At 42.4% G+C, this 144,179-nt stretch overlaps 2 protein-coding genes, 1 long non-coding RNA gene and 1 other non-coding gene across 5 annotated transcripts; all 4 read left to right on the top strand.

Moving 5' to 3' along the window:
* The first annotated feature begins 1,083 nt into the window (after positions 1-1,083).
* Positions 1,084-43,130, top strand: GAD1 (glutamate decarboxylase 1). Of its 2 annotated transcripts, none has more exons than XM_019459306.2 (17): positions 1,084-1,436; positions 2,859-3,003; positions 6,422-6,484; positions 11,991-12,149; positions 13,515-13,757; positions 19,682-19,772; positions 26,427-26,539; positions 27,696-27,811; positions 27,895-27,974; positions 28,198-28,252; positions 29,753-29,869; positions 31,038-31,102; positions 35,206-35,284; positions 36,430-36,579; positions 38,963-39,070; positions 40,589-40,678; positions 41,453-43,130. In XM_019459306.2, exons 2-17 carry the CDS (start codon positions 2,922-2,924, stop codon positions 41,624-41,626), a joined length of 1,785 nt encoding a protein of 594 aa, XP_019314851.1. In that variant the 5' UTR covers positions 1,084-1,436; positions 2,859-2,921; the 3' UTR covers positions 41,627-43,130. The 2 variants fall into 2 exon arrangements, with proteins under 2 accessions (XP_019314851.1, XP_019314866.1); XM_019459321.2 differs by lacking the exon at positions 1,084-1,436 and adding an exon at positions 1,677-1,795.
* A 22,028-nt stretch (positions 43,131-65,158) lies between these two features.
* Positions 65,159-88,265, top strand: LOC109272855 (uncharacterized). The gene is made up of 3 exons (XR_002082624.2): positions 65,159-65,311; positions 80,246-80,395; positions 88,198-88,265. It is a non-coding gene; the product is annotated as an uncharacterized LOC109272855 (long non-coding RNA).
* Positions 75,034-75,140, top strand: LOC128772619 (U6 spliceosomal RNA). Its single transcript, XR_008416796.1, has one exon. It is a non-coding gene; the product is annotated as a U6 spliceosomal RNA (small nuclear RNA).
* A 5,759-nt stretch (positions 88,266-94,024) lies between the features above and the next one.
* GORASP2 (golgi reassembly stacking protein 2) lies at positions 94,025-128,479 on the top strand. Its single transcript, XM_019459335.2, has 10 exons — positions 94,025-94,215; positions 111,641-111,721; positions 113,069-113,272; positions 114,202-114,288; positions 115,006-115,136; positions 118,216-118,348; positions 120,417-120,540; positions 124,388-124,474; positions 125,622-125,732; positions 127,343-128,479. Exons 1-10 carry the CDS (start codon positions 94,153-94,155, stop codon positions 127,681-127,683), a joined length of 1,362 nt encoding a protein of 453 aa, XP_019314880.1. The 5' UTR covers positions 94,025-94,152; the 3' UTR covers positions 127,684-128,479.
* Positions 128,480-144,179: the final 15,700 nt, after the last annotated feature.

Genomic DNA, 144,179 nt, shown 5'->3' with positions numbered 1-144,179 from the left:
AGGCGAAAAATCACTGTGAAACGAATAAAGGAATCACTGGTTACACGATATCATCCAGATACACACAAAGATCAACTTTTTTTTTTTTTTTTTTTTGCCCCAAAGAAAAAGAAATTGAGGAATTGGAAAGAGGAGAACATACATTAGCGACGAAGGTGGCTAAGGGATGGCTTGACCAGGCAGGAGAAGAACAGAGCCCAGACAGCCCTTCTAGGTGTTAGCTCCCGCCGGGAGGAAAGACCCCGCTAACACAGGGCCTCGCGGTCTCTGAGCGCCTGGCGCCCCCTGGTGGAAATTTTTCCGTGAGCGCCTTTTTATTATGAGGGGCTTCTCCCAACGCGGCAATTCATTAAATATGTTTAAATATTGCAAAGGGAAAATCCTTTAAAAGCGCAAAATCGAAAGAGGAGTGAGAAGAGTGGGCAGGGCAGGGAGTGACTGTCTGCTCCCCACCCCCACCCCCACCCCCGCCCCCTGGGGCTCGGGTTTCCCGTTTGTCTCAGAGCAGCGCTCGTGCGTGTTATTAACCTTCAGATGTGATCAATCAGGAGGACTTCTTTCCCCATTACCAAGGGGACCAAAGCAAGCAGGGAGTGCACAGTGGATGGGAAACGGGACCTTTGCTCTGCGGACGGCAGTGGGTAGCGGTACTCAGTTGAGGTACTTTGGGGAGGCTCTGAGCTGGATGAGGAAACTGAAGGGAAAGGAGTGGGGGTCTCTCCGGGGGTCTGAGTGTTCCCCCCTCATCTCTGCCTCCTTTGCTTTTACGACAATCCTGGTTCAATAGAAAGCCAGTGAGGACGCAACCCCAGAGCTCCCTTTTACTCAAGAAAGAGTCATCGGGTCGTAGATCCGGGAGGACAGCGAGGAAAGAAAGCCACTGCTCTAGTCTTCTCAAAAGTATGGGAGGGGAAGGGAAAGGGAGAGAGGGATGAAGAAGAAGCACTCAACAAGGCAGAACTCTTCATAGAAATTATCTTTTCCATCGTCTTACCCGACACTCTGTTTCAAAAAATAGAGCACGTTGAGTACAGCCTGGATTACTCATAGGGCCTTTTTTTTTTTCCGGGCCCCAAACCGTGATCTGGATTTATAATCGCCCTTTAAAGCTCCAGAGGCGATCAGGCACCTGCAAAGGAGCCCCACCGCTCTGCCGACGAGCTGCCCCCGCAAGCAGCGGCCTCGTGATTCCCCCGCCGAGCCGGTCCCCGCCTCCCCACTCCGCCCCCGCCTCCCCCAAAGCCTAGCAGCTGCCTCTCCCGACTGCTCTCTTCTCCTCCTGGCGCTCGCGTGCGGGACGGTGCTGGCGGGAGCGAGGAGGCAGCTGGAGGTGACGCCGGGAAGATCACGCCTGTGGCAGGACCGGAGCCGAACGGTTCGCTGCGCGCTGCGCAGAAGAGCGGCGGGAGCGCCCGGCTTACCGTCGCCTAGCCCAGGTGGGTAAGCGCGCGGCCGCCTGGACTTCCCAGTGCCCAGCTTCAGCTCTTCAGCTGGGTGCTCTTCACCCACGGTTTCTTGGCCAACCCCCACTCCCGGCGACCGCCATCTACCCTCCCGAGCAGAACGCGTCCCGCCCGCCCCACTCCTGGCTCTCCCTTGGTGCGCGGCGCAGTGACCCCCGCCCTCACACTCATCCAATCCCGCACCAGCGAAATTCACGCCTAGGGATGTCCAGAAGCTGAGACCTGCGCTGAAGTGGAGAGAGAACGATTTTCCCCAACGCTTCCTGGCTGTGAGCGCGGATCTCACCGAAGGGCTCGTGGGCAGCGGCAGCCAAAAAGCGCGACTCGGAGCGGTAACCTGTTACTTCCCCAGAAGCGGCGGTCTACCGGCTGTCTGCGTTGCTGTATTGAGTGCGCGCGCAGGGCTAGGTGTGGGGTCCCAGGGTGCTTGTGAAGGCTGTGGCCGGCGGCTGCTACTCTGCAGAGTCTTAGATCTACCCAGATTGGCCCGCACTCTCTGTCCCGGGGCCTTCGGTAGCCATCGCGCCAGCGCCGAGCGCAGTACAGGGGCGTCGCGCACCGATCCTAGTCTGCCGCCTTCAGCGCGCAGAGGGCAAGTTCGTTTCTCCGGTAATGTCCTTTCTTGGCCCCCTCAATCTCCGGCTTTGTACAGCGACAAATCCCGGGACCTCAGAGAGTTAGGTGGAGAGGGAACAGAGAAACCCGGACGGAGCCTCATCCTAGGCTTCCAGATGGCTCAAAGCGGGGTGGGACAAGGTTTCCGACCCGCTGCTTTCTTGCTGTCTGGAGTGCAAGGTGATTGTAGTTCTTCCCCGATCAAGTCAGAGAGAGAATGTAAAAATATGACTCTTTTTTCCCCTCACCTTGTCTCACCAAAGTCCCCGGTCCCCGGAGCAGTTACCCTCCTTCTTTCCAGGGAATTAGCCAGACACAACAACGGGAACCAGACACCGAACCAGACGTGCCCGCCCCGTGCGCGCTCCCCCCGCCTGCCCGCCCTCAGGCTGCTGAGAGCCCGATGGGGCTGGTCGTGGCTCGGCTGGAAAATCGCACATTGAGCCTCCCGTGCCCTCCTACCCCTATCCCCCGCACCTCCGCGTTTTGCACTGGCCTTGGGCTCCCCTAGTCTCTGCGCTGCACTCCAGGTCACCCCGCTCCGCCGCCAGACTGGAGAGCAGCCCTGGGCTACGTTGCCCGCGCCAGAGTCCCAGAGATCGCGCGCACGTCTCCTCCTCCCCTCGGCGCACCCCGGCCCAGCGGGTTAGGTGCCCTTCCTCCTGCCTCTCTGTCCCGAGCCCAGACTTCTGGGGGAGCGTCCGCGCCCCCAGCTGCTCAGTCGGCTCCCGCGCCGGACCCCGGAAGCCCTCCCCGCACTGCTCTCGCTTCTCTTTGCAGCCTGTTCCTGCGAGCGACTGGCCGAGGACCCCGGACAGCAGAGGCCCCAGGACGACCGAGCTGATGGCGTCTTCGACCCCTTCTTCGTCCGCAACCTCCTCGAATGCGGGAGCGGACCCCAATACTACCAACCTGCGCCCCACAAGTAGGTTCTGTCCCAGTTTCCTATCAAATAGACTGCGGGGAAGATGGGGGCGCTGGGACGTGAGGAGGCTGCGCTGACGGAAAGGGAAGGGGTAACGCAGAGATGATGGAGGCTGGAAAGAGATGGGGCCCTGACCTGGGTCCTGGCCAGAGGTCGTTTGACTGCCAGGGATGCCAGGAGATTCTGGGGCGCTGGAGAGTAGGAACCACACAAGGTTCGAGCAGCGGCGATCGTTGGGGGCTTCGCTTCGGGGGAGGGACGGACAGAGAGAGTATTGTTTTTGTTGTGTGTGGTTTCTTCGCTTGGTGGGACGACTGGGGTCAGGGCAGAGGGCGGTGTGAGGAGACTGTAGCCTCGGCGGGAATAGAGTTTTCTGTCTCCAGCTCTCGTTGAGCGGAGATCCGGCCCCCCTCCTCCCTTCCCCCCGCGCTGTGCTCGAAGTCTATAATCAGCGGAAATTTCGACGTTAATTGCAGCTTTTAGAAAACTCGGGGTCCCTAATTGCTGGAAATTTGCGTCGAGCTATTGACGAGTGAGGGAGAAGCCAGGAGTGAGAAAGGTGCATAAAACGGTTTGAGATCGAGCCTCGACATTTCAGGCAATTAATTACATCTCAGACCAAAAAAAGAAAAAAGAAAAAGAGAAAAGAAAAGAGAAAGCAAGGATCGGGCAGCAACCTGAATGGAGAGAGGTGGGGAACTAGGAAGGGGCAAGCAGCTTTGCTAGGGCGGGAGAAGAGGGCACCCATCCTTTCTCTGGGGCAGGAGATCTGTTAGCAATTGACAGATTTGGAAGAGAGAAAAAAGGGGGAACCAGATACAAGGCGGGGGGGGGGGAGGGCTTTATGCTTCCCCACCTCTAGCTCAGTGTGCTCCTTAGCCCATTTCCAGAATCTGTCTTTAATTTAGATGTATTTCCTACCTTTCTGTAGAAGTGTGGCGATGAGGGAATTGTTTTTCTTTTTTCCCATTTTGGATTGGTATGCGCCCCCCCCCCCAATCTATCAGCTCCAGTAGTAACAGCCCCAGAATTTCTATGTAAGAGGGGCTTAGGAGTGGCAGTGTGGTTAGAAGAGCTTATTGCTACGCTTTTATGGCACTTTCTATAAGCTTGAGAAAATGTCAATTGTTCCCATAAACGAAGGTGGGGGATTGTTATCCGGCAAGCCCCCTCTCCAATTCTTTGGCGCAGCTACTGGCTCCTGGCCCCGGAGACCGGGGTTTAAGTCCTGAGGTTGCGTTTCAGTTCCCTTTGCAGCTCCCTCTCCCCGCCTCCCAGGCGAGCTACAATTACCCACACAACAAAGAGGGGCTCGGGAGAGCCGCCAGCCCTGGTGGCACGTGAGCCGGGCACTGGCGGCCGAGCTGGCCGGAACAGGCCGGGAGGAACGCGAGGCCTGCCCGCCTTTGTCTGTTGCTCTGGCCTTGATGGATTTCTTTTCCAGACCTCTCCACATTTCCCGCCCCTTTTTTGTTGCCTGATAGGGCTGGGCGATCGCTGTGTTCACCCACCTCAGAGTCCTGCCCGCATCCCACCCCACCCCCGTTAACCTTACCCCCGGCGGTAGCCCACGGTCTAACGCACACGCCCAACCTCGGGTGCGAGAACCAGTGGAGGCGCTGACCTGAGTCCGCACCTGGCCTGGCGCGCCCGGAAGCCACCGAGGCAGAAGGAAGGTAGTCGAGGACCCTGCCTGGGAAGAGTGTGCAGCACCTGTCCTGAGAACGCCGTCAGTCGCCCCCCAGCAGCCCAGCTGCGGAGCCGGCATCCTAAGCTGCAAGCGCTTGCCCGGCTCTCTACCGGCTCTCACCCTCCCTTGCAGACACACCCTCTACCCGCCTGCTGGCTCCGTTTCTCTCTCCCTCCAAGCTCTCCTGGGAGGTGGCCTTGCTTGATCCGCACAACCTTACTCGGCCTCCTGCTCCAGCGACCCCTTCTCCCAGCTCTCCGCCACTCGGGCTCCTGGACCTTCTTTGAGCCAAAGGGGATCACTCACTTCCTTTCCCCATCTTTCTGTCCCTTTATTTCACTATAACCCCCCCAACTCTGAAAGGCAGTGCAGTGGGTCTGAACGCCAATGTCCCAGCTGAGTAACCTTGGAAAATTCGCTTAACCTCTCTGAACCTCAATGTTTTTATTTGTAAAATGAGTATTAAGATTAACACTCTTCTTGTTTCACAGGGTTGTTCTGAGTATTAGTGGAGATGCTGTTTAAAGCAAAAGCACTTTATTGAGTGGAAATAGCTCTTTACCCGCCAGGTATTATTATAAGGGTTTTGCTTTGGCACCGATTTGCTGTCTGAGGCAGGAACTCCATCTGTGACCTGCTGTCTCACTGACGTCGGTCTATTTCTTCTCCCCGCTGGGGCTCTGTTGTGCCTCGGGTTTAATGGATGTCACTCTCCTTATCGCCACCAACATTCGCGCGGGGCTGAAAGGCTGGGCCAGGGTGGGGTGGGGGATGGGAATGATTGGAGGCGCCTTGCTTAGAGAGATACGAAGGGTATTTCACGCTGGGCCCACCACACCAGTTAGAGTGCGGGCGCCACAGGCACCCCCGTGCACCTTCCTGGAAGCCGAACCTCGAGGGCAGCATAGACCCTGAGGAGTTTGAGCCTGGTAATGAAGGAAAACACAGCAGCCGAAATGGTCTGCCATTCGGACCCGGAGGAAAGGCGCCCGATTCCCTTTGCGTTCTCCAGCTCCACACCCGAGACGTCCGAGGGAAGGGTTAATGAGGGGCAGGTTGGGAAGAAGGGATCGGAGATGAGGACCGGAGGCGCACTATTGTTTCTCGATTCTGGGTCCGACTGAAGAGCAGCCATGCGAGCCCGATCATCTAGTCAAATACTATTTTTCACCCAATTAATTCCTGAACTCTTCCGCGACCCCATTTCATGCCAGTTTATTTTAAGCTGCCACTCGGCTGGAGACCCGCCAAGAAATTATGAGACGTTTTGGTCCCAGATGCCTCTGTGTTCCCTTTCCGGGCTGCTGTGGTCGCCCTTCGAGTCCGCAAGGCGGAGGCCAAGGGACAGGGCCTGGAGGGTGGGTCCTGGGTAAGGAGCGGCCTGGCCCCGTCTTTTGCACGTGGGTTCGGCCCTGTCCCACTCCGATCCTGCCTCCCCAGCTCCCCTGCCAGTGTCGCTTGGAGAGACGGGCGGGTCCCATGGGTTCTCGGCCTTCCAGAAACCCCGTTCTATAACTGAAAGTGGGAACAGGAAGGGAGTGTGATGGGCCCTCGAAGGGCACGAGTCTGCCGTCGGCCCACGGATCTGGCTTCTTGCTCCTTTCACGAAGGAGTTTTTATTGAGGAGCACTGGCGAAAGACCTGCCTCCTCCTCCCCAGAACACATTTGCCCTCGACCCGGTCCCCCACGTTCCTAATCTCACTGATCGCACCTCTTTTGCTTTTTAGCATATGACACCTGGTGCGGCGTGGCCCATGGATGCACCAGAAAACTGGGGCTCAAGATCTGCGGTGAGTGAAAGGGCCCGCTGGGGCCCGGCGGGCCCGCGCAGCTCGCGGGTTTTGAGGGTTTGGGAGAGTGGGGTGCACGCAGGAGATCCAATCTCTTGGGTATGGCTTTCTAAAGCCCCGACGCCTAGCGAGACGCTCCTCTACCTGTCTTAACCCTCCTCCGCCGTTGCTTGACCCGGCCGGGAGGGACCATTTTTGCTGGAGTCCGGGACTAACCAAGACCCAGCGGGACTTCCCCGGTCTAAGGCGCAAAAGCGCGAGCACAGCGCCCCCGCGCGGCAGCCGGGCTCTTCTTGCCCAGCGTCCGGGTCGTTCCTACGCGTGCGCTCAACCTGCGGCCAGAGGGTCTGGTAGAAAAGGTCAACTAGTCTGGTTTTCTTGGAGAGCAGGCTTAAGGCACGGTTTCCGCCTGAGGCGGAGGCTGGCAGGTCGTGCCTCCTACCCCCGCCAAATGTACGTTGAAAGTGGCCTCCCCAGTTTGAGAATTTGCTCCGATATGTCATAACGGATTCAGATTTCGTTCTTTCATTCTTTGCCTGCAGCCCCCCCGGTGGCCTGCCTGGGGGAGGTGTGGGCGGGCGCAGTCCAGAGGGTTTGCGGAGCCTGCCCTTGAAGGAGAGGAGGGTAGGAAAACGGGGCAGGCGGGGGCGTGGGGCCGCAAGAGGAGAAAGGGGGTGTCGGGCACGATTTGCCAAAGAGGAAGAAAAATAGATCTGGGAGCTGGAAAGGAGAAAGAACCTTTCTCCGGAGACGTGATGGTCTGAAATGAAAACGCCCAAGGGCTGTAATTTTTTTTTTTTTTGTAAGGGAAAAAGGAGATTTGTTCGAAGGGACACAGCTGAGTGGCTCCGGCTGAACAATGAGGACTTGCTTTCCTTGCTACATTTCACCGTCTAAAATCTCTAACCTTATCGGGCCAGAAAATACGGACGGGCAGGGGGCGGAGGGGCGGGGGAAGATTAACGAGGGGCTTATTAAAGAGCCATCCGTCAGCGGCTGCGCGCGGGAGATAGCGGCGGAACGAGTACGGGGCACGCCCGCCCCAGCCGCGAGCGCGGGCCGGCCACGGCGTGGTCCCCGGGCCTGCTCTTCCAGCTTCTCTGCGTCCGGGGACCCGAGGAAGGCGGCAGCTGGGGCCGGAGCAGACCGGGGGCATTTAACGGCTTCTGGGAATTACCCTGCCTCCCCCGCTTTGCCGCGCGGCGCCCTCCCTGCGTTTCCGGGGCTCTGTCCCTTTGATCCAACAAGCAGCATTCTCGGTGAGCAAGCGTTGCTCGACTAGACCCAGCCATCTTCCAGGGAAAGCCCAGCCCTGCCGCGCGGGGCGGCCCCGGGTTTGACCCTCTCCCCAGCACGCGAGGCCCGCGGGGCTAGGCCGGGGCCGCGTCCGCGCGCGGGGGCAGCTGGCCGCAGCCGAGCTTTGTTCTATAAATAGCCCCCTCCCCCCGCTGCCATTCCCGGCTTAATGGCCCGTTTCGCGCCGGGTCCCTTCGGCGGCCGCGGCGCTCAGCTTCTGCAGCCGTCATTGTCATGCAGCCGGGCAAGCAGAACTGAACGAGCCCTGGGCGCCCGCCGCGGTCGCGGGGAGGGCGGGGGAGACTTGGGATGAGCGCGGCCTTCCCCGCGGTCCTGCGCCTGCCTGGCGGGCAGCCTTCGTCCACCCGCATTCCCTGCGTCCGTCCTCGCGCCCCAGGCCTTGCCCTCTACGCCCCCCTCTCCGAGTCGGGGGAAGAAAAGGTCTAACTGCCCCCTTCGGGAGACACACCTGAAACGTCTCTAAAGGGTAACTGGGCAAGAAAGAGTTGAGCTTCCTTGGGTCTGAAAATAGGAGTCCCCGAGTTTGCATCAGTTTCGCCTGAGGAAGGACTCTGGAACATTTGGAGGTGACCATCCCCAGAGAGTTTCTTCTTTGTTTCTAAACACACACGTACCCGACACTAATTTCAGAGAAGTCGCAACCTGTTTGACAGGAGGAGAGGCCTGGTAGTCTGTTGAGGGGAAATTGCCTTCTGCTAATACGCAAGCTTTGGGGGCCAAGCGAGAGGAGGCTTCACGTTAGGTTTGATTCTGAAAGGAAACAAAACCCCAGGCAGATTTAGTTTCCATACTTTGGGCCAACTCTGGCTGTCCAAAGTGAAATCTTCGGTGTTGACCTAAATCTGCAGCCTTCCCACCTCGCCCACACACAGACACCCCGGCTCCCTTCCCCCCAGACATTCACCAGCCTGGATGCCGCCTTCTTGGCACTACCCAGGTTGGTTTGACCTTTCACATTAGGACGGGGTAAGAATTAATGGTCCTCTTCCAACCTCCAAATCCCCATTGCTCTGGGTGATGCCCCTAAACATCTTCAGTGCCTTGCCAAGATTCAACTCCCACCCCCTCGCCAACCTCCCTTCCTTGGAAGCCAGGGACTAAAGCTGCAAGGAAGGCCCTGGGTCTCCCCGGTGATGCCAGAATCTTCTGGGAAAATAATCAGGTAGAGAAAACCCAGGGTCTGCCAAGATGTAGAGTAGGGTAGCTACAGGCATGGTGGTATGACTTAAATAGAACGCGATGCAGGAAGCCCAAAGTTTGGGCTCTGGGTTCTGCTAACTTCTCACTGTGTCCTTGGCCCTCCATCACTTACGTACGCAGAGTTCTAAAACTGGCTACCAGTTACAGCCTCCGAGCTGGTTTACTTAGCCACATTTGGAAACAACTGGCTCAAGTCAAGTGCTTTCTGGCTCCCTACACTCTTTCCCCACTCAGTGGGCCCCCAGGCCTTTGAGTTTAGGGGTAGGGGTAAGGAATCAGCCTCAGGATCTCCTCACTGCCCAGAGGAGGAGTTCCCCTCCTGCTCCTGATCTCCCCTTAAAACTAGCTAGAGTGCTACAAGCTTGCCTCTGGTTTTCTCTTTGCCTCTCAGGAATGTTGAGCTGGATTACCAGTCACTCACAGGCTTGAACTAGGTTCTCATGGGTGGTATGCAGAGCAAGAGAGAATACAGTCTGCTTCAGTGTCAGGGACCCCTGCTTCCAGGACCCCTTGCTAGCCAGGGAAGTTGCCAAAGCACTGACTTCAATGTCACCCTCCACCTGGTCATCCTTGGAGAAGCATACATTTCTTTCCAGAGCCTCTCAGAGCCATGAGAGGTCTGGATCATTTACCTTTTGTGAGGCTCCCAATGTCTTAGAAAACAAATACCTGCCAAGAAATTGTTATTCTGATAGCAATATGCAGTAAGAATTTATATAGCAAATTAATGGCTTTAAACACAATTTATGATGCAATGGAAGTGTGCTATTCATAAGTACAGGATTGATAGGAAACATTGATTCCTAGTGTACTCCAGGAAGTGTGGCCCAAGGATGAGATGCAGATTTAAAGTTGTGTCATAATTGTCATCTCTCAATACTATCAGGACACGTCTGGGAATGCCTGTGTCAGCACCTCCTTTGGAGATAACATCCCAAGCCTACATCAAGGTCATAGGTCCTGCAGCTGCCCAGAGGAAAGGCGTTTCTAAGGGGTTTCAAGGTAGAGACTTATGGCTTTCCCAAAGAGTGAGTCAGAGCCAACCAGAGGTCAGAGACCTAAAGAGTAAGAGTTCACCCAGTAGGACCTCATTTCCACTACGCCACATGGTTAGTCTTTTTAGCCTGGCAAATTCCATAGCTCGCTGTTCCAGGAGCAGGTGAGCAGCCTTGGAATTCACGGGCCAAGTGCTCCTGCATCCCTGTGGCAAATGAGTGCTGGCTCCAGGTTTTGAACTCTGGGGGTTGTAGGGGAAATTCAGAAAGTAGGGGAAGAGGAGAGGGAAAGGATACAACCCCCATCTTTACATCCAACTGTGGAGCTTTATTATAGTGTCCTACCCCTCTCCTGATGTCCTTTGGGGCTCTAGCAATAAGTTTACAAGGTGAGTGCTGGGAAGAATGAACGGCCTGCTGCCTATTCTTCCCTCCAAAAATAGCCCCCCGCTCCTGTGTGTGGGAGGATTCCAACCACTGCAGCCTTCCCCCTGCATCCCTCCTTATTCCACCCCTCGCCACTGAATTGCAGTCCTGGGGAAGTAAAGCCGCATTCCCCAGATTAACTTGTCTCTCCTTGAACCTCCTGGGACTTTCTGCTGAGCCTGCCTTGTGATGTGCATGACTCCCCAAGGATCTTGGTACCTACAAAGACAGCTTTGGGGTCACCAAGAAGCTTAGAACGTTCTTCTTTTCTGTGTGTTGCATTTGGGGCTAAGATTGAGGCAAGGTTGGAGGAGATGCTGAGGGAAGGAGTGGGTCTGCAGGTCCCCAGCCCCAGAAGGAATGGGTGTAGATACTGAGGGAAAGAGGGTGCTCCTCCTTGGCAGAGTGTCCGGCTCTTTTGCCTCAACCTGCTTCTCTGTTGGCCACTGGTGCTTGTGCTGCTCACCTCAGATGGGAGAGATTTCTCCTCCTTCTGAGGAGCAGAGGTGAGGTACTCTGAGTCCCACCCTGGGCTCGGAATTCAGTCTGTTTAGTTCTAGGATGGCTTTCTAGCTTTACTCCAATGTTGGTCACCATCTGCCAAACTATAAGTTTGTGGAGGGTGGGAGATCTGTCTCATTTATCTCTATCTATCCCCTATCTTAGATGCTTAGCAAAGTGCTTTTCCACAATAGATGCTCAGTAAGGGGGGCGCCTGGGTGGCTCAGTTGGTTAAGTGTCTGACTGCAGCTCAGGCATGATCTCGCACTTTCTGAGTTCGAGCCCTGTGTTGGGCTCTGTGCTGACAGCTCAGAGCCTGGAGCCTGCTTTGGATTCTGTGTGTCCCTCTCTTTCTGCCCCTCTCCTGCTCACACTCTGTCTCTTTCTGTCTGTCTCAAAAATAAACATTAAGAAAAGATAGGTGCTCAGTAAGTATTTATAGAATTAAATGTCGGCACACATAAGGCCTTAGGCTTCCTTGTCTCTTTCCCCAGTACCTTTATTCAAGGAGAGGGGGTGGGGTGGAGACAGCTGCATGTCATGTTTGGGTCAGAAAAATTATACTTACATTCAACCCTGTGAGCATTACCTGGTGCCTGAGGAAAGCATGTTCCCTAACCCCTAGTGCTGGTCCTCCCTGACTCCTCCCTCTGCTGGTCCTCACCTCCTCCTTCCTCTGGTTGCACCTCCCATAAACCCAGTGCCGGCAGCATCCTCTCCAATTGTGTCCTTCCCCTTAAAACCCCATCCCAGGGCTAGTTACTGGAGTGGAAGCTGTCCAATCGACTTAATTCTGAGTTCAGTGTCATGTTCAGAGAGGAGGATGGGCTTTGCTTACTGTTTTCCTCTCTTGCATGACTGGGTCTGTGCCACTGATGACACTTGGCATTGCCCCTTCCCCGCCTGGAGGCCAGCAGTGCCAAAGCCCTTATATATAAAATGCAGATACTCTGCTTCTTCTCACGAGAAGCAAGAACCCTGCTTGGAGAGCAGATCTGGCCTGGCAGCTGACCCTCCAAGGCTGGGAATTTAGTGCATTCCCTCTGACCCGGCATCTTGTGCTACAGGCTTCCTGCAAAGGACCAACAGCCTGGAAGAGAAGAGCCGGCTTGTGAGCGCCTTCAAGGAGAGGCAGTCCTCCAAAAACCTGCTTTCCTGTGAAAACAGCGACAGGGATGGACGCTTCCGGCGCACGGAGACGGACTTCTCCAACCTGTTTGCTCGAGGTAGTCCCCACCCTCCTACCCTCTCCATGCCCCCCAACCCTCACCAGTCCTATCCAGTAGGTGCCTTGAGTTTCTTGACTTTTTCCTGTAATTATACTTCTGTTATCAAAAATGTCATTACTTTTTCTGAACTGTCAAGAAACTACCTTTCCAATATTTGAACGAATAAACTCCCTCCTTCCCTACTGCCCAGGACTTCATCGTTGTGGATCCTGGATGAGGGCAGTCAATAAAAACAGTCAACTCTGAAGACACTTGCAGGGGCAAATATGGTTTCATAGAATCTCTGAATGTGAAGAAATCTTACATATAAGAAAATCCAGTGATTCCCATGGTAGCAGTTATCCTTCAGGGTTGGCAACAACAAGAAAATCACTCTGTGGGAAGCTGTGTGGCTGGGCCTAAAGACCAAGTGCTGTTCTGAAACTCCTTTTCCTTTTGGAGATCTTTCACTAATTACTGCTGTCCCCACAACTCTGGTCTCAGGAGGGTTTTCTCAGCCTCTCCTAAAACAGCTTGAAGGTAAACCTGCCCCCTTCCATTAACTCCCCACAGGCCATAGAGGCCAGACCCAAACAGTCAATAGGACTTCACTGAACCTCAGAGATAATCCGGTGAATCGATACAGAGCCTCATGTACAGCCAATCAGCTCTTGCACTATGGCTGACAACTGCAGCTGGGCCCCCTACAGTTTTCCTCCCTGCTTAACCCAGCCTGACTCTGCCTCCCACAGGCTAGAACCCAAAATCACCCCCAGATATCCCAAAGTCCAAGCTTAAAGGATGAGGTCAAGAGGGAGAGAGATGGGAGTTCCCTCTCCCACTTTTCTGAGCCAATCTTCTAGCTCTAGTTTTCTATCCAAGGACACTACAGTGGACCATTCTGTTCAGGAGAGGACCTCAGCCTCTGCCCACAGAGCCCTCACCCTCTGCCGTCAATGATCAAGCATATCATAATGCCCAACCAAAAAGCCAGTGTCTTAAACAGATGTAGAGGGACATGCCTGGTCCCAGGGGAGCAAGACAGAGGCTCCTTCCATCACATACCTGACGGGCACTCAGTCAGCCTGCAGAGTGGACCACAGTAGGAGTAGGCTGCTCATGGCTTCTCAAAGCACTCCATTCCACTTACGAGCAGCCTAACTCTCAGACAGTCTGTAAACCTTCAGAAAGTCTATGCACAACTTCTGTATATAGACATATGTGCATTTTTCTGGGGAGACGGCACATCAGATTCTCAATGTGTATACATAACCTGGAATATAGCAGGTCTGTAAAGCTGTCATGGCTGATATTAGGGATGTCTGGACTAAGGCAATTCAGACATGAGCCAGGCGATAACCCCTTGTTGGCTTTCCCCCTCAGATCTGCTTCCGGCTAAGAACGGGGAAGAGCAAACTGTGCAGTTCCTACTGGAGGTGGTAGACATACTCCTCAACTATGTCCGCAAGACATTTGATCGCTCCACCAAGGTGCTGGACTTCCATCACCCGCACCAGCTGCTGGAAGGCATGGAGGGCTTCAACTTGGAGCTCTCTGACCACCCTGAGTCCCTGGAACAGATCTTGGTTGACTGCAGAGACACCCTGAAGTATGGGGTTCGTACAGGTAAGAGTGAGAGCCAGGCGGACGTGCAGCGGGAAATTCGCCCCCCATTGCACCCTTGCCAGTTGAGGACAGCAACTGGCACAAACTCTGTTCAAGGTGAAGTTCAAGGTGAAGCACAAACTCTGATGAGGGAAAGCTGCAACATGTTCAGTGACCACAGAACGACCTTGGACAGTGGCAGTGGGTGGAAGGCCTAAGTCTGGCAAAAGCTCATCATCATTTTTTGTTGTAAACATAAATTAAGAAATACAAACTCGTGGTGCTATTTCAAGTTCTGTAAAAAGAGTTTTCATTCTTGGTTTTAGGCTCTTCCCAACCTAAAAAGAGGAGAATGACCTGTCCCCTGCTTCTTTTCTCTCCTCCATTTCATGCCTATTTCATTCTGATAAATCTTACCCTTGCCTGCCCCTAAATCAGGGGAGAATTGGGCCCATTTCCCTCCCTTTCTGTATTAGTTTTCTAGGGCTGCCATAGCAAATGACCACAAACCAGGTGACTCAAAACAAGAGGAATCTATTCTCTCACAGTTCTAGAGGTTTAGAAGTTTGAAATTTAGGTGTTCAGGGCTATGCCCTCTTAGAAGATTCTTAGGCTCTGTCCTTACCTCTTCCGGCTTCTGGTGGATGAGGGCATCATTGGCTTGTAGATGCATCACTCCGGTCCCTGCCTCCACCTTCACATGGCATTCTCCCTGCGAATGTGTCCACAGTTTTCTCTTATTTTTTTTTAAGTTTACTTATTTATATTTAAAGAGAAAGTGTGAGTTGGAGAGGGAGAGAGAGAGAGAGAGAGAGAGAGAGAGAGAGAGAGAGAGAGACTGACTCCCAAGCAGGCTCCATGGTGTCAGTGCAGAGCCCGACACAGGGCCTGAACCCACGCCCATGAGATCAGACCTAAGCCAAAACCAAGAGTCGGGTGCTTAACTGACTGAGCCACCCAAGTGTCCCCAAAGTTTTCTCTTCTTATAAGGACACCACTCTTTGGATTAGGCCTACTCCACTCCATTATGGCCTCATCTTAATTTGATTACATCTGCAAAGACCCTCTTTCCAAATAAGGTCGTATTCACAGGAACCAGGGACTAAGACTTGATCATATATTTTTGAGGGACACAGTTCAACCCACAACCCCTTCTGTTGTCTAGGAAAAGATGTTACACACATACACACCATTTGCACCTGACTCTAACCTCTGGAGTTTAGACAATCTGAGTCATTAAATCCTATTTCTAATAGGAGGCCTTTGAGGATGCCCTCTTGCCTCCTTTTCATGTTATAGAAACCCTCTCTAGTCAATGGTCCTGGCCAAAGTGGTTACTTCCCACGTGCTTCAAGTTGAAGGACTTTTTGGATCTCTGACTGGCTGTTTCTAAGCCTAGGAGTGGAGCAATGGTTTCTCCTTCCTGCTGTTTTTCCCCCACAGCAGCTTGGCTTTCCCGAGCTCTTGAGCAGACAGATCTACAGGAAGTGGCAGTCCATGGCATAGTTGCCACCACAGGGGAGCCCCTGGTAGCCCCTTGTTCTTTTTATTCTTTCTCCCTCTCCTCTCCTTTGTTATCCCTCTCACTCCTCCTAGTCACTTGAAAGATAGATTTAAGGCCAAGACTAGGGAGGTTGGGGGTGATAGAGCTGAGTGAGACTATTGCATGTCAAAAACCAAGTGTTGGAATGAATAGGCTGGCCAAAGAAGCATTTTTAAATAAGGAATCCCAAACAGCTTTTGAGGTGTGCCAAGACCACTGAAACGAGTGTGGCTTCCTTGAATAACTGCAGGATGGACAAGACTTAATTATGCTATAAAGTCTTTGTTTGATTTTTTTTAAAAATTTTTTTTAACGTTTATTTATTTTTGAGACAGAGAGAGACAGAGCATGAACGGGGGAGGGTCAGAGAGAGGGAGACACAGAATCTGAAACAGGCTCCAGGCTCTGAGCTGTCAGCACAGAGCCCGACACGGGGCTCGAACTCACGGACCGTGAGATCATGCCCTGAGCCGAAGTCGGCCGCTTAACCTACTGAGCCACCCAGGTGCCCAGTCTTTGTTTGATTTTTAAAGAAAAGCCTGCTCATCAGTTTAGTTGCGGCTCACCTTGGTCTAATGGCTAACCTATCCCTGATGGAGATCAAGTAGTGTTATGTAGCCAGACAAAAAAGAGTCAGGATTCTCCATGTGTGTTTTAGCTGGACTTGCTTTAGTCCAGTGTTTTCTATTTTGTCAAGTCACTCTCCACACACTTTCTCAGACAGGTGAGACCATGTGCTTTTATCACCAAAGCTCAGAGTAGTGTTGTCCCTCAAAGAAAAATTGATTTGTCATAATCGCAGCTCGTATTGCCTCCATAACTGAAGCATCACATGGTCATAGAAGCATGGACTCTTATTAGACCAGTGTATGACTCTACTTAGATATTTAGCCTGCAGCCCTTCACCCCTGTTCCTCCGAGCAGCTTCTGGGAGCAGATATTTGCGTTTATAGAGTTTGTAATCTCTCAGGCAGTGTGAAACCTGTATCTCAAGGTGTTGACCCTGGGAAAGTATACTATTGCTGCCAGACGAAAATACAGCTCCTGGTGGCTGATGTAATTTAGATATAGATCAGAGTGATTGGGTAAACCCCACAGGTAGCTACACACAGTGGAAGGTGTTTTTTTAAGGATATTAATAGTCAGCCAAAATAATAACTTGGGTTTTAATAAAGTGAAAACAGACTGATCTGGGTGCAGTTTGTAAAGAGATGATATTGGTATTGGAAATTTCTTTACAAATTAACAATCTCTGGGGGTGCCCAGGTGGCTCAGTCGGTTGAGCGTCCGACTTCAGCTCAGGTCATTATCTCATAGTTCATGGGTTCGAGCCCTGCATTGAGCTCTTTGCTGACAGTTCAGAGCCTGGAGCCTGCTTCGGATTCTGTGTCTCCCTCTCTCTCTGCCCCCCACCCCCACTTTCTCTCTCTCAAGAATAAATAAACATCACGAAAAATTAAAAACAAACAAACAAAAATCCCCACAAATTAACAATCTCTGAAAAAGGAACTAGTATATATAGATTCTCTGTGACCTGAGACAGAGACTGGTCAGCCCACAGTCACGGTAGATATACCAACTTCCTTGGTTTTTCTTTTTTAACTTTTTATTATGGAAAAGTTTAAACTTTTCCAAAAGTAGAATAGTACAATCAACCCTGTATACCCAACACTTTTATCAACTCCTGACAACTTTGTTTCACCTATTACCCTCCCTTCTCTATTATATGGAAGCAAATCTCAAAGATATTATTTCATCCATAAATATTCTTCATTCTCAAGAACTCTTTAAAAAATAAATAACCACAAGAGGCTCCTGGGTGGCTCAGTCAGTTAAGTATCTGGCTCTTGATTTTGGCTCAGTTCGTGATTTCATGGTTCATGGGATCAAACCCTATGTGGGGCTCCGCGCTGACAGCACAGAGCCTGCATGGGATTCTCCCTCTCTCTCTCTCTCTCTCTCTCTCCCCCTCCCCCCCTGTCTCTCTGCCCCTCCCCAGCTCATGCATTCTCTCTCTCTCTCTCTCAAATAAACGTTATAAAAAATAACCATAATATCATTGTTAGATCAAAAAAATCCAAAATTTACAGTTCCTTAATATCAAATATTCAGTCAATGTTTAAATTTTCAATGGTCTCATGAATTTTGTAATTCATAAATTATAATTTTATAATTCATCCCCCACATTGCAATTGCTTGATGTGTTTCTTAGTAAATTTCCCCCTCCATTTTTTATTCATTGAAACACTTTGAAAAATAACTTTCTCCCCCTACCTGACTTTAGGCCATGTGCTGCTTAGCACCACACTTATCATCTGTTACTTCACTGAATATGGAGAATTGAAATTGAAGTTGAAAATAGGTCATTTTATTACTTGATAGAAATTTGGAGGCAGAATGCTGTAGTCATAAGATAAAAGTAAGATTTTAGACAATTTTGTTTCCTTCGTATATTCAACGGACAAAGAGATACTGGTTCACTTTTTTTCTATAGAATTTTTTAAATGTTTAGTTATTTTTGAGATAGACTGCAAGTGGGGGAGGGGCAGAGAGAGAGAGAGGGAGACACAGAATCCAAAGCAGGCTCCTGGTTCTGAGCTGTCAGCACAGAGCCCAACTCGGGGCTTGAACTCATGAGCTGTGAGATCATGACCTGAGGCGGAGTTAGACACTTAACCAACTGAGCCACCCAGGCGCCCCAATATGGTTTCACTTTTATTTGAGGACATTTGTGTTAGTCCATCTACCATTGTCCATCTTTTGTGTCTGCCATAGAGATGGCTTGTTTTGATACATTGTCAAAAAGTACAATTGCATTTATTTATGATAAATTCTATATACATATATATATATTCAGTCTTGAAATGTTTATTGTTGAAAGTCTTCAAATGGATATTGCATGTTTTTTAGTGGATATCAACAAAATTTGTTATGTTGCAGGAGATCTCATAGATTCTGCTGGCACTGAGCAAAGTGGAATCATTTTTTAGAGTAATCTACATAAATATCTGGAATCTGGCCCCATACTTACACTAAGCTTACTGTTTATGCTTCTTTCATTTTTTTCCCCCTGAAGATCAGTATTATTTTTTGAGGACTGTTGAGATTCAGAGATTGGTGTATTCTGATATAAGAAGTCATAGTCTGGATATTCTAAATGAGTCGCCATCACATCTAAGGAAGAATAGACATTTTCAGAGAGGGGTCTCAGACCAGGAGCATTCAAACACCAGCTCTCTGACAGTTATTTCAGAGGCAAAAGCAATTTCTACTGGAAGCACAGCAGTCAGCATCTCTCTCTAATACCAGTTCTCTGTCACACACCCCTAGATAATCTATTGCATTGACACCTTCGTGACAGCCTAGCCAAGCCTGCTGATGTGGGATTGAGTTTTCCTGTGAATGCCAAGTTGGCCAAAACTTGGCAACAATCCTGAATTTGCTGAGAACAAAGCCTGTTAAAGCATACTTTGTGTTATAACCGGTTTTAAGGTTATATAGTAATAATAATTATTTTACCAACAACTTGATGAGTGAATGAAGCTATATTTGCCTCTGTTTCACAGAGGAGATGCCAGGTTATCTCAGCAATAAGTTTGGTTTAAGGGTCACCTGACTATGTATGGACAAAAACACACTAATGCTTGACATCATATTTGAGTGACATAGAGACCCAGAGACATCGGGACCAGAGCTCGCACCGTCCCCGGGCTTGGTTTGGGCCACAGAGTCACAAATCCTCTCTGAGTCCTGAAGGCTCTCCTCCATCAGTAAATGTTGATTTGGGGTTAAATCCTTGGGATGTTCAATTAAAAGTTGAAACATTTATGGATAAAATCAGGACCACTCTATCCAGATTTGTAATTAAAAAAATCATTATGACAGAGAAGTTCATCTGAAAATCAATAAATTAGATACTGGAAAGCTTATTAGTTTCATGACATAGGATTTTTTTTTTTTTAACTTCAAAAGCATTCTGCTTCAGGGGCATCTGGGTGGCTCAGTTGGTTAAGCATCTGACTTCAGCTCCGTTCATGATTTCACGGTTTGTGGGTTTGAGTCGCATCAGGCTCCATGTTGACAGCTCAAAGCTTGGAGACTCCTTCGGGTTCTACGTCTGCCTCTCTCTCTCTCTCTCTCTCTTTCTCTCTCTCTCTCTCAAATAAATTAACATTAAAATTTTTTTTAAGGATTCAGCTTCAGAAACATAAGTTTTGGGAACATCACTGATGCTAAAGGTTGGAATAGGGTAGGTCAATCTGCCCTCCCTTCCCCCATATCCTTGGGAAGTCCTGTTAGACTCTTGGGATAAAGAGCCCATCAGTGTGGCCAGCCTTTGCTTGGAAGATAGCTTGAAAAATCTATGTTTGCCTTGATGCTTGCCTGTTACTCATTTCTCCAGGTCACCCTCGATTTTTCAACCAGCTCTCCACTGGACTGGATATCATTGGTTTAGCTGGCGAATGGCTGACATCAACTGCCAATACCAATATGTAAGTTCCGCATATTATTTTCATGTAAGCAACCAAGATGTGTGATTATGGCTTGTTGCTTTAAAAGCCCACTTCCAATGGTTCTATAATAATGTTATTACAGTTACCTTAGTCATCTTTTCTCTTAAAATCTTTTAAGTTTATATTAGACTAAGAGAATCCATGTCTCTTAAAGATGCATCTAAAGAGGTCACATTTTGGAGTATGATCTTGGTCTGTTTTCCCACCTAAGTACATTGGTCCTCATCACTTAGGGCATATTTCCTTCACAGTTAAAGCTGCCAGAAAGCCACAAACTAGTTTGACCCACCTATTGCTTACCTAAAAGTTCTAGAACAAAATTCAGCTGGTAGTGATATATATTCCTTTCAAAATAACTCATTGTTTTTCTGAATTTGACATTTTTTTCTGTACTTGAGTTGGCAAAACCTTCATTTGTTTCCAGTTTCCTATAAATTTATATGAAACTGACTCTAAGGCCCTGGAGGTGCAAGGATTTCCTGGGTAGTCTTCTTGCAATCACCCCCACAGACTCCTTTATATATATACTCCCTCTTTGGAGACAAGGACAGGTTACGAATTGATGGAGGGTCGTTATAGCCTACTGAGTACTGTCTTTTCTCTGAGTACTATGATCATGCTTTACCACTATCTATACACCCAGCCCATGGCACCACATTCTATTAAAATATCCAGAGGAAAATAATAAAACAAGTTTCTAACAATAATTTTTAAAATAACCACAGAAGAATTACATTAGTCACCGTGGAAATATTTAGAAAATAACCACCCACTTTCTAAGTTCATGGTGAAGTAGATTTGAAAAATGAATATAAGTGAAAGGGTGGTATTGTTTAAGATGAGAAATTCCATTTGACATCAAGATAGAATGTAAGTTATTAAAGTTCGAGATATTCTATTTTTCTTCAACAAATTCCTACTGGCCACAAAACCTGAGAAGGCACTTTAAAATTATCTGTTGATACATGTGTGTTCCAAAGCTATTTAATGCTGTGACTCAAAATATTTAGCTACATTCAGAAAGGTTTTTATTAATTAAGGATTCCTGCGTTGTTTGCTAATTTAAAACAGCAGTGACCGATTTTTAAAAGCAAACGTGACAAGTGAGGTTTTTAGTGCTAAAAGGCACAGGAGATTAAATTGATTGAAAACAAAAGTGATTTTCATGCTCCCTGTTTGCAAGTCATGGTCAACGTCACAGAGTGTGTATGTTGGAGCACCGAGGCTATGAAGAGACAAGAGGAATTGGGATCAAAGATACAATTGCTTGTTTGGCCTCCTCTAACAACAACAAAAAAAAACCTTGCCTTTTCAACCTTTACTGTGGTATGATTTGTGAGATACAAATATATCAGCAAGCCCAGACATCATGATGTACTAATTATAACTTGAAAAAAGACACTAATGCTTAATTGGAACATCTCATACTAAGGAACAATTTTAAATTAGGAAGTATAACTTTAAAAAAAACTTAACTATTTGGAAAATAAATGAGAAAAATAGAATAGGTAGAAAGGTATATATCCTTTAAGGCCCAAGTACTCATATTAACACAGGCACTGAATTCACCCAGCATCTTTAAGTGTGTATCCTGTAGGCTTCTCAGCTGCAATTTCCTAACATATATGGCCCATCTCAAGGTAAATTAAAGGAACTCGCTCTTTTGTGAGTTCATGACCAGATAGTCTCCTAAAAGGCTTTTCTTCAACCAAAGAGATCTCACAAATTCTCCTTTTTGTGTGTCCATAAAATCAAGTCTCTTACTCTTTCCTTACCTCAGCTCAGCCATGAAACACTAAAATATGTCCCAGCCATCTGAGGTCAAGGCCAGTCCAACTAAATGGCACATAGTAATTGCAGCTGTACTGAACACAATGGATATTTATAAAATATGATCCGATTCCAACAGATCGATAGAGAAGGTTATTTAACATAGTGAAATAGTTTCTGTCAGTTCTAGAGACAAGGCATTGTCTGAAGAAGTAATAACTATTATCTAGAAATTGTTCTAAGTCAGTTCCCCTGGAAGATCATGAAATGTGGTAGCACTGTCAGGAGCTTATGCAGAAATTTGCTCCCTTGAGACAGTTCCTTCTCCAGCTGGGGACAGTGTTCAAAATAACCTGGGAAAGAATGGCAAAAGGATTTTTCTTTGGCAGAGTAGGCAAAATTAGTGACATACTCATTTTGTTGGCCTGCTCTATCATTGCGTTTGGGTGGCACTGGTAATAGAAAGTAATGACTATATTCCTCAATATAGTCTTTCAGAAAGAACTATGTGGTCTCCTAATTTGAGTGGCAAAGCATAAGGTATCTGACTGTTCACAGAAAATAGAACATTTACGTTCATGCGTTTACACCTGCCTGTGCATGTAGCTTTGAGATCTGTTCTCCGAGCAAGGACCCAATGAAGATCCAAAGAAAACTTTACAAATGTGTAGTTGTCCATGGCATGTCCAGCTCTTTTCTTCCAAAACAGGAAGCCACCGAGCACAACTCTGCAGGCTGAGCAGTGCCCAAGTGCAAACAGCAGCCTTCCCTCATGCACCTGACAACAATCCGTAATCTTAATGGCAAGATCTATCACAGCCCCTTGTTACGAGGTTATGGTTTCAAGTATCTAGTGCTTTATTTTCATAGAAATTACGCAGGAGAAATTTTCTGTGGCAGTTATCAGTCATTTTATACTGCTAGGCAAGTTGTTAGAGAGGAATCTGCAGTAAGCAGTTCTCATTCATCATAGAGAAGCAGCTGGGAGGTAAAAGACGAATTCTGACTCAGAAATATACTGAGATCTTAAAGCAAATCACTGAATTTTTCTGAGACTCAGTTCCTTCTTCAGAAAATGGGAGATAATAATATCCATCCTACAGAGTGGTTCTGAAGACTGGAAAGGCACCAGTCTTAAGTGCCTGTTGTATGCAAGGTGCAGTGAACACGCCTAGGAGAGGCAGCCACTACACAGGCCACCGTTGCCATTTGAGATGCCTCCCAGCTCTTTTGTTTCTGTCTCTCATCATCTCTGGACACCAGAGGGGCTCTCTAAGCTTCCTCTCAGATGTGTTATCTTTTAAGGTGAAGATGGGCCAGCTGCCACATCTGTAAGGAGGAGAAATCTAAGAGGAGTGTAAAGTTAGAGAGTCTACATAGAAAATTATTTCTCTTGTTAAAGAAGTTCCCAGTTTGACAGTCACCAGAGCTCCAGGTTCCTTGTGCTTTTCTAATCCATATTGTAGCACATGGCTTTCATACTGAGAGTCACCTCATGGTGCAGGCTGGCTGCTGGAGCTCTAGCTATCACTTATGTGTCCCAGAATTAGGAATGAGGGAGGAAGAAAGGAAGGATGAAAGGGAGGGAGAGAGGGAGGGAAGAAGGAAGGGAGGGAGGGAGGAAGATGGAGGAAAGAAAGGAGGGGAGGAGGGGCGTGGTCAAAAGGGGAACACACTCTTTCTTTCTAAGCAACCTTTCCAGAAGCTCCACACAACAGTTCCCATAGCATCTCTTCAGCCAGAACTTAGTCCCATGGCCACACCTAGGGAGGCTAGGAAATGTAGTCTTTGATCTAGGTGAATTACAACCCTGAATAAAACTGAATGAAGCAAAGGAAAATTGATACTGGTTAGCAACCAACAGACTCTGCCACAAGAGAAATAGAAGCCTTAATCAATTTGCCTTAGTGTGGAATGAATCCCACTAGGAAGTTGAGTTGAACCACTAAAAAAGGGCCGACTCACCACCCTACTCTGAACATAGAAAGACTCCGAACTCTCCTTTAATGTCACTCATGAATGTCACCATCCTGTTTTGGTCCCTAATTTCCAGTCCCGTGTTCTTACTTCACCCCAGAGCTTTTTGAAGGTTTAGTTCCTCGTTCTCTGATTCTGAAATGTCATCTTATATGCTGACTTTAGCATCTAACCAGCTTCTTTTGAATCCATATTTGACCTTGGCTCTCTGGGCTTTATTCACTTTCGTCTGTCATTTAGAGAAGGGGTACCTAACTTGGAGTCCAGGTTGCAAGAGGAGAATCTCCTATAATTGCATACAAAAATGATGTGCATATCCTCATTTTCTTCCTGGAGAGAGGGACCATAGCTTTCCATAGGATTCCCAAAGGCGTCCATGACACCAGCTAAGTTAAGAGCCACTGCTCTAGGGTGAATTTCAAGGCCTTCTATAAGGCTTTGGGCACAGGCAGACTCCCAGTTGTAAACACGGTTCAGGATGGGAAGGTAGGATCAGAGAAGTATCAGAAGTAGGGAACATCCTGTTAGCCCAACTGTCAGGCTTAGCTGAGGATCAACAGCCATGGACCAATCTGTCAGCTTCCAAGAGAGGATGTCAGGACTAAAGCCATGAATCAGGATAAGCTTGGTGTTAGCTGTGGGATAACTGGTCCTTTAGACCTAGATAGGGACTGTCAAACAGGATGCAACAAGGCCAAGAAACAAATGCTGGATTCATCCTTGTAAGCTTCCTCACCAAAGTTGGAAATGGTATCTAACATCTTTGTTTCCTCAGCATATAAGATGCTACCTGGCAGAGAATAGTCACTCGATAAGTATTTATTGAACAAAACTGAAAGAAAATTTTAGCAACTAGGAACCTGGTATAGATAAGGAGACTGAAATAGATGAGATCAAATAGTCTCATGATCAAACTCTCTAGACTCTTCCTCCTAATCCTGAGCGTAATGTCCTATTCCTGGTCCTTGGGTAGAATCACTAATTCATGCAAACCTGGGACCTAAATTGATTTAAATCATGAAGCAGACCAACCCCCTGGCCTTCAGTGCCATCCATCCTCCCTTCCCCCACGCGGTTCCTGCCCGGCCATCTAACACTGACTTGACTCCAACTCAGCTTTCATCTAATCCTCGATAAGGTTCTGATATTGTGGTGTATGATTCCATTTGTTCCTTGCCTTTTCCCAGAGAGCCTTCTCACTCGGTATTGTGAGATTCCAGCACGCACACTGACACCAGTACCTGTCCACCACACACACGTTTTTGCCATTCCAACATTTGCAAAACTCAGTGGCACTATCGATACCACATTTGTTCAAGAATGGTTAGAAGCACATCATGAGTTTGCCTCTTGGTACACTCAGCAGCACAGGCTAAACCAGGAATCCTTCTCTTCTTCTTCCTTTATCAGGCCATCAGACATGAGGGAGTGTTGGTTGCTACGGTGATGGGGCTCAGAGCAGAACCAAAGCATGATTGTGACCTCCAGAGGTGATGGTAACTGAACACGATTTCCAAGGGTCCTCCTCCTAAATTTCAAGGGTCCTCCCAAGGAAAATGGACATATTCTTTTTGGAAACAGAATTCTTCTACCAACAGATATATCCTGAGGGTCCTCCAGGATCTCTTTGTTGTCTTTTACCCTTTGTCCTCTTTTACCACCAAGTGATTGATTTGATTGCTTCCCCCCTCCCCACAATGATCAAAACTTAGTAGCTTCACCTGTGTCTTATTATACAATTGTTATTTCATCCTTGCAAACAGCTTTTCTAAATCATTAAGCCGACAAGAATTCCCATTAGTCCTTGGTATTGGCATTCAGCCCAAACACCCTAATCAGTGATAAAGTCTCCCCATATCACTTGGCTGAGTCAATCTAGGAATCTCTCTTGAGCAAGCATGGTCTGAGCTGAGCCCACAATAGGCTCTAATGCTTAAGAATACCAAGCAAAAAGAAGAAAGACAAAGAGCCTCAGAGTCAGTAAATATCTTTTTGTTTTCTGGCTTAATTTGCAGTGGATGGACCTTCTCTGATTTCTCTTAAGCCCTATCCTTGGCACCACAATCTTGTTTCAGTGACTGGTCTACTTGACTGTGCTTCTGTTCTCAGTTGCTTCGAGAAGAGTATGGCTTGCTACTTCTAAATCAGTTTGTTAGAAGACAAAGCTAGCCTGCTCAGGTATCCGGTACCCACAGTCAGCTGTGTATGCCAGTTGACTATTCTTATTATTTATAATTGGTAATTAGAAAATCATCACTTGTAATTATTCTTGACAGATATTGACTTCAGAGAATTATAGAAACATAGCTGTCCTTGGGGATTATTAGTAGAAAAACCATGTAGATAATTATATTGAGATCTTTAAAACCTGGGTCAATATTTCCAATTAGATTCACAGTTAGGTTTCAGATGTTTACATTGTTTTTAAAAGATAGATTTTGGCTCTGAGTTTTATAGATTCTACAAGTATGAAACTGGCAGTCGGTTTCGGTCAGTTGCAAGCCAATTTTATGTAGAACTTAGAATACATTTTTTCAATTAACATTTGCATCGTCTTACATCTTAAAGGTGAAGGAGATCCAAGAAAGTCATTTTCCTTCCTTCTATTTCTCTGGGTGGACCACATCTAAGACATTCCATTCAGATAAAATCTATTTTGTTGGTGAAAAGTCACAGGGCAGGTATTTCCACCACCTCTCTAGGTAACCCAGGCTGGTTTCTATTTTATGATTGGTGACTTAATACATTTCCAGGAAATAAATTGCTTTAGTGGTTTTGAGTACCTGTTTTTAGATCCCAAGTACAAATACTAAACCAATTATCTGTGTTCCCCAAATAAGTGGTTTGACTTTTTTATGATCATTTTTTCCCTCACCGCCTTTTCAGGTTTACATATGAAATTGCACCAGTATTTGTCCTCATGGAGCAAATAACACTTAAGAAGATGAGGGAGATAGTTGGATGGTCAAGTAAAGACGGTGATGGGATATTTTCTCCTGGTATGTTTCTCTTCTCTTTTCCTGACTCTCCTTGAGATTTGTAGCATGGATCCTTGGGATCCCTGAGAACCCTAAACCCAAAATGAGTTTGTGGAAGAATCATGACCTTAAAAAGAATTTTTTTACAATACTCCTACCCTATCTTCGTCAGAGTGAAGGCTAGCAAGAATGCTGCATTATATACATACTATCTAACAGAGCCTATGCCTCACCTATACAAACTGACCAAGGTTGTGTTCAAATCATGCCACACCACACTAGTCTGTCAACAACAATTTGATCGGTCTGAGGATCAGTGAATCAAGATTATCAATTGACTAATCGATTGCAGCCAAAATAGTGTGTCTACTTTGAATCTCTAGTTTGATGTAGATACAGTAAGAATCTTTAAAACAAGGGCAGATATTCTTAGAGGTAAGTAGGACTGTGGAATGGTATCAGAGGTGGCATGATTGTTGTGTACAAGGGGAGGAGAAGAAATAAGAATTACAATTGTCCAGGCTATTCAAGTCAACCATGAATTTGCCTGTTTAATTGTCAAGTAATTGATGCAAAAGTGATTAGTTTGTGTTAGCCAGCCATACCTAGATAGTTACCTCAGTTCTCCTTATGTCTTTATTTAAGTAAACACGAGTTTGGTTTTAATAAACTTAGAGTTCTCCTAAATGACTCAGTAACTCAGTTGAGCTGTTCTTTGAGAAGACTATCCAGGCAATGTCACTGTTTCCTTCTGTAGGCTTCATTAGTCTCTCTTTCTCTGTCTTTCTCGTTCAGAGAATAGATTCATCTTTGTTCAGTAAATAGATTGAGCAGAAAGTGAAAGCAGGAAGGTTGTAACTCACCTGTCTCTTTGCAGGAACTGCCTTTGCCACCTCTTGTATTTCTGTTTAGGCTTCAGGTGGAACAGGCATTGGAGTACATGAATCACCTCCAGCCAAATTGCCTAGATGGCTTTGGTAATGAGTGTGACTACTTGTATTCCCAAGGCAAAGGGGTCAGAGGGAAGCCCTGGCAATAGGGAAGCAAAAGCTATCCAGATATTGTCCCTCCCCTTTCTGACCTCCTCCCTTGTCTCTTAAGACACCAGCTCAACCTTAATTATTAGAAACAATAATGATGGAGCTCCACACCTCCCCATGTATCCTCTTGCTCTTAGGGGGAGCCATCTCCAACATGTACAGCATCATGGCCGCTCGCTACAAGTTCTTCCCGGAAGTTAAGACAAAGGGCATGGCAGCTGTTCCCAAACTGGTCCTCTTCACGTCAGAACATGTGAGTTGGGTGCTCTTCTCATGGTTTATGGTGTTTTACAAGGAACTGTCTAACTTCTGACCTCAAACCTCTGTTTGTTGCAGAGTCACTATTCCATAAAGAAGGCTGGAGCTGCACTTGGCTTTGGAACCGACAATGTGATTTTGATAAAGTGCAATGAAAGGTAGGCAGGGGAGAGTGAACATTAGGTTCTTGATGTATTAAATGTGTTCATCTGTTAAATTTGTTTTATTGTGCTTAAGCACTGACTCAGTACAGTGTGCCAAGCTGCTAATGGCCTGTTGAAAATATCCGATTAAATTACTTTTTGCTGCTGCTGCAGTTTTTCTCATGTGCAATCTCATTGATTCTTCATTTTAATTTCTCTCCCTTTCTAATAATTACAGGGGGAAGATAATTCCAGCTGATTTAGAGGCAAAAATTCTTGAAGCCAAGCAAAAGGTGTGTACCCTGTGGCGCACCTGAACTCTAGCAAACACAAAATTTTAAAAATACTTTCTTTCTGCCCTAGACAATAAAGGTCTTTGATAATATAAGAGATAACTTTGTTGTTTTTCTAAAATTATATTCTCAGGTATTTGCTTATTTCCAACTTCTGAAATGATTTCCCTTTAAAGCTGTGTCTATACAATGTCATTTTTTTTTAAATGAGAAATTCAGTCACTAAGCCACTTGTCCTACCTTTATTATGCCAAGCGATTGGTTTGATGTACTTCAATAAATCCACTACCCAAGCATCGTGAAGATACAGCCTAATTGAGCCTTTTACTTGCTACTTGTTAGCTATAATCTCAATTTAACAAATACAAATACCATTTTAGCTTTAGGCTTCTGTTTAGCAAAGTGCTTCCATGCCCTGGAAGATGGTTCACGGTACTTGGTGAATCAGCCTTAATAAATTCTATCAAACAAACAAACAAAAAGTCTCAGAGAACAGAGGTACTCCCAAGGGACTGCCAGGCATTTACCAACTCGTTGTTTTGGTTACATCCTTGTACCGCGTTCTCCAGCTATAGCTGTTTGCTGGTCAGTAGAGGAGATGGATAGAAATGTCACTCAGACTGAGCAAGGGTCATAGGTGGAGCTGGACTTGAAAAAGACGTAGGATTCCCAGAGTGCCCCAAGTCTGTCTTAGCTCTGTTACTCTCCTTACTCGTTTATTTCTTGTTCACATCAAAATTTTACTGTGCCCACTATTCATGAATATTTCAGCTTCCGCCGTGTTTTAAATAAACAAACGATGCCTCAGGATAATGATTACATCAATGCACTTAGAACAACATAGCTTCGGGGCGCCTGGGTGGCTCAGTCAGTTAAAGTCTGACTTTGGCTCAGGTCATGAACCCGTAGTTCGTGGGTTCGAGCCACATGTTGGGCTCTGTGCTGACAGCTCAGAGCCTGGAGCCTGCTTCAGATTCTGTCTCCAGCTCTCTCTGCCCCTCCCCCACTCATGCTCTGTCTCTCTCAAAAATAATCGTTAAAAAAAAAAAAAGAACATCATTGCTTCTAAAATATACAATACCCAGATGATGTTCGGAGCTACATGCCCATCACTCTAAACACTTATTATTACTCTTTCCTGCTTTACTATTTGCCATAGAACTTACCACTATCAAACATACTGTATATTTTGCCTGTTTAATTTTGTCTGCTATCACTCCCCACTAGAATGTTAACCCATGAAGACAGAAATCTCCATCTGTTGCGTTCACTGCTGTATTCCCCTACAGCTCTGCAGCAGGCCTGGCACGTAAATGTCACACCAAAACTATTTGTTGAATGAATGAGTAAATGGGCCAACGAAGAATTCTCCCAGACATAGGATCTGACACCACATACACTTGGCTGATCTCTGCTGGAAGGAAATGCTACTGCAGTTCTACTTCGTGTGGAAAGGAGAAGGTTGAAAAGACTAATCAGCCTGTCTCTCTTCCTTTCTAGGGATACGTTCCCCTTTATGTCAATGCAACTGCTGGTACAACTGTTTATGGAGCTTTCGATCCGATACAGGAGATTGCAGATATATGTGAGAAATACAACCTGTGGCTACATGTCGACGTAAGTGCCATAACTCACAGAGCGGCCACTCCGTCTGGGGGTGGAAACAGCTCCACTTTATGATTTGCCAGAAGTGGCTCCCAATGCTCCAGCCAGCCCTCTCTCCGCATCACGTTAGTTCAGCCCTTCTGCAGCGCCCCGCCCCCACCCCGTCGGCCATTCACGCCAGGTTTGCACTGTACAGCTGTGCATCCCCTGGGACTCATCCAGCTCCTCCCCGGCCCACTGCTGTCTTCTGTGGTTCTTGTGAGGGTACAGCCCCACCACCTTTCCAGCAAACTTTTGTCAAGACAAATGGCTACCGAGTGGAAGATAGCTGGTTTCAGAGGGAAAAGCTTACAAGATACGGTATATAGAAAGTAGCCATGAAGCTGGACTCTCCGCCCTCTGCTTCCAGTCCAGCCATTTATGACCCTTTTCTAAAAACAAACATGTATCTGCTACATGTAGGAAAAACAAGGCAGTGTAAGGACGATTTTCTCAAGTAAGAGATTCGGTCCCCAATTTTGCCGGAAACACACACATTTTCCACATGTGTGACTGGGTGTATTTTTTCCCTTCTTCTCTCTCCATTCTCTTATGGAGATAACTTCTCACAACTGGACAATTGGGTAATCTGCCCAGTTCTTTGAGCACATAACTAACAAAGGCTGTGCTCACGCCCCATGGTGTCCCCGGATGCTCAGTAAACCTGCATCGGGGCGCCTGCAGAAATGTCTCGCTGTTGTGGGACCTCCAAGCCTGGCAGAGCTGCCACTTCCTGAATTTTTTCAGGAGCCCTTAGAATTCTACCCCAGGGAGAATCGGATGGCAGCCTCCCGTCCTTCGGGTCACACCCGGAGCCATGCTGGGGCTCACGGAGTGCCCCTGGCTTTCCACAGCGCTTTGGGCCTTTGGGTCTTGGCACCATTGGCTCAGACCCGACTTACCTGTGTCAGTCACACAGCTGCTCTGAGGTTAACCTGAAGGAGCTTTTGAAGAAGTGACGAATGATAAATAATTGCAACTGCCACTGGTTGAACAGTCAGTGTGGGTTCCTTTTGTCAAACAGACTTTCGTTTTTCACCATTTACATTCTGTCTCATATTTTACTAGAAGTGTGGAGTGATTGCTTTTGGATTCTTAAACGTCTCTGCTCCCCTTCCCTCTTCTGTCTCTGTCCTCACAGGCTGCCTGGGGCGGTGGGCTGCTTATGTCCAGGAAGCACCGCCACAAACTCAGTGGCATAGAAAGGTAAGGGCCTGAGCTCGGGCCACCTTTCATTCAGGCCATCAAGCATGCTGTGCTGCCTGGTCCACTGATGTTCCCTACCCCGATTCCCAATGTCTTATTTCAGTCTGACTAAGCCCACATCGGGTCAGTAGGCATTCAGTAGGCAATTATCGTATGCTAGGCACTGAAAAAAAAATTTAAAAAAAGATTCTCAGTCAAATGAGTCCTCCTGAGTTCACAAATGAGAGACATGTAAAGACATGTAAACACTGATACACAATGTGATAAGCACTACAATGGATGCGATTTCTGGGTGCCCATGTGGCAGAGAAGAGAAACAAAGCAGTACAGGGATCTTGAGGCCAAATGAGAGGCTGCCAAGGGCACAGAAAGGGGCACTGATTCATTTCATTCTTTTGTCTCATTAAATTCACTGCTGGGAAAGGGGTAAGACACTTAGTGGATCTAACGAATTTACTTTCTTGTTCACCGTTTAAGTTCAGTGGGTCGTCCTAAGCCAAATACGATTTTCTTTTTCTTTTTTTTTTTTTTAAACGTTTATTTATTTTTGAGACAGAGAGAGACAGAGCATGAATGGGGGAGGGTCAGAGAGAGGGAGACACAGAATCCGAAACAGGCTCCAGGCTCCGAGCTGTCAGCACAGAGCCCGACGCGGGGCTCGAACTCACGGACCACGAGATCATGACCTGAGTCAAAGTCAGCTGCTCAACCGACTGAGCCACCCAGGCGCCCCACGATTTTCTTTTTCTAACTGGTTCTACTTTTTATTTTTCCTGGCCCAGTAATCTGAGCCATTTCTACAGAAGCTCCCAAACTGAAGTGCTCCCCCACCCCCACCACTTTGTTCCCCGTTCTCCTCAATTTACTGATTTCACTTGGTGGTCAAAGCCTTTGGCATGTTTGGATCTTGCATCCATTGGAAATGGCAGTCCCCTCTCCTGTCACCTACAGTGGCTGAAGAGGCAAAGAAGATTTCCCAGAGGAGGAGGGAGGCAGCAAGACCCATCTGGGCTTTTCCCCAAATACTCATTGCTGCCAGGACACCTCCACCTGGACATTGGGGAACCAGGACTCTGCCCCGCCAGCTATAATTAAGGCTGCTTCTTGTGCTCACATGCTATAGCTAACCTGGCACATTTTGTGTCAAGAACAGAAGCTTCTGATCAGAGAGAATGCAGTCATAAGCCAGATATGATTTTAACCTGACTCCAATGTATTGATCCAAAATGAACTCACCTTGATTCATTTATTCATTCAGCAAATATTTGCTGAGCACCTGTCAAGAGCCAGGCAGGTATGGATGTGAACACTCAGTTCCCTGCCTCAGTCCAGCTGTCTATGGCACTTTTCTAAAAAATGTGTAGCTGGTACACATAAGAAAAATAAGGCAGGGTCTAGAAGCCATTACCAACTAAGAGATTTAAAATCTTCCTGAAGCTTACTGTCCAGTAAGGTAGATGTTCATAAATGAAGACATGTTTAGTCTGTCTCATAGGAAAGAAAAATCAAGTGGGGTTAGATAACAGTGAGGACAGGGTATGCAATTTGAGACAGGGTAGTCAGAGAACCTTCCTGAGGACATGATATTTCAGCGGATACCAGGATAAAGGGAGACAGGAAGCAAGGATACATAAAAGAGTATTCCAGGCGGCAGAAGGGCAAGTGCAGAGTCCGTGAAGTCCGACTGTTCTTGGCAAGTTGGAGGACCATCCAAAAAGGCCAGTGTGGCTGGAGCAAAGTGGGAGAGGTGAGAGCAGACCAAGGTGGAGAGGTAGACAGGCAGTAGGGAAAGCATGCCAGCAGCTTCTCCCACAGTAAGGACTCTGGCTTGAGTTTTAGCTACCTCTACTGTGCCTCTTCCCTTCTGATTCAGTTTTGAAAGGCCAGTGTCAAGGTGAGTGGGACTGGCTCTCTGAAGCATAACTATATGACACTGTGACCTGGAGGATGATATATTAAATGTAGATGAACGAGTCCAACTGTGCCTTAGATTTCTCAGCCAATCTCCATTTTCCATCTTTGAGTCAAGGAAAACCTAAACATTTTGCACAGACTTTTCTAACATTTTATTTTATTTATTTACTTATTCTTAGTTTATTTATTTATTTTGAGAGAGCGCGTGCACCCGACCTGGGGAGGAAGAAGAGAGAATCCCAGTCTCCACACTCGGTGCAGACCCGTCTTGGGGGCTTGGTCTCATGGCTGCGAGATCATGACCTGAGCCAAAATCAAGAGTTGGATGCTCAGCCAACTGAGCCGCCTGGGCACCCCCTAACATTTTAAAGCGCATGTGTCTTCTAAAGGAAATTGAAACCATATCATATCTTATTACTTCACATTTGTAACAGCAAAGAATCATTTACTTCAGACCTCTAAGACATTCAAAAAACCATTTAAGACATTTTATGAGCTCTAAATAGAGTTTTTTAATGAATCAGTGAATGATAGCTATGAAAAAAATCCATTAGGAGTGCCTGGGTGGCTCAGTTGGTTAAGTGTCTGACTTCGGCTCCAGTCATGATCTCACAGTTTGTGAGTTTGAGCCCCGCGTCAGGCTCTGTGCTAACAGCTCAGAGCCTGAAGCCTGCTTCGGATTCTGTGTCTCCCTCTCTCTCTGCTCTTCCCCAGCTCATGCTCTGTCTCTCTCTCTCTCCTTCAAAAATAAATAAACATTAAAAGAAATTTTTTTAATTGATTAAATCCACTCTTTTAAATATGGATTGACACTGATGATTTTTACTGAAATAAACATTTAGTAACCTTTTCTTACAATTCTTCACATGTCTCTTTCACAAAGGTTAACTTATTATGCACAAAGGGGGAAAGTACTTCAGGCCTAACTTCTTCTTGAAACACCCAATAGTCACATATACACTAAATTATTTTCCGTCTAAAGGACCTTAGCAAGATGAGGAGGTTAAAAATTCACAGCAAGGATTTAGCTCTAGGGGAAACAGAGGCAGTAGAATTCAGAGTCAGTTGCTATGTCTGGGGAAAGCATCCTTCACAGATACTAAAGTGCAGAGCCCAGCTGTGGGCTGGGCCATTGGGAAGGAGTCCATAAACCACTGAAGCAAGGTAGCCAAGTTTCAATCATCATACACTACACTTAGTTGTCTCTGTAATGTCCTAGCTAGTGTGCCCCTTAACCATTTTACTGTGTCTGAATGACTGATGTGGTTGCTAGGAGACTGTGCTTGGTGAGCTGTCATTGCAGCCTAAACTGGCAATATCATCCTCATTTGGCATTTCAACAATGCTGCTAAGTAGTCAATGTCTAGAATTATCCGATCGTTCCTTGCTTCATAGTACCTCATAAGTAGTGTCGCTCTTCATAGTACCTCATAAGTAGTTGGTTAGGTCAGCATCACCAGCCCATTTTGTAAATAAGAAGGGGAAGGCAGAAAGAAGCCAGTCTGTTGCCCAGAGGGAGGCAGGCTAGCGGAAGAGTTATGAGTACGGGCTCTGCAGTCCGTCTCCCCGGGCTTGACTCTCAGCCCCAGCACTTCCCAGCTATTCAGCTTTGGGTGATGTATTTCACCTTTTCATTGCCTGGTTTCTCCATGTAAAATGGAGGCGATAATAGTCGCTGCATCACAGGGTTGGTGTGAGAAGTAGATATTTCAGGAATGGTTCTTAGAATTTTGTATTTATTCGCTCGTTTATCCTTTATTAAGGATAACTTCTTATTTTACAGATAAGAAAACTGAGGCACAGAGGAGTTATGTTACTTGCCCAAACTAGCAAATGTCAGAGCCGGGATTCAGACTCGGGCAGTCTGGCTCCAAAGCCTGACCCCTTAACCATGATACCATAGTGATAGAATGCCTGTAAAGCTCTCGGGACAATAGGACACATAACAAACGCTCTTCATAAATGTTAGTTATTGTTAACAGCAGTGATTTAGAAGAGGCAGTCTGCAATTTAGGCCCCTAAGACTGCCTGCAAAATATTTGTTTACTTCTTGATTAGTCAGTTTGGGGAACTAGGCATCTAAAACATATACCGATTCTGGTTGCGGTGGATGGTGTTTTCCTCAAGAGGACGGTTGCCTCTTGCTGACTCCTGCACCTTCTTCTCAAAGTATCATGTGCTTCTTGCAGGGCCAACTCAGTCACCTGGAACCCTCACAAGATGATGGGCGTGCTGTTGCAGTGCTCGGCCATCCTCGTCAAGGAAAAGGTCTGTACTCCCTCCAAAGATGAGCTGGCAGCCCGAATGTCCTTTACGAGGCACAAGAAAAGCATGGACTGTTGTTTTATTTTTATTTGTTGGGCAGTACTTGACGAACACACAAGACTGGCAGCACCATTGAGACAACCATTGCTGTTCTTTCCTGCCCTTGTCTCTCAGCCTTCAGCTAGTGCCTCCCGTTGGCTCCTGCCCTTCCTGCCCTTCAGTACTCAGGGCCCTGTCAGTGACGGAAACTATTAGGGCACTTTTTCATTGCGTGTTCCTTCATGTTTGTATAAACAAAAGTGAGAGCTCAAAAGTGAGCTGCAAACTCTCACCTCAGTGAATACAAAAAGGGCTCACTGGAACCTACTGCAGGTTCTTAGCGTGAATTTGTGTTCCCAAGAGCTGAAGTAAATTAGGCGGAACAACAGCTGCAAATGTCAACTTAGGGCAACTAGGAATGTTGGCTAAAAAGCTTCTGTTAAATGAGTTAGTTCTTTAAGCATCTAATAATAAGACCCTGCTCTCAAAGCACTGTTGCTCCAGTAAAATGTTTGCACACGAGGCATTCCAAAAATCTGTCTCCAGTTTGTAGGAGCCAGAACCTGCCCAGGCTCTTACTCCTTTCTTAATAGAGTGTCTGGTAACATCACAGGAGATCCTGGAAAAGACTAGAAGACTTTTGGGGTGGGAGGGGCACTTTTGGGGAGGAAAATTCTTCATAGCCTGAGACTGTCCCACTCTCTGCAGGAAGTTTATATCCCCAGCCTTTACCCACTGAACACCATAGCACTTCCCAGTCTTGGAAACAACCCCAAACACCCCCCCCCCCCCCACACGTTTCTAAATGCCTCTTAGAGGCCCAGTGTGTCCCTTGTGGTAAGCATCTGAGACAAAAAAAAAAGAATCATTTTCTAATCAGAGTGACAGAGAGAAAGGGGCAAAGGTTTTTCCAAGGGTGGTTTTCAAGAAAGACATCAGAACAAATGCAAGGCCTCATAAAGACTTTAAAACAAAGTTGCATGTGATCCCAAGTCCCTCCTTCCTACCTACCAGCCCTGTTCCAAAGCCACCCACGTCTCTGACCTATGAATACAAACTTGTCCTATGTCTTGACCTATGATGCAAATTTGTCTTGATTTGCACGATAGGGTATACTCCAAGGATGCAACCAGATGTGTGCAGGATACCTTTTCCAGCCAGACAAACAGTATGATGTCTCCTATGACACTGGGGACAAGGCAATCCAGTGTGGCCGCCACGTGGACATTTTCAAGTTCTGGCTGATGTGGAAAGCAAAGGTACGAAGGGGTGAATTCAGGAAAGAGAGCAGAAATGCAACTTGCACAGGCTGGCTGGCAAAAGAGAGGCAAAGGTGTATCACAGATAATTCAACATGTGTGTAATCGATATCTAGATAATTGAGTTAACCATATTTTCTTTGTTTGTGGATGAGATCACTTTATCCCTTATGTCAAACTCTCCCTCCTTCCATTCTGTGTTCTCAATTTGAATTAACACGAAGTTTTCTTGTAACTTCCTCTTATAACAACTAAAAATTATGCCAAAAAAGGACTTCCACTGCAATCCTTAGGGATGCTGAAATTATTTAGTGCAGATGTAGAGAAAGAGATAGAGATAAAATTACTGTGTCATTCTATGCAGAACTCTGAATTTCTTATGAGGACTCAAATCATGGGTTATATGTGACAGTTTTTAGTTCTATTTAAATAATAGCTTTCTCATTATTTGTACTTTTTATGTTATTCTAGAAAATGCATATTTTATTCTGAGAAATCCTGCTGCTAGGCTAAGGCATGCTGTGTCTGCATTTATTAATTTTTCAAGTTGCATTTCTGTGTCTAGGAACAAAAAGCAAACTATTGGGATTTCCCCCTAAATTTGGGTGAGGGAGATTACCATTTTGACTATTTGTTTCAAAAGTATTTTTATACAATCAAGTAAAGGCAATTTTCATGTTACATCTCTTTATTGCAACCATTGTTTTTACTTACCTACTGTAAATTAGTTTTAATAATTTCCACACTTGAAATTGTGTCTACTCATACCAAAACAATGAAGTTTTCCAGTGATACATCTCATCAGATGTTTCTTCTGTAGAAGGATTTAATGGATTATTGGTTTTTTCCCCTCATTAAGTCATTTTGTCTTAATATAGAAATAGTCTGAATATGATTTCTACCACCAAGTAATCATGGGTATTTTAAGCATATAAATAGCCATGCACTGCAAGAAGAGAAGGAGCCCTATCGTTTAGAAATATAATGGCCACGTGGCTTACATCAGTAATTTGTGTCTTCATTTTGCCTGACAATAACCTCTTGAACCGTCTGCCGGGAGTTTGGCTCATAGTGAATCGGTTGCTGAGATGAGACCCTGGTGCAAGCTTCTTTCTCAAGTGGAAAATAGACTGGACAAGGTGTACACTCAACAGTGACTACTTGGGGAGGCTCATGCTTTGCCTGTGTTGGACTCTGCCCAGGCCCATTAGCAATCCACAAGCCAGCCTTGCGCGTCTGCTCCCCTTGTTAACATTGACCCACTCAACAACCCCCATGCTGCTGTTATTAATCAGCCGTGCTGGTTTTTGAAACTCATGCTCAACCAGTTTGTCAATAACTGGAGCTGTTGGAATCTCAGGGCCTGTACGGAGACCAATGGCTTCCCCATCTGCTTGCCTGCCTATCACCAAAAAGGGATATGATACTGTTATATGGAAGATAGCCTGCCAGGGAGTTTGGGGACATGCTTGGCTAGGACTTACTGCTGGGAAAGGTGGGTTCTAAAGTAGTATTGCTCAAACTATTTGTGGTGAAGAACCGGTTGTTTGGGTTTTTTAAATCTATCATGGACCAATACAGTAAAGATAAATTACTAGAAAAATGAAAGTAAAAAGTATATAAGGCTTAAACATCAATTTTTAAAACTAGATTCAGTAGACATAAAATTACTCTGTCAAAATTATATTAAGGTTTCTTACTGCTTAATCTCAATTTCTTTTTTTTAAGTTTATTTATTTGGGGGGGGGGAGACTGTCAGTGGGGGAGGGGCAGCGGGGGGGGGAAGAGAGAGAGACTGTGAGTGAAAGGGAGGGAGGGAGGGGGAGAGAGAGAGAGATGAATGAATGAATGAATGAATGAATGAATCCCAAGAAGACTCCATGCTGTCAACACAAAACCTGAAGCGGGGCTTGATCTCACAAACCGTGAGATCATGACCTGAACTGAAATCAAGAGTCAGACGCTTAACCAACTGAGCCACCCAGGCGCCCCTCAATTTCTGTTCTTACATTATCTTGCACCAGTTACAGTTTGTGGACTGTCCTCAATCCATAGGCAACAATTTGAGTACCACGATCCCAAAGCAAACTAGCAACAGGCTTCAGATCCAGGCTGTGAGTAACTAGAGGGAAGCTAAAAGCCCTATTGACAATAACTGCCCAGAGACTAGAGTGCCTTCAAAAGAGAATAGACACACTTTATATTATTGGGTGCAGTGCTGTGAAGAAACTGTACTCGTTTAATTAAGCAGTTCTTTTTAACCATCTCCAAGAATACTCTCGTGTATTTCCAATAGATAAGGTCAGGATAGCTTTCTCAAACGCCCGTCACAGGAAAATACAACCCATCACCAACAAACATGACTTTTCTTTTTCTAAACCAGGGCACAGTGGGATTTGAAAATCAGATCAACAAATGCTTGGAGCTGGCTGAATACCTCTATGCCAAGATTAAAAACAGAGAAGAATTTGAGATGGTTTTCGATGGTGAGGTAAGTTGTCATCATGGACTCGATGCACAGCATTTCCAGAAAATCTAATGAGGGATGCTCCTGAAGCCATATTTTCCCACATTGCTGGAGGCTACTTCTGAATTTTTGTCTTTATGTACTTTTCATTTAATTCCCTCTGTGTCTATGAACTTTTCTTTTGATAGCTTTGGAATGACTTTTGCCATTTGCCTTTTCTAAAATTGTCCAGCTCTTGACCAGTCCTTTGCAGACAAGAAGTCTTTCCTTGGCACGTTTGAATCCTTTATCTTTCCTGGGCGTGTATTATCAATCATTGTGTTGAACTTCCGTGATAAGTATTTCTCAGTTCCATGAAGCTTATAAGATGGGTATATCCTTGTCTTCTAAGACTTGTTCTAAAATGAAGTTCTACTTTACATAGATTCATTATGAGGAGAGCAAGATAAAATTGCTTCTGCTCTGAGTTCATATCCACATTACACATAATAAGATCCTTGTCATACAGGTATTGACTGAATCCTTGCTTTGTGCCAGGCCCTATGCCCTGAACTGGGTTATATAGTAGTGACCAAAACAGATATTGTCTCTGCCCTAATGGAGCTCTCAGTTGGATAAAGGAAGTTGGAATAGGAGCCAGTATTTAATAAAAGGAAATCCACTCATAACCCATTATAATATAACACCACCTCCATTCAACTTAGTCTATTTGTCAGGCAGCCTAAGCTATTAGGAACACACTAGAGAGTCACCAGACGAGGACGAAAAAGCCCTGAGCAGTTCAACTTAATGATACAGTTCTCATGCATTTCACCTATGGGACCACACTTGGATCATTTACACTATTTTAAACATTCTACTAGCAGATTAGAGACAAATGTGGTGTCTCAAGCCAGTTAGAGGAAGGCACAGTGATAGCAAATAGCAGCCTAGGAAGGAAATTGAAAAATTATGTCAAGAATACAGAAGAACTCTAAAAGGATAGGAGTTCTTAGAACAGAGACACTAAACAGTTTTAGGCATCTCAGTGAGGTCTGTCTTATGGTTTAGAGCTGGTATTAATATTCATTATGATAATCCTGACTAATCAACGAAAGATTCAGAATTAATATAGTAAAACTCACAAAATATTCACTATCAAAATAAACTGTGTCCAGCATCTTCTATATATGAGGCACTACAAAATGGCAAGATGAATAATACTCTTTAAAAACTACCCAAATGTAATGATTTTTTAACAGTTCAATGTTTAAAAGTGGTAAATATAGTCATCTAGAAAGTTGGTTATGGGAAACCGCTCTCTCGCCAGATATGACTGGACAAACTAGGTATTGTTCTCCCTAGTATAGAAATAACAATGCTTTCAAAATGGACTTGAAGCCTTTTTTTTTTTTTTAATGTGTGTGGGATTTTTTGTTTTGTTTTGTTTTCTTTTTTGGTCTGAGAACCTTCCACCAAGGGTACATAGGGGTTTGGGAATAGCTTTCTTTCAAGTTCTCATAGTTTTCTGTTTTGTTTCTTTGTTTGTGAAAATTTCTGCAGCCTGAGCATACAAATGTCTGTTTCTGGTATATTCCACAAAGCCTCAGGGGCATTCCAGATAGCCCTGAACGACGGGAAAAACTACACAGGGTATGGACTCTTTTCTTGTCTCATCTAACCCTCTGCAATTTCTCTGGCTGGTCAGAACACTTTATGTGTCCTTCTAATGGAAGAGAAATAAAAAATAAAGACTTGGGGTAGTAGGGAGCCATCTTGTTATATTCTTTTTGGCTCTGGATTGTCCCCTTGCTGTGATTCAGATACAGCGGGAACCTCTAAAGGATGCACCCCTGTCTTAGTTTGGTGTTGCGGTATGCAGGGCAATCGAATGATATGCGTATTCCTGGGAACTCCTGTATTAAACTGTGTCTATTAACATATCTTTTAAGTTCAAGTCTACTCTAATATTGCTTCATTCCAGTTGATTTCTATATCGATTTTATTATTTGTAGTTGTTGATATTAATACTTAATTTATATAATATTTTATTCATCTAACAAATATTCATTGAGCATAATCTATGTGCCAGGCAGTATCCTGGGCTCTGGATTATTCAGAAGCCTTAATTTGTGTTGCAGCCCATAAGAGTTTTTTGTTTTGTTTTTTATTTTATCATTGTTCTATGACTGACTTTCAAAATTCAGTCACACAGTAGTTTCTGAGGGAATTTATGATAGGATAGACTTAGTCATTGGGTACTAACTACTGAAGAAACTAGAATATAAAATATTTGCTTTTATACCAGTACAAATGCAAATAGCAAAACGTATATTGCTCTTTTTTTCAACTAGGAAATGGTTTGCATTGTTAAGAGAGTTGTGTTAATATTGGTCTTGAGTTTGGTTTCGTGTTTTCCGTCACAAGGTGGCCCCCAAAATCAAAGCCCTGATGATGGAGTCTGGCACGACCATGGTTGGTTACCAGCCCCAGGGGGACAAGGCCAACTTTTTCCGGATGGTCATCTCGAACCCAGCTGCTACACAGTCTGATATTGACTTCCTCATCGAGGAGATAGAAAGACTGGGCCAGGATCTGTAATTGCCCTCCATAGAACATGAGTTTATGGGAATCCCCTTTCCTTCTGGCATTCTAGAATAACCTCTATAAATTGCCAAAACACATAAGCTATTTCACTGAGGGAAAATATAATATCTTGAAGACTACTGTTTAAACATTACTTAAGCTTGTTCTAGTATGTAGGAAATAATGTTCTTTTTAAAAAGTTGCACATTAGGAACACAGTATATATGTACAGTTATATATACCTCTCTCTGTATATGTATATGTATGTATAGTGAGTGTGGCTTGGTGATAGATCACAGCATGTGTCCCCCTCCAAGAGAATTAACTTTACCTTCAGCAGCTACTGAGGGGCCAAACATGCTGCAAACCTGCTTGCCCAACAACCCCAGGGAAAGATGTTTTTCAACATGTTGTGTCATAGGGACCAAGGGACATACTGTTGGTGAGAGTTGACTTTGTTGTCAGTGTTTCTCCTAACTAAAGTAATGACAGATGAGACAAAGTACCGCTAGATGACAAGAGTCACACCCTCCCCATTAGTATCCTGTGAGGGGAAAATTGTAGCAGAGTCATTGTTACAGGTGTACTGTTGCTGTATTTTTAGAGACTAATTTGTGGAGATTGTGTATATTTCTGTTGTCTGGCCTTTGGGGGGTAGGGGAAGAACACATGTAATGGTTTCAATGACTGTTTAAATTGTAGGTAAATGAAATAATTGCTTATTTCTATTCAGAGATTTACCATGTTAAAGAGGCATCTTGTATTTTCTTCCCATTTGTAATGTATCTTATTTATATATTAATGCAGTAAGTTCAGAAAACTGTTTATGGTATTTTCGTGCATTTGTGAGCCAAAGAAAAAAGATTAAAATTAGTGAGACTTGTATTTATATTAGAGTGCCCTTAAAATAATGATTGAAGCCTAAGTTTACTGTCTGTAAGAGAATTCTGATACTGTACATAGAATCATCTATACGGAAATCCCATTACTTAAATAGCATCTGGTCTTCTATTACTCTCTCCGTCTGGCTGTGTGTCTGGTGTTCTCAACGCTTTTCTAGTAACTGTTGGATTATAACTAGATCTCCTGTAATTTTGTAGTAGTTCATGACCAATCTCTGTGACTCGCTTAGCTCAAACCTAAGGCAACGTTTCCGAAGACCTTCTGAAGAGCTCCGATAAACTGACCAGGCTCACAACTGTTTTTGAGGAAAGGAAATTCACACTGTGCGTTTTAGAGTATGCAAGAAGAATATAAACAAATAAAAATATTCTCCGTGGAGAATTGGAACAAAATTTTCTCCTAGTTCATGTTTGACACACAGAGCTTTCCAGTGATGGTTATGGGTCACCACAGCCCATCCCCTTTCCACCAGCTGACTTTAGGTGACGGTCAGTAACCTTCTTAAGGGTACTGGGACTCAACCCACTGTCATAGGTGCCCGACCCCCTGATCTGTACAATCATTATGACTGTAATTAAATAAAATTTGCAATTCAAGCCTAGAGAAAGAAAAGCCATCCCTGTTTCTCTTTTTCCTATTTGCATCTTGGAGTTCCATTCATGCAGTCATTCGACACATGTTTTCTTCCTCTGTCGCAGCCACGATTCTAGGCACTGGGGTTACAGTAGAGTGCATGGCAGACAAAGTTTCCTTCTAGTAGGGGTCTTAAAGCATTTGGCATCTGTGGTATCTGGATACTTCTAAGATCACAGAATCGTGCCTCACTGCTGCTTATGCTTGAGCAGTGGGCCCAATTCACTTTCTCAGGAAATACATTTTGGTGCTGGATTGTTAGGAAATAGGGCCCATTTTCTACAACATTCTATTTAGCTATAATAATACCATTTCACTCATTTGGAATACAAGGAGTTCTCTATTCAGCACACACAGGGGTTAGATAAAAGTCCTTTGTAATGAGCATCCTGACTTCACATGTAACTGTTGTAGTAAACAGAGTCCCACGGGGAGATGATCACAGTCACTTTATTCTATCTGCCGCTGTTCCTTCAAATCCTCTCTGTGGTATGATTTTTTCCACGCCCCTGTTTGAATTCAGGTCAATCCCAAAGCTTTGCTGGCCTCTCAGTTATAAGAACAGTTTCATCTTAGCAACCAAATGTCCAGCTCAATGTAGTAAGACTTCACGTTTTTATACAACAGAGACCCTCCCTCGGCCTGACAGTGTTTTAGGCTGCAGTCCTGCAGTGGCATGGGGAGAGGGGCTGGTGTTCAGATAAGGTCAGCTTCTCTTTTTACTCTTTCAGCTCATCTCTGCTCCCTAGCTGCTGCGTTTCCCCTAGAGGCAGAGGGATTAAAGTAACAGAGGCACAATTTTAGGTAGCTGATAAATTCTCATCTAGCATCAGGGCCTCTGGTCCATGAGAGTTTTTTTCTCATGGGACCATGAGGTAGGGAGGGGGTGGAATGGGGATTTTTTTTAATTAAGGTAAAGTCAAAGATACAATAAAATTCGTTCTTTATAGTGTACTGTGTATAGTGTTCTGCGAGTTCTGACAAACCCATTCAGTCACATAACTACCACTACAATAAATTTCCCCACGTCCCTTTGTACGCACCAGCTCTCCCAATCCCTAATTCCTGGCAACTTCTGGTTTGTTTTCTGTCCCTAGGGTTTTGCCTTTCCCATCATGTAAATGGAATCATATAATATGTAGCCTTTTGAGTCTGGTTCCTTTCACTTAACACAATGCATTTGAATCCATCCATGTTTTGTCTGTATCAGTTGTTAATTCCTTTTATTCCTGCACAGTGTTCCATTTGTATGGATGTGCCAGTGTGTTTATCCATTTCCTCACAGAGGGAAATTTGGGTTGTTTGCACTTTGCGGCAATTAAAATAAAGTCGCTCTAAATGTTAGTATGCAGACTTGTGTGTGAACATAGGTTTTCGTTTCACTTGGGTAAATGCCTCGATATAGAATTGTTAGATCATATGGTAAGAGTGTGTTTAACTTTACAAGAAACTGCTATACTGTTTTCCAAAGTGGCTGTACTGTTTGGCATTCTCACCAGCAATGTACCAATTTTCCAGTTGCTCTGTATTTTCGCTGACAGTTGTTCTTATAAATTTTGACACATTTTAGTCTTTCTTTTTTTTGGTTATGGTTTTATTGAGATATAATTTACATAACCATATAATTCACCCCTTTAAAGTGATAACTTCCTGGCTTGTAGAATATTCCCAGAGCTCTATATCCATTATCACAATCAATTTTAGAACATTTCTATCATCCCAAAAAGAAGCCTTGTACCCATTAGCAGTCATTCCTCATTCCCATACAAATATTCCCTCTAGCCCCTGGAAACCACTAATCTACTTTCTGTCTACAGATTTGCCTTTTCTAGACACTTCATATAAATGAAATCACACGAAGGTGGTCTTTTGTGTCTGACTTCTTTCACTTAGCATGTTTTCAAGGTTCATCCATGCTGTAGCATTTATCACTACTTCATTCCCTTCATTGCTGAATAATATTCCATGTAGAGATATACTACATGTTTTTTAAGTTTATTTATGTATTTTGAGAGAGAGAGAGCACACGCAAGTAAGGGAGGAGCAGAAAGACAGGGAGTGAGAGAATCCCAAGCAGGCTCTGCAACGTCTTTGCAGAGCCTGAGGCAGGGCTCGAACTCCTAGACCCTGAGATCATGATCTGAGCCCCTGAGCCGAAGTTGGATGCTTAACCGCCTGAGCCACCCAGGTGCCCCTATACTCCATTTTATTTATCTATTCATCAGTTAATGGACATTGGGGTTATTTCCACTTTTTTGGTCATTGTAAATGATGCTATTAGGAACATTTGTGTGCAAGTTTTTATATAGACATATGTTTTTGAACTAATAGTGGTATCTTGCTGTGATTTTCATTTGCTTTTTTATGAAACACTTTTGATGAAGTCAAGGTCTTTCCTCCTGAGACCGCTTAGGACTCATGCTCAGCGCTGGCCCCCTTGACAATCTACCCTGTGCAAACCATTTGTTGGGAGCCCTTCTCCTCATGCTGTACTCTTGGGTGGTGCCCCTTTTATTTATAATCAGTATGTGGGGGGCCCCTGCGTGGCTCAGTCTGCTGAGCATTTGACTCTTGATTTTGGCTTAGGTCATGATCTTCTGATTTATGGGGTTGAGCTCCACTTCAGGCTCTCCCCTGAGCATGGAACCTACTTGGGATTCTCTCTCTCTCTCTCTCTCTCTCTCTCCCCCCCCCCTCCGTCCTGCTCCTGATCCACACATGCATGCACTCTCTCTCTCTCTCTCAAATAAGCTTAAAAAAATCAGTATGTGGAATATATAAGGAGGGTTTTGGTGTGGTTTTTTGTTTTTACTTTTCTTTTAAACAGGCAAGTAAAGGATAAATAATAACAGAATACTTAAGTACCCACTTCTCAGCCAAAGAAATAAAACTTTATCAGTACCTTAGAGCTGTCCAACCCATCATGAACCCTTTTTACCTGATGTTTCCTCTTTCCCGAGAAATAATTGCTATTCTTTTTTTTTTATGTTTTTTTTTTAATTTTATATTTGAGAGAGACAGAGAGACAGAGAGCGAGCAGGGGAGGGGCAGAGAGACGGAGACAGAATCTGAAGCAGGTTCTAGGCTCTGAGCTGCCAGCACAGAGCCAATGCGGGGCTTGAACTCACAAGCAGTGAGATCGTGACCCGAGCCGAAGTTGGATGCTTAACCAACTGAGCCACCCAGGCGCCCCAGAAATAATCACTATTCTGAATTTTATGTTAATCACTCCCTTGTTTTTCTATGTAGTTTTACCACATGTATGAGTCATTATTGTTTAGTTTTACCAGGTTTTGTTCTTTATAGAAATAGAGTAATACAGAATATATGTAATTCTATGATTTGTCTTTCTATTCAACATTATGATTTTGTAGGACCAGAGCTAACCTATAGGGGGTCTTTGTACAGTTAAAGAAATTAAAAAGGCACCGCTCCTCCCTTCAGGGACAGGCATCCCTGTGCTAGTGTAGAGCTTGGCCCATAGAGCATGGAATAAATTTCCGTGCCTACTGAACCCATGGCCACAGCTTGCAAACACAGCCTTACATAGTAGCTTCATGTTGTTGAGATTTACCTTTGATGATGGTTCCAGCTGGGATTCATCCACTTTTATGACTATTCTGTTGTATGAATATACTGCAGTTCGTTTATCCATTTGATCAGGGGCGGATATATGAATTTTTTTCCAGTTTCCTGCCTTTAGGGCCAATGTTGCTATGAGCATTCTTGTACTTGTTGGCTGGTGCACATGTTAAAAAAAAAAAAAATTCTAAGGCTTATGCCAAGAAGTGAAATTGCTGGTTCACATTGCTGAACTTTACTGAGTAAAGCAGAGTGGTCATACCAAGTTGCGCATCAACCAGAAGTGCACATTTTTCCATAACCTCACCATCATTCGCCTTAATATTTTTGCCAGTCTGGTGAGTATGAAGTAGTATCTCGTGGTATCTGTCTTACCCTGATTAAAAATGAGGCATCTATTCACATTTTTATGAATTATTTGTGTTCTCCCTTCTATGAAATGCCTAAATCATGCCCTTTGTCAATTTTCAATTGAGTTGTTTGTCTTTTTCTTATGATATTTAGAAGTTCTTTATACATTCCAAGTAACTAATTCTTTTTGATTATATGTTTGGCAAATAGCTTCTCCTAATTTGGAGCTTGCCTTTTCATCTGATTAATGGTCTTTTTTGAGATACATAAGTTCTTAAATTTAATGTAGTAGAATTCATCAGTACTTATCTTTACATTTTCTGCATTTTTTGTGTCTTAAGAAATTCTTCCCTAACCTGAAGTCACAAAGATATTTTCATATATTCATTGGCTTCTAAGTATTATAGTTTTATTTCACATTTAAGTCTTTAATTTGTCTTGAACTTATTTATTCATTTTTTTGGTATCTGGTTCTTCTTCAAGAGTGAGAGCTATTATTAGCCCTTTACTCTTTCATATAAATTTCCATATAATTTTAGAATCAATTCATCAAGATGCCCCCCCCAAAAAAAAACTATTGGAATTTTATGGAATCTGTGGATCAGTTTGAAGAACATCAGCATATTTTCAATATTGAATATAGTAACCATAAGCATAATACATGTCTCCATTTAACTAGGTCATCTTCAGTGTCTTTCAATGAAGTTTTACAATGGACATGCACGATTTTTGATAGATTTATTCCTAGGTGCTTTATAGTGTTGTTATTGTAAATGGCATCTTTTTTTGTTGGAGTATAATTAACATACAGTATTATATTAGTTTCAGGTGTACAATATATGACTCAATGATTTTATGTTACTCAGTGCTCATAATGATAAGTGTATTCTTAATCCCCTGATCTATTTCACCCCAAAATGGCATTTTTTAAAAATTACATTTTCTGACTGTTGCTGATGTATGAAAATGCAATTGTCTTTGGGGTAATGATTTTGTATCCAGAAAGCTTGCTAAAGCTCAAATAACTTTAGTTCTTTAGTGTTTTCCAAATTGAGAAATATACCATCTATGGATAATGACAGCTTTGTTTATTCCTTTCTGATCCTTATACCCCCTTTCCTTGATATGCTGCACTGGCCAGGATACACAGTACAAAGCAGAAAAGAAGGGTTGGTAATGGGCACCCTTGCCTTAATCCTGATATTAGAGGGAATGCTTTCATTGGTCACCATTCAGTTTTGTTTCCTTTAGGTTTTTTCATAGATGCCCTTTATTGGGTTAAAGACATTTCTTTTTATTCCTAGTTTGCTAAGAGTTTCTGTAATAAATAAATGTTTAATTAATGTGGCATTACTCATAAACAATTTGTTTTCCATGTCTTTTTTTTTTTTAACTAAAACAGTTGACAATTTTATTTTCACATTTCACAGCACAAATGAAAATTGTTTTTTGTTTTTTGGGTTTTTTTTTTGGTCCACTATTCCCCTGCCAAAATCATTCTCTCTTTGATAGGAAGAGGGAAGAAGTCTTCCTTGTCATGTTGTTAGAAAACACCCAGAGGGGTGCCTGCGTGGGTGGCTCAGTCAGTTGGGCCTCAACTCTTGATTTCAGCTCAGGTCATGATCTCACAGTTGTGGGTTCAAGCCCCATATCAGGCTCCCTGCTGACAACACGGACCCTACTTGGGATTCTCTCTTTCCCTCTCTCTCTCTGCCCCTCCCCTGCTCATATGTGTGTGCTTGCTCTCTTTCAAAAAGAAAAAAACCAAACATTAAAACAAACACCCAGAGTCACAGCACCATGGTGTCCTGGTGAAGTAGAACAAGTAATATAAAATGGATATAAAGAGGCTCCGGCTTCAGGGGCTTGTGTGGCTCAGTCGATTAAGCCTCCGATTCTTGGTTTTGGTTCAGGTCATGATCTCTGGGTCATGGAATCAAGCCCCGTGTAAGTCTCCACACTCGTGGAGCCTGCTTGGCCTCTCTCCTGCTTTCTCTGCCGCTTCCTCTCTCAGTCTCTAAATAAATGAATAAACATTAAAAATTTTTTAATTAAAAGAGGCTCCTATCTCTCCTTATCTGTCTGATAGAGTCATTTATTTATGAGAGTAGAACTGCTCATAAGTTACCCAGTTTTTATGGGTTTTTTATTGCTTACCCTGAACATTACCATTTGAAAAGTTACTAATTTTACTCCTCATGAATCATATAAGAGCATTAGAATACTTTTACTCTGATCATCATCCTCCCAATATATATGCCATTCTTAGCTAGTATCTTAGGTCTCTCTTTTTTAACAGTACAGTCTGTATATTATTAATAGTTTTATTTGATAGATTTTTGCTTAGTTATATACACATATTTACCACTCTATTTATGCATGATACCTTCTTCCATCTCAGACCTTCCATTTGGGTAATTTTCTTTTTCCTTGATCTGCATGCATTTGAACTTTTCTTTATTGAAGCCTTTTAATAGCCCCTGTCTGAGAATGGGCTAACTTTACTTCCTGGACATCATTTGTGAGGCTGGCTTAAAAGCACATGATCCAAGTGATTTGCTGCTTGAAGCTGGAAAGGGTAACTATTAGATAAGGCAGACTTTGCTAGACAGGAAATGTTTCAGTCACATCAAGGGGCCCTGCTCCTAGGCATTATGGGGACTCTGTTATCTCTTACAGATACAGGAAGTCAGATACATTCATCAGATTTACCTGCAAGAATCTTAAAATCCTTTAATCTGACCAAATGATGTAAAGCAACTTAACAAAAGGGATCTCACTATATTTTGAGGTGCAGAATACAAGGTTTATAATACAAGGTTGCTTTAGTATTCCAATAAAACCACTTTCAAAACGTCTCCTGATTTCCTCAGCCTCCATAATCAACATCTGTGTTTTATGTTTGCCTGGCCTCTATTTTTTTTTTTTTTTTCTGATCACATCACTCTAATTTTCCTTTAACAGTGTAATTTGAAGGGATGAGACCATTCCCTGATTCCAGAGATCGCCTGACTCAGATATGGCATATCAAGGCATTCCATCCCCTGGACCATAGGGATGGACACTTGACTCTAGACAGGCTGAGGAGATTCCTGAAGTGGCGTCATGAAGCCCCAGACAATAAGGATTCCATGAGTAAAGCAACATGTGAGAAGCCCAAGGAATCTTGGCCTTGACATAACAGATGGAACGGGGGCCCCACTTTGAAAGCCTACCCTATGTTCACCCTAAGATTCTTTACTAAGGCTGAGTTTGTCCAAAGGGCTATATTAGTTTCCTCTTCTTTCTGTAACTACTACAAATGTAGTAACTTAAAACAACATAAATTTACGTTCTTACAATCCTGGAGGTAGAGGTGAATTCCTTCCGGATGCTCTAGGGGAGACTGTTTCCTTGCCTTTTCCAGTTTTTAGAGGCTGTCTGAATTCCTTGGCTCATGGCCCTGCTACACATCTTCATCTTTGACTGTCCTGCCTCCTTCTTTCCATTACAAGAATGCTTGTGATTACATCGGACCCAGGATAATCTCCTCATCTCAAGCTCCATAATCTAATCGCATCTGCAAACTCCCTTTTACCATGTAAGGTAACATATTCCACAGTTGAGGGATAAGGACACGGACATCTTGGGGACATCCGTCTATGGGTTGGATCCACCATGAGTTAAATGTGGATTAGGGACCAAGGTACCTCCTGACAAAAACTTCATCTGAGGAGAAGAGAGAGTTAATGGTCCAAGAACAATAATTTGGTATGAACGGAATCTCTTAAATTCAACAGAGAAATGTCTTATTAACAGATTAATTTTTGAAGAGGGAGACCTTTGATTATTCCTAAGAACTACTATCAGAAATCTGACGAGGAGGTGCTGAGAAGTTGTTTCACTACATACTGTGAGTCATTTACAACATAAGCTGGCATGACTTTGTAGCCACATAACAGAATGGGATCTGCATGAGGATGTCAGGGAAAAGGCCATGCCTTATGTCTGGATCTCACATTATTGGATTAAGTTTGGCTTCAACAAAGACTCTAATGATGATGGTTTCAAAGTGGTTAACTTTCAAGGGTATTTCTTCCCAGTCATAAATACATTTCAAGACTCAAGGGAAGAGAAAAGGGTGAAAAAGGACAGTGCTATCCGCTGCCAGCGCGGCAGGTGCTTCTGCTCCAATGCCAGGACTACTTGGCCATCAGGATGCTCGTCGGGTCACTCCAGCAGGCATGAACGGAGGAACAACAGGCACACCAAATGGCAGGAGGATGTGGCTGGGTGAGTGGTTTCAGACTTTGCCTGTGCTCCTGGTCCTCAAAGCATGTGTGTGTTGAGGGAAAGGAAAGAAGGCATGAGGGATGGTCTTGTACTCTGTAGTAGGCTTCTGAGTGAGGTTTTTCAATTTGTCTCCCAATCCGTGTTTAGATCCAACTACAGAGTCAAGAAGCAGTAAGCCCGCATTCTAAAGAGAACTGACCACCATGAAGTCACTCGCCCTGCTCACAGCTTACACAGAGGTGGTAGAAGTGGCCCTTCTAACACTAGCCGCGGCCTCAAACAAGACTTCTGACCCCACCACCTCCCCAGAGGGGACAGAAGGACTTTGTCAGGGCTGTGCTTAGGGGCCCAACACCCCCAGAGAAGATGGGAGCCTGGCAGTAGAGGGGGAGGAGGCATCCCAGAGGAGTGACTCGGGTCACGGTCCCGCCCCTGCCACGTCAGGTCCCTCCCCACACAAAGTCTGGTGAGACGGGAAGTGGACTGAAGAGCTGGACCTGGGCTGCCTGATGAGCCTCTGAAGCCCGGGAGGTGAGGTGAATCGGGGCAAGGGGAGTGTGAGAGGACCAGGCCTGGCCTCGGGGGTGGGTACGCAGAAGGACCCTGTCGTGCTCCCAAGGGATAGCATTCCCAGCGAGACCGCGTGGAAGGTTCTAGAAATCGCCACGGAGCATGCGCTAACGGCGCATAAGGCGGGCCACAGCCCGAGTTGGGACATGCACTTCCCCGCGGAGTCTCGCTCTCAGCAGCAGCTCTGGATTTGGGTGCGAGTGTATGGTGTATAGAGAAGCAGGTGGAGGGGTTGCTGAAGTAGTGACGCCTGCTGCGGGTTCATTGTGGGTGTTAGAATTGCCCTGTGTCTCAGTCGTGAACGCTTGTTGAAAATACACGACCGTGTAGAATAAAGTCTCTGGGAGAAAATATGCCAACTTGTAAACAGTGGTTATTTTTAGAAGACAATTAAGAATGACCTTTTTAGTGTTAAAAAAAAAAGCTGGACTGTCATTTACTAATCGAGAGTGATGAGGCAGTTATGGCTTGTAAACTGTCGCTGAAGGGTCCATTGCATAATGAGAAAAAAGAGGTTCAACCATTGGGACCAAAGGGTGAAAGACAAACAGAACAGTTTCACGTTTTACTCTGCTGAATTAGGATTGTTCAAAAATGCTTACAGTGAATTTACAATACTAACAGATTAAGCGCCAAGGACCTTACTTACCCCCTGATAGTAGGCAAGCTACCCTACCCTTTCCTACAAGGGAAAAAAGCCCTGGAGAGAGGACTGTTTCCACAAATGACTTTGGAGAACCAAAACAAAGGAGAGGGCATGAAACTGGCCCAACCATTTTGTGAGCAGATGAAGTCAAAGAACTTCCACTAGATTCTTAAGCACTTACACATTGGAAGGAAGGAGCAAAAGGGGTCCAATCAAGGAAACGGCTCCATGTGCCACGGCGTCAGGGTCCTTTCCCGATTTAGTGGAGTGGCCACGGCCTGCAGATGCAGGAGAGCATATCCCAAGCCAAGGCTGGCTGGGCAAGCACCTCCTTGGGCCTTTGGTGTATCACAGCAAGAGCCACAGAGGGAAGGAGACCTGGAGAGTGCACCCCAGTCTGGCTGGAGGAAATGGTGAGTTCCCCCTGGGACCTGAAGGACAGCACCCCTACCTGCACTCGGGGGAGTGTGGGGGCTTTCAGAACTAGCTAGGAAGAATTTGAGCAGGCCTGGAGTTCCCTCTGATAACAGATAGGGGTAGCCCCAAAGATACTGGGTTTTGCTAGTAATGCTGTGACCCTGTTTTTACTCATGTGGCCTGGGAAAACGGGTTACAGAGAATAAGCTGCTATAAAGAACCCAGAGACAAAATTCCAACCAGGAGGGAGCCATGTCCTTTATCTGTGTAGCTTCAGTTTTTACTTTGTGGGAGCAAATTCACAGGCTGAATGGCAGTGTGCTCATTGCCTGCACCAGTACTCAGGCACCCCATAGTCCCTGTAGGTAAGTCCTGCTGAAGGGATAGTAGACATTTTCTTCTGCCACTGCGCTGCCTTCCAAAGTAAATTTAAAATGGAACAAACGTAAAAGAGAAAGGGAGAAAGAAGAAAAAGAAAAGAGAAAAAAACAAACCTTTGGCTAAGCTTAGTTGTGGGCCTTGGAGAAAATCAGCTGAAAGGAAGGAATGGAATGAGGTGAGGGTTACTGGTGCTCACCAGGCTCCAATTACAACCCAGTGGCAAATTAAACTAGTTTGGCAATCGTTTGGGACTCAAGATAAAAGAACAGCCTTCTTGCCTTACTCCGGTCAGGGGAGTCTGAGAGAAGCTGGAATCCTCCAGGGAGGAAGAAGTAGAAAGGTGCTTTGTTTGAATGTTAGTTTTAGGATTGGAAGTCGTGGGGGTGGTGATGATGGTGAGTGGAATAAATAGAAAGGAAAAGAGAAAAGCAAAAGAACACTTCCTTTGTGCTTTTTATTTTAACAGGAAAGCTTTCCGTCTTCAGACTCTATAGACGCCACCTAGTGGGCAAACAACTCGTTCACACTCAGCACGCATCTGTGGCTGGCCCAGGTTTGATATTTCATATTTACTTTGCTTCACCTGCCAAATGCAGCAGTGTAAATGGTGTTTTAGTCCCTCAAAGGCTGCCATCCATTGGCGTAGAGGCAGCAGCTGATTTAGGCTAGTGGAAAGTGGCCCAGGAGTGCCAGGGACCCCTGGGAGCTGGGATAGACACAGGGAACTCAGCAGCTGCCAGACTTAAGGCAGGAGTCTGGAACCCAAGAGGCAGAAGACTGTCCGGGGCCTACAGCTGTCGGTGGTTAGCAACAAGCTGAGGGCCTGGAATCTGGGGCATCTGATGCGGTAGGTTGGAACTCTTAAGGCAGAAGTCTGACATTGAGAAGGTCATTATTATTTCAAGACAGTGGCACCAGCTGGCAGAAATACAGTGGTGAGATTCATCCTAGGCAGGGACTGTCCGCTGCCCATTCTGTATTTTATTTCAATATGGGTGTCTTCTGGGGCTGGAAAAGATTTGGGGGGACCACAGGAGTCTGGGCATAAGGAATATTTCAATCAGTCTGAATTTTTTTAAGTTGAGGTATAATCAACATATAACATTATATTAGTTTCAGAGGTACTCCGTGATTTGACATTTATATATATTATATATTTGTAACCACCCCAGTAAGTCTAGTTAAATATCTGCTACCTTACATGGTTAAAATTTTTTTGTGATCAGAACTTTAAAGATTTATTCTCTTAGCAGTCTTCAAATATGCAATACAGTATTATTAACTATAGTCACTATACTGTACCTTACATCCCGAGACTGATATATTTTGTAACTGGAAGCTTGTACCTTTTGATCCTTTTACCCATTTTTCCCATCCTCCACGCCCTGCCACTGACAGCCACCAATCTTTTCTCTGTATTTATGAGCTTGGGTCTTGTTTTTCAGATTTTACATATAAGTATAGTATTTATCTTTGTCTGACTTACTTCACTTAGCATAATGCCCTCAAGGCCCATCCATATCATTGCAAATGGCAAGATTACCTGTTTCTTATGGCTGAATAAAATTCCAATGTGTAGTTATACTACATTTGCCTTATCCATTCATTCATCCAGTGATGGATACTTCCATGTTGTAGGTTGCTTCTATGTCTTGGCTATTGTAAATAATACTGCAGTGAACATGGGAATGCACATATCTTTTTGAATTTTTCTTTGTATAAATATCTAAAAGTTGGACTTGCTGGGTCATATGGTAGTTATACTTTTAATTTTTTTTGTTTTGAGGAAACGCTGTACTGTTTTCATAGTGGCTGCACCAACAATGCATTAGGGTTCCCTTTTCTCCACATCCCTGCCAATGCTTGCTATTTCTTATCTTTCTGATAATAGCCATGCTAACAGGTGTGAGGTGATACCTCATTGTGGTTTTGGTTTGCATTTCCCTCATGATTCAAGATGTTGAGCATCTTTTCATATACCTGTTGGCCACCTATATGTGTTCTTTGGAAAAACATCTCTTCAGATCTTCTGCCTATTTTTTTTAAGTTTATTCATTTATTTTTGAGAGAGAGAGAGAGAGAGCATGAGTGGAGGAGGGGCAGAGAGAGAGGGAGAGATAGAATCCCAAGCACGATCTATGCTGTGGCCCAGAGCTAGGTGTGGAACTCAAACTCACAAACCATGAGATCATGACTTGAGCAGAAGTCGGGTGCTTAACTGATTTTTGAATCTGATTGCTATTGTGCTGTATGAGTTTATATATTTTGTATATTAATCTCTTATTAAATGTGTGATTTCCAAGTATTTTCTCCCACTTGGTAGGTTACCTTTTCATTTTATTGATGGTTTCCTTTGCTGAGCAGAAGCTTTTTAGTTTGATATAGTCCCACTTGTTTATTTTTGCTTTTGCTGCCTTTGCTTTTGATATCAAATCCAAAAACTCACAGCCAAGACCTATGTCAAAGAGCTGACTGCCTGTGTTATTTTCTTGGGGTTTAATGGTTCCAGGTCTTACATTCAAACCTTTAATTCATTTTAATATTTGTGTATGGTGGAAGGTAGTTGGCCAGTGTCACTTAAATTGAGTTTATGGCATTTACAATCAAAAGAATCCCAAATAATACAGTTGCTAAATCCTACTGCTAAGGGCTATGGAGAGTGCTGGTAGTCAGAACTAAAATGGCAGTAAGGCAGTAAACATGATCACTCTACCTACCTGCCCATAGCCCCTTCTAAGGGACTGTCCTGCCTAAAATATCCTGATGATCTAAGCATGTTATTTCAACCTAAAACTTGGCCAAGAGCAGAGTCTTGATCCCAGGATAGTTAGGATAGGTTAGGTTGTATTGCCTTAACAAGTAATATCCACAGTATTAGTGGCTTAGAAGACTGTGGTGGAGAGAGGAGTGATGAACTGGGTTTATTTCCTGACCATACTCCATGTCCATGACATGCCAGATTGGGGTTCCTCTACATACTGTCTTCCATTCCAGACAGGTTTTAGATGCAGCCCCCTACTGGAGTATTGCTGGTCACTACAGCAGAGGAAAAATATGGCTGAGATAATACAAAAGGTTGAATTGTCAAATCAGACTCACAGGGATCCTTGATCCTAGCCAGTACTAATATGTATTGATTATTCAAAAGATACAGGCAGTCCTAAGATACAAATGAGACCTCGAGAAACTTGGGCATGCCAATGCAGTTTTCCCTTTCTGTATTAGGACACATTTTTGTTCAGATTTAAAATTTTAAGGAAGGCTTCACTTGGAAAAAGGCAGACTTTCAGTTATGAAATGTATACAGTTTATACTCTAATCATTACACAGTTTATTGACAGTTTTCCAGTGTCAGAAAATGCATGCCCCAGAAATGCATACAATTCAGATTTGTTTACCTTAAGCAATCAAGACAAATCTCCTACTAAAAGCATTCCATAGGTGATGATTCTCTATGTGTCATCAGGAGGTGTACTTAGCACATTTACAAAGAGTAATTCCTTTCTTTTAATCCTCTCTACCACCTGTGTGTATCCCAAGGAGAAGGAGAACTGTTTGCAGGCCAGCTGCTAGCCTCTTCTTTTCTGGTGATGAATCATGCTTTGGCTCTTAAAGGCTTCTACATGGAAATGAAGCAGATCACTTTTACTTACATTTCACTGGCTAAAGCAAGTCCTATGGCCAAGCCTGGGATCAAGATGAAGGGGAAATATAATCCTTCCTCAGGGAGGGGAACCAGATATTGTTGAACAGTTATACAGTCTACCACAGGCAGCCAATCCATGTTCAGAAAGGGAGACACTGATATACAGATTTGCCTTGTATTTGGGTGATGCTGACTGCTGGCAAAGATAAACCTCTTAATTTCAGGTGTTTAATAAGAAATGCTTATTTCTTCAATTCTAAAATTGATATGGAACCACAAAAGGCCCCGAATAGCCAAAGTAATTTTGAAGAAGAAGACCAAAGCAGGAGGCATCACAATTCCAGACTTTAGCCTCTACTACAAAGCTGTCATCATCAAGACAGCATGGTATTGGCACAAAAATAGACACATAGACCAATGGAATAGAATAGAAACCCCAGAACTAGACCCACAAACGTATGTCCAACTAATCTTTGACAAAGCAGGAAAGAACATCCAATGGAAAAAAGACAGTCTCTTTAACAAATGGTGCTGGGAGAACTGGACAGCAACATGCAGAAGGTTGAAACTAGACCACTTTCTCACACCATTCACAAAAATAAACTCAAAATGGATAAAGGACCTGAATGTGAGACAGGAAACTATCAAAACCCTAGAGGAGAAAGCAGGAAAAGACCTCTCTGACCTCAGCCGTAGCAATCTCTTACTCGACACATCCCCAAAGGCAAGGGAATTAAAAGCAAAAATGAATTACTGGGACCTTATGAAGATAAAAAGCTTCTGCACAGCAAAGGAAACAACCAACAAAACTAAAAGGCAACCAACGGAATGGGAAAAGATATTTGCAAATGACATATCGGACAAAGGGCTAGTATCCAAAATCTATAAAGAGCTCACCAAACTCCACACCCGAAAAACAAATAACCCAGTGAAGAAATGGGCAGAAAACATGAATAGACACTTCTCTAAAGAAGACATCCAGATGGCCAACAGGCACATGAAAAGATGCTCAACGTCGCTCCTCATCAGGGAAATACAAATCAAAACCACACTCAGATATCACCTCACGCCAGTCAGAGTGGCCAAAATGAACAAAGCAGGAGACTATAGATGCTGGCGAGGATGTGGAGAAACGGGAACCCTCTTGCACTGTTGGTGGGAATGCAAACTGGTGCAGCCACTCTGGAAAACAGTGTGGAGGTTCCTCAGAAAATTAAAAATAGACCTACCCTATGAACCAGCAGTAGCACTGCTAAGAATTTACCCAAGGGATACAGGAGTACCGATGCATAGGGGCACTTGCACCCCAATGTTTATAGCAGCACTCTCAACAATAGCCAAATTATGGAAAGAGCCTAAATGTCCATCAACTGATGAATGGATAAAGAAGATGTGGTTTATATACACAATGGAGTACTATGTGGCAATGAGAAAAAATGAAGTATGGCCTTTTGTAGCAACGTGGATGGAACTGGAGAGTGTGATGCTAAGTGAAATAAGCCATACAGAGAAAGACAGATACCATATGGTTTCACTCTTATGTGGATCCTGAGAAACTTAACAGAAACCCATGGGGGAGGGGAACGAAAAAATAAAAAAGAGGTTAGAGTGGGAGAGAGCCAAAGCATAAAAGACTCTTAAAAACTGAGAACAAACTGAGGGTTGATGGGGGGTGGGAGGGAGGGGAGGGTGGGTGATGGGTATTGAGGAGGGCACCTTTTGGGATGAGCACTGGGTGTTGTATGGAAACCAATTTGACAATAAATTTCATATATTGAAAAAAAATTAAAAAAAGAAAAAGAAAAAGAAATGCTTATTTCTTTTTCACATTATAATTCAACATGATATTTGGCAGGTAGCTTTCCACGTGGTAATTCCAGATCCTAGTCTCCTTCCATATAATTACTCCACTCCCCCTTATGGCCTTAGAGTTCTCTTCCAGGGAAAGAAAGGATGAAGAAGTGAGAACAGGTGCTTCTGAAGAGCTTTGGTTCATAAGTGACACACAGTTTCACCTACACGCAAGGTTGACTGTATTCCCAGACTGTAAGGCTACTTCCCAACCACGACTCTACACAGTGGAGAGGGAACAAAATCTCTGGTGGAAGCCAGCCATCTCTGCTGCAAGCATAAAACATGAGGCTAGAAAGGCCTTCCTCTTGGAAATATCAACTGGCAAACACTAAAAGAATTTTCTAATTTGTGATGGAGCTGTAGCTAAAGGAATATATCCGTTAGAATTGGGTTGAGTTGTGGATGGGGGAGGAGGAGGGAGCAGCTTTAAAAAGAAGTTCGTTTTTCTTAATGTAAAAGTCTAAAAATGACCATCCCAGGTCTAGGGTCATGGCTTGCTTCATGAAGATGTCAGGGATCAAGGACTCTTCTATCTTATTTTAGAAGGCATGGCCTTCATTCCCAAGGAAAGGCTTCTTCCCGGTTCCATGACCAGCCATCTGTCTATGGCTGTCTAACCAACAAGAAAGGATAAAGAAGGGAATAAAGGGCTCATACCTCCTGTCATTTTTTTTTTAAAGGTTCCTGGAAATCACCCTAAGATACTTGTGTTCGTATTCCACTGGCCAGAACACAGTCATGTAGCCAAATCTAGATTCAAGAGAGCTGGAAAATGTGATCTTTACTCTGGTAGGCCAGGTAGTTAATAAGTTAACTGCTGGGGAAAGAACTGCTCTTTTATTTTTTATTTTATTATTTTTTAATAAAGCCTAATGGATGGGATTGGACATGAACAGGTAGTCTCCTTGCAGATTAACCTTAATGAGCAAGAGTTAAAGATAATTCGGTTGCTTTTCACAACATAATCACAGAAAATTTGAATCTTTCCCTGTCGTGCAAGAGAGCATGATTGGTGGAGTGGGGATCTAGGTACAATGGTATATTAGTTTCTTAGGATTGCTGAAGCAAAGTACAATGGACTGAATAGCTTGAACAATAGAAATGTATTGTCTCACAGCTTTAGAGGCTAGAAGTCCAAGATCAAGGTGTTGGTAGGGTTGTTTCCTCTCAGGGGCTCTGAGGGAAGGATCTGTTCCAGGCCCTCTCTGGCTTGCAGATAGGTGTCTTCTACCTCTGTCTCTTCTCATCATCGTCCCTCCACACGTCTGTCTCTGTGTCCAAATGCCCCCTTTCTTACAAGGATCCTGTCGCATTAGATTAGGGCCCATCCTAGTGACCTCGTTTTAACTTGTTTTCTTCTGTATAGACATTATGTTCTGAGGTACTGAGATTAGGATTCCAACATATCTTTTTTGGGGAGATACAATTCAACCCATAACAAATAGTGGAGGATGGGATGGCAAGAACCTTTATAAATAGCAATGTTTAATATTCAGTTTAAATGTTCCATTCATGTATTTTCAAAATTATTTAAAGTTAGTTAACATACAGTGTAGAATTGGTTTCTAGAGTAGAACCCAGTGATTCATCACTTACATATAACACCCAGTGTTCATCCCAACAAGTGTCCTCCCTAATGCCTATTACCCGCTTAGCCCATCCCCCTACCCACCTCCCTTCCAACAAACCTCAGTTTGTTCTCTGTATTTAAGATCTTTTATGGTTTGCCTCCCTCTCTGTTTTTATCTTATTTTTCCTTCCCTTCCTCTATGTTCATCTGTTTTGTTTCTTAAATTCCACATATGAGTGAAATCATATATTTGTCTTTCTCTGACTGACTTATTTCACTTAGCATAATACATTCTAGTTCAATCCACGTTGTTGCAAATGGCAAGATTTCATTCTTTTTGATTGCCAAGTAATATTCTGTTATGTGTGTATATATACGCACACACGTCATCTTCTTTATCCATCAGTCAATGGACATTTGGGCTCTTTCTGCACTTTGGCTATTGTTGATAGGGCTGCTATAAACATTGGGGTGCATGTGCCCCTTCAAATCAGCATTTTTGTATCTTTTGGATAAATACCTAGTAGTGCAGTTGCTGGGTCATAGACTAGTTCTATTTTTAATTTTTCGAAGAAGCGCCATACTGTTTTCTAGAGTGGCTGTACCAGTTTGCATTCCCACCAATAGTGCAAAAGGGTTCCCCTTTCTCTGCATCCTTGCCAACATCTGTTGTTTCCTGAGTTGTTCATTTTAGCCATTCTGACAGGTGTGAGGTGGTATCTCAGTGTGGTTTTGATTTGTATTTCCCTGATGATGAGTGATGTTGAGCATCTTTTCATGCGTTTGTTAGCCATCTAGATGTCTTCTTTGGAAAGAAGACATGTCTTCGTCCATTTCTTCACTGGATTATTGTTCTGCTCATTTAGATATAAAACCCCTCTATTACCCCAAATCTTCAGTAAAAAGTCTGCCATGTATGTTAGAGGCACTTTGGAGAATGTGAGTGAGGAAGTACTCTTGGTGTGCTGATCCCACTCTGTCTACTCTCAGAGTAAGCCTGGAGAGTGCATGCCCCTAAAGCATCCGTCAGCCACTCCCAGATGAGGACATGTTGGTGGGTAAATACAACTTCCTCACTCCCTGGTTGGGACAACTCTGAGGTTTGTCCCTCGCGTCATCTCCAGAGTCCCCAGTGGCATGGACCACCAGTTGCCCACAGTGGTAATGTATGCTTTACTGACTGACTTTGCCTCCTGACCTCACATCTCCACTCCCTCACTGGTGTTTCCCCGGGGTTACCTCGCAAGTAAACTACTTGTGATCAAAACCTAGCCCGAGGGCTTGCTACTAAATGATCCTACACTTAGGCAGTGCCCAAAAGTTTGAAAACTTAAACTGAAATCCAAGAGCTTTATAAGTATGCTTAGGAAAAATATCTCCATATTTTTAATGTCTGTTAATGTCTTTAATAACCTCCTGTGGTGGAGAGCCAATACTGTGTCAGAGTCTCTTGTTTCATTCATGGGCTTTCAGCATAAAGTTTGAAAAGGTGGAAACAACAAATAATTGTATTTTCAAAGTTCATTTTTAGTTTGCTCCCTGCTAGCACCTTAAAACAGATGGTATCCATTCAAATGAAAATGAGGTACAAGTGATTTTTATTAAAATTAACATTCAATTTAAGTTTTGCTTTATTATGCATACCACAAATAACTGTGTGAGTTCCCTGTAAATAGGGTGTATATTCGACATAATTCATAGTTATTCATGCTCTACCAATTACATTGAAATTATGACTGGAGTTACCACAGAACCTCAATAATAATTACTATATAATTTGCAGTTTTCCGGATTGGGGAGCTCTTTGGAAGCTGCAAGTAACTAGCCAATTGTTTTTAGAGAGTACAGTAATGACTGTTATTACAGAGGAGTTGAATGAAGCTCCTTTTTATGCCCTGAAGATTACTTGATAATTACATTTGATGCTATCATTAAAAAAAAAGTCAGCAACAGATAAACAGAGAGCAAACTAACTATAATAACAGTCCAATAATGTGGGCCAATATCGTTGGCTGTGAAAATTAACACAATCTGCCATCGATTTTTAGTTCTCTAATGGGAACACCTGCATATACAAGTACACTTAATTAGATGGATTGCCTTGCCTCCTGAATGGCATTAGAAGAACAATAAGTGAAATTGAAGGGAAGATTTCTGAGATTTTGTTTGTGATGTGAAAGTACAGTAAGGCCACAGAGATGATTCAAAGGAAGCCAGCCCCCCTCACCGCACCCAAAACGAACACAGCTCCATCCTCCCTTCAAAGTCCTCCGTATGGTGCTCTGATCATCCCGGCATCTCTTTTCAGTAACCTGACCCTGGACTAGAATGTATTACTGTGGCCCACTTCTCAGAAAATCTCTATTTTCTATAGATGAAGCCCATTAAAAGATTTCTTACTTGTAAGTACTTGAAAACAGTATTTCTCCTCTACTGTTTTCCCTTTTAATGTTTGTTTATTTTAGAGAGGGTGCACGCACACGCACACATGCACACATGCGCCCGTGAATGGGGGAGGGGCAGAGATATGGGGGGGGGGGACAGAGGATCCCCAAGAGGGCTCTGTGCTGACAGCAGAGAGCCCCGTGCAGGGCTTGAATTCACACAAACCATGAGGTCATGACCTGAGCCAAAGTCAGACGCTAGACCGACTGAGCCATCCAGGTGCCCCAACTTTTTTCCCTTCTAAACTAGGCCTTCCTAGACTTTGCCCAGACATTTTTTATGCAGGGCGATGCTTCTCATAGGCGCTGACCCCAGGCTAGTGTCAGGGATTCCAAGTTTGCTTTCAGTCCTGTGAATCTCCTTTCCCCTTTCTCCTCCTCTCACCTTTAGTGCATGTCTGGGCAAAGCTTATTTTTATGACGTGATCTTGTGCCATCCCTGTGCTACCTTTCCCAGTGCCAACTGCTCTGTAAAATTACCTCCAGGGGGTGAATGAAAGATTCTCTCCCCATTTTAAATACCTCAGCCAAGGCCAGGGCCGACACTGAAATCCAGAGCCAAGGCCAGGGCTTCTGAAATGCAGTGTCCTAGGCTGCACCTCGTCAAGTTACCTTCCTGCAACTCTTGGGTATAGCTACAATAAGTGCCCACCGTCCTGACCTCCCTGCTGGAAGAAGAGAAGTCCCTGCCTGCGAACAGCCACAGTGACAGCATCAAGACAGTCTCTGCCACGCTCATTTTCTGTGGCAGCTAACTCGAAGTAAAAGCTCCTGCCTTTCACTGGTAGGTTGCCCTGGGAACCGCCGTTTTCAGTCTATTAAGATCTTTGTTCATATTTTGTCTCGCTGCTAGTATTGGCTCCTGTTTCTAATGTTAATAAGACTTCCACCAGCCGGCTCGCTGAAATGGCCCTCTTATACTTTTATTCAACTGATAAACTCCAACCACTTTATGACAAAACCATTTTATTTAACGGTCTCCAAAAGCACCCCATAAAATGCTTCACGAGTCCTTTCTTGAGGCCTTTGTAGCAAGACCTACTAGACTTTCAGAATTCCTGTGACCAGAGTCTCATCTACTTCTAGAAGACTCTAGGTGGTGGAAGGACCCCCTATAGAAAATCTACTGGCGGTATGGACGACATGACAGACTGATAAGATGGCTAGAAAGGCTGAAGTAGACACAGTTGGAGGTGCTGCCCAGCTGTCCCTCTGTCAGGAAACTTCCTTCCTCCCCTTCTTCCATAGAATTGGGCCACCAGCAACTGAATCAATTCTGGTACACCATCCGTCTGGCCTCAGTGATTGGTGCAGAAGTGGGTATGTGACCCACAGAGGACTCTTCTGTGTCTTTTCTATGATAGCTAGATCTTGTGAAAGAGAATAAATCTCTTCCCTTGGCATGACAAAGACTGCAAGTAGCCAAAAACATGGAGAGAGAGAAAGACAGAGTGAGAGAGTATCTTGATAACATAATTTGACCTATTGGGCTTAACTGTGCTGGAAGAAGCCAACACATGTGTTTTTTTTTTTCCTTAAACTAATTTGAGTGAGTTTCCTGCCACATGCAGCTAACAGAATTCCAGCTAATAATCCCATTTATTTTACAGATGAGGAGCCTAGGAGTTCAAGAGGTTAACTGATTTACCTAAGTCCACTCATCTAGTTAGTAATATGGCCAATTGGAAAGCACGTTGTAAAAGAATGTGACATGAACCATCTATTCGTGCTGGGTCAGAGAAAAAGGACCCTGTTGAAAGCTATTTGGATGCTGATTCTGTCATTAGCTCTTCCAGCTCCATGCCAACCAGCTCTCCTACGTCATCTGAAAATGTGATAAGCAGCCAAAAAATGTCTAAGCCACTATTAATATTCTTAAACAAAAGTATATCCCAAGTGCAGAAACCTTCCTCCAGAATGACATTGACCCACTGACCAATCTTCTTTTGATATAGCTGTTCAGTTGCTTGCTAACCCACCTAACTACTGTCACGCAGGCTACACCCTTGCTACTCAAAGTGTGGCACGTGGACTTGTGCAACACCACGAAGCTGGTTAAAATGCAGCTTCTCGGGCCCCACTGCAGACCTCCAGAATCAGAATCTGCATTTTAACAAGAGGCTCAGGGGATTCACTGCACAATCAAGTTTGAGAAGCATGGATATTGGTTCTTCACCTTAACAACACACACACACACACACACACACACACACACACACAATTTTGCCACATGTAGTAGTCCCCATTTATCTGAGGATTTGCTTTTTGCAGTTTCAGTTACTGGCAGTCAACCACAGTCCAGAAGCAGATGATCCTTCTCCGGACGTATTGTCATGTCAATAGCAACCTAACGCTATGTCACAATGCCTACATCATTCACTTCACTCCATCTCATCAAATAGGCATCTTATCAGCTCACATCATCACAAGGGTGAGTACCGTATAATAAGATATTTTTTAATTTTTTTTTTTCAACGTTTTTTATTTATTTTTGGGACAGAGAGAGACACAGCATGAGCGGGGGAGGGGCAGAGAGAGAGGGAGACACAGAATCGGAAACAGGCTCCAGGCTCCGAGCCATCAGCCCAGAGCCTGACGCGGGGCTCGAACTCACGGACTCACGGACCGCAAGATCGTGACCTGGCTGAAGTCGGACGCTTAACCGACTGCGCCACCCAGGCGCCCCTAATAAGATATTTTGAGAGAGAGAGAGAGAGATCACATTCGTGTAACCTTTATGACACTATATTGTTATAATTGTTCTATTTTATTATTAGATATGTTAACCTTTTACTGTATCTAATTTATAAATTATTTTTTTATCACAGGCATGTATATATAGGAAGAAACATAGCATATATGGGTCCGGTACTATCCACAGTTTCAGGCATCCACTGGGGGCCTTTGAACATAAAGGGGGACCTTTATCCTTTGTACCTTTAATGAGTTGATACATACATGCCCCTTATCTAAAAGTCAGGCACTTTTGTGGAAATAAGAAATACAGTAGTTTGATGTGTCTCTTTCTTGCTGAATCTGTGCAAGCTCGTATTGATCGCTATTGATAAACTATTTTAATGAAAAGAAATATTGCCTGGGCTTAACACCAAATTGCCAGAACTACAGATTAGAGTACCTTTCTTTTTTTTTTTTTTTTTTTTTTTTTGACTTTTGGAAAATTGGGATCACATTTGCCCTTCTTGAGTCTTTCAAAAACCACCCCAAATATTCTTCCAACACATTCTTCACACTTCCTTAAAGATGGCAAAGGGGTTCAGCGATTTCATTTGCAAGTGTTTTCGGTATTCTGGAACTCATCCAGGTTAGGTCATTCAAGCTAATTTAGAGCATCTAGGTCACTGGATTTCAACCCTGGCTGCACATTAGAATCACCTGAATCATTAGAATCACAGCTTTAAAACTACCTGTGCTTGGGCCCCTTCACAGGCCAATTGAATCCACATCTTGGGGGGCGGGGGGAGAGAGTATCAGCAGGGTATTGCTTTTTTAAGCACCCCCAGGTGATGCTAGTGTGCCAGCAGAGGTAAAAGCCATTGAAAAGAGGACTGAGGTTTTTAAAAATCTAATTCCCAGGGTGCAGAGAATCAGAATCTCTGGTCGAGGCTCAAGCATCAATAGTTGTAAGCCCCCCAGATGATCCTTGGGTGCAGCGGGACAGAGAACCACTGAGCTGGGTGAGCCCAATAAGCTCTTCTCCCCTAATTGAGCGCCTTTCCTGATGTCAGAATTTGTCCCATCCTTCTTTCCTGTCTGAAGGGAATTCCCCTTGATGAAGGAATTCAAAACGAAACAGAAGTTCCTGATGCCTTTCACAGAGTTTGTTTTTCAGTTTTATCTTGGCTTTTCTTTATTTCCTCCTCAGTAGTGTGAAATGTTCTTAAAAAATACTTTTTTTAATTTTTTTTAACGTTTATTTATTTTTGAGACAGAGACAGAGCATGAACGGGGGAGGGTCAGAGAGAGGGAGACACAGAATCTGAAACAGGCTCCAGGCTCCGAGCTGTCAGCACAGAGCCCGACGCGGGGCTCGAACTCACAGACCGTGAGATCATGACCTGAGCCGAAGTCGGCCGCCTAACCAACTGAGCCACCCAGGCGCCCCTTAAAAATATTTTTTAATGTTTATTTATTTTTGAGAGAGAGAGGGAGACAGAGTGTGAACAGGGGAGGGGCAGAGAAAGGGAGACACAGAATCCAAAGCAGGCTTTAGGCTCCGAGCTGTCAGCACAGAGCCCAACGCAGGGCTCGAACTCACAGACTGTGAGATCGTGAACTGAGCCGAAGTCGGATGCTTAACCGAATGAACCACCAAGGCGCCCCTGAAATATTCTTGATTTGACCAGCTTGTCCCTAAGAAAACACTGCCCAGTCCTCGTGAAGCCTATCATGTCCCTAGTTTAAGAATCTAGAAACATTTATGGAGTAAGCCATTTGCATTCCGTCACCTTAGTGCAATATCCTTCCCAGACTTTTCCCCACACCTGCAGGACAGTTATGATTGACACCATTAGGCAGATGAAGAAACTGAGGCTCAGAAAAACTAAGTGACTTGCTCAGAACTATACAGCCATTAGGTGGCCGAACTAGGATTTGAATCCATGGCTCTTTGGCTCTAAAAATCATACTCTTTTTCATTATGGCACAGTTCCTCCCACGTTTTTTGGGGTTTTTTGTTTTTTGGTTTTTTTGCTCCTCACAATTCTATTTTTAATTAAAATCTTAGGTGCATAAATTTTCCAGTATACTAAATTCTTATCACAGATAAACCAGACCAGGCATGGAATATCTATCACTGATTCCTAGAGAAGTTGTATTAGCATGACCTGGAAGCAGGCAATCTATTCCTTTCTATAAGTCATAACTACAAGAGCGGACCATGATATCTTCAAATGTTTGCACGAGTTTTTAAGCCATGGGAGTACAGTGCTTATAGATCTGTTTTCATTATAGATCTATTTCCAACGTGTTTTCTAACTTATTAAATAGTATTTTTAAAATACCATAATTCCTTGCAATCCTCTCCCCAAAAAGTAGAAATCTAAATCCACACATCTCACCTATTAACTAAAATCTTATTTCTAAGATTTAGGTATAAGGTGGCTAAGTGGTCTCCATTTTCAAGGAAGAGAAAACATAAAATTGGTTTGACTTGTATTTGAGGGATTTAGATTAAATATGAGGAAGTTCTTTATTATGTTAAGTATGGGGAAAAGGAAGTTTACCTGTCCACCTCTAATGGGCTTTTTCAGTGAAATCAGGACTTCATGAAAAGTGGAGAGAGGAGGAATAACATTCTACTTCTTTAGGGATGGTTTATTTTGCACTGACAGTTCTGGGCTGTTTGAGATGCATTAGGACAAGTTGGAGGAATCCTGGCCTGCAACCTAGAGAGAGGCAAAGGTGATCATTTCTTCTAAGATAATTCTCATTGTAGTATTTCAGGACTAGAGTAAGGTGTCAGAAATGGGAAGTGAGGGACATGTCTGCCTTTTAAAAGTTAAAATGCCAGAGAAATACATTCTGGATCGGAGAACGTAGGGTCAAAGTCACCTCAAGAAGACCAGGCTAGCAAGGTTCCACTAGAACTTATTTTCATGTAATTTCTGTTCTTCATCCTTTCTGCTGCCTGGAATGGGTTGAAATGGATGGAGCTCTCTCAGTTATATTGGATCATGAGATGGCATTGAGAATAGAAGCCACTTTGATGAATATAGCAAATAAAAAATAGAGGGTCTATTCCAGACCAGAAACTGTTCTCCATCTGAGGCAGATATTATGCATTCTTCTGTTACATGCAGCCCAATCTAGTCCACTAATAGATTCACATTTTGGTAAGCTCTTGAGCCTTCTTAGCCCAGGGCCCCATGGAAAGCAAGGAGTAGAGATCCATTCAAAGAAAAAGTACATAAAACCAGTTCAGGAAAAATATATAGTAGCCAGATCAGCTCAGTAACTGAGGGTGTTACTGAACTGAAAATATTCTGTTAACCAGCTCAAAGATGGTAGTATCGCCCTTTCCTGACCAGAAGAAAATGATTTTAAATCTTACTGGATTTTGGTCCACGTTCCTGGAGGAAGCCTAAGGGAGGCTGAGTGAAGGCACCAGGGGAGCAACTGCTGTCTAAAAAGCTCCACTGCAAGCAGGCTAATTGCCCCCTCTATAGATGTAAAGATTCAGGACTCAATTCAGAGTGTTGTTCAGATCCCAGTACTGACTGAAGTAGTGAGGTCTCTCGGCGTCACCTTAAGAGCTAACCTTTTGGCAAGAGCAGCGTAAGAATCTTTAATTACTCTTTTCTTTAACTGATATCAGCTGCTCTGTCCATTTGATACAACCTGCACTGAATGGAGACTCGTGCATTTAGTCTTCTCCTGGCCGTGGGGCTTGCTTAATTATTCTTGGCATCCAGTTTATCACCTTAGAGCCTTCCTCATGAAAGACATCATTCACACCTCAGAGAAAGGAGCTCTTTATAATATGGCATTTTCTGGAGAAGATTTCACCTACCAAATGGGAAAATACAGCTTGTCAGCCAGACTGGTGGAACATTTTTCATGCTCTGAAAGTTTTCTTCCAGCTACTCAGCAGGCTGTGTTCTGGGCCATTTTCAAGATCTACTGAGAGCCAGTGACTGCTTGTGCCCACAGACTGGGCTGCCACTCAGCCCTCCTGGTAACACTTCTGTGCTTGAGTCCTCTTCAGAAATACCGTGTTGCTTTAGGAGGAGCAATGAACTGCTCTGGGTTCAGATTCTGACTCTGTCCCTCACCTTGAAGTGGCCCGGGATGACACCTTTGGGCAAGTCAGTTAATTTCTCAGGGCCTCAGTCCACTTATTTGTAAAATAAGTGGTTAAAGTATTAACGCTTTCAGCTTAAAATACTGTAATTTTGTGGGTTTTCTTATTGGGAATAGAAAAATGAAAACATTTTGCTCCGCATGAGCAATTACTTTTTATTGCTGAAATAAAACACATACTTTGCCAAAAGCACAAATGTATATTAGCAGAAAGGTTAAAATGTAAATTTCCATATTCTCACCACTGTTCGTATTTTATATTTTTCCTACATACTTTAAAAAAAATTTTTTAATGTTTTTAATTTATTTTTGAGAGAGAGAGAGAGAGAGAGAGAGGGAGAGAGAGAAAGAGACAGAGCATGAGCAGGGAAGGGGCAGAAAGAGAAGGAGACACAGAATCCGAAGCAGGCTCCAGGCTCTGAGCTGTCAGCACAGAGCCCGACGCAGGGCTTGAACTTGTGAACCACGAGACCATGACCTGAGCTGAAGTTGGATGCTTAACCAACTGAGCCACTTAGGTGCCCTTCCTACAGACTTTTAAATAAGCATAAACATGCTAGAAATCTTTTTGCAAAAATATCACATCCAATCACCTGTTCTGTGGTCTGCTTTTTCACTGAACACGATATTCAAAACATTTCTCTGTGTCAAATATGTATGGAGATATATATATATATATATATATATATATATATATATATACACACACACACACACACACACACACACACACACATCATCATGTTAATGATCACACAGAATTCTCAGAATGTAGCACAATTTGTTTAACTAAACTTCTGTTTTTTGCTATTGTAAATATTGCTGTATTGAAATCCATATATGTATAGTTGACCCTGAATAATGCAGGAGTTAGGGGCATCAACTCCTTGCTCAAAATCCACATATTGTTTTTGGCCCCCTAAAACTTAATTACTAATAGCCTGCTGTTGACTGGAAGCCTACTGGTAATGTAGACTGTTGATTAACACATATTTGTATTATATGTACTAGATGTATTCTTACAATAAAGTAAGCTAGAGGAAAAGTGTTATTAAGAAAATTGTAAGGGCTAGAAAGTACATTTATAGTATTGTAGTTATTGAAAAAAAACCCACATGTAAGTGGATCCATGCAGTTTAAACCTATATTGTTCAATGGTCAACTGCACATCTCGTGTAATGTCTTTTTCCTTCAGATAATTCCTAGAAATGAAGTTCCTGAGTTTGACACTACCCTTCTTTTAAGGATTTTATACATGTTCCAAGTCATCCTTGAGTAAGTTGTATGAATTTACTTTCCTCAAATGTAAGAATGCCTTTCCCCATCCTCTCTCTCGTTCCTTTTATTGCTTGTTTTTCTGATAGGTATATCCTATTCCTTTTAATTTTTCATTCTTTGGCAAAAAGTGGGATTTGTTCTTTGTATTTTTCTTGGAGATTTGTGTATTTTCCCTAGAAAACGGTCTATGTCCTATGTCCACTTTTTTCTGTTGGGACTATGTCTGGGGTCTCTTGTATAGGCATAGCTGCTGCCACCTTAACACAGAAGATGGATGAGACATGACAGGTGAATGGGCGAAGAGGGAGGGAGTCCCCAAGGAAGGCAGGCAAACCCATGTGCTCCCACATGGCCCCTGGCACTCCCAGCCCCTAGGTAACATGCTGCAGACACACAGAGGAGGGAGATGTCAAATCGGTACCCCTGTGGATGTGAGGGAAAGGAAGGAGCCCTTAGGTGACTACCTAAACCTTGGTTGTCACAGTAGGGTCAGGACACAGGGCGATTCAGAGCAGTCCAGGAGCCGTCACGTAGAAAAAGTGACTAGGACACAATGAGTGATAGATGGGGAGGAGGAGGTACACAAAATGTCCAGCTGCATTCAATATCCACCACATATTTATGCTTTAGTTATTTGATAAATATTTGAGTATTTACAATGAGCCAGGAACTGCACTTGCCAAAATAAATTAATACACTACAGGGGCGCCTGGGTGGCTCAGTCTGTTAAGCATCCAACTCTGAATTTTGATTCAGGTCATGATCTTATGGTTTGTGAGATCAGGCCCCACATCACAGAGCCTGCTTGGGAGTCTCTCTCTCCCTCTCCCACTCCCGCTTGTGCATGCTCTCTCAAACAAACATTTAAAAATAAACAAACTACAATAATATTTTTACCTATATAACTATCTGTTTTTTGTTTCTTCAAAAGGATTCCATTTTTAGCATTCAGCAGCAGACTAGGGAGTATTTAATTTCATTTGAAACAGAATGCGTAGTCAGAACACTAAATGGGATGGGATCTGAATGGATGAGTTGAATACTTCTCCAAGTGATATGTTGTTCTGATAGAACCTTGTGACTAGACAGGACCTGGAGATGACATGACGATTTGCAACGATGCCTTAAATGGTTTCCTTGGGGCTGGGAAAGTGCTAGAACGCTTGGTCAGCCAACTCACCATATGGGAATATGTTTTCACAAAAGGCAAACTATTAACAGACTGTTTTGAGTAGTAGTGGATGGGACTAGCAATGGTAGTGGAACGTCTATCAGTTTTTACGGTAAATGTATATTACAATATTTTATGACGATCTCCAGACTATTGACATGAGAGAAATGGAAACTTCTGAATATGACCCTGTGGTAGCTGGTCAGTAATTCACTACAGTTGACTCAGAGAAGATTTCAGACTCGGTAGAATTCAGCTGCTCTTCCTTGCCTGTCCCCAAAATACCACACCCTGGTGCAATAAAAAATCAGGACTTCAGCCATGTGGATTCTCTCAAAGGTAAGAGGTAGCACAGTAAATAAGTCCCTCCTTCTTTATTACTTGCTCATTTTGGGTGTGTCTTCATAATTTTTCGAGGCAGTTTCCATTTTCACCCTGGGTGTATCACTTGCCCAGCCAGTTTTTCCTCTCTGTGTTTTGTTCCATTGGAGCAGAGGCTAAATACCATGACTTGCAGCTTCCAGGCAAGGGGGTGGGGGTCAGGAGCAGATTTTGCAGTATCTCTAGAAATCTTCCAAATAATAGCCATTCAGGAACATAGACCTTAGTTTCAGTGGTTCAGGAGAATTCATTTGGAGTAGAGAAAACTCATTGGCTGGTGGCAGTGATTCAAGCCGCTCGCTTCACAAAGAATATTGCCAGAGCCAAATTCTTTGCCAGTTATGGAGGTCAGAGGTGAGGTAACTGTGCTTACAGGGCAAAGCTCTTTTACAGATCCCCTTGGCTTTCTGCTTTCTTCTTTATAGCTGATTAACACCCAATGGCCATTTCTTTAAAAAAGAAAAATTCAATTTCTTGGTTTAATTAACTTCCCTAACACAGTATTCACTACAGTCTGCCGGGATTCAAACAATGATGAGACTTCGTCATATCTGATTTCAGTTCGAGGTAATTCATTGCTGTAGCTCACTAAATTCCAAATACTGTCCCAGGGCTTGTGTGGTCAAAAGGAGGCCTGAACTTTACCCTCGGCTGGCACATGTGAGGATTTTTACATGCTGAGTTAGTGTATCCACTATAGGTGCTTTTTGGAGAGCCCGAAACTTTTTGCCTTGGTTTGACATTTTGCCTTAACTTCATGGTCACAGTCTTAAGATCAGTCTTCCATCCTTTTTCAGTGCATTCGCTGATGGCATGGGTTTTGTTATCGTTAATTTTAACATGGCATGGAGTACTTCTTACTGCCTCATTCTCTGAATGATCAGTAAATAAGTGTTTATGGAGAATCCAGAGAGCATGGTTTACTTTATACATTTACTAAGTATCTGCAGGTTTAGAGAATTCTATTTGCTTTTATTCTTTTATTACAGCTGTAAAGCATTATATGGTAGAGGCAATAAAGTATAATGGTTAAGTGCATGAATGCGAAGCCAAATTGCCTGAGTTCAAATCTAGCTCTGAAATGTCACAACTGGGCGAGTTAACTGATGACTCTGTGCCTCAGCTTCCTCATATGTAAAATCAAGATAATAATAGTATCTAATTTGGGGATTGTTAGGTAGTAAATTAATTAAGAAATGTGAGGCAGTTAGGGGTGCCTGGGTGGCTCAGTCGGTGAAGCATCCGACTTCAGCTCAGGTCATGATCTCACGGCTCGTGAGTTCGAGCCCGGCGTCAGGCTCTGTGCTGACCGCTCAGGGCCTGGAGCCTGCTTTGGATTCTGTGTCTCCCTCTCTCTTGGCCCCACCCCCACTCACACTCTGTCTCTGTCTCTTTCAAAAAAAAAATTACAAAATTTTTTTTTAAATTTTTTTTTAATGTTTATTTATTTTTGAGACAGAGAGAGACAGAGCATGAATGGGAGAGAGAGGGAGACACAGAATCGGAAGCAGTCTCCAGACTCTGAGCCATCAGCCCAGAGCCTGACGCGGGGCTCGAACTCACTAACCGTGAGATCGCGACCTGAGCTGAAGTCGGACGCTCAACCGACTGAGCCACCCAGGCGCCCCTACAAAATTTTTAAAAATAAATAAAAACAAAAAAATTGAAGAAAAAGCAAAAGAATTGAAGAAATGTAAAGCAATTAGAACAGTGCTTCGGCTCATCATAAGTTCTCACAATTCCACTCACAGTGAACAGTTATTAGAGGATATCACTACTGAAAGATCATTATTATTTCACTGAGGAATTATGAATTGTCTACAACTAGCAGTCTTGTCAACCGTCTTTCATCTATTACCTATATTGTGCAATGCATGGTGGGTGATGAAGCCACAGAGGTGAATCCTACATAAGCTCTACCCTTGAATTAATTGGGAATTTGACACATTCATCACAATTGAGTGATGATTTGTTGCATGAAGTCGCCTAGTTGCGCCAGCCTGGCTATTGACTGAGTTAGGACCCCATGCAGCACAAGATAGTAGGAAGTATCTCAGCGTTCTGACATCCAACTCATTATTTCCTCTAAGGCTTTCTGAATTACCTCACCTCTGTTGGTGATCTCTGCTCCTGGAAAAAGCCCGGACCTAAGAAAGGAAACAATCCCCAGGGACCTTTAAGGAGCACCTTGAAGAAGGTGTTAGTGCATGTTACCTATTCTAAGACGCACATTTTTTCCCGCCTTTTTATTCCTCTGAAATCAGGTGCAGCAAAGACGCATTGCCAGCGCCATTGCCTCTGTGTGCAAAAATGTGGTCTTAGGTGCTTGGCTGTCCCTTCCCTAGAGTTATGTGCATTGTCAGTACCACAGGACTTGAGGTTTATTGTTAAAACATCTTCAAAATGATCATAATGTGGCATGGACTAAATGAAAACCTACTTTACTACACATACAGGAAGGCACAGAAACACCGCTGTAATATGTGACTAAAAAAGAAATGGCTGCGCTCGCTTCGGCAGCACATACACTAAAATTGAAACGATACAGAGAAGATGAGCACGGCCCCTGCGCAAGGACGACACGCAAATTTGTGAAGCGTTCCAGCTGTAAAAAAAAATAATGACAAGTAAGTCTGAAAGTGAGCTTTCGTTACACATAAAATAAAATTCTAAGTGCTCAGAGCACATGGGCCGTAAGTTAGTTGGCAGCATTTTCTTGTTTCTTCATAACGGTTCATTTTATACTCGAGATATCCTTAGATTTGATGACATGTACATCTTAAAGCTCAAGAAAGAAGATTATAAAGTAGCTACCTTGAAATTTCCCACAGCATTCCAGATTTTCAAATTTTGGCAGAACCAAATTCTACCTGCATTCATATTTAGTTTTTAAACTCATCTCATGTTTTCAACTGAGATACATTTTTTTAATGATTTTATTTTTCTAAGCTTATCAATTTTGAGAGAGCACAAGTGGGGGAGGGGCAGAGAGGAAGAATTTCAAGTAGGCTCTGTCAGTACAGAGCCTGATGCAAGGCTCGAACTCATGAAACTGTGAGATCATGACCTGAGCCAAAAGCAAGAGCCGGCTGCTTAACCAACTGAGCCACCCAGGGACCCCTAAATGTGTTCATTTTGAAAGAAAAAGTTCACTTGTGAAATGAAGGTTTTGCCGTGCTAGTTGAATGGTTTAAATATGAATTACAATTAATCTGTAACTATTAAGCTGAAAAAACATGTTTGACCATTTACCATGTAAAGTCATCTTACTGGGGAGCCTGGCTGGCTCAGTTGGTGGAGCATGCAACTCTTGTTCTTGGGTTGTGAGTTCAAGCCCCACGCTGGGTGTACAGATCACTTAACAGTAAAATCTTTAAAAATAAATAAATAAAATCGCCTTACAGTAGAATGCAGGCATGTGTATAATCCCTTGGGAAACCCCACATCTAGGTGAGGTTCCACCTGCTCAGATGTGTCACTTCCTTCCAGCCATGGAGCTTTTCCCACTATTTCCAGACTCTTTATTTGCATTTGCTTTAAAGAAATTCACACTGAAAAATCCTTCCCAAACTGAATTCAGAGAGCTACCATCAATTTAGTGTTTGACTTCTCAGCACTCATTAATTTTCCTGTTTGTTTTGGTTACTAAAGGATGGAAAGTTCGATGCCCTACTTTGGCTGGGATGACTGACCCTCTAAGGTTGCTGGACACTTTATCATGCATGAATTCTTACTGACATTTTGATACAATAATTGTGGAATGTTGGGAGAGGGGTCTGATTTTAGCCTAGGGAGATCATTTTCAAGATCAGTACTTGTCCTTCATTTACTTTCAATTTGTAAACCCAGTCATACATCTCCTTTGACTCAATAGAGCATCACTTTCACATATGGCCAGGACTCTTGTATCAACAAGATGAGGAAATTCTGTTTATCAGCAAGTGACGCTTTCCCCACTTTGCACTTCCTACTAATTATGGCTGTTAAGTTTTCAGGGTCCTATCACAAAGAGCAGTTCATTAACTTTAATTATTTTTGAAATTCATTGGCTCCAATACAGAGTGAAGCTGGCAGATGCCAGAGGGTTAGAGTTGCAGAAATTAATTAACAAAGAGTGGAAGCTCTTATTAGCTGATGCTTTTTGCTATCTTCCTTTTTTTCTGATTTAACCACTTCAGAGTGGGTCTCAGGCCCTTCAAATTGGAGGCAGGGGAAAGGTTAGAGGTGAACGTTCAAGACACAGGAAATCGAAGTCGCAGGCCTTGGCCAGGAGCAGAGTGCTTGTCTTGTTCTGCATTATTTCCCAACTGTATCACTATCAGGTCTGGATTTAGAAAATCCACAGATTAGCTGGTTCCCAAATCACATCCAACTGGTGTCCATGTTTATAGTTGATTCCAGATAGCAATTGACACTTAAAACTTCGACTGGGATCCCTCTGTGTGGCAACCTGTTAAAATTAGATTTCAGTGGCCCGTGGAAGTCCTTTCCTCTGTATAGTTATGGCACTTTGCTGGTATTCTTTAAACATTAAGCCAGTTGGAATTATTGCTATAGATTCCACTGGTAAGTCCATGTCTGTTCCAACTTCTCTTTTTAAAAGTATCTTCCTGATGTGGAAAAGTAGTGCTCTCCAGCATTGCTAGAGGCAGTATAAATTGGTACAATTTTTCTTACTTTCTTTACAGTCTTTCTGGAAAACAAGATAGCCATAGCCATAAGATGTCATCAAGTGCACATACAATTTGACCAGGATTTCCACAAGTATTTTGTCCAAGGAAATAGTGAGAAATGTGGGAAAGGTTTATCAACAAGGAAGTTCATTGCACAATTAATTATATTAGTGAAATATTAGAAAAATCTAAACATCCCAACCCCTTGAATATTACACAGCCAGCAGAAGTGACATCATAAAATATTTGATACAGGAAAATGTTTATCTTGTGAAGTTAAAGAACCATGTCACATGGGAATGCAAGCTGGTGCAGCCACTCTGGAAAACAGCATGGAGGTTCCTCAAAAAACTAAAAATAGAACTACCCTATGACCCAGCAATTGCACTACTAGGCATTTGTCCACAGGATACAGGTGTGCTGTTTCGAAGGGACACATGCACCCCCCTGTTTATAGCTGCACTATCAACAATAGCCAAAGTATGGAAAGAGCCCAAATGTCCACTGATGGATGAATAGATAAAGAAGATGTGGTCTATATATACAATGGAGTATTACTTGGCAATCAAAAAGAATGAAATCTTGCCATTTGCAACTACATGGATGGAACTGGAGGGTATTATGCTAAGTGAAATTAGAGAAAGACAAAAATCATATGACTTCACTCATATGAGGACTTTAAGAGACAAAACAGATGAACATAAGGGAAGGGAAACAAAAATAATATAAAAACAGTGAGGGGGACAAAACAGAAGAGACTCATAAATATGGAGAACAAACCGAGGGTTACGGGAGGGGTTGTGGGAAGGCGGATGGGCTAAATGGGTAAGGGGCACTAAGGAACCTACTCCTGAAATCATTGTTGCACTATATGCTAACTAATTGGGATGTAAATTTTAAAAAATAAAAAATAAAATTAAAAAAAAAGAAAAGACAAAGATCGAGCTTGTGATGAAGGAAACCCAGCAAGCAATACATGCAAAAAATGAAAATTTCATCAGCCACTGTCAACAATAGGTCAGTGAAATAAATGGCAGAATGTTTAAAATTTCTTAAAAAGTAGCCATTAGAATATATTCAGATAAAATATGTGTTTGTCCTGTGTGTACTTTCTAAAATAGTTCAATATATTATTTGTCTCTTTAAAGTCCCCGTATTTAATGATACTGTTGTGTAAATTCATTCGTTATAAAGCAATTTCTTTTCCAGCTAAAGAAAATAGATTGTATTTACCTTAAATTTTCATGATCTCCCAAATAATAAATGGTTAATGTTACTAGTAATCCTTATTAGGAAAGAAAAACAAACCAAAGATTTTTTTAAAGTGTTGGGATAACTCAAAGTTAAGATGATAACAGTTGATAATTTTCAGCTTTTGCATGGATTGTTCTTCAGTTCATACTACTGACTTTTTTCTCCTTGTATTTTTCTTTCGCCTTAAAAAAGAAATAAGCTATACTGATATATTCAAATTCTTTGTAAAAATTAAAGCTATAAAACCAGGTAGACTGAGGCTTTAACGCCTTAAATATCACACCTCATCTCTTCTTTTTGTGAAACTCCTCTGCCCTCACATAAAATCAGTGGGTGAGTTGCTAAAGGTCACCAGCCAACTGGTAATAACTGTCAAATTCTATACCCGGCCCCCTCGTTCCGTCAACTAGATGACACTGCCTCCCCCAAAACAAGAAAGTTGTTAAAAGTTCTCAATAAAAATAGAAATATACAAGCTAAAAAAAAAGAACCAGGTCACAGAACTATATAGTATTATTCTAATTTGAATACTTGTATACAGTTATAACAGTTTATGAGGGGCAGAACTACAGTGCATTTTTATTTTCATCCTTATATGTTTATGTATTTTTCAAATTTTCTACATTGGACAACCACCACTCTTATGATCAGAGAAGGAACATGAAAGAGTTCCTTTAAAAAAGGCTTTAAAAGAAAGAAAAGAAAGAAAACACCTCCTTGAGACATAGCACACTTGTTGAAATTTATCAAAATCAAGGCCTTATTCTTCCTGAAAGTTCAGGAAGAAGGAAACTATGATCTGCTAAGGGCTTGTCCTGTATTAGGCACTGTGCTAGGGCCTTTTTACATATATTCTTCCACTTATCACAATAGTCTCGTAAGGTATGTTCTTAGCCTTATGGATGAGCATGCAAAGACTCAAGAGACTTAAGTAGCTTAACTTACCTCAGTTCAAATAACTATTAAATGATAGAGTCAGAATTCAGAGTCAGGTGTTTTCATTTGTTTATTCATTGGCTTATTCATATATATACACACACATATGTAATCATTAGGATGGCTAAATAGTTCTGGCATATAAAAAATAGAGAATAATATAACAAACAGAATAACATTAAAAATATCCATAGTTTCCACTTCCAGCTTAAGAAATTAAATATTTCAGATATACAGGATGCTGCCTGTGTATTTGTCCCCAATTCCATTCTGTTTTCTTCCATTGAGAAGTAACTATTATCTTGAACATGGAGTTTATTATTCCTATGCAAGTTATTTTTCCTTTGCTGTATATGTTGGTATCCCTAAACTAGACTAAATCAGTTACTGTCCAGTCAGGAAAATAGAAACCACTCTATGTGTTACACACAAAGGGAGATTTAATAGAATTACAAAGGTATAGAAAGGGCTGGAGAAGCATATGGGATAGCGTTTAGTTTCATCCACTTGCCCCCCACCCCCAGATCCGTTCTCCATGTTTCTTTGTGCTCAGAAAACTGAGCTATACTGTCTCACTGTACTCTCTTGATCTCTGACTTCCGGTTGGTTTTGGCCTGTGGGAAGTACTGGTGAGAGGTAGAGGGGAAGAGGAGAATGGGATCAGAGTAGCTATTCACTTGGTTTCCTTCTCATTGGGTTGTTACAGGTTGGCACTGCTGCTGCTAAAATAGCCCCCGATACTACTGAAATGCCCATTTTCAGTCACCTCCTCCTTTTGCTGGTGCTGCCATTGCTGGAAACACACAACCTGCACAGACAGAAAAGTGACTTCTCCCTTTCTTCTGTTTTTTAGTCTCCTGTCAATGCTTTGCCCTGGCAAAACCTCACTGGAGCCTGTGACATGCGGTTCACAGGTTGCCGACCCCTTGCCATCCAGAAGAGTTCCCAGAAAGGCTCGCAGTGGGGTTGAAAGCCAACAGTACACAACCAGCACAAGCGCATGGTATTGTTTGCATTTTTAAAACTCTAAACAGTGTCATGCTATACATATCCTTGCTTTTTTTGTTTAGCCTTATACTTTTGAGATCTATCCGTGCTGATACATGTGGCCCTAGTTTATTCATTTTAAGTGCAGTGTTGTATTCGGTGATGGTATTTCTGCAAGGGAACTAGTAAGGATAGAAACGTGGACATTACTGGCATTGGAACAAAAGAAATCTAAAGATAGCATATGGCAAACTACATACAGTATTAAAATTAAAGGAAAATATTTCTAAAAGCTTTTCATTCCTTCATTCAACACAGATGCCTCAAGCTTCTACCATGCCCTAGGCATTGTGCTTGGCACAAAGGACAGAAAGCTGAATATGACCTCCTCCCCGTTCTCTGGTTGTTGATGCATAGACAGTTAGATACACAGTTTTCATCAAGGTAATAAGTACTATGATAGAGTTATGACTAGGATGCTAGAGAGGCACAGAGCTTGACAAATAGAAAAAACCTACAGAGCAATTTCAGTTATATAGATTTAAATTTTCTAAACAAGTAAAATAGTGTATTGCAAATGTAACTCAGCGGTAAATTCACAAAATGATACCGCGACCACAAAGATTTATTCCAAGAATGCAAAACGCATAAAAATTTAAAAAAATTTTTTTAACTTAAAAACATTTAAAAAAATTTTTTAAACTTATAAACATAATAAGTTACATAGAAAAGGGTAAAATGGGTAAAATGGAAATATGTCAAAAAGTCACTTGAAAAAATTCTGCAGCTTCTCCTAATACAAATTTGAAGTGGGATTAGCAGGATTCCATCTCACCCATGATAAAGATTAGTTAGCAAAAACTAAAAACAAACATCATATTAAATAAATTGTTTACTACATTTCCATGTAAAGCAGAAATAAGATACCACTGGCAATCATCTTGTTTCAGAAGTCTTAGACAGTACAGCAGGTTTTTTTAAAAAATTAAAATCAGGCATTGTAACAAGTATCAAATTGTGAGCTGCGACATTGCTATTAAAATAGAAAATGTCTATGTGATATTATTAAAGAAAGGAAAAGGGAAAGCAAACTGCAGAGTCCTGGTATAATGTGACTTTGTGTGGGGGCGGCAAGTGGGGGGAGGAAAAGAACAAGCAAGTGTTTGTACATAGGTGTGTATCAGTTTATATTTGGCAAGGAAAGAAGTGGAACTATACGTACCAAGCTCAACATTGGTTATCTCAGAGGAGTAGAGTTCGAGAGCAAGAGTTAGTGGACTTTTTATTATTTTAATTATATATCTTTGTATCATTTTAAAGTAAGCACGTGTCACTTTTATCATATAAAAATCTAGTAAACAGGATTTTTAGTCAGATGGTCAAGGAAGGCTTCCTGTAGTGATGCTTGAGCTCAGTTTGAAAGATGAGCAGTGTTCACTAAAGAAAGAGGGGTCTTCTCAGCAGGAAACATCGAGAGCAAAGATGGTGCCTGTGAGTCATCTCCATCATCGCCAGGTTCTGGCATTTATGGGTTTCCATGTGGGACAGCCAGTCCTAACAAAACAGTAGTGATCAAATTCAGCAAATTCTGTTCCCCTTTAGAAGGAAGGGACTAAAGTTACCCTCCCCAAAGAAGTTGATGGCCTGACAACATTCCTTTATGATCAAACATTCTCTTTATGATCGAAGAGAAATGCTAAGTACTTCCACTATCTCAGTGTGCTGATCAGTCTCAAGGATCCAAAGCCTGAGTTAAGTTGTGTGTATGTGTGTGCAGGGGGTGTTCAGGGTTAGAGATGACAGGAGCACTTCTATTCTTCCCCACCAACTAGATCATTCTTGCCTTTCATGCCTTTATTATTTTTCTTCCTTTACCATTACCTCTATCCCCAGCTTTTCCCTCACTCTCCCCCAGTTGCTGTGTGGCTGCACCATGAACATTTCCACCGGAGGTGGTCAAGCAATCCCTTTGCCCTGCAGTGATGTCATCAAGCCATGTACCAGGAAGAGCCTCCCTTGGGTGGGGCTTCCCCTCCTCAAGATACACACCTGGTGGGGAGAACTCGTTGTAGAATTCCAAGTTCAGTTCCCAGAGAGGTTAACAGCAAAGACACAATAGATCCTTAAGCAGCTCTTACCCTATTCTTGGCCCTGCCCTGGCTAACCCAGGGTCTACCACATCAGCACCTCCATAGATCTGTAACTGGGGTACAGGGGTGCAAGAGATCCTGGCTCCAGAGGTCCCAAACGGACCAGGTTCGGCCACTTGCTGCTGACAAGATCCAAGATAAGTGGTGGTGACACCAGACAGGCATTTATTTCAGTGAGGCCAGCACCAGGAAGACTTCGCAAAGACAGTCTCCAAAGTGCTGAAAATACCTTCTAGGTTTATATAAAGAAAATGTGGGACAAAGGTCAGTGGGTACATAACATAGATGTAGGCAGTAAAAGTCGGGTTGATCATTGTCTTGGGGTCAGTCACGTCAGGTCAGGTCAGGTCGGTTGTTATTGCTTAAGGGGTAGTTTTGGTTCCCATATGGGATGCTTCACTGTGGAGTCTTTTGCCTGAGTTAAGTGATAAGCTGGAAAGAATAACTTAATCACTTAGAAAGTACAGACTGAGGTCAGAATGGAGGTAGTTGAAGTCCTCTTTCAGGTACACCCTTCACCCAATATCTAACTGCTCTGACTCCACTGGACATTAGCAACTGTTTCCAAAAGACAAGTATCATTGATTTTAGGAAAATGTTCCCATTCATACCTATCAAAGAGCAAGTTGTTAGGGTGGACTCTTTATTGTTTGTTTGTCTGTTTGTTTTTCACTTTGACAAGCCCTTGAATGCTTTTAGAGTAATTTTGTTTTGGTTTTGCTTTATTTTGGTGTATTTTTGTAAATGTATTATGAAAACACAAAGTGTTTTTTAAATAGGACAGCTGAGCTGGCACAAATGAAGACCTCAGGACGGGGACGGGTGTGCAATACCACTGTCAATCTCGCTCCATTCCCCTTGTCACCTTTTAGAAGGCAAAGCAGGCACTCACAGCTTAAGCTAGCCCCTTCCTTCCTCTAAGCCCAAACTCCTAGGATATACTGATCCTATACCCCTAACATGGCACAGAGGGAAGACCTCACTCTTTCATTGGAAGAATCAGATATATTTAGAAAGAATACATGTCCTTGGTTATGATATATACTGTTCAAAGGATATACTAGCATGAGAACTCATCTATTTTCTCTACCTGAACTGAACTGTCTCATTGAAAGAAATTTTCCTCCAAAATAGGGCTGAAGAAGCACTTCCTGGCTGACTGATAGAGACACATCCCCAGAAACAGAGTGTAGGGCAATGGTGGGGGTGTCCTAAGGAACATGATATCCTTGGCTAATGCTGGAAGGTGCTGGCTGGGGACACAAACTCCCTGGGGGTGTGGACCCTCCTGTCCCTACTTGGACAACTCTGACCCTCAAAGCCTGCTTGATTGGTTAGACAATTAGTTGGTTGAATGCAGAGCACTCAGAGTCAGAGGGAGACCCTTTTAGGGTGCTCTGCCCTAAGGGCTCTCAGATCTTCTTCCTCCACCCATTCACATGTCCCCCATGCCAATGTTAATCTCTTCTCTCCTCCTGCTCCCCACCCTTCCCCAGTATTCTAATTCTTCACCTCATTACACAGAGGAATCCACCTCTCCCAAGTCCTTCCCCAACCCATACACCCAAACTCATCCTGATTTGGGAAGTCACAGAAGCATTACCCAACCTCTTATAGAGAGAGACCCATTATATATAGAAATACATTTAGCTTGTTTTGAATCACAACCATGGTTACGTCCTCTATAAACAGTTTCTTGATTTTCTCCCATCTACTTTATTTTTTTTTTTGATTTTTTAAATTTTTTTTTTTTTTGAGAGACAGAGACAGAGCACAAGTGGGGGAGGAGCAGAGAGAGAGAGACACACACAGAATCTGAAGCAGGTTCCAGGTTCTGAGCTGTCAGCACAGAGCCCGACAGGAGGCTTGAACCCACGAACTGTGAGATCATGACCTGAGCTGAAGTCAGACACTTTAACCTACTGAGCCACCCAGGCACCCCAAGAATTTAAATTTTCTAATAAAACAATAAGTTTCAGTCAAAAAAGTCCAACTGTTATAAAAGATATTCCTGTGCAGTTAGATTCATATAAGATGGAAATACGTATGCTTGTGGCCAAGCTGACACTTTAATCAGGAATTATAATTAATTCCCTTCCCCCACTTCCATGTCCTGGCAAGGACTAATGTTTTCTGTCCCTATAATTTTGCTTTACCTAGAATGACCTATACATAGACCCTACATAGCATGTTGCTTTTATGTTTGGCTTCTTTCACTTAACATAATACTTTTGAGTATTATGTTTTAACAGTAGTTTGTTCCTTTTTATTTCTGAGTGATATTCCATTGTTTAGATGCACCACAATTTGTTTAGTGATTTATCAGTTGATGGACATTGTGTTGTTTTCCGTCTTTTTTTTTTTTTTTAAAGAGAGAGCAAGTGCACACAAGCAGGGGAGAGGGGCAGAGGGAGAGAGAGAGAGAGAGAGAGATTGAGAGTGAGAGAGACTCTTAAGCAGACTCCACACTAAATGCAGAGCCTGACATGAGGCTTCATCCCACAACCCTGGGATTATGACCTGAGCCAAAATCAAAAGTCGGGCATTCAACAGACTGAGCCACCCAGGAGCCCCTGGGTTGTTTCCAGTCTTGATGATTATAAATAAAGCTTTTGTAAACATTTGTGTTTAGGTTTTGTATGAACATTTTGTCTAGGCATTCATCTTCTGTAAATATCTAGGAGTGAGATCACTGGATGTGTGGTGTTTAACTTCTCTCTACTCTATAAATTTAACAAGATCCCAATAAAAACTGAGACTTTTTTTTTAACTAGGCAAATTGATTTGTCTAGTTCAGGGGTCAGCAAACTATCGACTGTGGGCCAAGTCCAGTGCATGCTGCTTTTGTGAACAAAGTTTCATTGGAACACAGCCACACCCACTCATTTACTTATTGTTAATTGCTGTCTTCACTGTATACAATGGCAGAGTTAAGTAATTGCTATAGAGATGTAGGGGCTGCAAAGCCTAAAATATTTGCTATCTGCTCTTTTACAGAAAAAGTTTGCCAATCCTTGATTAATTTTGAAAGCACATGACAGGTTTGATTTCACAGCTCCACAGCTGGAAAGCAATTTGACTAAGGATGACTATCTCACCCATGTGTGATTTAAGTATCATGAGGGAAAAAGAATTTTTCTTCACATGAAACAGCTATCTCCTTAGGTTATTTCCAGGGGGAAATGAGGAATAATGTGTTATCAACCCCTTGTAAGTCCCTGAAAGCCCCTTGACACACTGTGATATTTACACAGAGACTGTCAACAATCACCCCAACACCACTGTCCACATTGTGCTTTAACGACATGATTTACATTGTCCCATGATCAAGAGCAGGGGCATGGAGAAATAAATTTGCCTGGGAAGGCAAGATTGATTCCTCTCTATCACCCAGGACCATGCAGAAGTCCACCAACCTCTTCTGTGTTCTGAGGGAGTAATTCGGTACAACTCCTAAATTTCCATCTCTCTACAATATCAAGGAAAAAAAAACCCATCAGGGAAGTAAAGCAGGTATCATAAAGTCAATATTGTTCTAACTGCACTACTCACTGGCACTACTTACCAGCACCTTTTATCTTCAAAGGATCCACAGGTAATAATTAACCTGAGCACTCGTTCCTTAAAATTAGAGACCCACAAAGTTGCAGGAAAGACTCACTGCTAGGAGGCAGATGAAAGAAATAGACCTGGGAATTCTTTTACCTACAAAAGCAAAACCAAACAACAACAACAAAACAGGCTACCTTGAGAAATAGAGGTTTTAGTTAAAAACTACATGTGGTAATAAAGGTGATGGAAACCTCAAAGAAATGCCAGGGCATTACTACATTTAGGGCCTTAGCACTGAGTTTGTTTGCTGGAAAGATCATACCCAGCTCTAGAGATTCTCTTTGACAAAAGTGCCAAGACAATTCAGTGGAGAAAGGACAGTCATTTCACCATACCATGCTGGGACATTTGGATGTCCAGACACACACAAAAAGTGGGCCTCAAAATACACCTCATGTAACTCAAAATGGATCATAGACCTAAATGTAAAATGTAAAACTATAAAACTTTTAGAAAACATAGCAGAAAATTTGTGTGACCTCGGGTTTGGTGATAAGTTTTTAGATATAATGCCAAAAGTGCGATACATAAAAAAAAGTGCTAAATTGGACTTTATAAAAATGAAAAATGTCTGTGGTTGACAAGAGAATGAAAAGACAAGCCAAAACCTGAGTGTAAGTCACATTTTTGGTAGGGATTCACATCCAGATCTTTATTCTTATAAAGACCGCTTAAAACTCAACAGTATGAAAAGAAATAATTTTAAAATGGACAAAATATATGAACAGACACTTTTCCAAGGAAGATATATGGATGGTATGTAAGTATATGAAAAGATATTCAATAGCATTTGTCATTAGGGAAATGCAAATTTAAACCATAACGAGATGCTACTACATAACTAATAGAATGTTTAAAATCCCCAAACTGACAATACCAGATGCCGGTGAGAATGCAGAACAACAGGAATGCATGTTCATAGCTAGTGGGAATGCAAAGTAGTGCAGACCCCTTGGAAGACAGTATCAGATTCTTATCAAGTTCAACAGAAATCTACCATACAATCCAACAAACCCACGCCTAGGTATTTACCCGTGAAAATTCATGTTCTCACAAAATCTATATGTGAAAGCTTATAGCACTTTTATTGATACTTGTCAAAAACTGGGAGCAATCAAGATGCCCTTTAAGTAAATGGAAAACAAATTAGGGTACATCCGTAGAATGGGATACTATTCAGTAATAAAAAGGAATGACCTACAGACACACACAGTATGCATGACTCTTAAATGGATTTTGCTAAGTGAACGAAGCCAGACCAAAGGTCTACGCAATGTATAATTCCATTCATATGATATTCTGGGAAAGGCAAAACTATAACATTGGAAAACCGATTAGTGGTTGCCAGAGGTTAAAAGAAGGGGAAGTGGTGTATCACCCAAGGAAATTTTTAGGGAGATGGAAATGTTCTGTATGGTAATACGATGGTAGACGCATGCATTTGTAAAAACCCATAGAACTGTACATCATAAAGAGTGAATTACGATGTATGCAAATCAGAAGAAAATCACACCATAATGTCAGGGAATCCTAGGATGGAATGTCGACTGGAGCTAATGAATCTAACTTATTGTACAGGTGAAGATTGTATATATCTGACATACATATCATTTATCTTCATAGATCACACTGAAGAGGGTAGGGAAGTAAAATGGAGCTGACCTAAATGACTTTGGAAAATGGTGTTTTGACTGGAAATCATAAAGCTAAAGAGAGAAAACTATATAAATATGGTACGCTAGTTGATAAATTTGCTTCTTATAGGAGTAAATATTAACAATTCTGAAACTATTTCATATGTATAGTGAAGTTGAAAAAATAAGTACATAAATGGTAGATAATGAGAGCTAGGTCTCTCACTGTCAGACAAAGAAGTTACAAATAAGCAGAGGGAAAGTGCTAAAATGAATCCTGTGGGGCTCAATTAGAGTCAGAGACGGTGTGGCCTCATATTCAGTTTAATATAGACACAGATAGACATAGAAATAATTATAGATATTTAATTATCTTAACTATATTAAATACTTATAGATCAATATATTTTCATGTTTCCTAGCTCTGTCTGAGGAGAACATCTAGAAGCAGTGACACTTCAATAGCAAGGAACACACCCAGAGCCCTGATCTTGGTTTTTAAATATCATTCTCCAATTAAAGGAAGCTGGACTTGGAGGAATGGGCTGATTCTAGGGCTAAAACAGAAAAAACACAAGATAAGACTGGAACATTCTGCAATACCAGAAAGTACAGAAATACTCAATGTGTTGTGTGTTTGCACAACAATATGAATGTACTTAATATCACTGAGCAGTACACTTAGAAATGGTTAAGACGATAGACTTTATGTTATGTGTATTTTATCACATATAAAAAACAAGGGATACAGGAGTGCTGATGCATAGGGGCACTTGCACCCCAATGTTTATAGCAGCACTCTCAACAATAGCCAAATTGTGGAACGAGCCTAAATGTCCATCAACTGACGAATGGATAAAGAAATTGTGGTTTATATACACAATGGAATACTACGTGGCAATGAGAAAGAATGAAATGTGGCCCTTTGTAGCAACGTGGATGGAACTGGAGAGTGTGATGCTAAGTGAAATAAGCCATACAGAGAAAGACAGATACCATATGGTTTCACTCTTATGTGGATCCTGAGAAACTTAACAGAAACCCATGGGGGAGGGGAAGGAAAAAAAAAAAAAACAGGTTAGAGTGGGAGAGAGCCAAAGCATAAGAGACTCTTAAAAACTGAGAACAGGGGCGCCTGGGTGGCTCGGTTGGTTAAGCGTCCAGCTTCGGCTCAGGTCATGATCTCACGGTCTGTGAGTTCGAGCCCCGCATCAGGCTCTGTGCTGACAGCTCAGAGCCTGGAGCCTGTTTCAGATTCTGTGTCTCCCTCTCTCTCTGCTCCTCCCCTGTTCATGCTCTGTCTCTCTCTCTCTGTCTCAAAAATAAATAAACGTTAAAAATTAAAAAAAAAAAACAAACTGAGAACAAACTGAGGGTTGATGGGGGGTGGGAGGGCGGGGAGGGTGGGTGATGGGTATTGAGGAGGACACCTTTTGGGATGAGCACTGGGTGTTGTATGGAAACCAATCTGACAATAAATTTCATATATTGAAAAAAAAAAAACAAAAAAAAAAACAACAGGAGAGCCTGCCAAAGGGACACCGAAGCTGAACTGAAAGTGGTCTCGGTGGGCAAAGCTGCAACAATTTGAACAAAATACATCATTCTGCATTCCTATCAGTATTGAATAATGAAGTACTAGATGATAAAGTACAAAATAAGTATATGTGAGTCCATACTGATATAAATGTAATGATTAAATAAATAGGAGAGAAGAGGCAAAATTTCTTACAGAAGAATTCCGAAGTGTATCTTTGGATACTCTCCTCCAGGAGGTGGAACTTGAGGATGAGCTAGATTTAGTGACTTGTTTCCAGGGGAAAGGGAAAAATAGTAATTTTACTATTAAGTCGGACAGCACCTTAACAAAGTGATCAAGAGTAACATCAACAGTAATGAGTCATGTTACTGGCATGAACTGCTGATATAATGAAAAGGGCACCTCGCCTCTATGGGATTCCTCCCCCAAACCTACAAGCCCAGTCTAATCATGATAAAAACATTAGACACACTTAAACACAGGTATATTCTGCAAAATACCTGACCAGTGCTCTTTGAAAGTATCTAGGTCCTGAAAATCAGGAGAGTCTGAGACACTGCACAAACCAAAGAAGACTAAGGAGATAGGGCAACTAAGTGTGGTATAGGATCCTGAATTGCATCCTGGAACAGAAAAACATTAGTGGAAAAACTTAAGAAATTTAAATAAAGTTTAGAACTTAGTTAACAGTAAGGTTCAGATGTTGGTTTCTTGATTTTGACAAATGTACCATGGTTATGTGAGATGCTAACAATAGGAGAAACTGAGTAAAAGGCATATGGGAACTCTCTATACTATCTGCCACTTTTCCGTAAGTCCAAAAAAATTTTTTTGTTAAAAAAAAAACTAAATAGGGGCGCCTGGGTGGCTCTGTCAGTTAAGCGTCCGACTTCAGCTCAGGTCATGATCTTGCGGTTCGTGAGTTCAAGCCCCGCGTCGGGCTCTGTGCTGACAGCTTAGAGCCTGGAGCCTGTTTCAGATTCTGTGTCTCCCTCTCTCTCTCTCTCTCTGACCCTCCCCCGTTCATGCTCTGTCTCTCTCTGTCTCAAAAATAAATAAACGTTAAAAAAAAACTAAAAGGTTTGGCAATAAAGGTGATGGGAATATGAAAGAAACACAAGAACATCAGTATAAATTGGGCCTCATGGCTGTGGTTGTCGGGAGGATCGCTCTCAGCTGTAGAGATTCTCATTGGCTCTCTGCCCACAAAACAGCATTTATTGAGCATTATTCCAGTGTGGTGGTTCTCAGAGTTTGTGTGTATAAGAATCAGCTGGAAAGTAAAGACCACAGGGACCCAGGTTCATTGACGTAAACTAGCACTGGACTTCTGTATTTTCAGAGTTCCCTAATGATCCTGATACATATCCAAGCCTGAGAACCACTGCTGTAGCACTTCTCTATTAGTGTGATCCTTTAGTCATTCATTCGTTCATCCATCCATTCATTTAGTAACCATTTATTGAGCAACTGTTCTGTGCCAGCCCATTCTTAGTATTAAGTATACAGTAGTAGACACACAGGCAAAGACCTCATGGAGTTTATATTCTAATACACAGATAAAACTACTCTGACTGAGTCTCTTGTATTTCCCAGTTCCAAGTCCCCAAAGAGAAAATATGATTGGCCTAGCTAATCACCACCAGCTAATCTGCTGTTTGTTTGCGGAATGGGGGAACAGAGCTTTTATCAACAGGCCACTTCATAAGTTATTAGCGTTGGTGTTGGCTTCTGGTAAGTCGGGGGTTCCCCTCTACTCCAATCAGCTGTGGCTGGGGTTCCACGGCCCGAAACATGACCCCTCCTGAGGTTTGCTCCCTCAGCAAAACTAGGTCAGGAAGGGGCCACAGGTAAGGAAGGCCCTGTTGTCTGACTATAGAGAGTGGTGGTTATCCAAATGTAGCAAGAAGCAAACTTTCCCGGAGCAGTCTAAAGGCAAAAATATGAGGCTGCACTAGTCAGCATGAAACCAACATCCTTCCATCATGAACTATTTATTTATGGGCTTTTGCTTTGCTGCTGCCTGTGATGTTTCAAAATAGCAGCTTGCCTGCAGCAGATTCCTATTTCAATTGAGATTATCTCGGACAATAATCTCCCATGCATTCCCCTCCATCATTTTATATTCATTTTGTTAGCTTTGGCAACATAGGATTTTATCCTTTGCCTTCTGAGCATATTCACTAACTGAAAGAGGAAAAAAACTAGCACCAGGAAAATGGGAGCAATGGTTATCACATATTTTTAGTCCCAAATCAGGTGAGCCTTGTATCTCACCCTCTACCAATTGCTACTAAAAAATAACACAGATTTTTGATGAGGCACAAATGGGAACGGTAGTGGTAACTTATTAACTGATCCTGGAAAAGACAAGACTTTGAGACTATTTCATTCAGTTCAAAACAAACTTTATTACCCAAGACTCAACCAGGAACTGGGGATCTGAAAATGAAAAAAACCCAACACTTACCCTGAATGAATGGACCATAAATGGTGGAAGACAGGCCTATGACTATAATGATGTTGCCAGAAATTATTCTAGGAACTAAGAGTGAGATGCATTTTTCTAAATTTAGGGATATATAAGTAACATTTGAGAGGGACCTAACAGGATAGTTAGAATTTTTCTTTCCTTTTTAAGTTTATTTATTTATTTTGAGGAAGAGAGAGAGTACGTGTGCAAGCAAGGGAGGGGCAGAGAGAGAGAGAGTGAGAGAGAGAGAATCCCAGGCAAGCTCCACGCTGTCAGCACAGAACCTGACATGGGACTCGAACTCGTCAGAACTCATGAACCGTGAGATCATGACCTGAGACGAAATCAAGAGTTGATCGCTTAACCAACTGAGCCACCCAGGTGCCCCAGAATTTTTCTAAATATAAATTTAAGAAGGAGTACCCTAAGGTAGGAAAATAAATGGCCTATATGGGGAATAGCTATTCCTTATATGACTGAAATAAAATATAGCTCTAAGGAAGGGCCAGAGTTGCTCATGGACTACCATAGGTCCACATCCTGGGTTTTGCAAACCATAGCTAGTGTCAAACGTCTGGGAAACAAAAATTTGACCACTGAACACAGCAATAGCTTATGACACCACCATGAAGAGGATTATAATTGTCAAGCAGAATGAGAACATCAGCAAATCTAGTTCTTATATGTAGCCATTTACATTAAATTTATTAATGAATTCACTGCCAGACACTCTGCTAAGTGTTAGGAACATAGAGCTGATTACACTGAAGTCCATGCTCTTGAGGAACCTAATAACTGAACGTTTCATTTGTGTATTTAAGTGTTTACTAGGGTTCCTAAAAACCTGGCATTGGTTTATTGACAGCAAAGAAAGATAAATGATGTTTTATTTCAAAACTTTAAATACTCTTTTATTACAGAAGCAGTCCATGAGAATTATAAAATACAGAACCAGCAAAAACAAAAAATAATCTCTGTTACACCCAGAAATCATCACTGTAACCCTTGGTCCATATCCTCCCACATCTTCATATACGTACATACGTATTAATATGTATTTTGCTTACAAAAATGTTTTCATATTGTTTACAGACATACTGTGGCTTGTAACCTGGTTTTTTTTCAGTCAATAATTTCCACTTTTCCATGTTAGTAAATGCTTTGAATATTCATATTCAAATTTGACCATTTGAGCCAAAAATGCCCTTTACAGCTAATTTCTCCAAATCAGTCTTCAACTCAAGACCTTACATTGCATCTCCTGATTATGTCCTTCCTATCTGTTTTAATCCAGTATAGTCCCTTTCCTATAATTCTGACTTGAAAAAACTGGTGAGCTGTTCTGAAGAATAGTTCACCTCCTTTATTTGCCTGGTTATTTCCTTGTGATGTCATTTTACATACATTTCCCTCTATCCTCTACCCTGGGAGATCTAACTAAAGATGTGATAGAAGCCCCAAATATTTTGGGCTAGAATATTTCATGGGTGGTAATGTGTACTTTACGTTGCTTCACACCAGAATACACATTTTCTGACATCTGGTTGACCCACCATTAGTGATCAAATTGACCACTGGGGAATGGCCATAATTGGAGATTTTATAGGGAAGGGGCAAAAGGAGCAATGGAGTAGGAAAAGTGTGAATACAACTTGGCTACTTAAAGTAACCAAGGGTTTCCTAGGAAGTGGGAAACCCAGCAGCGGGAGGTGGAACACCAAGGGCATCCAATTGCGCTTTCCACTCCGACATCGCTCAGATTGTGACCGATCCTCTGATCTTGTGCTCACAATTAGGAAGGCAAAAACAGAATCAGAACGTTTTCCTTTGTAAAACTGAGTTTAGCTGAGCGGATGCAGTATCCAGCCCACGGAGAGGCACTATCGCCCTCTGTATAAACTGGGACAAGACCCCCCAGAATAGCTCTCTGTGTTTGGACCCACCCTTTTCTTTTTGGTAGCAGCCTTTTCCCTGCTTCTGGCCACCAGGGGGAGCTACGACAATACAAGCGTTCATTCAGGCGAGCGGGAACGCGTCTGTTTAAGCTTGTCTAACCTAGGGATCCATAGCAAGATGCCAAAGCCGGAGGAACTGTTTTTCTATTCTCTCGCGAGCCTGAATAAGCTCCTCCCCGCCTGCGTGTGCTCAGCCCTCTTCCGGTGATTTGCGGCAGGTGGCGCTGTCTGCGGCGTCGCAGCGGCAGTGGGTGCCGCGGCGACGCTCTCCCGGCGGGCAGTGCGGCCCGGCTCTCCGGCGGCAGCTAGTGCCACGTCCCAAGTGCTACGCGGAGGAGCGGAGCGGGCGGTGCGCAGGGGGCGGGGAGCAGCGCGGATCCCGGCCCGCTCACATTGATCGCCCGCCGCCATGGGGTCCTCGCAGAGCGTCGAGATCCCTGGCGGGGGCACGGAAGGCTACCACGTCCTGCGGGTAAGAGCTCCGACGGCGGCTCGGGAGCGGCTGACTGCAGGCGGGGCCCAGCCGCGGGGAGGCAGAGGCCCCGACGGGCCCCTTCCCGGGACAGCCAGGCCTGGTCCCGCAAAGGAGCGGCGACCGCGGGCGCTGCCTTAGCCGAGGCCGGTTCGGAAGGCTGCGCGCAACTTGCCTACCGGGAGCGCTCCGGGCCAGGGGTCCGCCGCTCTGGGAGGACGGAGTGGAGCCTGAGGCGGCAGCCGGCAATTTGGTCAGGGGCGGCCCAGACACGGAGGGGGTGGGGGTACAACCTTGACTCCTTTTTCTCCTCACAGCCTTCTCTGTTCTCTTCCTTTTAATTCTTACCTTACAAAGTTAGGAAAGGCTTGGGGGCAAAGTCTGCAAAAGAGGTGATTGTCAAGGTAGCATTGGAGTTTTCTGAGAAATTGAAGCCTGGAACTCGGCAGGCTAGAGGCAGGGGATGCGACGGCAGGTGATAATTCACCTCGGCGCTATCTGGGTGTCCGGAAAGGTCAATTAGGCAAACAGAAAACGAAATGGCCTAATAGTAGGTTTGACGGACTTAAATTCACTTGTTTTTGCAGGACTCTTTTCCTGTGTCGCTCCTGACCTTTCCAACCCTCCTTTTCCACATTTCCTGGCGGGGGGTACTTCCGTTCTGTTCCAAGACTGCTCAGGGTAGTAAAAGAGGTAATGGAGAGGAACGTTTGAAAAAACAAACAAACGTAGGTAAATACAGGAAAGCAGCGTCAGTCACTGGGATGGAGAAACATAGTATCTCAAAAAGCATTAGGTAAGCCCCTGCTTATGAGCAGCCTAAGTTGTTGCAAAGCATGTGGTTCTTAGGGAACTGGAAGTCTTTAAAAGTAGCATTGATGGTTATGTGCTGTGACACCTGCGTGAGTGGCAACATGATGGATTGTCAACTAAGTGGCCCTAATCCGTAGTACCATTTCAGGACATAATAGAGTGTCACTAGATATTAGCTGCTCTCAGGCAACAGCATTTTCACTGAAAGTGAGAAAGTACTTCCTGGTGCTTACGGTCATTCTGTCTTAGATCCCATGTTTTAGGTGAGACAGCATTCTTAAACTGAATTACCCAGTTAAGTGTGTGATAGTACTGTGATCGATCCCCTTTCTGATCTTCAGGATTATCATGTCTTGTTGCCTCCCCACTGTACTGAAAATCTCTCTTGAAGCCACACTTTTGGTAGGAAAGGATGATTTTCCCGGAAAATAAAGGGAATCTTTAAACAAACCATATTACCTTCGTATTCCCTTCAGCTAAGCCAGCCCCATGTGCCACACTGATGGGAGAAATTGAAGGAGAAGTGTTGGATCTAAATGTAAAGTGAAAATTAGCAGCAGTACTTTTATCTGGTTTGATTTTGATTTTCTACCCTGGAGCCCGATATCCAGTATTACCAGCTGATTCTCACAGTGGCTGATGGTAGCCATGAATCCTTGGAGACTCATGATATTTTAATAATATGTGCAATCAGTAAAACAGCATTATTGAGTTTTAAAAGTCTGTTAGAAAGCTGTATACATCAAAAGGATTGCAGTTGAATGACTTCTGTTCATGACTGTGTTCCACGTAAAGTAAGTTGAAGTATATATTCTTTACGTAAGTGCACCTCAGTAAATCAGCACTCATACATATTCAGTAGTGCAGATGTGTTATTAATCTATAAATCTGATTTTCCAAATCACTAGAGACAACCTTAGTTTTCCTGCATCTGGAGCATAAATGTTGCAAAAAATGAAATCTTATTCAAGCTGTGCTAGAGAGAGCTTTAAAATAGTAATGACCATTTAGTTTAGGAGCATTTTTAAAATGTGTTTGAGTCCTAACCTACTCTGTCCCTAATTCTGTCATTGATTTCCAGTTATCTTTGTTTTTAGAGGGGAAAGTACTATGTTAAATCCGGACATACTAAAAAAATATATTCCTTTCATTTATTATTGCCTAATATACAGTAATATATTGCAGTGCTGGATTACTGAGCTTGTAAACTAGAATAGATACAGTAAGATAACCTTGGAGTAAAATCACTCCTATTAACAAGTTCTAGAATGATTTCTGAGAAGTTTGTTTCCTGGGGCTCCTGGGTGGCTCAGTCAGTTAAACATCTGAGTCTTGGTTTCACCCCAAGTTATGATCTCACCGTTTGTGAGTTCGAGCCCTGCATCAGGTTCTGTACTGACAGTGCAGAGCCTGCTTGGGATTCTCTCTCTCTCTCTCTCTCTCTCTCTCTCTCTCTCTCTCAAAATAAATCAACTTTAAAAATTAAAAAAAAAAAAAGTTTGTTTCCTTTAGTAATCGATTCCCTGGCCATTTCCTTGTTAGTAATAAAAACTTGTTGGACTGGGTTTTAAAATAACAATTATAGGGGTGCCTGGGTGGCTTAGCCGGTTGAGCGTCCAACTTCAGCTCAGGTCATGATCTCACAGCTTGTGAGTTCGAGCCCCACGTCTGGCTCTGCGCTGACAGCTCAGAGCCTGGAGCTAGCTTCAGATTCTGTATCTCCTTCTCTCTCTGCCCCTCCCCCTCTTCTGCTCTCTCCCTCTCTCTTTCTCTCTCTCTCTCAAAATAAATAAACATTAAATTTTAAAAAATTAAGTAACAATTATACTGACAACCATTTCCACTGCTATCTTATTGTTATTTCAGCATTCCTACAGTTCAAGTACTTTACATTTTTTTCTATATTCCATATCCATTGGTAGATTCTGCTTTTAAAAATTTTTAGGGGGCAACATTGAAATCGTTTTAGGTTTTCTGCTGTGAGCAGTGTACTTTCCTTTTTATGCATTACGCATTTTGTATTAATGTACATTTTCGCATTGTGATCATATTGTATAGCCAACTCCCCATTCTTACCCTAGAAGTAACCACAGTAGTTTCTTACGTATCTTTTCAAAAATGTTTTATGCAGGTAAAAGAATTCTGCTCTCCTTCACTCTTTGTTTCTTTCTGTAACTGTTGGAATCACATGATACCTACTATTACTCCCCTTGGTCTTTTATTTGCTAATCCATCTTGGCAGTCTTCATAGGAGCACATAGAGATCTGCCTCTTGGTTTCACTTAGCTCCACAGCAGTTTGTTGTGCCAGAGTTTAGCTAAGCAGCACCTGGTGGTGATGGACATTTACTTTTTCTAAAAAGTCTTTGCTGTTGTAAGTACATGTTCACAACCTCAAATCCTGTCTTGTTTTCACTTAAAATGTACATTTCCCAAATTATTGAATCTTAATATTAATTTATACAAATGATCTTCATTTTGGTAGATTACTACATTGTTTTCTGATTATCAGCATATGTTCATTACAGGCTTTTTAGATAAGTTAAAAAAGTGTTAACAAGAACCTAAACTACCTGTAATTCTGTCATCTAAAGGTAAATAATGCCGAAGTATTTTTTCTAGTCTCTTTTTTTCTGTGCCTAACCTTGCCCCTTAGCCATGGTTCACAAAGATTTTGAATGATATGACATTTTCAAGTATGGTATACTCTGAAGTTATGGTAAGATATTGGCTTACAATCAAAAACACAGTGCTAAATAAATCAGGGCCTAACCACAGATTGGAATGCTATACATTCATGAAAATTGTGTTTCAAAACACTGTGTGGCCATAGGCATGTCTCTCTGTGTAGGTGCATGTACATTCAAGTATCAAGGAAAATAAAACAGAAAGGTAATAAGCCAGGCTATTAAAAGGATTATTGGCGAGGGGAGCCTGGGTGGCTCAGTCGGTTAAGCATCCGACTTCGGCTCAGGTCACAATCTCTCGGTATATGAGTTCAAGCCCCGCGTCGAGCTCTGTGCTGACTGCTCAGAGCCTGGAGCCTGTTTCAGATTCTGTGTCTCCCTCTCTCTCTGACCCTCCCCTGTTCATGCTCTGTCTCTCTCTGTCTCAAAAATAAATAAACGTTAAAAAAAGAATTAAAAAAAAAAAAGGATTATTGGCGAATGGTGACATTTTTACATTCCTTTAAACCTCAGTATATTCTTATTATTTTAAGTTTATTTTGAGAGAGCATAAGTGGGAGAGGGACAGAGAGAAAAGGAAAGAGTGAGAATCCCAAGCATACTCCACACTGAGAGCCCAACGTGGGGCTTAAACCCATGAAACTATGAGATCCTGACCTAAGCCAGAACTAAGAGTCAGACTCTAACCAATTGAGCTACCCAGATGTCCCCTGCAGTATATTTTCTAAAATTTCCAGAGTGGTCATGAAATACTTGTATATTCAAAAAAAAATTATTAAAAGATTATTTTAATTTTTTTAAGTTTATTTTGAGAGAGAGAGAACATGCGCACAAGTGGGGGGCGGGGAGAGAGAGACAGAGAGAGAGAGAGAATCCCAAGCAGGCTCTATACTGTAAACATGGGGCTCAAACCCACAAACTGTGAGATCATGACCTGAGCTGAAATCATGAGTTAGCAGCTTAACCGAATGAGCCACCTAGGCGCCCCAAAAGATATTTTTAAAAAGTGGACTCCTAGTGGAAATTTAATTTGTTCAGAAGCTCTCTTTTAAAAATAGCATTATATTTGGAGCACCTACCTGGGTGGCTCAGTCGGTTGAGCATCCGACTTCGGCTCAGGTCATGATCTTGCAGTTCGTGAGTTCGAGCCCCGCGTCGGGCTCTGTGCTGACAGCTCAGAGCCTGGAGCCTGCTTTGGATTCTGTGTCTCCCTTTCTCTCTGCCCCTTCCCCACTCATGCTCTGTCTTTTTCTGTCTCTCAAAAATGAATAAACGTTAAAATAAATAAATAAATAAAAATAGCATTATATTTCAGATTCCCTTATGCAGTAAGTCCAATTTCATGTTCATCATGAGTACCACTTATATTCGCACCCTCTAATGTTAACATTAGGCAGGAAAAATGTTAGCCAGGGCTTCTTAGTTTTGTTAGAAGTTACTATAAGTTACTACAGTTGAAGTATGTTGAATTCAAAATTCTTGCCTAGATTCTCCCTTAATTACCAAGTGAACTACACAAGGCTATTTTCAAAATTACATTTTTGGAATTGCCTTATTGATGCCCATTATAAGATCTGTTTCTAAATTTAAATATTCAAGTGAATTCATTCTACCTTTAATATTCTTTGAGATGGAAGTTCTCTGAGGACACTCTGGAACCAGTGTTCACACCACTATGGGAACATGGAAAATGTCATGTTCACTATTCTTTGTCATTTCCTTCAAGAGAGATTTTGGAAGTGATGGATGTTTTGAAGGAAAGGCCATTGAGATGAAGTATGTCTCCAGTGCAATAACAGGCCTTTATCTCTAGAGCCATTGGCTACAGACTGGGCAGCATTTCTTAGAGGAGAAAGTGACAGTGAAATTATTTCCATGGAAAATGGAATATCGGGGCCCCTGGGTGGCTCAGTTGGTTGAAGTTCCAACTCTTAGTTTTGACTCAGGTCATAATTTCATGGTTCATGGATTCATGCCCCATGTAAGGTTCTGTGCTTGACAGCTGACACTGCAGGGCCTGCTTGGGATTCTCTCTCTCTCTACCCTTCCCCCACTTGTGCTCTCTATCTCTCTCAAAATAAATAAACTTTAAAAAAGAAAAAAATGGAATGCCTAGACATAACTACTATTGCATGGATCTGTTCTTTTTTTAATGGTGCCTCACTAATCTGCATGAAATCCTGCACAATTTCACCTTGGCACTTATTTTGAGAAAGATAATTCCCGATATTTGATAGTCATAATTTTCCTTTCTTTTATTCTTTTTAACTAACACAGTGTATCTCAAACTTAAAAAAAATTTTTTTTAACGTTTATTTATTATTGAGAAACAGACACAGAGTGTGAACAGGGGAGGGCTAGAGAGAAGGGGAGACACAGAATCCGAAGCAGGCTCTAAGCTGTCAGCACAGAGCCCGACGTGGGGCTCGAACCCACAAACTGTGAGATCATGACCTGAGCCGAAGTCAGTCGCCCAACCAACTGAGCCACCCAGGTGCACCCCGCCCCCCCAAAATTTTTTTTAATGTTTATTTACTTTTGAGAGACAGAGACAGAGCACACGTGGGAAGAGGCAGAGGGAGAGGGAGACAGTCCAAACTCAGGCGAGATCATGACCTGAGCCAAAGTCAGACACTCAACCAATTTAGCCACCCAGGTGCCCCTCAAACATTTTAAACTCATGTCCCCACTTGAAAAACATAAAAATCTCACTACTATCCTCTTTCCTCACTCACTCTGAAAACAATGGTTATAAAAAGAAAACAGTTGGGTTATTTGATGTTTTTCAAATACAAAGTTATGACTGAAAAAGCTCTATAAACACCACCTAAAGATAATGATCTCCCAAAGTTGATCTCTTGTACTAAAAAACCACGAATAAGGGCACCTGCCTGCCCCAGTCAGTAGAGCATGCAACGCTTGATGCCAGGAGTTGGGATGTCGATCCCAACATTGGTTGTAGAGATTAATTAAAAATATAATCTTAAAAAAGATTTAATAGTCTTTGAAATTCCTTTCAAATGTAGGAGTCAGATTTTTAGTTCATAAATGCCGTCAAATACAATGTGTGTGAACCTTAGGACATGCTTAGAAGTTGTATCATTAGACATAAACTTTTTCTGAAAAGACCTTGAACAAATTAGTGTTACTCTGTTTATCTACACTTTCATATTTTGTGATGAAGTGTGTTTTAATGTGTTTTTAAGGATCCTTAGGATCCTTATTTGGGGAGGTCTACTGTTGATGGGTAACTGTGGTTTCTGTTCTGGTCAGTTAAGTAGTAGAATGCACAGCACGGGGTGTAGTGTTTTCTGGGTCAGACACTGACAGCTTCTTTTTAAATAATTCCACTGAAATTGTCATAAGAATTGAACTTGGAATAACCATTAATATCAGTACATTCATTTTGTTGGCTTTAATACTGTGCTGAGAGGATTACATTATTTCAACTGATTCACTAATACTAGTTAATCTAAACTAGAAAATATTTTATATGTAAAGGTTTGGTACATGCTTTAGAATATAACTGTAGATTGCCTTCAGAGGTGTGATTAACTAAATAAGAAGACTTTTTTTTTTTTTTTCTCCAAACAACATGCAGAACCAAAGTAGTTAACCTGAGAGACTGTCCATGTCCCTCTTGGCACTGCAAATGAATTTACTGCAGCATGAAGGGAGTGATGCTGAGGATTGTTTTTTATTGTAAGCACCAGTGAGAGACCATTCCAGCACATTGTCAGCATTGAGGAACCTTGTCATCTTGTAGGCGTGAATGCATTGAGAGACTTGATAGTAGAGCACCAGAGACCCCTCTTGGGAATCACTGAACCGTCCTGTCCCCTCCATCACTTCATTGTGTTTCCTTGGGCAAACCTTTGAACTTCTTTGAGCCCCATTCTTTGTATCTGAAAAGTTAATACTAGTGCCTCCTCTGCCTGTTTTTGACTAAAAACCATAGTAGATACTGTATATGAAAGTGTTTTGAAAAAAATTGAGCACATTAATTTTTTTTCCTGGCCCACTGCCACCTTGCAGACGGCCTTGCTCTTAAATTTCTTCATTAAAGACTCTTAAAAACTGAGAACAAACTTAGGGTTGATGGGGGGGGGGGTGGGAGGGAGGGGAGGGTGGGTGATGGGCATTGAGGAGGGCACCTGTTGGGATGAGCACTGGGTGTTTGTTGTATGGAAACCAATTTGACAATAAACTTCATATTAAAAAAAAATTTCTTCATTAAAACAGTGCTATTTAGCATAGGGTCTGGAGAATGGTAAAGACTCAGTAAATGTTAGCTGGCGTCTTTATTGTTAGCATCTGCACTATTGTATCACCCATTGAGAACCACTGTTGTAGTGGCAAAATACTAATTAAAATGGACCTCTAAGCTTTTTAAGTAGCATTTCCATTTACATGCTCATTCAGCAGCTACTTTTGCCCTTGTATCTAACCCTATATGTTACTACTGTTTAAAACATAAATTTGGGATCAGATGTGACCCATGAATTTTATTAATGTGCCTGTGAATTTTTAAGGAATCCTCAGTTTTAAGGAAATTGTCTTTTTTAAAAGGAAGGTACCAGTGTCCTTTTCATTGCTTTATCGCAGTGATACTAAACACATTAATTAAAATGACTAAAAAAGTCTATGCAATTAAAATAATGTTGTTGGGTTGGATCTACACTGTAGAATCTATAGATAGTGGCAGTTAGACTTACTTCATGGTGAGTTGTCATTCAGTCTTAGAAACTATCTCATCAGCCTCCTCGCTTTACAGCTAAAGAAAAGGAGCACAGAAAGATTATTGCCTAAGGTCACACAGCAAGTTTTCTTTCCCTAAGAAACGCCTAAATTGGTATTTGAAGATTATAAAATTAGGTGACAACTTGTCAGACTTTTTGCTTCTTTTGGAGCAGGCTTCAGTTTCTTTCAACATCATTTTTCTGATATACAGACTTTCTCTAAGAAAGTACAGTGTATTGATGGGTTTTAATTTCCTTGGTTATCATTAGAATTTTTAAATTGCTTCATATGTTATAAATTACATCATAGGGTCAGTCAGAAAAACATGCTCTTTGAGTTATTTTGGTAGAACATATAAGAATGTTTCAGCAAACTGGGGCGCCTCGGTGACTCGGTTGAGCGTCTGACTTTGGCTCAGGTCATAATCTCCCTGTTCGAACCCCACGTCAGGCTGTGTGCTGACAGCTCAGACCCTGGAGCCTGCTTCAGATTCTGTGTCTCTCTCTCTCCTCTTACCCCTCTCCTGCTCGTGCTCTCTCTTTATCTCAAAAATAAACATTAAAAAAAAAAATGTTTCAGCAAGTAAAGCTTGAACTCTTCCAGTCTACTGCAAAATAATTTCCACATATTTGTATCAAGTCCCAAACAGGAACACTGGCCCTTTTCAGACATGGAAGAGCCCCCCCCCCCCCAAAGTGTCTTTCTATTTTTATTTATTTATTTTTATAACTGAAGGATTTCGGGTTTATTTTTATTATATCACACCCCCCAAGTTTTCTCACATCATTTTGATCACGCAAGCGTGTAAATATGTAACATGAGGCCTTATGTGTATAGTTGAAATGAATCATTATCAATACTTGGATTACTTGGATTGGACTTAATTTTTACTTTTATTTAATATCCCTGGTGGTTTTTTAAATAGTACAAAACATTAAATTGAGAGAGGAGATGATGGTATAGACAGAACTACCTTTTATGTGTGAAGGAATTGGTGGTGCAGTAATAAAAAGGAGACACATATCACTGAGCCCATTTTATGGAAACATCTCCTTGGTTAGAAAATGAGAAATAAGTCACATACTAGCCAGACATGTGATAGGTATGTCTTTGTATATCACCTTATGAAATGCTTGGTTTGATGATCTCCTGTATTCTGAAAGTAGCCTTGCAGTTTCCTTTCTTTGTTACATTAAGATGGCAGTTCTCCACTCCTCATCTGGGAGTAGTATATAAATGATGGAGTTAAGAGAATGCCTACCCCCAACTCCACCCAAACTCTTCTCCCCTTCTATTCTGCTGCCCCTTTCTCCTCAAGCCAAGATTTAAGAGAGTGGTTCATGCGAAATGACCCAAACCTAGTATAAAGTACTATGACACTTTTAACCCCCGGAGAAGAGATGGATGCTTCCCTGGAAAGCAACCAGCTTAGAACAATTAGGTCTGTACACAAGGGAGAATCCATGTTAAATCTGGTAAAACTGCCTCATGGTCCAGGATCAGAAGGTGAGAGAAAAGCCAAAAGTTTAATTGCATTTATTATCTGGAGGTTGATTGGACAAAAAGAGTTAATGACATCTTGTAGGACTCTTTCCAATTTTATTTTTATTACAGATCAAAGCAAGAAATTTATTTTCCACTGCAACTCATGTGTACTACTACATTTCATGAAAAATAATGACCCTTATGAAGTCATGAATTTTTTGTATTTTATCTATTCTGATAGTTTCTTATTTTGACATTTCCCTCTTCTGTAATGGTCCACTAAATTGATTTCAGAACAAACTCCCTGTAGTAATTGGATGACACCACTTTAAGAAGAATTTATATATAGTTGGTGATTCCAAATCCAGCTTCTAATCATTGGTGCTAATTTCTTTTTATGTACTGGGGATGGATACCCCTTCACTGTGCAGTTTCTCTTATAAGCTCATTTTTTGTTTCTTGAGTAAAAATCTCTAGCAGATTTTATCTTGCATATTGTAGCTCTTTTTTCTAGAGTGCTTATGAAAGAAGTATTTCTTTCATGTTGTGAAATTTATTTTGGTAAGATAACCTCCAGATGTAAAGTTGAACTCTTATAAGTGCCAGTAAGTGTGTTCATAATTTATTCTACATGTGGGTGTTTGGCTCACATTTATTTTTGTCATTCCCTTGTAAGCATAATTACTCTTCAGTATTTTCAGCTGCTATGTTGTATTCCTTAATTGTTCAAAGTAAACCATGAGGCCTGAGAAGACTTCAGCATGCTTGTTAGAACTCCCAGGGAATGGATTTGTCTAAAGTCAGTTTTTTCCTTAAAATGGAGTATTTGCTGCTTTCAGTATCAAGAATATATTATAAACAAATCTATGTTTTAAATGCATTGCATGCTTCCACCATTACTGATAGGTGCTACATATATTAAAAAATTTTTTTAATCTTAATTGTTGTGATGATGTCCATGTGCTGTATTGGAATACATGTACTTATCACCTAGACTTGGGCTGTGCAGTACAGTAGTCTCTAGCCACATATGGCTGTTTAAACTTGGATGTAAATTATTTAAATTAAATGAAGTTTAAAACCCACTTCCAGAGTCACACAAGCCACATTTCACATGTGGGTAGTGGCTACTGTATTGGACAGCACACGATACAGAAGATTTTTATAATTGCGAAAAGTTCTAAAAGCAGCTTAATAGTGGAGACCTTTTTAAATTTTTGTATTCCCTACCACAAGACACAATCACAACTACACCTTTTTTGTTAGCGCACAGTTTATACTCACTTAGTAGAATTTGGTAAGTGGCATAAGTTAACACTCAACTTTTTATTTTTCTTTTGGTTTTTGATTTTTTAAATTTTTATTTATTCTCATTTTCTGCCAGCTATCATTTTTTTGCTGTAAGCAAGTGGCAGTGGCATCTCTTTCAGTTCTTTTGTTTGGTTAGTACTCTGTTCGTGGCTTGGAATCAGGTAGCCAAACCACGTAAATATAAATAGAATCTAAGAGTGGTCCTGAAATGTTCTGAAAGGGGAGCATTAGAGTAAGTTATTTTGTGGCCTTTGTACTGACTGCTTTGTACTCAACTGACCGTTGAGATTTAATTGCTGGCTTTCAAAGTATGTTCTTTGTAGGTGAAATATTTGGTATGTTCCTAGGTTGTAATAATTGTATTTCTGCTTTTTGGATAGAGGGGAGTATATGTTAAAGCTTTTTAAAGTGCACATAAGTGTAAAGCTTGATGAATTTTCACAGACAACATACTCGTGTAACCAGCATCCCATCCCTCTCCAGGCACACTCTGACTTACCCACCAACCCCCTCAGAGTGAATGCTGTCCTGATTTCTAACAGCATAGATTAATTTGACCTGTTCTTAGCTTTATATAAATGGAATCATATGTACTCATTTGTGTCTGGCCTCTTTTGCTCACATACCACTTGTAAAACATATCCATCTTGTGTATTGTTGTGGGTTTTTGTTTTATTAATTTACCTTATACCATCAAGAGATTATATCAAGATTGATTTATCTGTTCTGCTGTTCATGGGAATTAATGTAGTTTTTAGTCTGGGGCTAGTACAAATAGTGCTGCTGTGAACATTCAACTGTGTGTGTCTTTTGAAGAACATCTGTATACCCATTTCTATTGGGTATTTTTAAACAGTGCAATATTTGGTCAAATATTTCAATATTAACAGATATTGCCAAATAGTTTGCTCATTTGCATTCCCACCAGCAGTAATTGAAGTTTCCAGCTGTTTTGTATCCTCACAAACATTTAGTATTTTCCATCTTTTTCATTTTCGCCGGTCTGGCAGGTGGTATCACATTGTGGTTTTAATTTGCAGCTATTGAAGTTGAGCATATTTTCATATTTATTGGCCACATCAGTACCCTTTTTTGTTTAGTGTCTGCTAAAATCTTTTCCCCATTTCTCCATTAAGTTATTATTTTTTTTTAGTAGCTTCATTGAGATACAATTTACCTGCCATTAAATTCGGCCTTTTAAAGTATACAGTTCACAGGTTTTTTAGTATATTCAGAGTTGTGCAACCGTCACTAGTATCTAATTCCAGAACCTTTTTATTCCCCCCGGAAAGAAACTCCATACCCAATTGCAGCTACTTCCCATTCCTCCTACCCCCAGCCCCTGGCAACCACTAATCTACTTTCTGTTTCTGTGGATTTGCCTGTTTTGGACATTTCATATAAATGGAATCATGCAATATGTGGTCTTTGTGATTTAGCATAGTGTTTTCAAGGGTCATTCATGTTGTAGCGTGAATACTTCCTTTTTATTGCCAGATAATACTTCATTCTATGGGTGTAACACATTTGTTTATTCATTCATCAGTTATGGGACATTGGGTTGTTTCCACTTTCTGGCTGCTATGAATAATGCAGCTATGAATTTTGTGTACAAGTTTTTATGTGGACATGCTTTCATTTCTCTTTTTTATATATCTAGGAGTGGAATTGCTGGGTCACATGGTAACTCTTTGTTTAACATTTGAGGATCTGCCAAACTGTTCCCACAGCAACTGCACCATTTTATATTCCCACCACTAATATATGAGGGTTTGTTTCAAACCTTTGTTAGTATCTTTTTTATTTTAGCCAGTCTTGTGGATGTGAAGTTGTATCTCATTGTGGTTTTACTGTCTCTTTCTTAATGATTTGCAGTAATTCTAAATTTGTTCTGAATATAGCTCCTTTGTTGGATGTATAATAATTCTTTCCATTGTCTTAAGTATGTCTTTTGATGAGCAGAAGTTTGTAGTTTTAGTATAATTCATTAATTTTTTTAGTTTATGATTAGTGTTTTTTGTATCCAGTTTAAGAAGTCTTTCATATTTGAAAATCTCAAAGATATTCTCCTTTGTATTCCTCTGAAGGCTCTATCATTTTACCTTTGACTCTACCTCTATGGTTTTATTTTTTTATTTTGTTTTTTGTTTTATTACAAATTTATTGCAAATTCTTTCCCTTTCCTTTTTTAAAGAGGAGAAAGACGATTAATGCATAATTAGAACAATCATGTAGTGTCCAGGAATTCATTAGTTGTAAAGATTTGCCCTCAGGTGGTGATTGCAGAGTTAGGAAGGTGACTTTAAGATTTGTAGAAACCCCCCCTCTCCCCCCGGGGGTGCCTGGCTGGCTCAGTTGGAAGAGCATGTGACTCTTGATCTTGGGGTTGAGTTAAGGCTCCAGGTTGGGTATAGAGATTACATAATACATACGTACATACATATATACATATAAACTAATTTTACATTAATTAACTAACTTAAAAAGAAAGATTTGTTTAGGCATCAGACATGCCAGGCACATCATTAAAAAAAGATTTGTAGGACTCCTATCATATATCAGAGTCTTAGCTAGGCATTTCATAAACTCATTCAATCTCTACAGTATTCATGCACAGTAGATGATGTTATCCTTTACTTGTGGATGGAAAGACTGAGGCCCAGAAAGGTAAATAATCTTTCCCAAGTTCACGCAGCTAATAAGGTAAGAGCATGCCTCAAAATCAAGTCAGTCTGATTCTAGAACTCCATTATCTTTACATTGTGCATTTTTTCAAAATCTTGCAAAATCTTAACTATAAACTTTCCAATTTAACCTATTCATCTTAAATTGCTGTAATATTTGGCCCAATAATAAATACTAATGATCTATGGAACCAGATAGATAGATGGATAGATGGATCCAGGGTTTTATATATTCATTTTTTTAATTAAGGTGGTTTGAAGGAAGCAGGTGAATCAATAATTGAGAGATCTTACAGGGGGCAGGAAGTATTGAAGTGGTAATCTGATGCCTGACAGATTGGGTGCCTAAGCGATTCTGGTCAGTGGATAGTATTGCCAGAGAAACTTAACCTGTGTGGATGTTTAATTTGCTGTGTTGTAGATCTTGTTTTGCATGCTATGAAATGTAGGAAATTGTCTTTAAGTATATTAGGGTCAGAGAGCATTTTCTAGGGCTCCCTCTGTTGGCTTCCTGTTAGATACCTAGTTGCCAGAATTGTACTGGTACTAATGATGTAAATAAATTTAGGAAAGAAGTTAACTTCAAGGTACATTAGAAACAGAGGAGACTGATGTTTGTAGCAAATGCAAATAGAAAAATAGAGAAAGGGTTATTTAAGTGTACTTATTTTAGAATTCAAATTTGGCTATTGAATTTCTTTTGAGTAATGGGAAAGAATAGTTCTAATGTTATTAGGAACTCCATTTCAAATAGTGGTAAAACTTTATACTTGGAGGGTGGCATGATAAGCATCAGTGTGTGGGATCAACTTTCTAAGTTGGTGATGACATTACAAAAGTACTATCTTTGTCCCTTTTTAACTGAAAGATAAACTTTTGGCAGCCTCAGTGGAGAAGTCTGAAATTGATCAATGGACTGGTTGGTTTCTAGAAAAAAAAGTCATTTGGAAACATTCAGATTCAGAGAATTAGAGGATTAGATGAGGACCTTATTAAGTGAGAAACGCCACAGCAAAGGGTCTCCAGGAGTCTATGCTAATTATCCTCTTTTCACACTTGAGGCATTTCACACCTAATTGCTAGGCACCTAATAGGCATTTCACACCTAGTAGATCATGACTCTTTCCCAGCTAGCTGTGACTTGACCTCCCTTTTCTTCTCATAATAACTCCAGACTGCCACTGTTTTCCTTTCAGAGTTGCCTTTTGAAGAGAAATCTGTCTGCCACTTCGAGTTCTAGACATTTTGCTTGGTAACATGTAGAATATAAAATATCCTTCATTTAAGAAAACTAAGTATAAAGAAGCTAAATGAGTTTGTGCTGATTATTTTCATTAGAGCTAACACTTGTAAATAATAAAACCCTTTGATATTTAATCAACTTGTTTAATTTACAAAAATGATGTAGTCCCAAATTTGCAAGAGAATTTACAGAAAGCAAGATTAAACGGTTTTAGTAAATTAAAACGTGGAGCCATCTTTATAATGGGCAACTTTTGTATTGTGACAAATGAAGAAGACCTAGTTTTACTTCTTCAGAAGCAGTGATAGTATAATTTGGTTTTACCTAAAAGGTAACATTTGGGGCGCCTGGGTGGCTCAGTCGGTTAAGCATCTGACTTCAGCTCAGGTCACGATCTCACGGTCCGTGAGTTCGAGCCCCGCGTCGGGCTCTGGGCTGATGGCTCAGAGCCTGGAGCCTGCTTCCGATTCTGTGTCTCCCTCTCTCTCTGCCCCTCCCCTGTTCATGCTCTGTCTCTCTCTGTCCCAAAAATAAATAAACGTTAAAAAAAAAAAAAAAATTAAAAAAAAAAAAAAGGTAACATTAGTCCAAAAAGTAATGAATGTATCATTAATCAAAGATTAAATTTCCTTAATCCAAGAAGTCTGGTATTAGAGGAACATATTCTGGGTTCCTTCCTGGGTTCCATTTTGAAAGCAGTAAAATTTGTTACCATATAGATAACTGCAGATTTGTGTGTGGATGAATGAGTGCATCTATTATTTGCATAACTTCAGAATTGACTATTGACTGTTAGAACTGTTGGGAGTGTTACAGATAATCGGCCTGCAAATATCCATGCAAACCTCGTTTTCAAAGGATAGTTTTGACAGTATAAAATAATATCACTCTGAATAAAAAGTCCTTAAAACATTATGAAAATATTTTAGAGGAAATACAAAGTGGATTGTATTAACTTTTTGCTGTTTTGTCATACTATATTACTATTGCCAGCTACTAATATTTTTATTACTGTAAATTTAGAATATTTAATAATTTTAGTCCATTTCAAGTTTGGTATGCTAACTAACCATTTGAATTGTTGAGAATCTAAGTAATCTTAATCTTCCATTTAAAGTCCTATATAAGTCTGGCTCCACTCTTTTTTTCCAGTCTCCTTACTGGACTAATGTTATAAGATAATACTTTTGAGTTTAACCTCTGCCACGAGCCAACTATAGGACCATAGGCAAGTCACAGGATGGTTTCTTCACCTGCAAATAAAAGAATTGCACAAAATCTGTGGGTTTAGCACTTTATTTGGAGAAACCCTTTGAGAATCTAATGAAAGCCATGGATCTTTATACCCGGAAAACTGCTGATTTCTACAAAATGTTGCATATAATTTCAGGAGCTGCAGTGCTCCCTGAAGCTATCCACACAGACCTCAGTTTAAGATCCCCTGGATTAGAAGTTTTGTGATTTTCAAAATCTGTAATTCTATATTTCTGTCCCACACCATTCTGTTGTCTAGCTATACTATATTATGATCCCCATTTTTTCAGACTCCTGGATATTTATTCATTTCAACTTTCAGATGTCCTTTTTATCCCCTTACCTATCTCAACTTTAAAACCCTCTATTTTTTTTATAAGTGGTATATTCTTAAAAAAGTTTTTAAATGTTTTTTTATTTTTGAGAGAGCACAGGCAGGGAAGGGTCAGAGAGAAGGAGAAACAGAACCCGAAGCAGGCTCCAGGCTCTGAGCTATCAGCACAGAGCCTGACTCGGGACTTGAACCCATGAGCTGTGAGATCATGACCTGAGCGTTGGTCGCTTAAGCAACTGAGCCACCCAGGCTCCCCCAAAACCATTTATTTTAAAGCACAATTCGGATGTCTTTTTTTTTTTCCTGTGAAGCTTCTTCAGTCAGAATTACTCTTCTCCTTAGAACTCTGTACCTCCATTATAGCCCTTAACCTCTGTAGTTACTAGAGGACTGTGTGTCCTCTGTCTCTCCTTCCTCTTGTCTGTTCCTTAATAGATTATAAATATCTTGACATAGTAGCTATGTTCCTATATTAGTTTTGTTAATTGAGTGGTGCCTTACTAGTAGTAGTCGTGGAATAAATGCTTGCTAAATTAATTTGAATTTGTCACTCAGTTGTAATGAGTAACTGTCTGCTATGTCCTGTGCTACAACCTGAGAAGGTTGCCCCCAACCCCCAAAAGTAGAAGGTAGAGTGAAATAGGACCATAGAGAAAGAACCTCATATGTGGGATGAACTTAAAGAATAGGTAGAATATAGGGAACTACAAGGGCATTAGCTGGGAGAGAGGAAGAGAAATGAGAGAACTAGTGTGTTTTACCTCTTATCAGTGAAATTATCTTAATTTTACTGAAAAGAGATAGGTATTAAAATTTAGCTCATAATTTTTAATTAAGCTTTGCATTTTTCTTTTTTGGCACTTTTGTTTTTACAGGTACAAGAAAATTCCCCAGGACATAGAGCTGGACTGGAGCCATTCTTTGATTTTATTGTTTCCATTAATGGTTCGAGATTAGTAAGTTCAGCTTTTTGTAGTTTTGACTATAGTATTTTGTAACCTTTTGAAATTGGAATTTTTCAGATTATCTGGGGTGGATGTTTATTCATTAGTTACAAACATTAAATGGAGTTATGATACCAGTTTGTAAAAATTATGTTAGTAAACATGAAAATGTCAAATACAAAATACTATATATACCTCACCCTTCAGTGACTATCTTAGGAGAATAAAATTCCTGGAGACTTTTATATGTTAAATATTTAATTTTTTTAAGCAGAAAGAAATAATTAGGATTAAAAAGTTTGCTTTTTCAGTAATGTCAAACTTCTGTATGTTACTGACAAGTGGATTAGTAAAGACCCGTTCTCAAATAACTTAGTTTTCTTGGAGCTGAATTCCTTGATATATATAAATAATATTATTGGAACCAGATAATTATGTTCCAAAAGTACAGAATTAAAACCACCTTTTATAAGTTGCTTTCAGTTTCCCTGTAGTAAAGTCTTAAGGAAAAAAAAATTAGATAATTTCAGCAACAGAAATTCTTACGACTATGGCTACTTGGTTGGTTGATTTTTTCATAGCAGTTTTTGTTCATTATCAGCATCTCCTACATAATGGCTTTCAACTTTTTGTTCATTATCAGCATCTCCTATATAATGGCCTTTTTTCATTTATGTAATGAAATATTTAACATACTGCTTCCATTTTTCTCTCCTGCCAGTTCCTAATAAATTAATAAAGCATATGTTTAGGAGTACTGTCCAAAATTAAACTACAACCTCAGCAAATGTTCTAGATTTTAAAATCAAAGTCATACCAATTTTGTTAGTAATATGACTTCTTAAAAAGTATTTTGTTTTTTGGGTTTTCTTTTATTTTTCTTACTAAAAACAATTTTTTTTAATGTTTATTATTTATTTTTGAGAGAGAGAATCCACAGAATCCAAAGCAGGCTCCAGGCTCTGAACTGTCAGCACAAAGCTGTATGTGGGGCTCTAACTCACAAACTGCGAGATCACGATCTGAGCCGAAGTTGGATGGTTAACCAACTGAGCCACCCAGGCACCCCGGTGTATTTTGGTTTTTTATCACTAAAGCTCTAGATCACCTCAAATAATGTTGGATTTCAAAATCCATAATCCGTAGTTAACTATTAGAAAAAAGTCAGAAGTTGTTGATAACATAGGAGTTCTTAATTTTTTGACATTCTTTCACTTCAAGGAGCATTTGAATGTTAATGAAAGCTTTACCTGTTGGATGTTGATTATTAATACTACTCCAGTAGGGCCATAGGATGCTTAAGCTAAAATAGTTAACATTTTTTATTTATTAAGAAAAAATATTTCTATGTGTTCACAGAATAAAGACAATGACACTCTTAAGGATCTACTGAAAGCAAATGTTGAAAAACCTGTAAAAATGCTTATCTACAGTAGTAAAACACTGGAGCTTCGAGAGACCTCTGTCACACCAAGTAACATGTGGGGTGGCCAGGGCTTGTTGGGAGTGAGCATTCGTTTCTGCAGCTTTGATGGGGCAAATGAAAACGTTTGGCATGTATTGGTAGGTATCAAGTGTGAGCTGTTACTTGAAATTTAAGAAATGTTGTAGAAAGGTGCTGTCTTCAGCTTGGTTGGATTATAGAGGTATTATTACTATTATTATTATTATTATTATTATTATTAGGCTATTTTTAGTTTCTGAAAAATGGAATTCATTGCTTTAAAAATATGGATTAATAATTTTTTTAAACTTAGGAATAATTTGTAAAACTTAGGGTGCCTGGGTGGCTTAGTCTGTTGAGCATCCGACTCTTGATTTTGGCTCAGGTCATGATCTCACAGTTTGTGAGATTGAGCCCCACGTTGGGCTTTATGCTGACAGTGCAGAGCCTGCTTGGGATTCTCTGTCTGCCCCTCCCCTGCTCACACACATGAACTCTCTCAAAATAAATTAAAAAAAAAAAAAGGAAGAGCAGCAAATGTAGGTGCCTAAGAACTATTTTTCTATTGATTTATCCATTAGAAGAATTGTTAAAGCAGATAGCTACAAACAGCTAAAATAATAAATATTTTAAATATTTATTAAATATTATGTGATTTTATGTTTGAGAGATTTAAATATGTATAATTCTATAGTTTCTGACATGTCTAACAAGATAGAAGTACAGAGGTTTTTAAATTTTTTTTTTTAACGTTTATTTTTAAGAGAGAAAGACAGTGCTAGAGGGGGAGGGACAGAGAGAGAGGGAGACACAGAATCCAAAGCAGGCTCCAGGCTCTGAGCTGTCAGCACAGAGCCTGACACAGGGCTCAAACCCACAGACCATGAGATCGTGACCTGACCCGAAGTCAGACACTTAACCGACTGAGCTGCCCAGGTGCCCCAGAAGTACAGGGGTTTTTAAATCATTATAATTAAGGACTAAACTGTAAAATTTGAAAGATTATTTTATGTACATTAATTTGGGGTGTGTTTTTGTGCTATTCCAGGAAGTAGAATCAAATTCTCCTGCAGCACTGGCAGGTCTTAGACCTCACAGTGATTATATCATTGGAGCAGATACAGTCATGAATGAGGTAATTAGTGTGTTTGTTAATAATGAAAGTTGTATATTCTCATTAATGTTAAGTTCAGAAGTATATTTGCATACTTCACATTTAGAGTTGAAATTTAGTTCTTGGCTGATCAAGATAACTTTCACAACAGGGTGTTAAACAGAATATCTGGGAGGTATCTTACTAGGTATAGCTGTGAGGAAAAATACATATGTGTGGCAGTTGCACAGATTTTGTATGAGATATACAGAAATCTCTTACATACTTCAAGACTAAATCAAATGTTCATTTTAGTTATTGATTTCATTTTCTCTTCCTCTTTTTAAGGGATCAAAGTTGGCTCAGCTGCATTAGATCCTTTTCCTTGTCTGTTAGCTAGTGGAAGTATATATTGCTAAAAAAAGTGAGAGGAAAAATATGATGCCCAGGTAACCAGGTCTTACTAATGAAGAGTAAAAGCAGAATATGTAGAATTTGGGTGTAGAAGAGTTTTGCTAAACTTGCTGACTAGGTCTTAGAGAACTGGACATAAGACCTTGCACATAGGAGCTAGGTAAAATATCTGAAACCTTGTTTGGAATATTGGTTTTAAGGAATGAATTTTATGTCTAGCGGCAGGGCCCACAGTCTGTACTTTTTAAAAAGGTTTTCCAGGTGATTCCGATATTAACCAGGTTTGACCCACTGTTCTAAAGTTCAGTAATGTAAAAATGTTTCTTTCCTGTGATGCTTTTGCAGTCTGAAGATCTGTTCAGCCTTATTGAAACACATGAAGCAAAACCATTGAAACTTTATGTGTATAATACAGACACTGATAACTGTCGAGAAGTGATTATTACACCAAATTCCGCATGGGGTGGAGAAGGCAGGTAAGATCACCTTTTAGACTAAGTAATGATTGCATAAACTTACAGTAAACATGATTGCTTTTATTTTTAAACAACTTACTGGTTTATTATAAGACTTTTCTTGAGAAAAGGAAAGAGCTGACCTGGAATATCGAATTCAGTAATCCATTTTTTTTTTTAATGTTTTATTTATTTTTGAGACAGAGAGAGACAGAGCATGAGCAGGGGAGGGGCAGAGAGAGAGGGAGACACAGAATCGGAAGCAGGCTCCAGGCTCTGAGCTATCGGCACAGCCCGACGTGGGGCTCGAACTCACAAACTGCGAGATCATGACCTGAGCCGAAGTCAGATGCTTAACGGATTGAGCCACCCAGGTGCCCCTCAGTAATCCATTTTTTTAAAGAACATATTTAGGTAGTGTCCTTTTCCTTACTGATCTAAGAGTGAACAGCCTTGTTTTGTTTTGTATTTTAATAAAACAGTTTTCAGTTTTATTTTCCCAGTTCCCTTCCCCAGCAATGGGACAATACAATTGTAACTTTGTCTAGCTGCTGGGGAAATTCCTTAGCATTTTGTGGAAAACTGTTGGCTTTCAGAAGTGGACAAACTAGCCAAAAGTTAGACAAAATTGCAGCAACTATAAGAAGCAATTTAGAAAGAGGATCAAGCCACGCAGAGAAGCAAACTAGAAAATCAGTTTCTCGGGACTGTTCATCAAGTCAGTTTCCTAATTTCAAAAAGCCAAAGCAAAACATGTGGACTTAACTTTGCCTCTGTAGGTCTTTCAGCTGTTGTTTAAATTGTACAAGTTTTTCATTATCTTGAAAGCCTTGTTTAATTGAGGAATTTTTGAGCATAAGCCATAATTATAGGAAAGCCTAGGGTTTGGAAACTTTCACACATATTTTATAAAAGTTCCAGTAATTGCTGGTAAGGGGATGACCTAGTTGACACAGGCAGAGAAAGCCCCTATTTGTTCATAATCATTCCCCACACTACCTGAGATTCTGTAGCTGACTAGATATTGCAACCAGGATGCTAGCTTTTTGCAATTTGAGAAAATAGATAGAGGTATCACCTTAAGAATCTGGCCTTTCTGGGACAATTCTTGATCAAGTTATTATCTTTTGTCCAGGTTTGTAAACACACAGAAATATGATCTTCTCAAGGCATTCAAAACTGACTCATTTCAGAGGGACTGCCTCATATAAACTAAATTTGTAGAGAAGCTGATGTATTTATTAGAATGGCTTTTAGTTTATAATAGAAAAGCGTCTCTTCTCCAGTTAGAATACTCAGGTCGGATTAGCATCACAAGAGTACTCGGTAAGCATGGAATCATGGTGGAGTCCAATAGCAAAGAACATCACTAATTCTTTAATGTTTAATTCTGCAGACTAAATACTGCTACATTCTCATTCTTGGAGCCTTCTTTTCTAGACTCTGACAACTATTCCTTTTCTGTGGAAGACATTTTTCTTTGTGACATGGTTTAGTATCATTGATCAGCCATTGCTTTAGACAGGTGCATATAGACCATTTTTAGTTTGCCCTCATCTGGCAGATATGTACCTATGGGTTTCATTCCTTCCTCAGAGACTGACCAAATTTCATTTGTTCCGGCGTATTTCTCTTAGTTTCAGTCTCGGGCTATCCGTAAGTTTGCAGAGGGGCTCACTGTGGCCTCAGTGCTTTCTCTGCAACCACTTATTTTGATTAATCACCTTGTTTTAAAATGCACCTATGTCTGATAGGCTATGATCAGTCAGTCTAAATTATTTAATCTTACTTTCTTCCTCTAAATCTGAGATCTAGTTTAGTGATAATTACAGATTTGATGGTAGAAGGACGAAAAGTAAGCAAAGGAAGAGGTAATTTTGTAATAAGAAGCATCATTGCAAAGTCAGATTTGGCTTAGGAAGAGCGGAAGTTGGCCACTGCTTGCTCTCCCGGCTTTTGTTGGGGGCTCAAACACAGAAACAAAAGATGCATTGGCGGGGGAGAGGCAGAGATATCTGTGCATGGACTTCTCAGAAAGTATCAAGTAGTTTAAGAAATAAAAGTAATAATGATGGAAACCTAAGTTGGAATCTGATTGTGAAGGGCCTTAAATCCCACAGTCAGGAATTTGGATATACCTTGGGTAGTGGGACTGAGAAATACTGTACCAGTGGGGGTTTGTTGGTTCCAAACAGTAGAAACTAACTGTCGTTGTCCTAAGTAGACATGGGTTTATTGCTGTGGAGTTGCTCAGATAATCAAAGAAACAGCTTAAAGAATCAGATGTGGGAAGGACAGAATTCAGCACTGCTAGGGATTTAGAGAGGAAGGACTAATTGGCAGTTTTCATTAGTATTCTACTGAAGAGATGAAGCTGTTTTTGTTTTCTGTCACTCCCAAGATTTGCAGCCATGGGCAAAGAAAGGTGGATTGGCCTGGCTTTGGTTATGAGCCACTCCTTGGGTTGGACTAGGCTCCCTGATTGACAGTCCCACCAGCACTGCCAACAATGCGGAGAAGAAATTCTGCAAAGGGAAGAAGAGAAAAGGAATATTGGGAGGCCAGCAGACTGAAAAGCAGTGTGATCATGTCTTACTAGAAAGATGCCTCTGGTGGCAATGAGAGGATAAATTAGGACTCTGGATTAACTTGGATTGATTTGTGTCAGGCTCTGAAATAGAACTAGGGACTGTGTAAATGACATCATCGGGCAGAAGTACTTGGAGCTCTTTGGTGGAAAGGGCCGTATGTCATTCATTCAGCAAATAATTATTGAGTGTCTGCCATGTGTCAGGAACTGTTATGGCAGTAAACAAAACGAGGTCTCTGCTCTTAAGGACCTTAACATTTTATTGGGGGAGACAGCAGATAAATAAATGTGCAGTGTGTCAGATGAGGATAAATGCTTGAAGAAAAATAAAGGAGCTGTAAGGGTAGTGTCTGGTGAAGGGGGGTGCTGTTTTTTAAAGGGTGGTCAGAAGAGGCCTCTGATAGGATGACACTTAAAAGAATGGGAATTTGGTTTTGTATTTCCAAACCTCAGTGAAATGCAAGCTGTGATTGATAACAATAACTTTAAGAAATAAAAATATTTTCACAGCCTAGGATGTGGCATTGGATATGGTTATTTGCATCGAATACCAACACGCCCATTTGAAGAAGGGAAGAAAATTTCTCTTCCTGGACAGATGACTGGTACACCTATTACTCCTCTTAAAGATGGATTTACAGAGGTGAGATAATTTTACTACCTGATGATGTATAAAGTTTTCGCTAAAACGAGTCAAGTGTCAGTGTGTGTGGTAGTAGCAGTAATGGAGATAGGGTAAGAGAGGAGTTAAGTGTTGGCCATGTTGAATTTGAAATTCCTGTAGGATATCCAGATAGATAGCCTGTGGATCTGGATTTCAGGAACGAGGACAAGACTAGACATACAGATTTGGGAATCATCAGCAAAGAGAGGGTAATTTAACCTAATGAGCAGCGATAAAAATTATTGAGGGATTGGGCCTGGTGGATCAGAGGACTGAGGTTAGAATCTTGAACATTCCTAATATTTAAATGGATGGGCAGAAAGGGGATCCAGGAAAGAACAGGGATCCAACAGAGGAAGTCCAAAGGGAAGACAGAAATTCAAAGGGAGGACAAAGCATCAAGAAAAATTAAGAGAAGTCAGGTTAGAGAAGGAGTGACAAACACATGTCCTGGGCTAGGACACTTTCAGAGACTAGCAGCGGGCAGAGATCAAGTCACAGGATGGAGGGCAAATGGTGGTAAGGTGGTAATGATAGCTGGTGCTTAATCTTTCAAGAAACTGAACTAGAAACAAAGCAAGATGCTGTGTGGGGATGCTTACAAGATCAAAGTAAGACTTTTTAAGGATAAGGTATTTGTACAGGCTTAACAGGCTTTTATTTTTTATTTATTTTTTTAATGTTTATTTATCTATTTTGAGAGTGTGAGTGCGAGAGTGGGGAAGGGGCAGAGAGAGAGGGAGAGAGAATCCCAAGCAGTCTCCACACTGTCAGTACAGACCCCAGTCATGACCGCAACCACAAGACTTGGACTCTTAACCAGCTGAGTCACCTAGGCGCCCCAGGCTTACAGGCTTTTAGCATGCTTTCTATGAAAGCCTCTAAGGACAGTCTGCATGACAAAATAAAAACCAAACATCCAGAAGGAAAATGCTACAGCTATAAAGAAAGAAAGGGCTGCCACCACTAGCATCAGTTCTAAAGAAAGTAGAAAAAATGCTACAGGGAAGTGTAACCTTTCCTCACTCCCCACCCCTGCCATTGGCTGACAGCCAGAGCCCATGTAGTTACATGTTAATCTGCTGCCCCTCATCTGTGGTTTCTGCCCCAGATAAGCCTCTGTGGGCAGTCTGGAAGACCAGAGGTGAAATGGCAGCTAGGGAAAAGGGCTAGAGGGCACTGGAGCTGGCGGAAGTTGGAGTATCCAGAGATGAAACCACCCATCCACCCATCCATAGACTCCATATAGACTTATCCCTCCCCCACCCCAGAAGGTGGGGGTCTGGCTGCCACATTCATTCATTGATGAGAAAAGATGAGGTGGACTGAAGGGTTAGACATCTTGAGAAACTTTTAAGGACTCCATTCCGCATTAAGACTTTGAGCTGACTTCATCCGGGAACGATGAAAGTTACAACTGGCTGAGAACTCAGAGAAGAGAAAAGCAGTGTTTTCAAGGTGGAGTAAAATGAGTTTTGGGCATCTGTGAAGGAGGAAAAAGTAGAATCTCCTCCTAGGGTGGGAGTAGCTAGAACAGTGTGTGTAATGGGGGAGATGCCACGTGTCAAGAGACTGGAAGTGACCGGACGGGAAGATGTTTATAGCACGTGGTCCTTGACATGTAACAAAAATAGGAAGGAGTGTCTGAAGGCAGAAGTGCCAGGTGAAAACGTTGACAGCTAGTATGATTAAAAAAGGTACCTGTTAGAAACAAAACAAATGAGCAAAGGGAAAAAGGCAAACCAAGAAACAGACTCTTAACTACAGAGAACTGACAGTAACCAGAGGGGAGAAGGGTGGGAGGATGGGTTAAGTAGGTGATGGGGTTTAAGGCGTGCACTTGTGATGAGCACCAGATGTTGTATGGAAGTGTTAAATTGACTATATTGTACACCTGAAATTTAATATTACACTGTATATTAACTGGAATTTAAATAAAAACCAAAACAAACAAAAAAAGCGATATATGTAGGACCCGTGAGAGACAGTGTATATATTTTCTTTGAAATAAACCTGAGTGGTTTTTCTTTCTTTTTTTTTTTGGCAGGTCCAGCTGTCCTCAGTTAATCCTCCATCTTTGTCACCGCCAGGAACTACAGAAATTGAACAGGGACTGTCTGGACTTTCTATTAGCTCAACTCCACCAGCTGTCAGTAATGTTCTCAGTACAGGTGAGCAGAAAAATCTATTCTCTTTTCAACTTACTTTGTTTTACATGATCTTCTTTTCTGCCTCAAGCCATAGATTTTAAAAATTAATGCCAGTGTACTTTGAAAACTGTAGATATGTCCTGCATTTAAACCACTTCTCAGTGTATTTTAGACAAGTTGTAGAGTCAGGACTGTACCTTTAAATTCTGTTTGCTCTATTTCCTCAACAAATGTTTGCAGTATCCCCTGGATAGTAAACACTGGAGATAACAGAAGTGAGCAGGATAACGTTCTCTTCCTAGAGGGTTCAGTCTTGCTCAGGGGACACATACATGTCTTCCTCCTTTTCTGTATTTCTCGTTCTACCTAATAGAGTCATTTTTTGTTTCAGTTTTTATTCCAGCAGCTTTATTGAGATATAATTTACATACCATACAATTCACCCTTTGAAAGTATACAATTCAGTGGGATTTTTTTCAGCATATTTGTGCAAAGTTGTGCAACCGTCATGTCAGTCAATTTTAGAACATTTCATTACGCCAGAAGAAACCCTATACCCTGTGTCTGTCATTTACTGTTTTTCCCCAGCCCCTCGGGCCTAGACAATTCCTAATCTTTCTTTCTGTAGATTTTCCTAATATAGACATTTCATGCAGTATGCATGGTTTCTGTGACTGGCTTCTTTCACATAGAATAATGCTCTCAAGGTTCCTTCATGTTGTATCATATATTAATACTTCCTTTCTAACAGCTAGATAATGTTCTTTTGTATGGACATGCCACATTTTGTTTATCCATTAATCAGTTGAGGGACATTGAGGTGGTTTCTACTTTTTTGGCTGTTATGAATAATGCTGCCAAGAACATTTGTGTACAGGTTTTTACATGGACCTATGTCTTCATTTTTCTTGGTTATATTCCTAGATGTGAGACTGCTTCATCACATGACATAGATCTTAGCTTGGTTAGGTTGGTAGAGTTTACTTTTCTCTTGCCTTTTTAAAAATCTCCTGTTTTCTGGTTTTGTTTCTTGATAATACCAAGAGTATATTATTTAATTAAATACTGAGGAAGCAAAAGAAATACTGACATAGTTTAGTTGTATTTCATTAATACCTTTTATTCTTGAGCTCCTTTTAATATTTGTGTTCAAATTTTGTTCATACTTGGCTCTGTTCTGGAACGGACTTAGAATGTATTCACCAAGATGCAGTTAAGTTCAACAGTTTATTTCTGCAATTGGTCCCTTTGGTTCAAATCCCAGCCCTTTTCAGAGTCTTCGTTTTATTTCCCAAAGATGTGTTTTTCTAGATAATATTTAAAATTTCAATTTTTGGGGGCACCTGGGTGGCACAGTTGATTGGGCAGCCAACTCTTGATTTCGGCTCAGGCCATGATCTCATGGTTCATGGGGTCAAGCCCTGCATCAGGCTCCATGCTAATGGCACAGAAACTGCTTGGGATTCTCTCTCTCTCTCTCTCTCCCTCCCTCCCTCCCTCCCTCCCTCCCTCCCTCCCTCCCTCTCCCCCCCCCTTTCAAAAATAAATGAATGTTAAAATTTCAACTTTTTATTTTTTTTTATTTTTTTTTTTTTTAACGTTTATTTATTTTTGAGACAGAGAGAGACAGAGCATGAACGGGGGAGGGGCAGAGAGAGAGGGAGACACAGAACCGGAAGCAGGCTCCAGGCTCTGAGCCATCAGCCCAGAGCCTGACGCGGGGCTCGAACTCACGGACCGCGAGATCGTGACCTGAGCCGAAGTCGGACACTTAACCGACTGAGCCACCCAGGCGCCCCAAAATTTCAACTTTTTATAATTAAAAATTTCAAACAGTCTAAAATAGATGGTATGGTACTGTGAACTCCCAACACCCAGCTTCACCAGTTTTCAATATGGTGATATACCTCTCTACCCCCTACCATTTGCTTGTTTTTTTCCCCAGCTTTTTTACAATATAATTTGCATACCATAAGATTAACTCACTGTATGCATACATCTCAATGATTTTTAGTAAATTTATGAAGTTGTGCAGTCATCATCACAATCCAGTTTTAGAACATTGCCTAGATGAAATTAAATATTAATGTCATCAATATCAAGTCATAGATCCAGTTGGGATCCAATTTAAAGTTTATTTCACTTGAGCAGTGTTGGCATCTTGTTTTTATATTGTGGGTTTTTTCCTTACATTCCATCAGATGGTCCCCTAGTTTATTCCTGAATAGACTTAGTAAAGGTGGGTTGGTGTAACTGCCACGGGAGCAGACCATATCTTCCCTCACTACATTATGGTTACACTTGTGTTATCTTAAAAGCATGTGCTGGGATCCCTGGCCTTATTACGCTGTGGAGAAATGGCTTCTTGAACATTAAAAGATAGAAATGTAAATAAAGCAATACTCAGAAGAGACTGAAATCAACATTTTCACTCTGAATAAATCAATTAAAAAATTGAGTATTCTTGCAGTGTGACATGTGAGAACCCACTTTTTGTTAGGCATTTACTTACCCATCTTTGCTTTTAAGTAATTTGCTGCAAAGTAGCCCAAGCAGTAACTGTAGAAACATTGAAAGTATCTTTAAAAAAGAAAACTCCTGTATAGATTTGAAAATTTTTGGATTATGAAATTTTAGAAAATGAATATATCATTTTGAAATAGCATTAATCAGTGTGACCTTTTTGCTACCCTCCCTCATGCCTCACATTTCTTGTCCCCTCCCCTGCTTGAGTTTTCTGCAGAGAACTCCCACCATTTTGCATGTTGGTTATTTTACTTGTTCAATCTCTGTGTCCCTTCTCCTGTCCATTATTAGAATATATCCTGAAGGTAGTGATTTCTAATTTCTTCATGTTGTAGAGTGCCTCAGTGCCTAGAACAATGTCTAACATATATATAGATACCGTAGGTGCCCCCAAAAAGCTGGAATTAATGAACAAACGTAGTAGTCAACCAACTTTCATGAGAATCTGATGGAAGCAAAGAACCCTCTTCTTCTTTTACATGCCTCCAATTTCTGCAGAAAAGTAAATACATGAAAAAGTAATTCTATGAAAAGGGTTGCTTCATGCTTTTAGGCACAGTTCATTCCTGCTACCATATTTAAGCACATTTCTGTAAGAAAATCTGGACTCCATGTGCACTATTGTTTGGATAACAGCAAAGCCTCTAGCATGAGTAGGTGGTAGACATTAATAGATAACCTTTATTGTGTAGAATCCTAAGAGTTACTTGCACTTGAAGAACATAACCTTCTCAAGCTAATAACATCAGTAAAAAGACTTCAGAGGAGTGTCACAGAGCCTGTAGATCAAAAGGAAATGGAAATTCAGGAAGCCAGGTCGTTCTCTCCATCTCTGGAGGCCCACATGCTCTCTTGTCTCTTCCAGGCCATCTGCATCTTCTCCCCTTTCACAGACCAGCATTCATGGTTTCAAAGGGCACATGGCCCCCCCCCCAGCCAGCAGCCCTAGGTTTATGGGGCATTCTAGTTCAGGAGCCCCGTAGAGATTGACTAGAATCCTCGAGTCTCATTTCTGAATTTGTAAAACAGTTTTCTAATCTAGCCTTATGTCAGGTATAAAATTCTTGTCCAGTGAGCTTAGCTGGGGTGGGTTTGCAGAGCCTCCCGCCCTCTTAGCTGAGACTCTGCTAACAGTCTTTGTTAAAGGCCACAGGCAGAGTATGTAGATCAGCTAAGACAGTCGGTGAAGCAGCCAGAAGCCGGGCCTGAATGAGTCCCACGGAATGAAGACCCTACCGTGGTGGTGAGGGAAGGGGTCTGAAGACTGTCCTAATAAAGTGTCTTCGTTCTTTGTCAGCTGAATTTGTTAGAAATTTTGTTTAAGATCGTGTTTTTGTTTTAGGTGTACCAACAGTACCATTATTGCCACCACAAGTAAGCCAGTCCCTCACTTCTGTGCCACCAATGAATCCAGCTACTACATTACCAGGTAAGCAGCAGGAGACTGGAGATGTATGTAGTGATAATAGCATTAGTAATATTGTGCACCTTAAAAAAACAGTGGGAAAAACCGTATACCTCTGTGGTGACTTTTTATGTCTTTTCATCTCATTTTATCTTTGCTCTAACTTTGTGATAAATGAGAGGAAGTAGCAGTGAGCTGTCAGTCACCAGCTGTTAACTTCTGAGCCCCAGGCTCCTTGTCCTCAGCCAGCTATGCCTCCAGTGCAGCGTGAGGCAGGAAGAAGGAATATGCAAAAGTTCTGTGCTGAAAGAGAGCATTCCATATTAGCTTCTTTAGAAGCTTTAACATGAAGTTAGATTTGTGTTTATTTCTTACTGTTCCCAGTGAAGACCAAGTTTCTTTACCCATCAGATAACAATCTTATTTCAGGGATAACGGTGTTATTAGCAGTAACACTATTATTTCAGGGATCAAATATACTTGCATCATGAGAGCCTTTAACTGTATGACTGAAGATGTCATTGCACACACATATTTAGTGATTAACCAAGTGTGTACACAGACACACACAGAGTGGTAAAGAAATGTGGTAAAATGTTGACATGTGGGGAATTTGAGTGAAAGGTATATATATATATGAAAGGTGTATATATATAGATATATATATATAGATATATATATCTATATATATATATAGTGTATATATATAGATATATATATAGAGAGATATATATATATATATTATAGTTATATAAACTACTTTTGCAACTGTAAGTCTGAAATTATTTCAGAAAAAAATTAAAAAGCCAGAAGGATTGTGAACCTCAGCCATTCAAAGAGAAATTTAATTCCGTTTACTACCGTACTTGGTGACACAAATCAGCTCTTCCCCGCGACACTCAGGCCATCATCGTTCTTGCTCTTGGGTTTGGAGGTACTCGAGTGTCTTTTAAGCCTTACCTACTTAGCCATCTAATCACTTAGGTACAGAAAGACATTTCACATAGTGAGCTTTGTTGTTTTGTGAATGTTATGATACAGAACTGCCCCACAGTAAGTGGACTTCTGGTGTTCTCAATTTGAAGTGGGTAGTATTTTTTTCAAAACATGAGGATTGAATGTTTTCCCCGGAGGAAGTGGTTTTATCATTTGCTCTCTGCCTTCTCTTTAGGTCTGATGCCTTTACCAGCAGGACTACCTAACCTGCCCGCCCTCCCCAACCTCAACCTCCCTACACCACACGTCATGCCAGGCGTCAGCTTACCAGAACTGGTGAACACGGGTATGTGGCCCATCTTGCCTTCCTAGGACTCTGTCTAAATAAAAAGCTTTTACCCAGGAAGGCAGATCCTCTATTGCAGTTTTTTCTGGAAAGGGCAGGTCAGTTGAACAAATTTCAGTTGCTTCAAATAAATATTATTTTTTTTATTTAAAAAGCTTAAGAAAGAGGAAGAATATTTTTGTGATTCTCCTCTACTTGGCCGCCTCTCTTCCATTTTCCTCTCCTTGCACCGTGACAGCCCAGATACCAGAAAGGCCAGTTGTAGAAATAAAGAACAGCAGTGTGGTGCTGCTTTGAGTGAACTGGACGGAAGGTGTGCATTCACCCAGCACAAGTGAATGGACTCCTCGTGTTTGGGTAGCTGCCACCAGCGGTGTTTGTTTTGAGTAGCCAAGACCAGAAACGTGGGCTGTGAAACTGTCACCCTTGCTCAGCTGGCTGGGTTTGTTGTTATTTGATACGTATTCTCTGTTACTAATAGATGTTTTTATGATAAAAACTGAGAGAGACTTTAGCTACACATAGTTAAGCTGGCAGATACTCCAAGTATTTACGCTCAGATTTTATGCCCTGATGAAAATGAAGCAGCAGAGTGGCCCACAAGTCTGTTCTTCCAGTTAATGATTACCCAGCTCTCCTTCAACTTTGAGAGGACCGCATGTCAAGGCGACTGCTAGTTGCTCATTTCAGTGGCTAGGCCCCTTAGTGATGTCAGGGAGTGTGCACGGTCGTGTTTCTGTCTCGGTCGTAGGTGTCCCCTTTGTGCCGTCCCCATCTGTATGTATTCATCACCTGTCCTCATGGACGCATTTACTTTCCGCCCAGTAGTTTAAAAAAAAAAAAAAGGAAGACTAGTAAACCCTCATGTTTACCCTGTCTTACCACTCCTTTTGTTTTTTCTATTGTGCCCTGTATTCTTGGCTTCATCCGCCCTTTCCTCGACTTAACAGACAGACCCTAAGAGCATTGAGGTTTTCACCAGCCCGGTGGTTGCTCTGAATATATCGTACCTTCTGCCGTTCCTTTGTTTCTTAAAAAAGCAGCGCTCTTTTCCTTCATTCTCCATTTTGAAATCCTCACATTGAGCCCACCAAGCGTAATGGTTACCAGTCAATCAGAGGGCTTGAACAGAGGCTGAGTGCTTACGGTGAGGTGAGGCTAAGGGAGGAGGCTACAGGACAAGCGCCTCCCTCCCCAGGCCGGCCCGTGTCCTCTTCCTGTTTCTGTCCAGAGGGCCCCTCTGACTCAGCTGGGGGCTTGCCTGACTGAAGGGGAGTTACGTCCAACACTAGTGTGGCCGCATTGCTTGCCAGGTGGGCTTCTGCCTGTCCTAACGGGGAGAATCATTTCTTCTCTGAACTGGCTGAGTCACATGGAGGTTGTGGAGTCTGGAAGGCGGGAACCTTTCCTTCTGGCCAGCTGGTCTTGGATTGGATATTTAACCCTAACTGTCCTGGCCTCCACCTGAGGATAAGCAGAAGTTGCGATTTGTGGTGTCTCTCCTTGGCTTCAGTTTCCCTAATGAAATGCAAATAAAAACAGTCACGTGATGATGACAGCTGCTCTTTCAGTGCCGGGAGGATGTATGATCTGTGCCGTTTTTGTCCTAGGTTTGCCACCTCTTCCTTCCTTGCCTCCCCGAAACTTACCTGGCATTGCACCTCTCCCCATGCCATCCGAGTTCCTCCCGTCATTCCCTTTGGTTCCAGAGGTGTCTTCTGCAGCGAGCTCAGGGGAGCTGTTACCCTCCCTCGCACCCACCGGGAGCCCACCCTCCGACCCTGTCACGACCACTGCAAAGGCAGACGCTGCCTCCGCACCCACCGCGGATGTGACGCCCCCCACTCCCAAGGCCCCCACCACTGTTGAGGACAGAGTCTGCGAATCCAGCCCAGCCGGCGAGAAGCCTGCTTCTGCAGTTACGGATGCAAGTGCCTCCGAGTCACCTTAACTTTGAACCGGTCTTCGGAATTGGTGTGGTGGGCTTTGTCTAACCACAGGAGCGTGTCTGGAAATGCAAACTCTCATTAATTTCATACTAGTTTGTACCGTATCTGTAGGCATCCTGTAAATAATTCTAAGGGGAAAACTAAGGAAGAGGACGTGGGCTTGTATCCTGCCAAGTCGGGGTGGGGCTCATAGGCTGGGAGGGAAATGTCAGAAAGTGCTTGTATTTTAAAAACAACCAAAAAGAATTTAAGAGTGGCTTGCTGCCAGGTTTCCACTGCCATTCGTGGGGGTACACATCTTTGGGAAAGGTGACAGGGCATCCACGAGGCTCCCTGTCCCCCTGCTGCTCCTCCTGTAAGAAAATGAAATATTTTATGCCTAGTACTCACATGCAACATTTCTTGTATTTTGTAAGTCGTTTTTGAGAATGCTGACCACCTCACTTAAATTGTGAAAGGAACAGATATTTTACTTTTGGTTTCTGTGAGTCAATCTCTAAAGGTTTACACGAAAATTCCAACTGAAGATGTTTGTTAAAGTTACACAGTGTGCACTATGAATTGGACATCTTTTTATTCAGCCTATTCACAGATCTTTGTTTAGAGCTCTCAGAATTACTCAGACAACATTTTGTAACTGCTGCTGTTGCTTTATACGTCCACCATCAAATGGCATTTAAAAAGAAATAAAGGAAATGCTGCACAGTTTTAAACCAGAAGGTGGCACTTTGTGGCTACTTCTAATATTATAGCTATACTGGACAAGCATAGATTCAGCAATAAATTACAGTAATTTTATTTTTCTTCTTGTGGTGCATTTAAATGACAACTCCTAATTGCCATGTATGCACTTGTTACTCTCAAGTATGTCACACATCTTTAATGTAATTTTTCATGTCTTTTGTTGGCTCTCTCCCAAGTTTTCTAAGAGATGGTAAGTTAAGTGGAATTGATTTATTGAATGAAATTAAATGCATATTGTATCTGTTTTTTAAATAAGACAAAAGAGGTTCATCAGTTATTGACCTGGTAGTAGTAGCATGAATGTTGCTAAGGGCCCAGCACGTGTAATTGAGCTGCGACTGCTCAGCCGGAAGCTAGACTTGCCAGCGCCAACCTAGTGCCTCTAACGGGGGGCCCAGCACCAGCCGATTTTTAGGATATATCCACTACTGAACCAGGTTTGTACTTCACGCTGAATGATAAAAGAAGGCTCCAGCTCTGAGCACTAGCTTCTTCTGTTTGCATTGTAAATATAATTCTAGAATATTTCAGTTAGCAATCCTATTTTTTTTAACAAGAGCTTGTAACTGGTAGGAAAAATATTCACAAGCATACTTAAATGTTATATGATTTTTTACTTTCCAGTATAGGAAGAGGTGAGCAAGTTGTTATTACTTTCTAAAAGATGCTCGTATTTTTTAAAATGTCAAGGAGATAACTTAGCGGAAAGCAAGTAAGTTTTACGCTTTAAAAGTGATTAAAAAACAAAAACAGCAGCTCTTCCAATGCAGTGATTCTTAACTCTTGTGAGGTCACAGTTCTCATTTGAGAATGATGACAGCCCTGGACCGTCTTCCCAGAAAAAGGGACATAAGCATATATAAAACACTAAGCTCTGGAGAGAGGGGGATTCTTAGCACTCGCTTGGAAGCTAGGCACAGAGTTGGTCTATGTTGGCTCATTGGATCTTCCTGAGGTGTGAAACACGTATTTTAGATACTCCCTGCTTCCTTCAGGAAAACCAGATTCAGTGTTTATGGAAGTAGGGATCCTGTACTGGGTCCAGAGACACAGATATAAAAGATAAGTGTCCCTGCCAGGAAGCCACTTACTATGGCTGCGTAGCGAAGAGAGCTTGGGGTGTGGGGTGTGTCGGGCCTCAGGGCAGTCCTGAAGTGTTCTAACCATGGAGATGAGCTCTCTGGCCAGCCCTTGGTGGAAGGATCACATGCACTCAGAATTACCTCTGAACTCCCTATATCACTCAGTGTTCCCAAGTTCACACAAGAGAGACACGACTGAGGCAGTGATGGTGGAGGATGTTTGGAATAAACTCCGTTATCACAAATATTCTGCAAATAATGGAGGCTTAAACAAAAAAGTTTTTCTCCCGAGTCTGGTAGAGGCAGGATTGGTCCGTTAACAACGTCAGAGACCTCAGCCCCTATCTGTAGTTCTGGAGAGTGTTCTTTTTCCATTTGCATGGTCATCCCGTGGACCCAGATGGCAGGTGGGGCCCCAGCCAGAAGAAGAGAAAGGTACATCCCCTTTTGCGTTGGGGATAATTCAGAGAAGTGTCACACAGCCCTGTGGTTTACATCCTCCTGGCCAGTGTGGAGTTACATGGCCACTTCTCCCTGAAGGGGAAGCAAAGAAGTGAAGTCTTTATCCTGCCCTGTGCCCAGCTATTACTGAGGAGGAAGAAGAGGAACTAGTGAGGCCGGATGAGCAGCCCTGCTGCCCCCCTGTGGGACTGGACTGAGCCCTTGGCGTGGCCCGTGTGGCGCCAGAAGAGGCAGCCAGGTGAGGGTGCTGGGGAGATGGGCGGGAAGGTTCCTGAGATGACATTTGACATGAAGAGTTACTCAGGCAAAGGAGGAGGCAGAAACCTAGGTTAGGGAGAGTCTGAAGTCTTTGAGGAATGGCCAGGAGTAGAGTGCACAGGGGGCCCCGAGTGCCAGGCCGGGGAGTTAGGGCTTTATCTTAAAAACAGGGGTCCCTGAAGGGGTACAAGCTCAGATCTGCATTTGAGAAAGCTTGTCTAGCGGCGGGGAGGCTGGAGCGTCTGCAGCAGCCCCTTCAGGGTGGATGGAAGAAATTGACTTGCTGCTGTCACCCAGAGGCATCTTTGGTAGCTAAGACCGTGAGGAGGATTTCCCCTTTCCCCTTTGGGCTTTGTTCCTGTTTTATCCTTAGTTCATTATTAAGCACACTTACCAAGAACAGCCAAGTTTACCTCATTTGCCTGACCATTGAAAAAGGAAATGCAATGAAAAACCCCTTTCTTATTTGTGAGACACCAGTTAAGGTTCAGGGATGGCTCTGCCTTGGCCTGAAGGTGAAGGCCTTCCCTTTATCAGACCACCTGGTAAGCATAGCATTTCAACCTCGGCTGCAGTTAGAATCATCTCAATTAGAGTATGGATTCCTGGGCCCTCGGAGTTTTGAAAAGCTTCCCAGAGGATAAGAGCCGCTAAACACATTTCTCTTCCACGCGGAACCTGTTCCCACTCTGGCAGTCCAGAGCTTGGGGAGGTAATAAGACAACACAAAGATCATTGTTTACTAAGATATTTTAGCACGTAGCAAAATGCACATGTTAAGGGACTCGCTTACTGCTGGTATTTTTTGCATTAGACCTAAGAAGAAGAGCCTCCTGTATTGCTAACCAACATATTCCTGTATAGGCTTCTTGCATATGAGCGAATGTGACTAAATAGAAGAGTGGGAGATTAACAGCCAAGGCCAATTTTTCCAACACCAGAACCACAGGCCAGTGGAAGAGTGCATGGGACCACCCTCAGGCTGGTAGCATCCTGGGCTCTGGTTTGGGGGGCAGTGGAAGGAATGCACCATTCACGGGGACAGAGCTTCTATCTGTTACAGAGCAGCTGAGGGCTGGATGCAGAAAAAGCTGCCTCTCCAGGGAGTTCTGTGAATGTGGGTGCCCTCTGCCCACTTTACCAGTTCAAACGTAACATGAGAAAGCCATCCACCAGTGGGGTTGGGCCCTCGGACTTTCAGTGTTAGCAGAGCTGAGGTTGCACAGTATTTCCTGACAACAGAAACAGGACCCTGGTCCGCGAAGGCCACTGGGACTCAGGTACCTGCTCGCTGCCGGTGGGGTGAATAGGGGTGCTTGGCTGACTCGATCAGTAGAGCGTGCGACTTTTAATCTTGTGGTAGTGAGATCGAGCCGCACGTTGTGTGCAGAGATTACTTAAAAAAATAAATGAACTCAGTTTTCTTTAAAAAAAAAAAAAAGTTACTGAGCCAGCCCTTTGCAGGACAATCTGCCAGGTGAACAAGAGGTAGCAAACTGGCTCTCCCCCCCGCCCCCAGACATGGTTCCTTTGAACTGCCCTGTATATACTAAAATGTGAATTAATTGCCAACTTTAAAAGTCAGAAAGTTTCACATAAATCCAGATTTCTGGTTTCTCAAAAAGTCCCAAGATCTGGGATTTTTCAGTCCCGCAAGGAAACAATCCCCCTCCACACCACCCCACCATGAGCCTAAATCTTTGAGTTTGCCACGGTCCTCACCTGGCCCGCAGGCATCTGAATTTGCAGTGTCTCTCAAGTATTCTCCTGGAAGGGAGCTTCAAAAAGTTAGATGGCCCAGAACCCGGGGGATCCAGGATCAGAAAACAAGATTGTTCATGGGCTTAATTATTTTGAATCCATGAACCATGGTAGAATGGACACTAAGGTTTACAAAATGTTAAGCAGTCCCTTAAATTATAATAAACTTGGGGGAGAAATAGGTCTGGACGATGATTGGGATAGTGACAGGGATTCGGGTTTCACCAGCCTCTTCCTGAAGCCAATTCTGGGACCCCAAAGCTGTTAGTTATTTACCTAACAACCAACTCTTGGAATTCATCACCAGTTCTCTTTTTTGGGTATCAAGGAGTGGGTTATAAGAGGTCCTGAATTCCTGAATGGCCTTCTTGCCCTCCACTCTAAATGGCCTCGAGTCCTGGTTCGAGGAAAGTGGCTGACATTTGCCCAGCTCTGACCAAGCTGGTCTGGCTTAAGACTGGAGCCAGTAAGTCTGCCTGAGGTTATGGGGGAAGCATGTTTGAGGAGCCCTTGAATTTAGGGTGGCTGGTGGTAGAGTGATGGGAACTTCTTTCTTCTCTTACATACTTGAGTATTGCCACAATCTTTTAAAAACACATTTGAATGCCCTTTTAATTAACAAAAACAACAAGATCGTTTCCATGTAGGGGAGAAATGGGACTTACGGGGCCAGGGCTGCCTAGCCTGGAGGGTGGGGACTGGTGATCTCCGGCAGCATTTAAAAGGACTATATGGCTGGTCATATATACGGGGAGCTCTCTACAAAGAAATCTTTAACACTGGCCCCTAGGTTAGAATTATCAGCCACATTAGCCTTAATAGACTTGCACTGTGACTGCCCTACAATGTTGTGTTCGTAAATCAGTTTCGTCAGCAATGTTCCTAAGTCTTCAGACAGCTGTGCTGAGCAGAGGGGCCCATAGACATGGCAAGAGTCCGCCTTGCTTTGGCATTTAGATCTCTGGAAATGATGTGAGCTGTCAGATACAAGAAGCACACACCCTTCTAACATTGTTTCATTTGAAACCAGCAGCTGAACCCCTTTGTGCTTTGGGGCAGAGGGGAACATAAATAATGAGAGCATGCTCTTGTTAGAGAGCTGAAACAGGGGCTCAGGGTGCATTTAATAAACGAGGCATTTACCCACCTTGGTCTCTGCCAAGTTTTTGGTTTTGTTTTCCTGGAATGGCAAGGGCATGACAGCTCATTTTTCCAAATTCAAATCTCTTCTAGGCACATAGTATATAACCTGAGGGGAAAAAACCCACAGGGATCTCTGACACCCTGGTGTTGCTGTGTTCCAGGAGGGGGTGAGTGAGGGTTGACTGTGCTTGGAACGTGGAAAGAAGCAGAAGAGAGAAACGAGGGGGCCTTGGGCAAGCACAGATTCTGGACTTGCTCCCATGGACTGGTGTTGCTAAGTGTGATACGTGGAGGAAAGTTTTATTTTCTAATATTAATACCTATATATTTAGCATGTGTTGAAAACCTGAGTTGCTTTGGATGAGGTTAAAGCAGTTTCCTTTACAAATAAACTTTAGTAAGAAAAAGGAATGCATTTAAAGGGAAGTATTGAGTTGACAGCAGGTGCCAGGCGCCATATTGAGCGAGTGTTCTTATTCTCCTGGGCATCCAGCAAGTAGTACCGATATCTCCACTTAACCGTTGAGAAACCTCCTCCAGTTCGTACAGCCGGAAAGCTCTGGGATAGGAACTGACTCCGGGTAGGTCCGTCCTGTCCCAGGCCTGTTGTGTCCCCTGAAGCCGGGAGGCCGCGGCACCTAACGTTGACTCTCGCCCAGAGATTCCTGGTTTCTCCACCGCCCACGTGCAGAGGGAGCCCGGCCCGCAGTGCGCGCCGCGGCCACCAGGTGGCGCCACGAGCCTGGGAAAGCCGCTCCGCGTCGGAGGCCGCGGGGTCTCCGGGCCGGCCTCGCAGGGCCCCTGGGCGGGGCTGGGGCATTGCGGGAGCGGCCCCAAGGGTGGGGGAGCTTTTTTGCTCGTTGGAAAGGGACTCTGGGACTTAGTCCCCTGCTTCCCTTCCACCGCAGACGCTTAGCTGGGTGGGGATACAGAAAAGCCTGGGTGCATTCTCCAAAAGGAGTCTTCAACACAATTTTCAAGTAAATATGTCAACCTGAGGGTTGTTAAGATAAAAAGGAAAAGCCCTTCACTAGCCTGTGAACCCCTCCAATACTTCAAGAAACATCCGGAGTCTGAGCACCTAGTGCGGGAGGAGGGTGAGGAGTCGTCTTGCTTCCCACCATTCCACCGTCCCCTTGGCTCCGCAACCCCAGGTTGACCTTAGGCCCTGGCTGTGGCCGTCACAGCTGAGCCTCCGTGGGCAGACCGGCCTGGGGGCCTCGCCCCGGGCTGCGTGCTCCCACCCCAGTGTAATCCTCCCCACGGCTCCGCAGAGGCGAATATTCCCGCTTCGCCGGCAGGCCCCAAGTGCAGCTAAGTGGTGGGTTTGGACCCAGGTGTCTCAGCAGCCAAAGGCATTCCACCACACCGCTTGTGAGTTAGCCATTTAGTATCCGGTGTGATGAGTTAGGAGGGTTGGGAGAGCACGGCAGCAGGAAACTTCCATCTGGGGAGATCCAGGAAGGCTTTGACGGCCGGCTGGGGCTCCCGGAGCGGCACTGCAGGCGGAGGGCCCCGCAGCCGCGCTGGCGTGAGGTATGTAGCACGCGGCGCGTTCTGGAACCCCGGGTTGCTCCGGGCGGCCGGATCGTGAAGGGTGCCGTGTGCAGGGGCAGCAGCTGCCGCCGGAGGGGTTCAGGGCCAGACCTTGAAAGGCCTTGGATGCCGTGCCAAGGAGCTGAGACTGCATCGTAGTGGAGAGTTGAGAGAGGGTTTTTTGTTTTATTTTGGTTTTGGCAGGGGAGTAAAGAGCTTGCCCTTTATAAAGATCGGCGGTTTGGAAAATCTTTTTAGCAAGCAGATAGCCTTTTGAAACTGAAATATCATATGGAGCACAGCCTTCAAAACCAGATCAAGGTGTAGCTGCTGACAGCCTCTGAGCAGGAGCGAGAGGCGTGGCACCGCTGGGGAAGGCGGCCAGTCACCCCAGAACGGGATACGCCAGGGAAACTTTAAGATCTCATCTTCCTTCCAAAGAAACTGAAGTCCAGAGAGGTGCTGTGATGCCCCAGGTCTCCTGCCTTCCAGTCCACCGCATTTCGTGCCCCCAGGACCCTACTCTAGGTGTGGCTGGCGAGCACCTTCAATTCAACTTCTGGTCTCGTAGAGGTCTGGGAAGAGCCAGAAACCCGCAGGGTGAGCCCCCTTCCTCTTCTCCAGCCAAGGCAATCCTTTTTGCCTGGGTCGCTTTAAAAAATACATACCAATGCCTGTGGATCGAGTAAAGCAGCTTCGCAGACTTTGGAGTTCTTTGCCCTCAATTCCTCATTTTATAGATGAAGATGGTGAATCCAGAGAGGTTGAGGGACTCTCCCTCGGGTTCCCAGCTAGGGGTGGCAGAACTGGGCCTGGTGTCCAGGTGGAAATAGGAACCGTTCACTTGTTCTTTGAGCGAGGCCACAACCTGGGCCACTGGAGGGTGGGGGACAGCTCACAGCCTGGTGGACATGCATAGATGACACAGGCAGCTGGAGGGCTGGGGGAGGTAAGTGTGGGGTCCTGTGAGCGCTCATATGGCATTTTCTGTTTTAAGTTTACTTATTTTTGAGAGAGAGAGAGAGAGAGAGAGAGAGAGAGAGAGAGAGAGAGAGAGAGAGAAAGGGAGAAAATCCCAAGCAGGCTCCGCACCATCAGCACAGAGCCAGATGTGGAGCTGGAATTCACAAACTGTGAGATCACGCATGACCTGATTCCAAGTCGGACACTTAACCAGCTGAGCCTCCCAGGTGCCCCTCGTATGGGATGTTCTTAATGCAAACCGGAGCTAACAGTGCCTTCATTTTTTTTAATCAGAATTTAACATGCCAGTTATTTTCCCTTTTTTTTCAACAGTAAGACAGTGTAGCCGTCAAGACTCTTAGTTGTGATAAGAACCCAACTTAAATCAGCCTAGTCAAACAGGGGCCGTTTAAAGGCAGGCTCCTGGGGGAATTTCTGTGTCCAGGCTGCAGCTCTCTTTGGCCCCTGGGGTCTTTCTGTCCCCACAGACTGGCAGAGAAGTGAAGGAAGAGAGGACTCAGGTGAGAAAGTGCTACGATGGGACACTTAAGGGGAGGCTGACACACACCTGCCTCCCTGCCTTGGTAGCAGGGACTGGGTCTGGTTTCACTGGCTCTGCAGCATCTAGAACACCCCTGACTCAGTGCCGAATGAGTGACCACCAGGATCTGTCCTCATCTAACCTGGAGTCTAGCAGCGGGGCCCTGGCGAGGATGAGTCCGTCTGGACTCCCTGCCTGTCGTCGTCACGGCTCCCTGCCTGTACACCACCATGTCCATCTCTGGGCCAGGGACTCAACAGAGATCTAGGGATCAGAGGAGCTGGAGGGGCATATGCCTTCCTAGAGGAAGTACACAGAAGCAGGCAGGGGAGGAGCTCTCCCGCAGGGGGGCGGGGGGGGGGGGCTGTATCCGTGGGCTGACTGTGGTGCCTAGCATAAGTGTGCGGGGCGTGCTACCCGGGGTGACGAAAGGCAAGGACTGTTCACACCTGCTGCTGTCTCTAGCAGAAGCTCAAGGCTCATTAGGTCCTGTCAAAGGTAGGGGACGGGGGAGACTAAAAATGTTTTTTTGTTTGTTTGTTTTAGGATTAGGGGTTTAGTTGTCTTGCTCAAGAGGAAACAGTAAGTTATGGGCAGGAATTGAATCCTTTTCTTTCCCCAAGGCCAAGATTTTATTTGGAAATAGATAATTTTATCAAGAGATTTTTATAGCTTGTTCATGCAAAGGCAGAAGGCCTTATTTTTTTTTATTCTTTATTTATTTGTTGTTTTTTTTTTAAATCCAAGTTAGTTAACATACTGTGTAATCATGATTTCAGGAATGGAATTTAGTGATTCATCACTTACATAAAACACCCAGTGCTCATCCCAACAAGTGCCCTCCTTAATGCCCCTCGCCCCTTTAGCCCATCCCCCCACCCACCTCCCCTCCAGCAAACTTTAGTTTGTTCTCTGTATTTAACAGTCTCTTATGGTTTTCCTCCCTCTCTGTTTTTTTTCTTATTTTTCCTTCCCTTCCCCTATGTTCATCTGTTTTGTTTCTTAAATTCCACATATGGGTGAGATCATATATTTGTCTTTCTCTGACTTACTTATTTCAGTTAGCATAATACCCTCCAGTTCCATGCACGTAGTTGCAAATGGCAAGGTTTCATTCTTTTTGATTGCCGAGTAATACTCCATTGTATATATAGACCACATCTTCTTTATCCATTCTTTATCCATTCATCCATCGATGGACATTTGGGCTCTTTCCATACTTTGGCTATTGTTGATAGTGCTGCTATAAACATGGGGGTGCATGTGCCCCTTCAAATCAGCATTTATCTTTTTGGATAAATACCTAGTAGTGCAATTGCTGGGTCATAGGGTAGTTCTATTTTTAACCTACGAGGAACCTCCATACTGTTTATCAGAGTGGCTGCACCAGTTTGCATTCCCACCAGCAGTGCAAAGGGTTCCCCCTTCTCCAAATCCTCACCAACTCTGTTGTTACCTGAGTTGTTAATGTTAGCCATTCTGACATGTGTGAAGTGGTGTCTCAGGGTGGTTTTGGTTTGTATTTCCCTAATGATGAGTAATGTTGAGCATCTTTTCACGTGTCTATTAGCCATCTGGATGTCTTCTTTGAAGAAGTGTCTATTCATGTCTTTTTCCCATTTCTTCACTGGATTATTTGTTTTGTGAGCATTGAATTTGCTCAGTTCCTTGTAGATTTTGGATACTAACCCTTTATCTGATACATCATTTGCAAATATCTTCTCCCATTCCATGAGTTGCCTTTCAGTTTTGCTGATTGTTTCCTTCGCTATGCAGAAGCTTTCTATCTTGATGAGGTTCCAGTAGTTCATTTTTGCTTTTGTTTCGCTTGCCTCCTGAGACATGTCAAGTAAGGAGTTGCTGTGACCAAGATCAAAGAGGTTGTTGCCTGTTTTCTCCTGTAGGACTTTGATGACTTGGCAGAAATTGAATCTAAAGAGAGTCTTTACTTGACAGGATTTTCACTTTCAAAAGATGCTACTCAGAGCTTTATTCTTTTTTGTTTTAATGTTTACTTATTTATTTTGGGATAGAGAATACACATGCGTGCGGGAGAGGGAGAGAGAGGGAGAGAGAATCCCAAGCAGTCTCAGCACTGCCAGAGCAGAGCCTGGCACAGGGCTTGATCCCACAAACCTGAGATCATGATCGGACACTTAACCAACTGAACCACCCAGGTGCCCAGATCTTTGTTCTTTTACTTAAAACAAGTTGTGGGAATTAAAAAGTTCTCAATAATGAGGAAAAAATAAAATACTTGTAACATCTGAGCATGTCAGAGATTAGCAGCTCTTTGCTTTATCTTAGGAGAACAGAATGTAGCTGGAGGGAACTGCATTTGATAAAATATTGGCAAAAGTATTAAAAGAATACAATTGTAGTATCAACAATAATATAACCTATTAGCTTCTTCAGATTAGAATGCCCTAAATATCTGGAGTATTGCCATCTTTTATTGCAGATGATCTCAGTCTGCAGCCTAAGGTATACTTTTCTGCTTCTGAAATTTTTTGGGGGTATGAATGTGTCCTATTATTTCATCTCCAAAAATGAAGAGTTTTTAGAGTGAAATTATTATGCTAGAGTAGCATACATCTTTGATTTTTTCTATGGACCTCTTTCTATTTTTAATTTTTTAGTACCATTCATCAGGTTATTGTCTTCCCACAATGTAACTTCACATTTATTTGTGTGATTCTCTTAACTGACACCTGTCTCTACTATTAGACTTTTTATGTTCCACAAGGATACTTTTCTGCTGCTTTCTGTATCCTCAGAGCCTCAAAGAGTGTCTGGCATAGGATATATGCTCTATAAATTCTTATTGGATGAGTGAAAGGGCCTATGAGGGATTTTTAGGCTAGGCTAGATCAGTACCCATTTCACAGCATCCCTGACTGCATTATTTTCTGAATGTTCAGAAAGCATTATAGAAAGGAAGGATGGAAGGAAGGAAGGAGAGAGAAAGAGAGGAAGGAGAGAGAGAGAGAGAAGAGGAAGGAAGGAAGGAAAAAGAAAGCATTGTAAAGAGAGAGAGAGAAAAGAGAAGAGGAAGGAAGGAAGGAAGGAAGAAAGGAAGGAAGGAAGGGGAAAAAAAGCACTCTAATGGCTGGAATTGTCATCTAGCCATCTATAGCTTTTAAATGATACTATTTCCCATTTTGAAAATCTTTCTTTGATTTACTTAAATGTATTCCTAGCTAAAACCACTAGATAGGTTGACTTCTTGTCTAATTTTCTCAACTTTTTTCCTTGAAGAAAACAACATATATTAGACACTTTTGCCTTTATTTGCAGATGAAGAGATTGGGGTGAAGTAATTTTTTATTGAGATAAAATTGATAACATTAGTTTCAGGTGTACTTAATAATGCTTTCGTATTTGTATGTGTTACACAATGATCACCAAGATGCCTATCTGTTTAAAATCTGTCACCATAGGTAGTTACCGATTTTTCCCTTGTGATAAGAACTTTTAAGATCTACTGTTAGCAACTTTCAATATTTTAACTTTGTATACGATACAGGATTAACTATAGTCGCCATCCTGCACATACATCCTCATGAATGGTTTATTTTACAACCGTACCTTTGGTCCCATTTCACCTACTCTCTGCCTCTGGCAGTCACCACTCTCTTCTCAGTATCCACGAGCCTGAGGTTTCTTTGTTTCTTTTCGTTTTTGAGGTTTTGGCTTGTTTAAATAAAAAATTTTTAATGTTTATTATTTTGAGAGAGAGAGGGAAAGCAGAGCAGGGGAGGGGCAGAGAGAGAGAGGACCCCAAGCAGGCTCCACCCTGTCAGAGCGGAGCCCGACTCAGGGCTCGATCCCATGAACTGTGAGATCATGACCTGGGCCAAAATCAAGAGTTGGACACTTAACGGACTGAGCCACCCAGGCGCCCCATCATTTTGTTTTTTTAGATTCCACCTATAAGTGAGATCTTATGGGTCTTTCTTTGTGTGACTTACTCACTTAGCATAATGTCTTCAAGGTCTATCCACGTGGTTGCAACTGGCAAGATTTCCTTCTTTTTTTATGGTTGAGTACCATTCCCTTGTGTACATACATTTTCTTTATCCTCTCATTTATTGATGGACAGTCTGGTTGCTTCCATGCCTTGGCTGTTGTAAATAATGCTGTAGTGCATATGGAGGTGCAGGTATCTTGTCAAGTTAATGTTTTCATTTTCTTTGGACAAGTACCCAGAACTGGAATTCTTGGATCACATAGTTGCATTTAAAAATTTTTTTTGATTATTTATTTATTTATTTATTTAGAGAGAGAGAGAGAGAGAGAGAGAGAGAGACAGAGTGTGAGCAGAGGAGGGGTTGAGAAAGAGGGAGACACAGAATCCGAAGCCTCCAGGCTCTGAGCTGTCTGCACAGAGCTGATGTGAGGCTCACACTCATGAATGGTGAGATCATGACCTGAGCCTAAGTCAGATGCTTAACGGACTGAGCCACCCAGGTACCCCTCGTAGTTGTATTTTTAATTTTTTGAGAAACCTCCATACTGTTCTCCATAGTGACTCTACCAGTTTACATTCCCACCAGCAATGCAGGAGAGTTCCCTTTGTTCCATATCATCACCAACGCTTACTGTTCTTGTCTTTTTTTTTTTTTTTTTTTTTTTGAGAGAGAGAGAGCAAATGTGTGCATGAACAGGGGAGGGGCAGAGAAACAGAGGGACAGAGAGAGAATCTTAAGCAGGCTCTGTGCTCAGCGTGGAGCCTGGCGTGGGGCTTGATCCCATGATCAAGGTCAGGATCGGTACCTGAGCTGAAATCAAGTCAGACACTTAACCAAATGAGTCACCCAGGTGCCCCCTTTTTTGTTAGTAGCCATTCTAACAGGTATGAGGTGATAGTTCATTGTAGTTTTGATTTGCATTTCCCTGATGGTTAGTGATGTTGAGCACCTCTTTGTGGATCTGTTCACCATCTGAATGTCTTCCTTGGAAAGATATCTGTTCAGATCGTCTTCCCACTTTAAAGTTAGATCGTTTGTTTTCTTGCTACTCAGTTGAATGAGTTTTTTTTTTTTTAATATATGAAATTTATTGTCAAATTGGTTTCCATACTGAATGAGTTCTTGATATACTGTGGATGTTAACTTCTCATCAGATATATGATTTGCAAACATTTTCTCCCAATTGGTAGGATGCCTTTTAATTTTGCTGATTGTTTCCTTTGCTGTGCAGAAACTTTTTCATTTGATGTACTCCCACTTTTATTTGCTTTTATTGCCTTTGCTTTTGGTGTCAGATCCACAAAGTCCTCTTCTAGACCTCTATCAAGGAGATGATTACCTTTGTTTTCTGCTTAGGAGTTTTCTGGTGTTAGGTCTTATGTTCAAGACTTTATCCATTTTGAGTTTGTTTTTTGTGTATGCTGTAATATAGTGGTCCAGTTTCGCTCTTTTGCATGTTGCTGTCCAGTTTTCCCAGCACCATTTCTTGAAGAGACTATCCTTCCCCCATTGTGTGTTCTTGGCTCTTTGTCATAAATGAATTGACAGTCTCTACACGACTCTGGGCTCTCTATTCTGTTCTATTGACCTATGTGTCTGTTTTTATGCCAATACCATAGTGTTTTGATTTCTATAGTTGGTAATGTAGTTTGAAATCAGAAAGTGTAATGCCACCAGCTTTACTTTTTTTCTCAAGATTGCTTTGGCAATTCAGGGTCTTCTGCAGTTCCATACAAATTTTAGGATTGTGTGGTCTATTTTTGTGAAAAATGCTGTTTGAAATTTGATGGGGATTGCATTGAATCTGTACATTGCTTTGGGTAGAAGGGACATTCCAACGATATTTGTTCTTCCAATCTGTAACCACAGAATATGTTTCAGTTATTTGTGTCTTTCACTTTCGTGATTAAATTTATTTCTAGGTATTTTATTCTTTTGATGTAATTATAAATGAGATTTTTTTCTTAATTTCTCTTCCTGATATTTCATTATCACTGGATAGAAATGCAACAGGTTTTTGGGGTTTTTTTTTGTATATTTATTTTGAATCCTGCAACTTTTACTGAATTGTTGATTCTGACAATTTTTCAGTGAAGTCTTTGGAGTTCTTACATATAATATCATGTCATCTGCAAATAGTGACAGTTTTACTTCTTCAATTTCTGCTATAGATGCCTTTTATTTTTCTTGCCTAATTGCTTTAGATAAAACTTCTGTTTGGTACTTTCTGTTTTCTCCCTCTTTATTGAAGTTCTTGCTGTGCTCCTCTATTCTCCCAGGTTCAGTGAGCTTCTTTATTATTTTGAACTCTTCATCAGGTGTATCACTTCTCTCCATTTAATTAAGAATTTTTTTTCTGAGGATTTATCTTCTTCTGTCATTTGGAATGTAGTCCTCGTTTTCTTCATTTTCCTTGACATGCTATGTTGGTTTCTGTGCACTGGATAAGATAACCACCTCTCCAGTTTTGGAGGAGTGGTCTCGAGTAGGAGATGAGCCTCATTCAACTCTGCCCGAGCTCTTCACTGTCTCTCAAACCTTTGTAATTTTCCAAATAATCTATTTCATTTTTCATGGCTCCTAGTAGGTAATGGTGTGCCAGGACATCAGTGCACACAGAGGGGAGGATCTCATTTAGCACTTAGATTCAGGCTGATCGGAAACCAGACCCTGAAGCAGCTGCCATTAAAATATACAAATATTTACAGTCCTGTAGGACTACAGGCATGAGTCCCTCTGGCCACCAGTACCAGATGATCCAGAGGCACCAGGCACTGAAATCAGGGCACCAGACAAGCGTGTACTTCTTTTCTGGGACGTCCGTGAAGAGGATTACAGTCAGCCCTTCAATGTGTGTTTAATTGGAAGCCTGCCCCTCAGACTGCCGCTCTGGTCATAGACCAATCAGCCTCTTTAACAGAAAGATTGGGTTCCTGGGTCTGTTGCCTCTTGTTGTGCCCTGGTGGTGACAGCCACTTAAGAGCCCTTTCCCTGTTGGTTATCACCCTGTAGGACCCACGAGTACAAGCCCCACTGGCCCCCAGGGCCTGGTGATTTACAGGTATCCCCTAGAAGCAGCTGCAACAATTGGGGTGCCAGAGAAGGGTATAAGCTCCTTTTTGGGAGCTACCCATAAGCTGGAGTAAGGCGGAGGGCGAGCACAGGATTCCACCCACCGGCCCCCATTCCCTGAGAGCCCTTCCGAAGGCTTCTCCACATATGCCAGACCTGAAGCCTGTGCTCAGACGGAAGCTCCTGGAAAAGCAAACAGGCCTCTTTCACAGAAGGACTTGGGGCGTGTTTCAGTTCGCTGTCTGTGCAGTGCCCTGAGGGTGGTAGCCTGCCAAGAACCTTCTCTCCAAATATAGTCCTGTGGGGCCCAGGAGCACAGACCTGCTGGCCACCAAAGCCAGGTGATCAAGTGTTCTCCCCTGGGCAGCAGCCACAAAAACTAGGTCACCAGATGAGTGAACTCCCCTCCAGGAGACAGTGGCACTTGGGAGTATGACAGAGGGAGAGCACCCTGACACCCTCCCACCCTTCCATATACATCAGTCCTTAGATGAATACTTAACTGGAAGCCTATCCCACAGCCTGTAGCCCTGATGATGAGCTAATGGCCTATTTCACAGAAAGACTGTGTGTGTGTGAGGGGGGGGGGGGGGGTGGACTAGGGTGGCTCACTCAGTTGAGCATCTGACTTCAGCTCAGGTCATGATCTTGCAGCCCGTGAGTTCGAGCCCCGCGTCAGGGTCTGTGCTGACAGCTCAGAGCCTGGAGCCTGCTTCAGATTCTATGTCTCCCTCTCTCTCTGCTCCTCCCTCACTTGCACTCTGTCTCTGCCTCTCTCAAAAATAAAGAAATGCAATAATAAAAAAAAAAGACTGGGATCCTGGGACTGTTGCCTCTTGCTGTGTGTCCTCAGGGTGACAGCCATTGAAGAGCTCTTTCTCCATTGGTTACAGTCCTGTGGGACCCTTGAGCATAAGTCCTGCTGGCCACCAGAGTCAGGTGGTCCAGAGGTATCCCCTGGGGAG

Source organism: Panthera pardus, unplaced genomic scaffold (genome assembly GCF_024362965.1).
Source record: "Panthera pardus isolate Hobbes unplaced genomic scaffold, ASM2436296v1 HiC_scaffold_10, whole genome shotgun sequence".
NCBI lineage: Eukaryota > Metazoa > Chordata > Mammalia > Carnivora > Felidae > Panthera > Panthera pardus.
This window is presented reverse-complemented; position numbering and strand designations above follow the sequence as displayed.

Coding starts and splice junctions, on each gene's coding strand:
- GAD1 (XM_019459306.2), top strand. CDS start 2,922: ATGGCGTCTTCGACCCCTTCTTCGTCCGCAACCTCCTCGAATGCGGGA. Junction 28,253..29,752: donor TTCTTGAAGCCAAGCAAAAG/GTGTGTACCCTG, acceptor CTTCCTTTCTAG/GGATACGTTCCCCTTTATGT. Junction 31,103..35,205: donor AAACTCAGTGGCATAGAAAG/GTAAGGGCCTGA, acceptor TGCTTCTTGCAG/GGCCAACTCAGTCACCTGGA.
- GORASP2 (XM_019459335.2), top strand. CDS start 94,153: ATGGGGTCCTCGCAGAGCGTCGAGATCCCTGGCGGGGGCACGGAAGGC. Junction 94,216..111,640: donor AAGGCTACCACGTCCTGCGG/GTAAGAGCTCCG, acceptor TTGTTTTTACAG/GTACAAGAAAATTCCCCAGG. Junction 113,273..114,201: donor AAAACGTTTGGCATGTATTG/GTAGGTATCAAG, acceptor GTGCTATTCCAG/GAAGTAGAATCAAATTCTCC.